The following is a 144,179-nucleotide window of genomic DNA, read 5'->3' as shown; positions in this document are numbered from 1 at the left end:
CATTTTTTAACAGTAGATATAAACCACTTCGAGAAGAAAGAAATTCATGGCTCGAAAGGGCTTATACTAGAGAAACTGAGAACAAAAAAAAACGTTTTTTTTTTCCAAAAGTGGATATAATCCGTTTTTAAAGGAAACTCAATTATTTTACGACATTGCATCCAGCGACTACGAGTACAATGACGTGTTTCCAAACACTTGAAACAAGGCTGATCGAAAGTTGTCTTGGAAATGTCGGATACGTCAGCCTGTCCTCCAAAGGAGTTCTTGGTTTCCGCAGAGAATAGATTCGAATTCATTGTAATTACATCCTCCAATGAAGAAGGAGTTTCAGGAATTTTTTAAAAGTTAGATGTAAACACATTCTTGAAAAGTGTATTCGTTTTGTTATAATTACTTGTGCTAAAACAAAGACTGGTGGTTTTAGCATTATACCATTCTACGAAACTAAATGAAATTAAAGGAACTGTTTAAATAAAGTGAAACACCAGTACAGCATATATGTTCTAAATAGTAATATTGCTCAATATCCGACAAAATAAGGCACCCCATGCAAAAGCATTTTGATTTTTACCGCCACTAACTAGAACGCCTCAATTTATTGTAACCAAAATCGTCAGTAGATGGCAACATATGCAAACCAACTGTCTGTTCCAACAAACTAAGTTCTGTTCAAACTCAGCTCCCCTTTTAAGTGGCCTTAGTGAGATGTGATGGCAAACATCCGGTATACAATCAGAATTGGACGCATTTATTATAGAGTAAGTGCCCATGAGCACCAGACCTATGTCATAGAAGAAAAGTAAAATATGTTTCTGCCTAAGCTCATCACAGTAGGTAAGGAAGGTTCGCTATTAGTTAAGCTCTGGCTGTGACACCTCATCTTCTCCACCCGACCATCTTGATTTGAACAATTTTTTTAGATGAGTAGAAATGCTTTTGAAACTCACCTATGCAATTTTCAGCTTCCAAGACCTAAATCAAGAGGGTCTCGGATCAATATAAAAAAGGGCTACAAAATGACGGATCAGATTTGTGAAATGAATTGCCATGTTTAGCACGTTTCTCCCATTGGATTCCTTTTTGAGGCATCCTAGATCCATATGATTTGTGCCTTGAAAGCTGAAAATTTGCATAGGTTAGTTTTAAGAGCATGTCTGCACCTCTCTAGAACTTCTTCCAAATCGGAGATAGTTGGATGGGGTAGTAGAGTAGACCAAAAGGGTGGGCCGAAGAAAGCAAGTTTTCGGGAAGCAACTTCAAAAAAAGTTGTGTATTGCCATCCTAAACATGAGAAAAATAATTTTAAAAAATTATATTTAAGTCTTCAGATCGCGCTTTGGGCAGTAAAGTTTGAAAAAACGGTAAAAATGGTCAATTTTCAATTTATTTTGCAAAAATTTATTTATTTTTTTATTTATTTATTTATTTATTATTATTTTTTTTTTGTAAGACGGTTTAATCGCTTTCTCTAAATATTCTTTCACAAATCATTGAAACTATTTACATTCCTTAGTTTTTAGTTAAGCCGCAAATTTACGTGAAATTAACGAAAAATCGATATTTTCAGCTTATTTTGCACATTGCAGTATTTCTTCTTTTAGTCCCCAGTTATGTATTATTTTACAATAAATGTGCACTATACAGCTCTTTGCTGGAAATGTAATCATATTTTATTGCATTAACAGTCCAGCACCCGTCCCCCAAGTAGAAGGTTACACTTTTTGTTAGACCCTGCAATTCCCTAGATGGTTAGTTATTTACAGAACTTATATATTTGCAGAAGTAACTTACATTCACAATAACTAAATTATTTTAAACAACTTTCTATGTTTAGTTGTGACGTAATTTTTACAATGATGATCGGGAGCACAAAATTTTTCACATCAAACCATATTTTGTGTCATCCCAAAATACCCAACCAATCGGCTCACTAACCAGTTTAATAAACCTTTTACAGCCATAGTGTAGTGTTACTGTGAAATTAAATTACTTTTAACTTAGGAATAACTCGCTTGGAAGAAATCGAAGTATTAAAAACTGACTTAAAAAGCGAGTATAAGTATATTTGATGGACAGTATCAATGTAATACAGATAGGAAAATGTTGTATTGATCTCGCTTCCCCAAAACCAAGACCTTTCAGTCATTATCCATCGTGTTCGCCTGCTAACGGAGTACTGGGGCTGTATATTTTTCAAACTAAACTACTAATGGAATGAAGACACTCGTAAATTATGTCTTTAAAAAATATGCTTCTATGGTTCGATAAAATTTAAATTTAAAGAAAAGAATAAACTTCCGTGGACCTGTACACTTACTTAAGGTTGCAAAACCTACAAGTCAGGTGTCTGAGAGTCTATCGTGGATCCGGTGATTCAAAGAAATGTTTACTTTGTAATTTTTTGAGAAATTCTTATGTTGGTCATGGCAATGGACTAGAGGCGAAATACAAAGGAATCGGATTATACTAGGGAGTACAGTACAGCGCAAAAAAATGCCTATCAAGAAACACTTCTACAGGTTTTGGAGAATTTTTTCAACAAATATTAAGATTTGAAGCTTCGATCTATATCATTTAATTGATTGACAAACGTGTTTACTTGCCTCCATTTTAGTGATGAAGTGGAAAACAAGGATATTTTATCATTTCTACAAACTGTACATTTCCTGGAGTATGCATTCTTAAAATTCCCGTATCAAAACCCGGACAGTTGAAAGGATGCTGTAAATAATCAGTGAATCTGCAGAAATTCATTTGATGTATTAAGACGCAAGAAATGGATTTACATGAAAACCTTTATGTCCACCAAACTTTATCGTAACTTCAACTTCAAATTTCGATCGAAACGTAGAAACTTGTTGTAATTTCGTTATTGTGAATGTAAGTTACTTCTATGTCCTATAAATAACTACTCTTCTTGGGAATTGCAGTGGGGGACACTAAGTGCAATCACCTACTCAAGGTGGGTTCTGGGCTGTTAATGCATACATTTCCTGCAAAGAGTTGCATAGTGCACATTTATTGTAAAAAAACTGTAACTAGGATCAAAAAGAAGAAATACTGCAATGTGCAAAATAAGGTAAAAACGTCGCTTTTTGGTTAATTTCACGTAACTTTGCGGCTAATGCACAAGCTAAAAACTGTAAATATTCTCAAATATGTATGAAAAGAGTATTAAAAGAAAGCATTTAAACGGTATTCGAACAAAAAACTTTATCGTTTTAATTTTTATAAAAAGTATTTGAAAATTAACCTTTTTTTTTTCCTTTTTTTAAAGTGTTTAAGCAAAAAAAAAAAAACAACAAATGCATTTACACTATGACGTAGGTCTGGCACTCATGGGATCTTGGACTATAAATTTAGAAACTAAAAACATTCCGCATCGTCACAGATTATTTTCTTGGAACGTTTCGGGATTTCATAGGTTTTCATCAATCTCCTGTCATTATCACGTATCTTCGTCAAAAAAAATCTGAATTGCTACAAGTTGCCCGAATGGGCACTTCTCTCTGCAATGAAAAATATTTTTAGCTACCAGTTTAAAGTCTAATTGGGATTATTTATTTAATATATCGGTTTCAGTCCGATTGCAATTCGTCCAGATTGCCAAAAGCCCACGTTTCAGAAATTGGGTTCCGCGTTCTTTTTTTCTGAATAAAAATACTTACTTAAAAATTGGATTGAAATCAGTTATGAGTGAAGTATCTAATCGGTATTTTCCGAATAAGCAACAGAGAGAGCATCAAAATGAATCTTACGTTGCAAATTCAGTTGCGTTGTCGATGTGACTGTCGTGTCCTGTTACTGTGTTAGTACATGTACAAAAAAAAGATATTTTTATCAAAATAACATTTAATTTAAAAAAATTTTAAAAATGTGTTACTAAAATGATACAACGAACATTACTTGGAATATATTTTTCGTTCTTGTTGCAAGTAAGCCGTTTTTTAACGCTGCATTCGAACTAATGTGCAACTGAAGATACAACAGGGGTTCCGCGAAAAAAATGGATTTAAAAAGGATTCCACAGATCAAAGAAATTAAGAAACGCTGTCCTAATCGAAAGAGCCTATGGATACCATAACAGCAGGCAAGTGAGATGCATGGTATTGACTTGCAATTCTGTTTTTACCTTCGCCGCGGCTGCAATAATGGTTGAGGAACTGTCATTTTAAAACTACCAGCCTAAGGGTTCTGTGAAGGATGCAGAGACATGACTGGCTTTAATCGGAATTGTTCAGAACGTGTCCAGCATAATTTCAGGTGGGTTACTGAATTTTAGTGGAGAACGCTCTTGTTTTTTACAAGATATATTACTGGCAGAAATCGGGCACATCAGCTGCCCATTCTTTTCCGGAAATGTTTCTAAATTGTTTTTAAAGTGCAGGGATGGAAGTTTGTCCGTTACGAATGAACGCGCATGCCTCTAAATTGTTTAGAAGCAGTTTTGAAGCAACAAAAATGTTTACTGGCAATGTTTTTTTTTCATCTGAAATGAATTATATCTATATTCTCATTAAAAATATTAATTCATATTATTTTTACAGCATAATTTGCGTTTACCATTTTTCTTTTACAAGTACGGACGAATTGAAACTTTTTAATTTTATTTTTGTTTTTTTCACTCAAAAAAAAAAAAAAAAGAAAAGAAAAGAAAACGTCACTTAATACTTCCGGGCAACCTTTTGGGATTTCAAGAGTTTCCTGTGAAAAATAAGTTCTTTTGCGAAAAAGTTATCTGAATCGCAATAAGTTTCATGAATGCCGATTTTACACTGTGGTGAAAAACATTTTGGCTATCAGTGTAAAAATATATTATTAGATGCTCTTTTATTAAGTGTTTCTTCTTCCGCTTAGATACGGCCCTTCTCGATCGACTAAGCGTTAATCAAGGGTGAAATACTGTCCCCAGATATTGTAATTTTGAAGGAATTGCTTGCAGTTCCGTCTTAGCCTCGGACATATTTGCTTTAGGAGCTCTCCTGTGAATCAAGAAGGTTCCAAGCTGTTTCTATACACATATGTGAGTTTTTACTGAAATCCTCTATTGCTTTTCAGAAACATAAGTGGCTTCAATTGGGAACGCTTCTGAAGTTTTCAGAAATATACCAGGTTGATTTCAGGAAGGTTACTAACTTTTAGTGAGGAACTATCCTTGTTTTTGGCAAACATTTTACTGGCAGAAATTAGGCACGTAAGCTACCCATTGAACGTTTCGAAATATGATTTTTATAGTGCATAGAAACTTTTTACTTCCCCTTATTTTCAACTCAGTAAGTGAAATAAATAAGGCTCTAGTGACATTACAAAATGAGTGCATCAAAATAAATAAGGCTCTAGTGACATTAGAAAACCAGTGCATCAAAATTAACTTCGCTAATTTTCTTTCTCCCCTGCTAGGTTCATTGAGATGGAATCTTCCTAATTTGACCGTTTGCTAATATCCATGTCTTACGTGACGGGATTGTGCTTTCTCTGCCGTTGATGGACGGGTCAAAAGTTTTAATCGTAGCCCAAAAACAAAAAGAATAATAGTAACTATAACTGTTATTTTTTTAATAAACTTCATTATTTATTTTCAAGAATAAACCTAAGCAATTGTTACAAATTCTGTAAATAGTAATTATTGTAGTAACATAACCTGTAAATAGTTTCCCGTAATGAATATACAACCCCTTTTCATTCGGCTGAAGTATACGATCCCCTATTTCCTCTTCTTTTCATTGATAAAATTCGATAACGGTCTACGCATTTCGAGAAGCAGTAATAATGTTGTGGAAACTTTTTCGATGTTTATAAAAGTGTCCCGCGTGATAAAACGTTTAGTTTCGTTTGGGAATTCGTACTGAGAGTGTATTAGCTCTGTTTATTGCGAGGCATTTCGCTGTGTTGTTTTCGTATTTGAAAGTAAATACGTGTGTGACCGTTGAGTTTACGGTGTTGAGTGATATCTGTTTAATTGCTGATGATTAATTTAGCAGTTGTTAATGATTTCTCCTGTACATAGTGTAAATAAAGCTCCTGTGTTTTTATCAAGAACTGTGTCTTCATTTCAAGAAAGTGGAAGTAGCGCCGAATCTGTTACACAATCATAGATTTGTGGTTCTCCGGCTCTCATCTGTTTTAAGGCAAAAGATAGTAATAGTGGCGCTGTTATTTGCTATCTTACAGCATGATATAGAATGAACTTCTTAACTCTCTCTCTCTCTCATCCAATGGTTTCAACATTGAAAAGTCCACTTTCATCCTCTTGTTTCTATCTGCATCATTTATTTTTAACGTAAGGATGTATAAATTTAAGGTTTTTTAAACAATACTTATTCTAGATAACAACCTGTACTTTTTCTCGGCACGAAAAACCTTTACAGATTAAAGTAGTTCTTTGCGCAAACATTTTATCCCCTTTACTTATTTATTTCATAATATCTAACAAGTATTCTCTTGAATGTCAGTCATAATTAAGATAGATTTTATCCCAAAACAAGGAAAAATACTCACTGAGTTTTGAAGAGAATTAAATGAAGTATATTCAAAAAACCTTTTAAGAGTTTTAAATATTTGGAAATTCCTTAAAAAACCCTCCATATGAGTAACTGGGAAACTTTGTTACAAAAATATTTTCCGGCAGAAGATGAAAATGCTGATTAAATTTGACGAAAGTTTTTGCCGTAAAAATTTGCTTAACCAGTTTACGTTAACGAGATTAACAATCTAAATGTGCTTAAAATATTTAGACTAAATTATAGGGAATTTTTCTGCTAAGGGAATTTCAATAAAATTTATAAAATCGTTGAATATGAAGGTAATATATTTATGTGACATTAAATTATTCGTCGTGTCTAGAATAAAAAAACTTTAATTTCGATTAATCACGTAAAACGGATAAATGAATATGAAAGAATTTAGTTTTCAAAAAATTATAAATAAAAATGCAAAAGTATAATATTTTTGTATGTAGTTAAAGTGTTTTAACAGTGTTTTTAAAGTGTTTTAATGTCAAAAAGGAGCTGTAGACAGTTCATTGATAAAAATTCTCTAACCTTTTCACATTTAGATAAAAATATGGTTTAAAATCAAAATTTACAAAAAAATAAATAAATTCTGACGTAAAGGGTTTGAAGCATACGTTGATTGCAGTAGGGTAAAGTAGCAGTATTTCGTCCTCGTGTCCAATTTCATCCTCTTTGTATTTTGGTGTCGCACCAATGGTATTTTTAGTTGGTTGAGGCCTGGAACGGGTCCTTCCATTTGGCCAAACGGGACACTTTTCTGTATATTTTGTTTAATAAATACAAATAAAATGAGCTAATTTTTTTTTTTTTTTTTTTTTGATATCAACAGATTTGCCATAAGAATTCCGTAGAACATTAAACTGATCGTTGTTAACTAAAATAATTGTTGAATACTCAATAAAATGCCTGTAACAGAATGGTTCTCGTGTGGGTCCCGTTCCGTTACGGGCAATTTATTGCATGTCGTTCAATTATTTTCTTCTAACTGACTAACTTTCTATGTTCTACATAGTTCTCATGATAAATATCTACTATTGCTATCAAAAATAAAATTTATAGCTTGTGTTATTTGTATTTAAGAAACAAAATTTTGTGACAAAATTTATCAAAATGTCCTGTTCCGTCACATGGAATGGCTCGAACGATATTCTTATGTGAAAGTTTCATGAGTCTAGTCCATTCAGTTGCCGTTTGGGAGCACTTATTTTGATTTTTGAAAACAAAACTATTATAATTTCTATGTGCTATTTTTGTTTGATTAAGACGTTTTCTTTAGTTGTGTTTTACTTATTTGTTTAAAAAAATGCCGGGGTCACTTACTGCTTTAGAAGAAAAACGATAATAATAACGATAATAAACGGCAAACACTTTGGCCTCTACTCACAGACAAACAACAGTTTTAAGAAGATTAGAAACTTTACTTTTTCTTATCATAACCATATTAATAATATATATCCTAAAATTTTTATCAATAATCATAAATCGTCCGATTTTCAGGAAAAAAATGTCTTTTTTAAATCATTCGGTAGGAAATGCAAAAGGATTTCCTGAGAAAATAGTCTGCAAATGTAAAAATGAGTAGTTTCCTCTCCCCCCCCCCCCCCCACACAAAAAAAAAAAACTCGCATGAATCTTTTTATATACTATGTATATCCTTAAGTATAAATTTTGTTTAATTTTTTTTTAAAAGAAGAAACTTCAATTAGTAATAATGTAGGCCTTTCGCTTTCGTGTAATGTAGGTTTTCAGAAATGGTGATAGCAGGACTTTCAGACTCATCTGAAAACATCACTTTCGTACAAAAAGCAATATTAGCCCAAATTATACAATTTATTCCCAAAAAAGTACATCTGGCACTGTATTATGCAGACAAACTGATCAAATGACTATAGTCGTTGAAACGAAATCTTTATAAATTAAGAGAATATTCTAACAAAATATCTAAAAAAAACTATAATTATAGTATCTTCAAGAAAAATCTCGATTACTACTGGTGCTACTGTTCGGATTTGAAACTTTTGTTCGGTTTTTTCCCCCTTGACATAAAATTTAAACGATAAAAATACTATACCCTTTAATATAAACTTTTATGTTTCAAAGTGTACTTACATGAGCAGTATTCAGTTAAGAATTAGACTTCTAAAACAATGAAAACTACATCAATCACGAGGGCTGGCTTGTTCCGCCATCTAGTGCCATCGAGTGGTCGCGTTTATTGTTACGAAGTTCAGTCGCAAGGTTTCTTCTGGTGCACATCGTAAATCTAAGTCTCTATATCGCAATCCTTCATGATGGTTTTTCGTTTTCACCATGCACATCAAATACACTCAGAATACTAGTAGTAGTCAAATGACGACTTTTAGATCAAATGTGTTTTTTTCTAAACTAAAGGTATTACAGAACAAATGATTAAAGTTTGGGAGCATTCCATCCAGATCCATGAGGTTGCTCAAACCGCTGGATCGTTGTCCCGAGGGACGTCACCTTATCTCAGAAAGAAAATAATCTTTCACTGAGATAAAGTCCTACTTTTATAATTTTTTTCAAAGTTGATGTAAATGATGTACAAAACAGCCTTACAGTAAACCGCTGATTATCCATGAGATGAATTATTCCCGAGTCAATCATTAATCAGAAACATGTTTTTTCACAGTAAAAAACAAATATCAATAACTTCTGTCTTTTCGTCAAATATTTGTAAATTTAAACTCGGTTATTTTTGTTTTATTTATTTATAGATTTTTGTAATATTTCATCGTACATACACTTGTTCTTTATTCATGTCAAGTTCTCTTGTGCAAAAATACAAGTATTTTTACTGTATTGTATGAATTTTCACTGTTTGAAGAAATTTTTATGCATCAATACAGCTACGTTTTTGAGGAAGGACAATTTCACCTTATTTGTCCGTCATTTTAGTCTTTTTGTGGTTTATCCGCCATTTTTATTATCTGCGTCACTTGTGTCATCCAATTCCACGGATAATCCAGAGTTTACTGAATTATACAACACTAACTTGATTTAATTGCTGATCAAAGCATCGTTTTAATATTTTGATGAGCAAAGTTTATAGGGTCTGGTGGGGTAAAGTGGTCATAAAATCGTAGGTTTTCAACTTAGGTGGATAATAAATGGAACAAATTCTTTAAACACTTAAACATTTTTTATTGTTATTTTACATTGCATTACTAAAGAACACGGTACATTGAATTTTAGGAAGAAAAATATTGATTTTAGTAGTTTTATAAAGCTTTCTTTTCCCTATGTTTTTATGACCACTTTACCCCATGGGGTGGGGGAAAGTGGTCATAGCATGGGGTAAAGTGGTCATAGTTAAAAATAGATGCAAAACCATTATAAAGAACTCTAATACTTGTATATTTCAGTTGTTTTTATCGTTACAAGTATATTTACGAGTACATGCTTGTATACACGAATATATACATGTCGTGTTATACACGAGTAAACACGTTCCTATAGGAGTAGATACATGTATACATCAGATACATGCATGCACGTGCCTACTCAAGTATATACGAGTATATATAAGCATGTATACGTGATTACCTACAGGAGTGTATACGTGTCTACATGAGTACATACGTGTCACATGTATATATGTGTCACGTATATGTACGTATCACATGTATATAAAAGTATATACGCTTATAAACGAATATCATATGCGCGTATGCACTTGTATCTCGAGAAAATACGTGCATACTTGAGTATATATGTGTATAGTAGACGTATATACGCATATATAAGTGTACATACATACATATACGAGTATACACGAGTTAATTCGTGGATACATCCTGTGCATCTTTGTACGTGTCTACTCATGTATATATAATATGGAAGCACGAGTATATACGCATGTATACGTGTAAACACGATTATATACCTGTATAGACATGTATACGTACATTTATGCGTATACACCAGTACATGTGAGAATATACGCGTATATACGTGTTAGCTTACAGAGTGAATCTCAGCTCATGGGCAAAAATCAAAGGGGTGTGAGAGGGGAGGAAAAGAAGCAAGGAATCATAAGGAAGTTATAATCACTGACGCGCTACATGCACACAAAGCCAGAAACTGATGGATGCAAAGCAGGGCATAAATTTGTTGCACAAAGATGATTTTATCTAACATTTTAGTTTTTAAGAAATATTTAGAGCAGTTAATGAAAGTTAAGGTCTATAGTAGCTCTAATACACGCATCGCAATAGAGGTGCAGCGGCTGATGAAAGTTTTTCAAAAGTTTCGTTAATGCAACAGAGAGGGATCTGTGATTGCGACACATGTATTACAGCTGAAGGCCACAAATTTCAAAAATCGCTTTCAAACTTTCATTTTGTGTAAAATTGTATTTGTGTAATATATATATATATATATATATATATATATATATATATATATATATATATAACTGCCAATGAGTAAGAGTTCTTGAGACATATAGGAAGCTTCCTGTACAGTCAATCTGTTCCTAATTCTAACAAACAAAATTTTCCAAGAATGTTAAAATAGGTGTTTAGATTTTAAAACTTTTCATATTCACGCAAAATATTTTTTTTAACCGAATAAAATTTTGCCAGTTATAAACTTTTGTACTTAAAATGTAGTTTCTAACTGCCTTACTCGAAAATAAAATTTTCACATTTATAAGAACATTTATTTCCAAGCTATAGCCATTTATTTGACGTATGACCACTTTACCCCATTGACCACTTTACCCCACCAGACCCTATAAATGATACATAAATAGCCTTATTATTATACAACACAATTTTTTTTTTTGCTTATCAGAGAACAGTTTTTATATTTTGATGCACAAAGTTTAATATAAATGACACATAAATAGCTTTAATATACAATATCAACTTTTTTTTTTTGTTCTAAGTTCGTTTTTTATATTTTGATTCCCAATGTTTTTCAAAAGACAAATAATTAGGCTTATTATTTTCAACATTAACTTTTTGTTTAAGGATCAGTTTTTATACTTTTATACACAAAGTTTTAACAAAGGACTTTAAAATACTATTATTTTACAGCAATACCTTTTTTGTACAATTAACAGTTTTTATATTTTTGTTATAAAATTCTTAAAGGAATTATTGTTGTGTTATTACGTATCAGTGACTTGTTAATTTTCTTTTTTTTACAAATAGTATACATTTTTAATTTTTGAGGTTTTACAAATATTATAATAAGGCAGTAAGTTTTTTTTTATTTTTTCAATTATTATGATTAATTTTTGTATTTTAATTCACGGGCATTGCAACTCATCATCACTGTTGTTTCCTGAATAAGGGATAAGGAAATGTTCGTAAGGTAAACCGTTGATTGCATCATTAATTAGATTTTTTTGAAAATTCTAATTTGCTTTGAACAACCGTTTCAATGTTATGAGTTTTTACGCTGATGTTTTGTTGGTCATGTCTTTAAGAAAGAGAAATTCTCCGACCACAAGAAACCTGAAAATACACTATACAGTTGCTGTACAAAACGAAAAATTTATTACCCCATGCTAAACATGATTTTTTAAAGATTCCTTTGATATGCTATGAGAAGTGCAACGTTTACAGGTAATTTTTCTTCTCCTTCTTATCAGAGACAAAATTATTCTCCATTTTAGCATTGTTCAATTTTCATAACTTTCATACAAAAAGCAATATTAGCCCAAACTATACAGTTTATTCCCAACAAAGTACATCTGGCATTGTACTATGCAGACAAAATGATCAAAGGACTATAGTCGTAAAAATGAAATCTTTAACAATTAAAAGAATATTCTAACAAAATGTCTGAAAAAATACAATTATATTCTCTGCAAGAAAGATCTTGATTATTTCTGGTATTACTTTTCAGATTTAAAACTTTAATATAGATTTTTGCCATTGAAATTAAATTTAAATGATAAAAATACTATACCCTCTAATATATACATTTATGTTTATAAGTGTACTTGCATGCGCAGTCTTCAGGGTAGAATTAGACTTCTAAACCAATAACGACAACATCCATCACGAGGGCTGGCTTGTTCTGCCATCTAGTGCCATCGAGTGGTCGCCTTTATTGTTACAAAGTTCAGCTGTAACGTTTCTTCTGATGCACATGATGGTTTTTCGTCCTCACCATGCACATCAAATACACACAAAATACGTACCATACCCAACACCTAAAAATCCTAACTAAGATCTGCATACAAATTTATTCAGATTAAACCTTCTTTTCAATTCTGCAGACGCGTCAAAAAGTTGAATAAAACACTGAATTTTTAATTCTCCGAGCACAAGAAACCGGAAATTATACTATACTTGTGCTTTACAATGTGAAAAATCTATCACCCCATGCTAAACATGCAATTTTTAATGATTCCTTTGATATGCTTTGAGAAGCGCAACGCTTACAGATAATTTTTCTTCTTCTTTTCAATGTCAAAATTATTCTTCAATTTAGCATTTTTCAATTCTCATAATGTACATACAAAAGCAATATTAGCCCTAAAACTATACACTTAATTCCCAACAAAGCACATTTGGCATTGTACTATGCAGACAAATTGATTAAAGGACTGTAGTCGTTGAAACAAAATTTTAATAAATTAAGAGACTATCCTAAAAAATCTCTTACAAACTACAAACATAATTTCCTCTACAAAGATCTTGATAACTTCTGGTGACTATTCAGATTGAAACTATTAATTCCATGTTTTCTCTAAAGCTTAACATTAAATGATAAAAATATTATATCTTATAAACTTTTATGTTTAAAGGTGTACTTACATATGTGGTTTTCAAAGAACAATTATGCTTCTAGACAAGCAAAAGGATTAGGCATCACGAGGGCTGCTTGCTACGCTGTCAAGTTGCCATCAAGTGGTTGTCTTTGCAGTTACGAAATTCAGTTGTAAGGTTTCCACTGGTGACCATCGTAGTCTTTAGCGATATTTTTTTACCCTTACAGTGTACATACGAGGGGGGACCCAAAAGAAACCGGACTAATGGCGCGGTGCCAATCCTAGATGTAGTAGAGTATTCTCCAGCTAGTTGGCTCAAGTATAGAGACCTTCACAAACCAGCTGTGCAAGTGGCGTCAGTTTAGTTGCTAACGTCGGATCGTAGTGTTGGTTTTCTCAGGTGTAGTTGCTTTCCGCCTGCGAACTCATTACGGCAGATTTCAAAGAACAAACTGTAAGCTTGAAATTTTGCTTCCTGCTTGAAAAGTCGGCTACGGAATATCTTACCAAATACTTCAACAAGATTTCGAAAACGATGTTATGAGCCGTACACAAGTTTTCGAGTGCTTTGGGCGCTTTAAACGTGGTAGCACGCATGTTGAAGATCATGCTCACTCTGAGAGATTACTCTGAGAGACCCTTCAACGTCTCGAAATGATGAAAACGTTGAAAAAATCAGCCAAAAAATCAACGAGAGTCGTCGTTTTACGACTGACGAAACTTTAGAAGAAACAAGAGTGAGTTGGATCTCGCGCGGGCGATCCGAAGAATTGTTCCTCCACCATGATTACGCTTCCGTATACATAGCCTTCACTATTAACCGCTACTTGGTCTCTCAGGGGTGGCCAGTCGTTCCTCGATCCCCGTATTCGCCAGACCTAGCCCCCTGTGATCTTCTTTTGTCCCCGAGGATGAAAAAAAATCTGAAAGTGAAACGTTTTGATGATGTAGAGTCTATAAAAACTGCTTCGCAACGGGCACTGGACATGGTCAAAGTTAAAGAGATCCAGAGGAGCTTCTAATAGTGGAAAAAAAAAAGAATTAATAAGTGTATTGCTTCTAAGGGGTACACTTTGAAGGAGATTAAGGAAATTTTGTGAATAAACTAATAAATAAATATTTTAGAACAAAAATCCGGTTTTTTTGGGTCCCACCTCGTATGTAACGGTAAGGACAAAAAGAACGCGCATCTACACATTATTTACCTTTTTAAGGATCTGAAAATTCTGACTAATACGTGTATCAACCAATATTTTAGTTTTGTAAAGACTTCCGACACGTCTCTAAAACATTTTGAAAATTTTCTTTTGGTGAAGAAATCTAAAAACACTTAAAACAGTTTTTGTTTTTTTACAATACAAATTAATTTACGATATAATTTGTTTAAAGGATTTATTTAAAACTTTTGACAAGTGCGCCGTAGGTAGCAAATTTTTCACCTCCTAGTTCTCCAAACAAAATAAAATTTACAAATTCAGAGAGAGAGAGAGTGAGAGGAAAAAAAGGCTTTTTAATTACAAAGAAGAAATAAGCTGTGAAATAGGTAAATTTAAAGCATACATGGTATGTAAAATGTACATTTAACATTTTTATCTCATTGTTAATAAATTGAAAAAAAAAAACTACAACGAATTTTAAATGCTAAATAATCAAATAATCCACCAAATAAGTATGCCAAGTCGTTAGAGAACGGTTAAAGTTTCATTAAATTGTAAAACTAAAACATGAGAATCAGTTATGACTGATAAGCAAAATGATGATTTTCTGCTTTCGCCTAGACAAAAAGTAAAGATGTCGCCACTCGTTATGAAAGCATTTTCAGTAGCCGTTACAGAATATTACCCCAAACTGATATAGAAATTTTGTTGTTGCAAGATTAAAATCTTTAGTAAAATGAAGAATCGTATACTGCCATAACACATTTTCAACGTGATTTTTTACTGCAGCAAATTTAAAAAGCATTTACTTTGATTAATCAAATTTCCGCTTTAATAATCGCATTAATTTTTTACACTGATGCTGTCCCCTCCATTTTTCATTTTAACCCTGATGTTAATGGAACTATTATTTATTATATGAAAAATGTGATTTACTCAAAAATATTTTTAAAAATATTTGTGTTTTAGTAAAATACAAATCTGAAAATGAAAAATGTTCTACTTATCGCATTCGACGCAGAAACTGGCAGAACGCCTGAAATTTCATTGGAGCTTAAGCAGAAGTCAACGTTATTCTTCATTTTTCGGCTCAAAATGAAAACCAACTGTTGCGGTTGCTCTGTTGATAGCTATGGCATTGTTGCACAAGAAAGAAAAAAACATGTGTTGCAATATCAATTTTTGCATTGATTGTAACAATACGTGAAATTTGTTAACATATTGTTGGAGCTGTGTTATTTTCAAAATCTGAACTGCAGTCGGTATCAGTTAAAAAGGGCTACTTTGGCGCTTTGGCGGCTAGTTTACTTTCTACCTTGTCGGAAAAAGAGCAATATTGTTAACGACACCACTAGACGATATATCGCGCATATTACAAATTTGCCACAGCAACTGCGCTTGCGCGCGAACTGAAGTGAAAATAAAAATTGGTCAAAAAATACAAAATTAAACTTTTTATACGGCCACATGTCCCCTAACTTATGTTTTGGGAAATAATCTCCATTAAAAAACAATTCCAACACAAAAAGTTTGAATTTAGTACGACCAATATTCACCGAGCCGTGAAACGCATCAGCGTTTTGTGATTTACACCAATTTTTACCAGCCGTCAATAACGCCTTTTGGTGGAAAATATAGCAGTTACTATGTGTTGATAAAATTATATGTGTTTATAGAGTGTGATTTTTCAAATTGTTCCAGGTTTTGTTGTGTGTTTTTGCGTATCACGGCATAACATTTGCATTTATTTTTGAATAGCACTGAAAAATATAAATACCTTGTTCTCACTTTGACAAACTGTCGTTCTTCTGAAAGAGCATTAGTTCCAATCTCATCTTCTGTATGATTTCTTAAAATTTTGAACTGGAATGTCTCCTTGACTTTTGGTAGCACAAATGTCAAGTTTTTTGTGTCAGTAATAGTTTTAAATGATGATTATTCTTTAAATAATAGTTACTATAAATAATAGTTAAATATAGTTGCAGAGTACCATTAAAATGAGCGGAATACGAGCATCAAATTTTTACTTTTCCCCCTCATTCAGATAGATTCGTCTCATCTGGACGTTTGAAAATTCCATACAATCCGTGGTTGGGCAGTAGTGGACCTGGAGCCCGTATAAAAAGTTAAATATTGTATTTTTTGATTCATATTTATTTTCACTTAAAACTTTCAATATCTTAACTCCGCATTTGATTTTGAACATTTTTGCAATTGGAAGTATACATCTAGGACTAACGATTGCGAAAATAAAGGTCTTGCAGGTTTTAAAACGGAACACCCTGTATAGATTTACGCTGTGATGATTCGATGTGGCATAAGATTCTTTATATAAAACAGTTTAGTAAAAAGAAAATTGACCTTTTTGGACTTACGCTAGTCTAGCTCAGAGGTACTTATATTAAGATATACAACTGTTAATGAGGGTAGGCTATGCTTCAAACTAATGCAGAAAAGAGTTTTAAGGAGATTGTCGATTGAAACCTGACACACTATAAAAAAAATTCCAAAACGTTACTGATTATTTCCGTGGGACGCTTCTTTATTTCATAGGTTTCCACCCCCCATAATTATTATTACCCCATAAAATCAAGTATCTTTGCAAAAAAGTTTCCTGAATTGCTACAAGTTAAACGAATGCAGTCTTTTCACTATTGTGGAAAATATTTTTAGCTACAAGTTTAAAGATTGACTGAGTGTGTTTATTAAATGTATCTGCTTTCCTGATTGACCAAGCTCTCAATGTGAGTAGATAAGTTTATGGATATAAGTAGCTTTGCAAGGCAAGAATTGCAGGTGAGGGAGCTGCTTGGTGCTCACTTGCGATTCTGTCTTAACTTTGACTTGGTTGAATCGATGCTTATGGTGCTTTCTTGGTACGTCACGAAGTTTCTAATCAGTTACATTGAACCTACCTACGATGTGCTCCTGAGACGTGACTGGTTTTAACGGGGAAGACTTCCAAGTTCCTTAGATAGTTTCAAGGATAATTTCAGAAATGTTACCGGACATTTAGTGAAAAACGTTCCTGATTTTTGCAAGATACGATACTGGCAGAAATTGGGAGCTACATCTGCCCATATTTTCCCAAGAACGTTTCTGAATTGTTTTTACAGTGCATTAACATTTGTTTTTATGGAAATATCGATTAAAAAAACGGAAACCTCACACTGAAATCGGGAGCTCTTTTTCGTGTTCCAAATTTGGCTATCGTTATGTTGTCACCACGTTGTGTTGTCACGTTCCTTCCAGTTGCATTTCCTTTTGTTTCTCTCGCTTTACGTTTTAAATTTTACCTGCGTTACGTCAAAAGAAGTACACAAACAAATGAAAAGTTGATTATGTAATAAAAAATAGAAAATGTAAAATAAAAAATGTTAAAAATTTCCTTAACAAGTGGAATCAAAGTCTCGGTCATTTGAAAACGGGTGAAATGTTAAATTATTCTAGATGAATTGTTAATTGAGTTAACTTTAAATTTAACGATTTTCTGTTTCTTTCTTTTTTTTTTTTTTTTCAGTTCACTACCAGCTCCAGTGTGCCAGAAAAATCATTGCATTAACTAACCACATCAACCCTATGAGTTTAAATAGTTTATTTTGAGAAGTATAAGTAATAAATTTAGTAAATAACGAGTGGTAACAGTCAATTTTACCAAGCTTTATACTCAAGCTATATACATGTAAAAAGAAAAAGAAAATGCTTTCACTTTCTTGCAGTACATTGAAAAACTGAAAAGCATCGGAAAATATACAAACAGCATTAATAAGGTTCACATAGTGTATTTTAAACTAAACTGACTCTTATTACATTAAATTTTACACACATTTTTGGTTAAATGTTCTACGGTAAACTTATTGTTTAGCCAAAAGTACTTAGTTTTAGACGTGAGTTACTGCCTCTTAGCCAGGTTTTAGGCAGAACAACATATCTTTGAGATAAGGTATTTTTCCCAATATTAAACTAATTCTTGAAATACTATATTAGTTATTTTACTATTCAACTCCATTGCAATTAATCACTGAAAATCTTCCGACACTTTTTGAACGCACAAAATTAGAAATAAATAACCTCTAAAAATTTAATTTATTATTTTAGTAATCAATCAAAGCAAGTTGATCTATTTTTCCGACAATCATTATAACCTCCAAGATTTCGATACGAAAAATTAATTATAAAGTTGACATTTATTCTTCTGCTACTAAATCACAGTAAAATATGTTTTATTTATTTCCCTAACTTTATGAAAACCTGTAAATTTTTTAATCAAAATAATAATTATAAGTTAATTATTAAATAATAATAATAAACAAATCAATAACGATAACAACAACAACAACAACAACAATAATAATAATAATAATAATAATAATAATAATAAATAAATAAATAAATAAATAAATAAATAAATATGTCACCACTAAAAATCTAATTTAGTTCGTTACTTATCAATAAAGCAGGAATATTTTCAACTATTTTCAAACATTCCATGTTACCAACAAGATTTCGACACGAAAAACTAATCAAAAAGGTAACATTTAATCTTTTGTTACTAATCAATAAATTAGGAATATTTCCATCTATTTTTTCAACATTCATTGAAAATTAATCATGAAGGAAACATTTATGCTTTTTTAGTAAATCGCAATTTAAAAAAAATCATTCATTTTCCTACACTCATCAAAGCCTGCAAATATTTTTATTAAAATAATAATAGTAAGAAGAATAAGATATGCAATAACAATATTAATAATAATAACAATACCAATATGAGTAATAATAATAAGAAGATGGAGAATAAAAATAATAATGAGAAGAAGAAGAGTGAAAATAATAATAAAAAAAGGAATAATAAATGAAGAAATGAATTAATTACCATTAAAAATTTAATTTAGGCTTTTACTAATTAATATTAAATTAACTTCATCTATATTTTTTACATAGGTTATAACCTTTAAACATTTCCGATGAAAGAAAACTACTTCAAAACCTATGAGTATCAATTTCTCTAAATCATGAAAAAATGTTATTTGCGAAGGAAAAAGAAATAATTTGACGTAACGAATTGAAATTGAAAACTTTTCTCTGTCTTCTCAGACAAAAAGTTTCTGGATTCAAAAAACAACATAATCGATACTTGTATCGATATAAAACTGAGTGAAATCTGAAGAAGCTTTGAAAGTGAAATATGTTGCTTTTTCTTTAAGTCTCGTAGTACTTTTAATTCCAGTTGAAATAAAGTCTCTTGATAAGAACTTTCCAAATGCAAACCCCGCAGGTTATAAATTGAGAGGGAAATTTTGAAGGAAAAGTTTATTTTTATCACTTGCTTTTATCTTCTGTTTTTGCAATAGGGTAAAATGAAAAGCACTCTTAAGTGATACTTTTCATGTTTATGACTGGTTTGAAAAAGATCAGATTTCTGCAGTTTACTCTTTTTTTTTTTGATAAGATGTGAAGGGAGATGCATCTTACAATTTTTATTTAAATGAGGCTTTACTTACTATATAAATTTTATTCATAATCTTGAGGCAGAAATGATTGTTTTTTATTTATTTATTTATTTATTTATTTATTTATTTACTTTTATTTATTTATTTACTTTTATTTATTTAGTTATTTATTTTTCACAAAATGCATTAAAACATTTTTATGCTCAAAAAAAAAAAAAAAAAAATACCACGACCGTTCTGCCTTAAAAAAAAACACCCAGAAGTAACGCTGGCTAAACTTATATTTAAAACGCAGCACACTCACACACACATCTTTCATTTTAATGTAGTCATATCACACTTTCAAATTCACACTTTCGTATAAATTTAATCATATCACACGCTTCTTCAACTCTAGATATCTTCGTGAAATACAGTTCAAGCGATTGCAATTAATGTACTGAATTAACTTCACGGAAACTGGTGATTAATTACATTTTACACACACACGCACATCTTTCTTCATACAGGGTGAATTTGACTTAAACTGCCAAACGAGAGGGATGATAGAAGAACCCAAGGGAAGCATAAAACCACCCATTATCTTGTTCAATTATTAACAAAGTGGAAGGAAAATGAGTTAAAAATCAAATTTCGAAGAAAATGACCAATTTCTGGAGTTTCCGGAAAACCTGCGCAGAAAATAAGTAACATGTTTAAAAAGAACTGACAAAATCCTACAAAATGAGACTTTGTTCATCAAGATTATCAGGACAGTATTATATTTTAAATTTTAAGCAGATTAAACCTTTCAGTGCTTGGGGTGATCAAATCATGTAGGGGAAAACGCGGCATATGTGAACAATTCTTTTTTTCATTTCTTTATTTATTTAAAAACAAAATACTATCAATTTCTCAACGCAAAAGTGTCCCCTTGACGAAATAAACTTTTCTTTGTGTCATGGTTTTTTTGGGGGGGAGGGGAGGGGGATTTTCTAAAAGAGTATCTTTTTACTTTATCATATTTTTAAACGTCTTATGTTGTTCACATGTCCCTCTAAAGGGGGGTACATGTGAACAGGCCTGAGGCACATACGAGCACGGGTAAAAATGCATGAGAATCATCTTATTTTAAAGGTAAATTCTTCAGTATGAAACATATACCTAAATAACAAAAATTGTTTATAAACGTTGACGTGTTTGTAACCTATACCGCGTCAGTTTCAATTCAGTACAGTATTTGTTCCACTAGGAAAATATTTTTTCCAGGATGTATAACTGCTCACTGTTAAATTCTAAAGTCTCGTAGCCTGTTCTGATCACTGAATAGACTAGAAAAAACTTATAAACTTAACCGTCATATATTATAAAACTTGTAATATATGACTATATAATACAGATTTTTTTTTATTACGTAAGGGCCATTCCATACATATTTTGCTTTTAAGCTCCATACATTGTTTGATAATGTATTTTAAAATGATTTTGAACTTCAGTTTTCAGGTAAATGAAAATATTTTGTCTCTTTTTTATTTCTTGCAAGTATTATACAACACTAAATTATTAATCAACTATTTATTAACAAACAAATCTTAAAAATAAAAATAATAAACATAACTAAATAAATATTTAATAACATTAATAACAATTAACAATAAATTTACAAACTGACTATAGGAAAATAATAATTATAAATCTTTACATTTTTTAACACTTACAATGTCCTACACTAATAATAATATTACGGAGAGCGACCATGAAAGCTGCTATCTTGTGCCCCTAGATGTTGTGTTCAAAAGTGCCCCGTCGTCAACTTTAGAGCTAACTCGCAAAAATAAATAATTTTTAATTTAATAAAACAAAATTTTAAATTGTCAATGTGTAAAAATTGTCAAAATGTTCATACACTGGGTCGTAATACTGTAATACTTAAGTTTAGCTTAGCAGTTAGTTTAAAAAATGTTTTTACGTGAAAAAGACGGTGATAAAATGTTTTCAGCACCTGCTACAACAATTAAGTCTCCAACACAGAAACATAAAATGACTCATTGCTCTAAATGTTTGTCCAGCATGTACAACAGGTACTGTCTTTATTTGAGAATTTTTCCAGATTGTTATCTCGAAGTGATCTTAGTAAAACATGTGCCCCCGGTGTTCACATGAGCCTCCTTTTCCCCTATGTACTGCTTACGAGAAAAATATAATAAGCGGTAACTTGCTGATTACTATCTTTATTTAGTAGTCATTTCTGTTCCCAACGCCAATGAAAGAATATTTGGTCGGTTCAACCTGTAAAAACTACTTAATTAAAACAGAAAAACTGACGCCAAAAAAGTGAAATGTCCCCGTATGGTTAAATTACTCCTCTTCATCAAATTGTTTTTCACTTTATGAAAAACGGAGGAGAAAAAAGCTTTCGTAAAAATTTAATCATATCACACACTTCTTTAACTGTAAGAAACTTTATGAAATGCAGTTAGATAAAAGACACGAGTAGTGCTTTCAAAGAAAAAAGTGTGAAACTTTGAATGACAAAATAAAATACGATTCAATATAAAATCACGATATTCCTTACGGAAAGAGAAATACAAAAATCACTTAATGTATCGCATTCATTTTTTTAATAAAATGAACACTTATTAATGTCCTTTAAATGTTGTACTGGTGCCCTAACGCCCCCCCCCCCCATGCTCTAACTACAAAAAATTACATTTTTAATTCAATAGTTTTGAATGAAAAAGAAGTAACTTTTCACCCCCCCCCCCCGTTTCATTATTTTACTATTTAATCCTTTTCCAATAATCCAATTCGTTAATACTTCTTGCGCGACGTACGATTTCATGAAAGAATGAACGGAAAAACAACCGTCCCTTTTCACCATAAATAAGCACTCTTCTGAGTTTACTATCGAAAATATGGTCTTGGTTTTATATTAAGATAGTAAATCACGACTCCAGACAACTGCATTTGACAAGAATGCCAATAGCATTGCGATTTAAATGAGAAATGGTTTTAAAGCTATTCATATGGTATATTATTGCGGCAATATAATAGGAAATCCGATATTCTGAAATTTTTAAATTAATGTCTTATTATATATCCACAAGGTAAAGATATTTTGAATGGCAATCGAAATATGGTTACTTTTTCACAGCTCTAATACAGTTCTCTTACATCTATATAAAGTATCACATTTTATACAAAATGAACAACGAAAGCCAATGTGCTAGTGTTTTATCTAGAATGATATTTATTTTTTAACTAAAACTACTCAAATACAATGCAGAAATATACATTTACATAATATGTTATGGTAAATCGTAAAGGAAAGTCTTGCGATGTGCACAACTTTCTTTTCTTACTTTCTTTAAAAACACTTTAAAAACAGTCTTAAATTGAGCATTAAAAATATAATCATTTTACATTTCTTGTCAGCGCTGTAAATGCTAGGATAATGGGTAAATGTTTTTCTTTTGTTAAGCTATTACGAATTGCTATTTGTTCTCACTTGATTAAAGTTGGTTTTCCGGGTGGATTTTCAAATCCACCGGCCTCCACGCACATGTGCCCTTCCGTTCATGTCCCGCCTCCTGGGTGGTGATGTCAATGTCCCCCGGAAGGAACCTTTTTACACTCGACCCTCTCGAAATTTACACAATAATTTTCAGACAAGTCCAGCGAACGACATCCAGCATCCAGCCCCTGGCATTGATTTTAATGTTGATGTCCTTAAATCAAACTATGAGGGTTGATGCAAAAGTAAGGTTCGCATCAATTTTACAAACATACAGAACTGTCTATTCTCATTGAAAGTTACATCGTTGGAAAGAAAAAACATTTCTCTATTTTTATACATAATCACCATCTTTGTCTGTACATTATTGCCGACGGTACCTTAACTTCTGTATCGAGTGTCACAGAAGTTCACCGCCAGAGTGGGACATGACAGTTCACAAACCACACTGTTCTTGATTGCAATTCAGAGCTCGAGTTTAATGATTACAACTTGTTTCCTAAGTTCAAGGAACACGTTGATGGCCAACGTTTCCGGGGCGATGATGAAGTCAAAAAAAAAAAAAAAAAAAAGGTCAAACGCTACCTCAACGGGTTGTCGGTGGAATTCTGTGACACTCGATACAGAAGTTAGGGCACCGTCTACAATAATGCAGAGAAAAAGATGGTTTTTTCTTTCCAACGATGTAAATTTCCATGAGAATAGACAGTGTTGTATATTTGTAAAATTAGTGGGAACCTTACTTTTGGATTAACCCTCGTATGTTTTTCGTAATAATGATTGCGGTAGGGGCAATTTGTAGAATTAACGAGTAGGGTTGTATAGCAATTCGTGATTGCGAAAAACATAATTTGGCATTTAGACATCAAAATTCAAATAAATGCCTAGAGGGAGCTAAATGCTGGATGTCTTTTTTTTTTTTTTTTTTTGACTTATATTTAGATTATCACTGAAAACGCTAATAAAATAAATTACCAACTACAGTTGTTTTTAAAATAGCAAATATTTAGTTCAAAATCTATTTTTTAATTATGTTTCAAAAAACTCAGTGAATCGCTTTTTAAAATAATCTGTTATAAATTTACCCAAAATACAATTCAACTTTTTTTTTAAATCACTAATTAATAATACCGTCTTTTTAAATTCTTAGCGAACCCCGAGAATGCTTAAAATATTGCATGAAGAGCAACTGAAAACTGATTAATGTGTACGCTTTTAGTTGATAGATTTTGACTTATATCTAGACCATCACTGAAAACTTTGTTGACTTAAATTGGCAATAGCTTTTGCTTAAAATATTGAAAACTTTGCCGACTAAACTTCGCAATAGCTGTTGTTTGTAAAGTATGAAAAGTAACTTCTGTCAAGCATTAAAATTTCCGAAATGATGATGTGCTGGAAATAAAAAAAATCTAATAAACTACTGCCACAATGATGTTACTTTCGTTTCATGCACGAACACTAAGCGCCAAAATAAAGAGAGATTTTGCCAAATTTTTCTCGTTTACGTCCCAACAAAAGGCGGAGAACAGCTCTGTGTGGGAAAAGAGGTTAATGACAACGTTACCGTTGGAACTACCGAAGAAAGTTTCTGCAATGAGTCTTCTGTGTGGGAAGATCATACGGAAAATATAGAAAGAAGATCAAGACAAACTTGCTTCACTTTTGCAATGATGGCTTACATTGTAATATAAGCGTACTATTAAATCTTCCGCTCTTTCATGAGTATAAAGCTTTTTTCTTTTCACCTATATATATATTTTTTTAATGAGAAAAAGTGCACCATCGAAAAATAAAAACTTTTATAGGTCTAAGTAGTTAATACCTTGGATTTAAACATGCTTAACTTTTCACAGTTTTCATGTCTCGCGTATGATTTAGATTAAAAAGACAAAGAGCAAAAAGAATAATACTTTAAGATCCTAGTCTCCTAGAGATGAAAAATGATTTGTTGAGACAAATAGTTTTACAAATGACTCTAAAAACTTCAACTATAAGAATGGACAATACTATTATTTTTAAATTATTTCTTTTTCTAGGCTTTAGTAACGATCAAAATACCTGCAAAATATTTCGGGTACATGCCATGCAGCTGTATTGGATTTAGACAAATAAAAATTCTTAGTAGTTATTGTCTTACATTGTGTCGAGAGTCTTTAAATGAAAGTACACATCGTAGATGGATAAAAAAAAAATTTACGTATGAAGAATGTAGCTAAAATATAACGTAGTAAATCCTACACTAATCTTTGATCGTTCTGACAATATTTTACGAACAGATATCACTTCCTCGTTTGCAATCACTAAGAAGCGTACAGGGCCATTCCACGGAAAACGGTAATTTTGTCCCGAACGTGACGCTTCATATATTTCATAAAAAGTAATAATTTAAAAGGATGATGAACAAAATTTTATTGATTAAGAAATCACAAACGCATGTGTGACTTCTTAAGCAAAACCTTTCTTCAAAAAGTATTTCTTTTATATGAAATATAGGAACCGACACGTGCGGGACAAAATGACCATTTTCAATAGAAAGGGCATATACATATTTTTTTCAATGGTTCAAATAATTATTTCTTAACTAATGAGATGTGTTTCCTTTACGTTGGAACCATAGCTTTCAAAATCTACAATTTGTTTCGTCATTGCTGTGTTAACAGAGCAAAAATATGAGCTTAGTCATAGGCAAGTTACTAGAAGTTGACTTTGGATGTTCCGCACGTGACGCATGTAAATAAATTTTATTTTAAAAAACAAAATAAACAAAATTGTTTAATAAAAATATAATTGTGTCAGAAGTATCTTTGTATCAAATGTAAAGAGTAAAAAAAAAAATCTTACCCCTGTTTCATTAAAATATTGAGAGATATGACGAAATGTTAATGAAATTTAAACGTATCTTTGTCCCGCACGTGACGGTGGAATGGCATGTACAGTAGTTTAACATAGTGTCCAGAATATCAACCTCACTTGGTTGGTTGGTTTACTTATTTTTAATGGCACAAGAGCCCTTGAGGGCTATACTGCGCCAAACGATTTTTTAGTTTAAAATTTATACATAAATAAAAAGTCAGGGTATGATAAAAGTAAAAATGTTTTGGAGAGAAAGGTATAAACAACAGTAGTTTAAAACAAGTAATAAAAAACCTGTAAACATTAAAAAATTTATGTAAGGGTTTGAAACAATAGGTTGTCAAACAACCTTCAGTAACAAGAAAAACGGATAAAATTACATTTTGACGACACGACCACTAAATTAAAAAGGAGAAGCCAATCTCCCGGAGGAAGGAGTATATATTGGGGTGGGGTGGGTCCCCCAGCAACTCTTTCAGAGATGGATTAAAATTATTAAAATATTTAAAACGTATTTGGTTAAAATTTGGGCAGTTGCATAAGATATGCAACACTGTCTGGTTGACTTTACATCTAATACAACTCGGAGCTGGTTCACGACATAAGAGGTATTTATGGGTGAACCTGGTATGGCCGATGCGAAGACGAGTTAACGAAACTTGTTCTCTCCTGGTAAGTTGTAATGATTTGAAACCTTTAGTCGATGGCTGGATCGAATGTAATTTGTTTTGTGTTTCGAGATTCCAGGTCCGTTGCCAATGCGTGTTAAGACATTCAGATATTGCGTTTTTAATGTCAACTAAAGGGACACTGTCATCAACTAGGATATTTGCGTCTTTGGCAGCTGAATCAGCGGCTTCATTGCCGGCAATGCCTACGTGACCAGGGATCCAGCAAAAGAGTACATGAAAATTATTTTGTGTAAGACTTTTGTATAAATGGTAAGACTGAATGACTATGGGATGGCTGTTATTGTTGCAGTGGGTGATTGCTTCCACTGAACTCTTTGAGTCAGTGTATATCACCCACTTTTTATGAGCGGATTGGGTTATTGATTGTAGAGATATCAATATGGCTTTTATTTCTGCTGTAAAAACAGAGCAAGATGGGTGTGATTGTTCAGCGGTAACTTGACCATTTATTATTGCAGCAAAGCCGACGTGATCGTTTGCTTTTGATCCGTCAGTGAAAATGTCATGATAATCAGAATATTTGCATTTTGTATCATAAAATATTTGTTGGTAGGCTGTATTGGAGGTAGTCTCTTTAGAGAATTTAGCAAGGTCATTGATGGTAGATGGAACTACTTCACACCATGGTTCAATCAGTTTTATTGTATTGAGAGCATTAAAATCTGACAGTTGCAAATCTGAGAGCACCCGGCGCATTCGGATCCCGAATGTTGGGGTTGCAGAAGGACGATGAAGAAATAAGATAACATTAGATGGATTAAAAATATGAAGGTGTAAAGGGTGATCAGTATAAGGTTTTATTTTGAAGTAGAAGTTCAATGAAAGTTTGAGGCGTCTATTGTTTAAAGATTGTTCATGAGCAAGAATGTGAAGACTGTTAATAGGTGAGGTTCGGAAAGCTCCTGTGCAGATGCGCAGTGCCTGATTGTGAATTGGATCTAGAACTTTCAGATAGCTTTTTGCCGCGGAGCCATAAATTTGGCATCCATAATCAAGTTTTGAGCGTATTAGAGACCTGTAGATTCTCAAGAGAGACTCTGTATCAGCACCCCAGGAAGTGTTCGATAAGACTTTAAGGATGTTTAATTTTAGTAAACATTTCTTTTTTAACTCTTGTATATGCGGTATAAATTTGAGTTTGTTATCGAGTGTAAGACCGAGGAATTTTCCTTGATCTTTTACAGCTATTGGTTGATTGTTAAGGAGAAGTGTTGGATCAGGATGAAGACCTCTTTTACGGCAGAAGTGGATACAGAAAGTTTTTTGAACAGAGAAAGTAAAGCCATTTTCCTCCGCCCATTGTGTTACTTTATTAATAGCCATTTGAAGTTGTCTTTCAATGATACTCATGCTCGATGAAGAGAAAGATATTTGAAAGTCATCAACGAACATGGTACCTTTGACAGCAGGAGGCAGTTGTTCGATTAAGCTGTTGATTGCAATTACAAAAAGAGTTACGCTTAGTACGCTTCCCTGGGGAACTCCTTCTTCTTGAATAAATGCATCTGAAAGAACAGACTTGACACGTACGCGAAAAATTCGGTCTCTTAGAAAATTAGAGAGAAAGATGGGTAGATTACCTCGTAACCCATACTCATGCAGGGTTTTGAGGATCCCATATCTCCAGGTACGGACATATGCTTTTTCAATGTCAAAAAATACGCTCACGAGATGTTTTCGTTTGAGAAATGCTTCTCTTATTGATGTTTCGAGAAGCAATAGGTTGTCTATTGTGCATCTACCACGCCTGAATCCACTTTGATATGGAGATAGCAGATGATGCGACTCCAAAATGTATATCAGCCTGGAGTTGACCATCCGTTCCATTATTTTACATAGGCAGCTAGTGAGAGCTATAGGTCTATAGCTCTCAGGTTTTTCAGATGGTTTATTGGGCTTAAGGATAGGAATTACTGTTGCTTGACACCAGGATTTTGGGAATCTGTGTTCCGAATAAATTCTATTGAAAAGATGCAGAATATGTTCTAAAGAGGACCTGCTTAGATGTTTTAACATACTATTGTGAATTTCATCTGGACCGGGTGATGTGTTTTTTGATTTTTGTAAGGCAGCATCCAGTTCTTCAAGGGTGAATTTTGTGTTGTATTGATTAAAAATGTTTGAATTAAAATCTAGAACTTTTTGTTCTTTGCGTGATTTGATGGTTAAAAATTTTGAGCAATAGTTATTTGCACTGGAGACTTCTGCCAAATAAGTCCCCATGCAGTCAGCCACCTCTTTGTGATCGGATAAAATACGACCGTTGTTCTCCAGAATGGGTGCACAAGATATATTGTAGTTGCCAACGATTTTTTTTATTTTACCCCATACGGTCTTTGATGGGGTGGACGTCGTGATTGTGCTGACATAGGTCTGCCACGAGTCCCGCTGGCTCTTCCGTCGAATCCCTCGAGCTTCAGCACGAGCTCGTTTGAGTGCCACGAGATTTTGTGTGGTTGGATAACGACGAAACGTATTCCATGCCTTTTTTTGCTTCTTATGAGCCTCCTGACAATAGAGGTTCCACCAAGGCTTAGGAAACTTGATCCTACCTTTAGTGGTTTTTGGTATGGCAGCGTTAGCTGCGTTTAGGATAATGTCGGTTACTCGCTTTACCGCTACATCGATATCAATATCAGTTACGTCTTCTGATTTAATTTCTGCCAACTGGGTAAATGCTGCCCAATCAGCTCGATCAATGCGAAGTCGAGCTTGCTGATGCTGCTGATGGCCGCAGCGTCCAGTAGAGGTTATCCTGATCGGAAAGTGGCCACTGGAGTAGAGACCACCCTCCACCTGAAAATCCCAACGTGGCAGAAAAGAAGGTGAGCATATTACGAGATCGATGGCATGGTAAGATTATGTAGAAAGATGAAAATAAGTGTTTTCACCGTTATTGAGGATGCAAAGATCATTGTCTTCAATAAAATTTTCTATTGTTAAACCTCTACTGTTGGAGTCTGGACTCCCCCAGAGAGGATTATGGCCATTGAAATCCCCCAAGATGACAAATGGGGGAGGAAGTTGATCAACCAGTGTCTGCAACTCCACGCTTCTTAAGTCATAAGAAGGTGGGATATATATAGAACAAACTGTGAACAGCGAGTGAAGGTGAACGCGCGCAGCTACTGCTTGCAGGGATGTGTTGATATTGAGTTGGCTAGATGCATAATCATTGTTGATTAGCAATGCCACTCCTCCACAACGACGGTCTCCTGACAAGCAGTCCTTGCGGTATATGTCAAAACCTTTCAACCTCGGTCTATCAGCAGGGGACAGAAAAGTTTCTTGCAGACAGAATATGGCCGGTTGGTGATATTCGACAAGATCCTTGATGTCTGTGACATTATGCGAGTAACTCTGACAATTCCAAGAAAGAATGCTCAGGGCCATGAAGAGAAAAGGAAGGAGAAACGGCCAGAAGAAAAAGAGGCAGCTCATGAAGGAGGATGGTCCGTCCACCCTTCATCATCGGATGGCGGAAGATCTTCAAAATCAACATCCTTGTCCTCCTCCTGGGGAGGAGGTTGTTGGAATTTTTCAATTTGGGACTTGGTTAATTTTACTTTCTTACTAGAGAGTAAAAAGTCCTCTTTTTTAAAATTATAAAGTTTTGGGGGTCTCTGTTTAGAGGCTACCCCAATTTTTGCGCGCGTTTGAATATTTTTCTTTTTTTCACTAAGTTTTTTTAAATTCTGTGTGAGTGGTTTCTTTTCACTAACAGTAACAGATACAGTATTTGTTTTTTGTATTTGTTGTTGATTTTGATTAGTTTCCTTAAAAGAAGATTTGGGGCTATAATTTTGTTTATTTGATTTGGTTGTGTTTACAGTTTTGGCATTAGTAGAAGCATCTGTTTGGGTATCTGTTTGTGTGCATACAGACTTCAGTACCTTTTTAACGGCTGAAGCATATGAAACACCTGTGGTTGGTGTGCGGGATTGAACTAGTTTTCTTGCATCTGGATAAGATATTTTTTGTGTTGTTTTAATTATCTGAATTTCTTTTTCTGTGAGCCATTTTGAGCATGATCTGGAGTATGAAGGATGGTCCCCTTTGCAGTTTGCGCATTTGTAGGTCTTGTTACATGTATTACTGTCGTGTCCGGGCTCTGCGCACCTGGCACAGGTGTCAGTACCACGGCACGCAAACTTTGAATGTCCAAACCGCTGGCATTTGAAACACCGGAGCGGATTTGGAATATAGGGGCGAACCGGGCAAGAGAGATAGCCGGCTTTAACACGTTGCGGGAGGACAGGTGTATTAAATGTCAGAATGACATGTTTGGTGTTTATTATTTCGCCGTTCCGTTTGATGGTGATCCTTTTGACTGAATGTACGTTTTGATCCTTCATTCCCTCCAAGATTTCCTCCTCGGGTGTAAAGAGAAGGTCAGGTTCGGAAATTATTCCCCGTGAAAAATTAAGAGTTTTATGTTCTGAAGTTGTAACAAGATATGAACCAATTTGTGTGATTGCCATTATAGATTTAATTTGTTTTGTATCTTTAATTTCTACTAGAAGTTCACCGCTGCGTAGTTTTTTAACAGATTGATATTCTCCTATTAAATGAGTGAGCGCTTTATTTATCAAAAAAGGGGAAACTTTGCTTAAATTGAGGTTTGGATCGTTGCGTTTAATAAGAAAAAACTTAGCTGTGCTCGACAATACGTTCTGACGCTCCCCGCAGGGGGGAGAAGGGTTATTTATATTATCATCCATAAATAAACCTGAGAACTAGGGGGAAAAGTGGGGTCTAGCCCCTGTGTAGCCCCCCTACACAGAGGTAAGGCTGCGTACGACAGGGTTCGCCTGCTATCCCTGAAGACTCCCGTTTGAGGCACCGACTACCCCCGGTACCACGCAGCCATCGGCACGGTTGACACGCCTTGGCTTAGGGGTTTTCGTCCGCATTTGGTAAGTGTGATGAGGGAAGGAAGGGAGAAAAATCCCCTCCCGCCGATATTCTGTTTGAGCAACTGGGGGTTCACGACTCCTCCCAAGAGCTCGCCCCGAACTCACCACACCGCAAGCCCCCCCACCACGACAAGGTAAACGGACACGGGGGGGCAACCTCACTTGTTTGGGGAGGGGACTATGTGAATGGCAATGGCGATACGGTGACAAAAGTGGTATCAACCCATTTGCAGTGGTTGCAATAGCGATATGTGGAGAGCATCTGCGTGTGTTGAGGAGTAGTATATTCGTGATGGTGGTTACGTTATTACTACCAATCCTGTCCAAAATAGAACACCTATTTTTTTTTCTTCTTTTTTTTTAAATAGATGGGAGTAAAGGCTATACAATAGCCTGACTAGCTCCCACCACTCAGAAAAGAGTTTAATTTAGAGCCAGTTTATAACATAAGATAAAATTAACAAAAAAAAATACATAATCATACAAAGAACACATAAACACAACACAAGTAATGCAATTAAGTACGTCTAATTTTATAACGGAACCGAGGTATACTATTACGAATATGCTACTTTATCCTAAATTGACTGCAGTGGAATTGAGTATCAAATTTTTTAGCCTATTCTTAAACAAATTTCGATTATTAATGGTTTTTAAACAATTGGGTAAGGTGTTCCACAATCTTGGTCCGTAGGAGTTAATGTCATTAAACAATAGCTTTGTTTTTGCGTTAATAGGTATAATGTTTTCACGGTTTCTAGTGGGGTAGTTATGAACCAATTCACGGATTGTTACTATTCCTAAATTCAAACCATTTGTTACTAAATCATGCATAAAAATACCAACATTATATTTATAAATTTGTTTCACGGTCTTTAAAGATCTTCTATTACTGTTACACACAATACTATCTCTATTAATTATTCTGTGAAATCTTTTTAATAAAATATTTATTCTATTTAGATTATTTTTAGTTGTTTGGCCCCAAGCAAGAACACCATAATTAAGAGCTGAATATATCAAAGAACAATAAAAAAGAAACAGAACAACAGCAGGAAGGAAATTAGACACAAAATTAATTAAACCTAAATTAAAAGAAATCTTTTTTTGAGACAAACTCAAGATTCGCATTTGTATATCACATTTTACATCCACAGATACTACAAGATCATAAACTACTTTTTCTTAGACTATTAGTAATTTTTTTACCCGTATCTTTACACTCATGCGAAAACTCGACGGAAATAGGGCACTCTGGGTCATATTTTAGATCAGTCCATTCTTTCTTGTGACAATTCAGGCTCTTCCAAGAGAAAACCTGCATACGAGACTTCACTACCAGGAATTCGACAGCAGATAATCTGCACTTTGTATAATTTATAACACAACTTGTCATATTTCACAGCGGTAGTTAAAATTAGCACATTGTCTTTACGACACCTCCGCCTCCTGCGCTGGGCCTCAGTATATAAAGGGTGTCCCAAAACTAACGCAAGATTTGAATTTGCCGCCATTTTTGCAATAAATGGTTGGCAACCCTGAAAAAAGAACAATTTGACAGCTGAGAGTTTACGGTAATCAAAAATGGAGCGTTATACGATACAATAACGCGCTTTCATTATTGAACAATTGTTTCAAAAATAATGAAAGTTGAGGCTGGTCAAGCAGTTGCTGTTACTGGCGCTCGGTATCGCAACACGGTAATGCACGGGTGGTTGTGGGCTTGTTGACATAGGACCTTTGAATTCAAATAACCCCATAAGAAGAAATTTAAAAATGTTAAATCACACGATCTAGGGTGCCAATTCTGATGACCGAAATGAGAGAGTAATCGACCAGGAAATGCCTTATGCAGTAATTGAAATGTTTCACTCTTTCTAGCTGTATGGTACAGTCATAGAAAAAAAAAACGAAACACTCGATCGTATTCAAAGACTATTGACACTAGAGACACGTGTAACGTGTCATTGTTTCAGAAATAAAGAGTTCTACATAATTATGGTAAAAAATTGTTGTTAAGGGGTCGTCTTCATATTAAAACGAGCATCAACTTCAAAATTTTCAATCAGAACCCACTTTTTTTATCACATATTTGTGATCAGCATTTTTTTTTAACTTTGTATACAAAGTTTTGTTTAATTCGATCCATCCGTTACTTCAGAATCAAGTTTTGAAAAATTCCTCTCGTAATGTTAAAACGTATTTTGATATTTTTACTAATAACACAAAAACTATATTAGGCACGGCAAAGATTGTTTTTTTATATCAAAATATGAACCGACCCAATAATGAAAACATAATTTACAACACCTAAAATGAAATTTTAGTTTTTTTATGAATTATTTTAATATTTTTTGAAAAAAATATGATCTGAAACCATATTAAATTTTAACAGAAAAACAATCTGGAAGAGCTTTTATGTGGGAATCCAAAATTTGAGCTCCAAATATTCAGTAGTTTTTGCGCTATGCAAAATAATTCATTTTTTCCTACTTTAGGGGACCGTATACTTTTTAAAACAGAAATTATGAAAGTTGGTTTCTTCGTAAAAGAAGAAAAAAATTGTTCAACAAAATAAGCAAACCAATTATAACGTGGATTTTCTACATTAGAGTTCGTCTATGAATTTTTTAAATGCATAAATTTATTCGCTGTCTCTGCAGAAGAACAACACAATATCGCAACCGTCAGTTTTTTGTGGATATCATTCAGACGTCAATGTGTAAATAATGCGAAACACTACTTCATTGTCTAATAAAAGAATATTTTATAGAACTTTTTAAATTAAAAGCTACACTTAAAATATTTCTGTTTTTTTTTTTTTTTTTTTTTTTTTTTTTTTTTGCGTTTAGCCATTGCCTTTTGTAAAACAATAACTCAAAAAATAAATAAATAAACATGCACAACTTTTTCACGGAAACATACAACAAAACCTCATTGTCTTGCTATTCATGTTGCAATAGACAGTGTAGAATTAATTGCTCTTTCCTGTGATAATTTACTAAAAGGAAAAATTATTGCCTTGCCTAAATCGGGAAAAAGTACTCGAAAATTAGCCAACAGTGTGAAGTTTCGCCTTTAACAGTATCCAGATGGGTCAAAAAGTAATATTTGCTCTTAGATAAGTTTACTGGTTTTCAGGAATTATTATTATTATTATTATTATTATTATTTATTTATTTATTATTATTTTTTTTTTTTTTTTGTATAGTGTTTGAATAATTTTCGATGTGTTAAGATGTAGGAAAGGAAATGTCGGTCGCAGTAGTGGGCCGCATGTTTTGAGCCCGAATTCTGCACGCAAAGTAATTGTTGTGGCTAATTGTGAACTTTTTTTTTTTTTTTCACTTCGTCAAAGATTTAACAAAACATGAATTTGGGTGTTAGATTAAGTTGAGTTTTTGTCTATTTTCAATTATAATTTAAATACTATTTTTCTATTTACTTTCTCAGTCATTGTCGGTGCATTTCACATTAAAATCATTCCCGCATGACAAAGATAAAATTTCAAATTATTTTCTTCTTTTTTGAATAACATGGAAAAATACCGACAAAGAAAGAAAGTTATAATAAATTATTGTTATCAATTATAGATGCCTATCTTACTATAAGCATGTTTTTCAGAATCCATTATCTGAATGTTCGGCTCCAACATTATGCCACTGGAACTATTTTTACTTTCTGATCTTACTCTTTAAGCAAACAAGGGGCCCCACGGACCGGCTTCGCGGACTGAATGCGTCCCGCGTCTTAACTGCGATGCAATTACGGTTTGGTATTCCCATTCGATGGTTGCTGTGGGTCCTAATAATGAGCCCAACAACCCTGAACTAGGTTTAACCGAACAATGAAGCAGGTGTCATGTCATTGAAGCGAAGAGTGCCTAAAAACTGGTGGATGAAGAAAATTTATCTGACTAGTGAGATGCCGTAAACATACAGCAGATAAATTTACTTTACCTACCAGTTTATTCAAAATCTCAGCTTCAATAAGACGACTTCTGCATCCCACACGATTAGTTCCGATTCCAGTCTGAAAAATCTATCATGAGGACGAAATTGTAGCCTCTGGATAGTATTGCTGTAGGTGCGCCAGCCTGATGCCAGAGAAAATATTAGTTTGCAGGCATATCGGTCGCGAAACAAAATCAAATAATGCGAGGTTTTGTTAGCAATCTTACAAAATCGGAGAAATGACAAGAAGTCAGATTTCAGTTCACCTTGGTTTGAGCTAAAATTACTTTTGTCTTTATTACGGGTTGGATCATCTCGAATCTCATTGCTAGAAATAGCATTGGGAAATTACTTTCCTAAATTGCTTTTATGAGCCATTACATGTTTAGCTAAAACCGCCGATTGCGTTATGCTTTTTAAATAATACCACGCATAATGATCTTTCGTATCAAATTTGGATTTAAAACAAATTCTCTTTTTTTGATTACAAAAAAGCCATTAGAACAATTACTGTGTTTGTCCACTGTGTTAATTCAAATAACCAAATTTTTCCCAAATAAAGTTCGAGTATGAACGGTTTGCTCATTAACGGGTATTTATATTCTCCTGTTTCTGTTTTATTTTTTAGATTGATACTTCTGTCATTTTATGTATTTAGAGCCAATTTTCACGGAATAAATTGACCTTGTTTCGCTCGAGTCCCCAATCTATTTAATGCTGCGTCTTCCCACGTAGTGCGGTATATTTTTTAGATGTTTGTGTGCGATGACCCTAACTTCTGCCGATGTTCTCCGAAATTAGAAACGAGCAATTCCATTTTACATCAAAAGACTTTCTATTCATTCCAAAATAAACCTGCAACATAGACGCAATACATTTATCAAACATATTCACATCATCTTTCTAGGTATAAGATTTGATATTTACATTTCTATGAGGCTAATTTGCTGAATGTTAATATAAGCAATCCAATAGGTTCATATTAGAAAAGGCAAAAAGTTCTATTACTTTTAATTTTTCATTATTCGATTTACTAAACAACGATCTATACGATAGACGAGCCAAACCCCATACATCTTTCTTGGGTTGATCCAGATAAACAAAAATCAGTAAATATTTTAACTTTTTATTTTTCAAAAAAAAAAAAAAAAAAAAAAAAAAAAAGACCTTAAATTGCTTTTTGCCGCAACATAATCGGCTAAAAAGTATCGAAGAGAACTTCAAAAAATCATGAATTCTGTTGGATAATCTCGATTTTTTCTTTGTTTGCATTCCATTTAAGCCGTGACCTTGAAAGAAGCGTTTTCAATGTGGAGACGGTCCCTAAAACGTTTTTTGTTAATAACTCCTGTTCTACTGCACGGAATACAGTGAAATTTCGTATCCTGGCTGTATTCTGCGGTCTAAACATAATTATGTAGCAAAAATTAGGGGTTCCCATTTGAAAATCAAGAGTTGGTGCTCATTTTGCTTTGTATATGGTCCCTTATCAAAATTTTATCTACGTAGTTTTAGAGAAGACTTTAAACCAAGTCGGATGACACCTTTCTTTCCTTTCTAGCATGTATAATGGCCGAATAATTAAAAGTGTTTCGTTTTTTTTTTTCTATGACTGTACAATAACACCCCATTTTTACTAACCCTAAACTCTCAACTGTAAAATTGTTCTTTTTTCATGGCTGCCAACAATTTATGGAAAAAATGGTGGCAAATTCAAATCTTGCGTTAATTTTGGAACACCCTTTATTACCTCGTTGCAATGTGAAGAGCAGGAAAGAAGTGCTGCCTAAAACTAAGGGAACCTACTTTCCTATTGACCAACTTCGATTTTCCAGCGGCAGATCTGTTTTTTCTTTATTAGCTCAAGCTGTAAATTATGTTAAAAATGTTTTTTTTAGCATTTAACAGTTTCTAGGCACAAAATATGCCTTTCTCTCACATTAAAAAAAATGATGATTTGATGAATGATTTGATGACGATTAATTTTTATCAATTTTAGTTTCATAAACTGTTGTACTTTATTTATTTAGTTTTTTGGTAAGTTTCAATTAGTAGTAATCTTTCTCTGAGGAACGTTTCAAATTTACTTATTTTGTCTGGTATTTTAGCTTACAATTTTATGATAGGTAAACTGAAGAGCAGAAATACAAAAACTGTTAAAACAACATTACTGTTTAGAACATATGTTCTATACTTTCGCGTCACTATATCGACAAGCAGTTTTTCAAAATTCGTAAGACTTAAATTCAGTTTTGTCGGGTGATATACTGCTAAAACCACCAGTCTTTGCTACTGAACAAAGTCTATAACAAATAATAAAACTTTTCTTTGGCAACAGCTTTATTTGTTCATTTGTTCTTATTCATGAAAGCCTTCAGTGCTGGAGGTGTTAGTTTGCATATGAAGTACGTAGGGGGATGTGTCTGGTGGTCCCCGCTCTTAGACTTCGCTCAGGCTAGAGCCCCTTGAATAGGACAGGCTGACTTATCCGACATTTTGGTTCCAAGACAGAATTGGATCCAACCTCGTTTCTACTATTTATAAATACGTTACAATATTCGCTGGTTGCTATGTCGTAAAATAATTGACGATAAGCTGAGTAAAATGTCACTTAAGGGGGTCACAGTACCTTTCAGGCAATTTTTCTTAATTTAAGTAAATTATATTTTTTGTTGAAACCATAACATGCTTACTTACTTTATAATCAATATTTTTTTTAAAAATTTTAAAATATTGCTTTTTTTTTTAAATTCAAAACATTTAGGAAAATTTTAATTTTTTTAAAAATTCTTAAAGCTTTTTTGTTTTTAAACTAACATAAAAAAATCTTTTTGCTAAACGATCACAATCATCATCTCTAAAAATCTATGTATTCATTTGCTTTTGTGTTTACTAGAAAATTTTCTGTGACCAATTACGGAAAAAATCGTAATTTTTTTCAAAAAAAATTGGTTTTTAAAGGTATAACATGCTCTAAACATTTGAATAATTTATAAAATGCTTATCCAATGCACAGTTTTGTTAAATATATTGTCTTAATTGCAAAAAGTATTACTTTGAAGCTGTATCTTCAATAGAAAAAAATCCTTAGGGATTCTTATGACACGAAAACACAAAAAAAAAGATCATCGAGAAAAATCAATTTAAAGTTTTCTTTTTGCATAAGAACACATAGCGGGCTTGACCTTTTTCAATATTTGAACTAAAGCAATGAAACTTTTCCCCTGTGTTTGGACTAGTGTTTAGTTTCGAAATAAGCAATAAAAAATTTTTGATCGATTGGTCATTTTTGAAGTACTGTAACCCCTTAAGGTGAATCTAGAAAGAGAACGTAGTTCACAGATTCAACAAAAATGTATCGGGAAATGTTTACTGTAATAAACTCATTTTCACACCTTATTTGTTTTTGATTTGCATTAATTAAATCTTCTTCATTAACAGAATAAAATAATCGAGCATCAATCAGGAAACACATCTAAAGCTTGGACACCAGTTTTCTGCAATGAGACTTTTGCACAAATACTATTTTTTTCGCCCTGCAATTTTGGAACCAAAATGTCGCATAAGTCAGCTCCCCTTATATAGGAGCCTTAGCTCAGGCTAAGGCTCCTATATAAGGAGAGCTGACTTATCCGACATTTTGCGTCCAAAATTGTCGGGCGAAAAAAATAGTATTTGTACAAAAGCCTCATTGAACAAAACTTGTGTCCAAGCTTTAGGAGTGTTGTCTTATTGATGTTTGATTATTTTATTCTGCAGATGAATACGATTTAATTAATACAAATTAATTAAAAACAAATAAGGTGTGAAAGTGAGGTTTTTTACAGTAAACATTTTCCGATACATTTTTGCTGAATTTGTGAACTAAGTTATCTTTCTAGATTTACCTTTAGTGGCATTTTACCCAACTTATCATCAATTATTTTACGACATAGCAACCAGCGAATATTATAACGTATTTATAAATACTAGAAGCGATGTTGGATCCCATTCTGTCTTACAATTAAAATGCCGGATAAGTCAGCCTGTACTTTTCAACGGGCTCAGGCTAAGCGAGCAGTTTACAATTACATTTCGAAGGGCGATCGATGTTACTTTCTGGTCATATATGTTTCTGGACTCTGTACCCCTTGATGACTGCATCAATCAAGTTGCGTTTCTAATTTTATCACAGAAAGAGGTTGCTGGCTGAAGTATTTCTTGTATTTGATCAAGCTGCAACCATCCCTAATATCCCGAACTTCGTGCAGGTTACCACGTAAGCTCTTAAGGTTTCCAGGTGTGCCTTGATAATCAGTCCAAAAAGTATCTCAAATGCGGAGTAATTTCTCATATAATTGACACAACTCATACTTGTACTAAACCGTCCATTACAATCAACTCTCGATAACTCAGAGTCGCAAGGGACTAGCTAAAACCTTTGAGTTATCGATAGCTCCCTTCCGAGCCTTCTTAAAAGTAATTTTTATTTTATTTTAAAGAAATAGTGCATTGTAGATTGACTACACCACAGATAGTTTGGGTAACGTTAATTATTAGTATTAGATAAAAAATATTTTTAAAGAGAATAATTTTTATTTGCAGTTTACTTTAAAAGCAGTTTTAATTACTTAAACGTATTTTGTCCTATTAGCACAATGTTTTGAAAAAAAGGCAGTTATATATATATATATATATATATATATATATATATTCAAGTTTTTCAAAGATTAATCAGCAATGAAATGTTAGGTCCCCAGCCAGGGTAAAAAGCAGCCCAATCAGATTTTTTCAAAACATCTTGCAACGCTGTGTGGTGCGCATTAAGGAGCACTGATCTAAATAAATTATCCCTCTCCTACAAGCTGACAAGCAAAACAATCCTTTAAAGGAGAAAAACAGTTTTTTCTTATTTTGTCTGTCTTTTTTTATAGATATAAAATGGAAACGAAAGCGTCGTAAGAACTTCGACTTAAAGGAGTACATTCGAGAAATAAAGAACTTTGTATTAAAAAATTAAATTATTTTAGGACGAATTAAAGCTTCGGGATAAAGGAATTATCGAGTTATAAGACCTCGAGTTATCGCGGGTCAACTGTAGTTTCCTTATGCTACCATTTGCCAACCATTCTGGTAACGAAAAATTTAGCCCTTCTGGTTAGTAGTGTAAAAAAATTAAAAACTTTTGAATGGACTGTAGGATTCTGTTAAATATAGAGCAATATCACTATTTAGAACGTATTTGCTATTGTTTCGTGTCAATTTATTCACAAGCAGTTTTTTTTTTTAATTCGTTAGACTTAAATTCTGGTCAGTAGGGAGATAGACTGCTAAAACCACCAGGCTTTGTTACAACAAAAGTGACTATAGATTGAGAACAAAACACTTTACAGTTTTGATGGGCGTAATCGAGTTCTTATATTCTAGTCACTCGATAACTCGATTGTAAGGTATCGAGTTCTCGATCAAAAAGATCGCGAGAAAGCAATTGCTCGTGTACTCGAGTTGAAGATTTAAAAGATCTCGAAAAGTCAATTGCTCATGTACTCGATTCAAATTATCTCGGGAATTCAATCGCTCATGTACTCAATTCAAAAGATCTCGAAAAATCAATTGCTCGAGTTCTCGATTTCAAAAGATCTCGATTATCAATCGCTCGATTTCTCGATTTCAAAAGATCTGGATTATCAGAAGTTCTCGATTCCGGAGGTCTCGATTATGCCCATGACTACTTTACAGTCACCGGAGAGATCGTCTTCTTCACTGTTTCATGGGCTCTCTGCAGAGAGCTGCGTGTGCCATGCCTGCACGCCGCGCCGTTGGCCTCCCTCAGGATAAGCGAACGTTATGTGTTGTTTCTGATGCCCCTTCGAACACCCAATAACGGATGCATTAATCCATTTTTGAGGCTAATATGAGCGGCTTCCGTTTGACAGAGCCCCATTTAGATGGAAGTCCTATTTTTGCTCAGATACATAAGATAGCACAAATCAGATTTATTACAACGCAAGGAAATTAGAACATCCAGGGTAGTAGGCGCAAATCGAACCCGTGCCTCTCTGCTTGCAAGCAGTTGCTGAGCAATAACGCTCTTCCACCAAGGTCCCGGACAATATATTACTATGAGAAATAAAGTCTGAAAGACATTATAAATCATTTTACAGGCATCTTTTAGTGCGGTTTAGTTCTCTCCAATATTTCAAAAACCCTCTAAATTTAGAGGTTTGGATTAGAACAGAGTCTCTCGATCTTCTCTGACCCGTGGGACCGACAGGAGCTTTTGATAAAAATTTGCGGTCAAGGGATGTTTTTCTTCTTCTTTTCTTTTCATTTCTTTCTTTTATTTATTGCAAAGGAAAAATCATTCGTGGACCATTAAAAACATGTCCTTTTTTTAAAACAAATTGTCGAGATTTCTTCCCTTCTACCTTTACTGTTTTTTACAAGAAAAAAAAGCCTTTGACTTAAGGACCGTTTAACACTAGAAAAACATTTTTGCAAAACGGCTGAGAAGGCTTTAATTTTCTTTATAGATAAAAATAATATAAATAAATGAATTAATAAATATATAAATAAAACTTTTCATTAATAAAATCTCCACGTAAAAGATGTCGCATAGAATTATTATTAGTGTCTTTTTTTTTGTTGTTGTTGAGTATGGAAACGTGGACGGGTGTGGATGAGAAAAAAAACTTTAAGGACCGGTCAATTTTCTCTGCGAACCGGTGCCGATACGCTGGATCATCCGTTGAGATTTGCTGAGTTAGAAAAAAAGTACTTGGCTCACCTCGGAGTATTACGGGTTAGGGTATGTCAGGAAAATGTATGCTTTGTTTTATATCCGGAATGTCCAATTTCCCATGTATTCACCAATTTTGACTTGATGGATAGTCATAGGGGACAAAAACAAAACGCTTGTTTGTATTCGAAGACTATTAACACTAGGGAAATATGTAAGGAGTTATTTTTTCAGAAATAATGTACTCTATATTTTCGCTACCTAATTGTTGTTAAGGGACCGTCTTCATATTAAATCTCACAATTTCGTTCTGTTGTGAACAAAAAATCGTTATTTTCTGAGCAATTATTTTACCACTAAACAGGCAACCTTAAGCTAGGGTCTATTAATTATGGACACCCTGCTCTTCACCTCTGCACCCTGTACCTGTACCCTGTACCTGCTTCAATATTTCCTTCACCAGCAACAAATTTTGCTAAATCATGAACGGAAACTTCTTTTCAGCTTCTACCGATGATTTTTCCGTCTTCTAATGAAATTAGTGTTCATAAAAAAAGAAAAAGTTCATAATGGATGGAAAGTCGAAAAAAAAATGAAAGAATTTAGGATTGCAGATAGTGAGAGGAAAAATATATATGGCCAAAAAAAAAGTAAACTTACAAAATCATGCTCATAACAGTTTTGATTTGTAGATTATTTCCCACTCGAAAATCGCCCGTCAATGTATGACGGGTCAAAATTGCTTCTACATTTGAACGAAGCAAGTGCCTACTTAGTGATGTCTTGATCGTTGAAAATCCAACTCCAGTGGATTAACTCTGAACTCCAGTAGAGAGCATTCATTGTTGACCCCTTTTTCGTTTCTTCATTCTCCTAAAATGACAGTCTTAACAGTAAAACAGTTAAGTTACTAGATCTAATCCCGCATTGTCAAAATAAAGCATTTCTCTGCATGTCAAACATTACCAAAAAATACTATCGAATTGTCATGACGTGGCGCGAGTTGGTGGCGTCAGGAACGTTACTCGATCAGTGAATTCGCTATTACATATATGAAGATACTAGATTTCTACTCGAGCAATTGAAAATTCTTAAATCTAAACCATAAATACCAGACATTATTTTTAAATAAAAATTCTAACAGAAAGATTTCTATTTTGAAGGGGGAAAAACATTTATTTTGTTTTGTATTCCTAAACATCAAAACCAATTTCTAACCTATTACGTTTTCAAGGTTTTCAAAATCCACTTTGAAGTAGGGCAAAATATTTAGTAAATAATGGCAGTCGTTTTGACGTGCATTGTTCGTCGTTTGAAATGCAAATTTGAAGCCATTTTGCATTCAAAATACTCTAAAAAGCCCAATACCATGAGTTTTACGATTCGTTTTAAACTTGAGTTTCCGGATAGAAATATAGTAAAGAACTCGATGGACTACAGAAAGACTCGATCATTTAGGAAATGTTTTATCGTTAAGATGATAGAATTTTTTAGTAAAAAAAATAGTACATTCTTATAACTTAACTTTTATGTAAAGTTAAAATGAAATGTCATAGAAAAGTTAAATAGCCGTAGCAAAAATGGCCTTTATTACTGATTTTTGAACCTGATAATACTTTATTTATTTATTTATATATTTATAAAAAAGAGTACACTACAGAAAATTCCAGTTATAATTGTAAGAATAAGAAAGGAACAAAACAGAAATATACATAACAAGTGGAACAAATAAAAAAAATAAAAGTTCAAACACAGAGAGCTTGTGAAAGAGGTTGTATACCCGCTTAATTTTCAATGTTATGTCAGTTATGGTTGAATGTTTATTACACAAAGTTACTTTGAAATCTGAAGAGTCATGGACATCGGTAGAGTACCATCCATGTGGTAACACAGCTGAATTCTGCGCCATGTTCTCGCACATGTTTTGCTGAACGTCAGGGATTCTCAGATGTTTTACCGTAAAACATATGCGAGAACATGGCGCATAATTCAGCAGTGTTACGACATGGATGGTGTTCTACCTCTGTCCATGACTCTTAACACTTCAAAGTAACTTTGTATAACAACCATACAACAACTGACATAATATTGAAAATAAAGCGGCTGGATTATGTGCCATGTTCTTGCAGATATTTTGCTGAACATCGGGGACTCTTAGATGTTTTAAAGCAGCATATGCGAGAACATGGCGCATGATTCAGCAAAGGTAAGACATGGATGGTGTTCTACCGATGTTTACTACCCTTAAGACCGCAAAGTAACTTTGTATAACAACTATACATAGCTGGCATAGTGTTGAAAATAAAGAGTCTGGATTCAGTGCCATGTTCTCGCAGATATTTTGTTAAACATCGGGACTAAACAAAATCAAATTTAAATCAAAACATTAGAGCGAGAACATGGCGCAGAATTCAGCGGTATTATGACATGATAGTGTTCAACCGATGTTCATAACTCTTAAGACTTAGAAGTACCTTTGTATTACAACCATTTAACCATAACTGATGTAGTGTTGACTACAAATTGGCTGGATCCTGTGCCATGTTCTCAAAGAAGTTTTGCTAAACATTTATCAGCCAAAGGCTTCAATCTGTTGGTCAGTCGTTTGAGCGGTTGCCGTAACCTGTTGAATGCGGAAGTGCGTTTATCAGTGTTTTGAGACCATTCCACGTGGCACTATAACGGATATTTTCAAACAAAATTTTAAGAAAAAGGGTCATATGCGTACAAAACGCATCACCGACACTTGAAGGCTATAAGACGACAGCGTACCCATCCACACGTCTTTGAAACTCTGCGAACATCTTGCTAGATACACACGTGGCATCGATGCCACAGCCATCTTACCGCTCCAACCGCTTTTCGGTCGACTTCTTTCCATACCCAAAGATCAATATTGGATTGCCGACGACAAAATATTTTATTTCAATAGCTTTCTGGTTATGATGGTAGTCGTTAAAGCCATGTGAAAGTTAGTTCCCGTCGTAGCTTTCGAGCAATCAGTTATTGAAAAAAATGAGAAGATGCTAATGGACAGTACTTTGAAGAATGCTGTATCGATGCAGTCAATTATTTGGGCAAACAAAGTCTATTTCTTATGTTTGGGGACAGACCAGTTGCAAAAAAAACAAACAAAAAAGAATCTTTGGAAAAATTATGCATGCAGCATGCTCTTACAAATCCGAATCGTAAAAATTTGGACCGATAATCATATATATATATAGATATATAGACATAAAGTTGCATTCGGCTTTTAAACTGATATGATCCTAATCCTAGAATTCTGAGTTATAATGTTCGCTTCATTTTATTATTATTTTTTTAGTTTTACTAATCGTATCAGTTGTAGGTGAAGAAAAGAAAAGGTATGACGTATTCAATGCTTTTAGACTATACATTATGTGTGAGTGTTGGCAACACTTAAAAGACACAAATTTGAAGTGAGTTTTGAAAACGAGTTCTACATTTCACTCCGACTTTTTTTTCGTATGTTAACTCAATTGCATAATAACCAAATTTTCTTATTCACAAAAGTGTTCATGATTTATATTCCATTCGAAATTCCTCGAATATATGTAATTCAAAACATTTATTCATAGAACGTACGTCATAAATGTAAATACAGTCAGAATCCGTTTAATATTTAAAAACGTACACATTTTGTTCAGATAGATAATTAAAACTTGTTTTTGTCTAGTCCAGAAAATCCTGGAAACGACGGAATGTTAGTTTAGCATAAACCTAACTCACAATCTCAGTAAGACTGACAGGAAATTTTTCGCCAGGACTTCGAGAATTTATGGTGTTTTCAAAAAAAAACATTGTTTTGTTTGCTGATTTAAAGATGTGTCATTCATTTAGAATGAATTTTATTAACTCGTACAAAAAATATTCCGGTAGTAATTTTATTATTCATTTTTAACTAAATTTTCTTTTTATGATTGCAACACTGCACAAGAAAATTCTTCAGTGTGTAAACCAAGCTTATTAAAACGTGCACTGTAAAAACGATTTAGAAACGTTCATGGAAAATATCGACCGCTAATTTGCCCAATTTCTGGCAGTAACATTTCTTGCATAAACCAGGAGCGTTCTGAATTCCACCAGATGGTGTTCGTTTTTCACAAGAAGGCACTTGACTCCTCCCTCGTCACGTGGTATTCGATGATTCTATTTCACTGTTTTTGGCAGAAGGTATATTCGAATAATAGCATTTTGTTGTAAAAGCAACGATTTTAAAATGTAAGAATAACTAAAATGACAACAGAACAAGTGGAGTAAGTAATGTAAAGGACACTAAGACTTTTTCGCACATTAAAATGCACACCCAAGTTAAGGCTGTCTGGTTGTCTCCTGTAGAAGCACGTGGATTGCGTACCGATCACCCCCGCGTAAAATGGAACTCTGCGTTCAAGGGGGCGTGGCGAAGTGCCTTCTCGTGAAAAACGGACAATACGTTTTCTGAAGAACTTGAGAATCTTCAAAGGAAATAAGGTACGTTTACCGTATCTCATTAGAACCTTCATGGATTTCTAAAAAATCTCCAGAAGTATCAGTGCAACCATGGCCAAAGATTAGTCAAACTTGTACGTAAGAACCAAGCATCTCCCTTACCTTGCAAAGCTGCAGCTATCCAGAGACTTATATGCTCTCGCTGAGGCTGGTCAATTTCGGAGGGGCAATAATTGACCTAAAGCCGATATACTTTATAAACACGCTCAGTCAATCTTTAAACTGGTAGCTAAAACATTTTTCACAACAGCCTGCATTCGTGCAACTTAATGCCTAGGGTGGTTCAAGAAAACTTTTTTTCAGCTAGAGGCCAGGACACCCCCTATTTGTTTTTTGTTTTTTTTTTTTTTTTGTTTTTTTTTTTTTTAACACTTGCTAATAGTAATATGCTGTAAAAGTTTAGCTTCTTGCTCAAACCGGTATACCGGACATACACTTTAAACAGCTGTTAATCATTTAATACTTGATTTAATTAGTTGATTTTTTTTTTTTTTTTTTTGTAGTTGACTCTTTACATTCTACTTATTATAATCTGTGAAATAATTTTTTGTTTTGGGATTGACAACACTGACATATAAGGATTGAGATATAGAGAGTGGCTCATTTTTCCAACCATGGATTTTCATCTGAAAAGCGAGGTTTTTCCTGATTTTTTTAAAAATACACAATCTTTAATTAATCGTTTCAAACGCTTATATTATGTTTTATAATTGTTTGTAGAACATTTTATAATGAAGTTTAAGCGGCATTTTATCGTTTTTGTATATGAAATATTGATTTCAAAAATATAAGTTCGGAATGTTGGACGTACCATAACTCTTTTAATTTTTCTCCTACAAACTCAAAATTTTGTCTATAAGATACCCTTTACCATAGTACACTGTGTACCAAATATCAACCATTTTTGGTCCAATATTTCATAATTCCGACTGAAGGGGTTAACATTAGCCGTATCATAGAAAATGCCACAAATTGAGAAATATTTCATTTCCCCAGCAGTTTTTTTAGTAAATAATTATTTTATTGCAATGTATATGCATATTTCTAGTGTATGTTATAACATGTAGCATTGTTTTTTTTTTTTTTTTTTCAGTTAGATGTATTTATTAACCTCCCTTCCCGTACTATTGAAGTTTGGGGGAGGGGGTTGAGCACCCCCTTTCAGTTGAAATAGGAAGCTAAAATTCTTCCGGTACATTGCTATTCACAAGTCCAAAAATACTGAGGGGTGTCCAGTTATCTAGAAGAAACTTTTCTTTTTGCATGTATTTTTGCACCACCCTATTATTGCCATTAAGAAAACTTTTTTGCAAAAATACTTTATTTTACGGGGAAATAGATGGAAATCCGTGAAATCTCGAAACGTTAAAGGAAATAATCAGTGACGTTTCGGATTGTTTTTACAGTGTGTTTTACAATCTGTATAGGGCGGTCTTTAACGATACAGTGTGGTAATCTATACAGTGTGGTTATAATTAAAGCTCTACTTAGACCTACCTAGAGCTCGTTCTAACAAGCGTGTGACACTTGAACTTAGTAGGAGAAGCTGCTGTACCCGCGGACACCGACATCTAAAATAGATTAACCATAAAAATGGTAAGTGCAGGGGACTTCGGGGTGTCATGTCATTTAATGTACCCGCGGACAATATTTATTTTTCAATTTTTGCTGGTGAAAGTGAAAGGATGAACGATTGGGAAAAATTTCATCCATCTATTGAGAAGAAAGTGGAACTTTTTTTAATTGATATAAAAAACATTTTAAAGTCTTTGGTTTCTGTTCAAAATTTTAAAACAAACCAGGAGAAAATGTGAAAAACTTGAAATCAGGAGATTGACGTTACGATGCGTATAATCGATCACTTATCGAGAAATCGAAACAAAAACAATTTGATGTGTTTGCTATTTTATCCCGCTTTTAATAACGCTTTTAATCACTAAGTCAGAGTTGCGGACCCAGGGGGGATCATGGCGCAGGCGGTGCCATAAAATGGGAGGCGTATTTTTCTCATTTTTGGGTGGTAGACTCTTGATTTTCGGGGTTGGGTCTTTGCGATATTTGGAGTGGTTCGCTCTTGCTCGTAGAGAGTGGGCACCTCTGACTAAGTTAACCAATCACTGAATATGTTTGAAGTGAGTTCAAGAGCAGGAATACTGTATAAGGGTCACCAAGTATATGACGGAAATGTGATCTCCATTGTAAGATATCTATTTAGAAACGAGACGTGCAAAACTACCTGAAAACCAATGAACAGTATGCAGAAAATGTATTTAGAAAAAAAATAAATAAAACCGTCTTTTAGAGATGTATGTTCCTTGAACCCCCCCCCCCCTCCCATCCCCCATAAAAATGGGGACCTATTGCAGCCAATCAGTTAAGAAAAGGACTTCACGAAACATAAATGCAATATTTTGGGTTATCAACGACTTTTTTATCACTTCTTTTCAAGTCTTTGAACCCTTATTTTTTACGTATATTTTTTATTTTATCAAAATATACTTCGATCTTAACTGCAGCAATATACATATATGACTATAATTATACGGTTGAAATAGTCATTTTAATTACAATTTTTGTTATTTAAAAGGGGAGTCAGTACCCCCTATACCGTCAATGCTAATTTCCACAGGTTCATGTACCTTTTTCTAAAAATCTAGTAAAGATGCAATTATGACATCGTTTCTGTACTTTAAGTGGACTCTTTTCTCTATACTAAAGTAAAATGATGCAGAAAGAACTTTAGTTTTTTTTCTTTTCTTTTTTTTAAATCTAATGTGTAAGTCACTGTATTTTTTTCAAAAAATGCCATTTTGCAAAACGAAATCAGCTCTATAAGAAAATATTTTTGGAATATGAGAAAATATTTACTTCAGTATATGAAATCAGATGTATGTCATAGGTGGTAAAAATTTCAAAGCCTAACACAGTTTAGTTTGTGAGAAAAATGAATATTTAATTTCAAAAATACCATTTTGAGATATTGCAACTTAAAGGAGAAAATCATACCTCATCAAAATAGGTTTACGGTTTTTTAAACTTATTTTGACTTACTGCTAATATGAACACGATCAAGAAGTTTGTATCATTAAAAAGGTATTGAAATGGAGTTTCAAATACATAAAAATCAAAACATCAAATTTTTGAAAGCATTTAGGGTACTGACTCCCCTTATAGTAACTATAAAATATTGATCAATTCCTTTGAGTAACCAAATAACAGGTATAGCAAGATAAAGATAGATCGAACCAAAATAAACCGATATTTTTTTCTTCCAGTTCCGGTTTCCGCTCCGACCAAATAACTTTTTTTTTCTTCTTTTTTCTTCTCAGTTCCGGTTTATTTTTCTGCCCAAAGATAAACGTTTTAAGTTTTAAAACACCGCATAAGGTTTATGAAAAATGCATTTCCTTAAATTACTTTAAGTATTATATGTATTGAATTTTATCTAATTTATCCATTTTCACTAACATATTGATTGTAAAAATCGAGTTGAAATTCATAATAAAACAATTCCAAACTGTCAGTATATACGAGCGTGTCAAACATAATGTGGATTTATGAAAGAGATCGCCTTTCAGCAGCATCTCAAAATCTATCGAAGCGCAAATTGGTGTTTTATACGGCACGTAAAGAAGCGAAATTTCAAACATGAAGCGTATCAAGTTTTCATTTTGCTCAAAGTAAACACCACTGCAAATTTGATATCTCTGTTTACGACACCATTTTGTGCATTTTAGAGTGAATAAAACGAGTATCGAAAATTCCTTCTAGCAGTTAAGTTGCTTTTGCTTTTGTAAATATGTAAATATATTCAATGTGAAAGTTTGGAGGAGATAATATCAAAAGGGACTGGTTTATGTATTACTCCTGAAACTTCCTTGAAGTATTTTTCGTACATCATTATGTTTAATTTTAAATGATTATTTCAGGAGATAATTTTTAGATGTTCTTTGTGTACATATAAATGTAAGAAAATTGACACAACTCAAAGTTTGGGGAAAATGTATTGACTACTGATTTAAAACCTAAATTTAATGCTCTTTCTTACCACAGAAACTACGACAAAGTTAGCTTTCATAACTGGTGCATGGTGGCGTAAAAACGAAAAATCAATAGTGACAAATTATCAAAATTTTATAATTTAGATAGAACATTTTTGAACTTTAAAGATGAATTATTCATTTAGACCACAAAAGTTAACCAGTAAACACCACTTACCTTTTTTTTTTTTTTTGCAAGTATTGCTATATTCAAGACTAAATATCTTAAAACTACTACTGCATAAAACCTTAATTTTCTCCATTGTTGTTTTTTTTCTTTTAAGTTGTGTCATTTTTTTTTTTTTTTTTGCCAAGGTACGATATTAAGTTTATTAATGTCAAATACAGAATTGCGAATTTATATCTTAAAGTTCAAGCATTTGTAAAATGCAAAATAAATTGCTTTTTTAACTGAGCACTTTTGCTTTGCCTTAACTACACTGTTGATTTAAAATTAAAATAAATCGATTTGTCACATGCAAAGTGTATCTTCACTTTCATCATATTCATTACTGATAATAAAGCTGAAAGTCTGGATTTCTGTCTGGATGTCTGTTACGCGCATAGCGCCTAGACCGTTCTGCCGATTTTCATGAAATTCGGCACAAAATTATCGTAGCATAGTGCTGAGCAAATCGAAGAAATTTTTCGTATATTCAATTTTATTCTTTTTCTATTCTAATTTTAAGCCACCGTTGGTGGATTCAATTCCTCTGCAGCAATACCGAGCAATACCGAGCGAATCACCATAACATGGACAAGTAAACTACCATAACATGGACGGTCAAATTACCATAACATGGACGAACAAATTATCGTAGCATATCGGCGAGAAATTCATCATCCATTAATTATAAATACAGTTAAAGCAAATGACCTTTTAATTTTCTACAACCGGCAGAACCGTGCGGATACCGATAGTTTAGAATCAAATTAAAAGATCAATTTTGTTCTCACATATTACTTGCTTGTTTGAAGAATCTTACTTTTGATTTAAAAAATATGAAGAGGTACTCAAACCCAATGAAAATTTATGTGGGTACCTGAAAAATATGATTTATATAATTAATGCCTTCATATTATATTGATCATAAAAAATGCTACGTATTTCATAAAATAAAATATTACGATTGGAAATATAATGTTGGATTATTAATGAAAAGGAATAAGTGACGACGAAACAATAATAATTATTATTGCGCGTTTGTTTGTACGCCCGAAACTTGTTTAACAATAGATAAGTAAAATTAAAATTAGAAATCAAATTTTAAAAAATCTACAAAATTATCGCTATGCAAAAAAATCTAAGGAGCAGTTTTTTTTTTTTTGTTAATTTTACTTTTACAGGGGCTGTAGTCGAAAAATAAGTCATTTCCCTCACCATGTTCACTCTTTTTTCTTTGCTTGCATTAAAGCTTGCACTAAAAAAGCACAACAGAGTTCTATATGCTACTATCATTGTTTTTTTTTTACTTTATAAATTTTTTTCTTCAATTTGTAAAGCTCTTTTTTTTTTCTCTGCGAGCCTCACCCAGCGCGCTCTAGTAGAGATCCTATACACGGAGAGATTGGACAACGGCGCGCCGATCTCCGCCATGTTTAGTCCAAGTGTTGTCAGCTCGAAATGCTGCGCCGTGTGAATTTTTAGCTTTTAAACGGAATATAGGACAAGAAATCTTGAAAGAACAGATTGATTTTTTTTCTCCTCGTATTTTTATTAAACGGAGTGAGCGCCAAGTCTGTCAATTCGGCGCCAATCGTTTCGTATCGTCATAGCGCTTACAAAGAATTTTTTTTTCTCAAAAACTTGTTCATAAGATAGAAAACAAACAGAATATTTGTGATCTGCACATTGTATTTCATAATATCATAACTAACTTCCATTTTTTCGATACAATGTACAGTGATATTTGGGGCAGAAGATGCATTACGGTCTACGGGAAGTGAGCATCTTTGTACATAAGGTGGCCGCCGTTCCGAAGTTGTCCAATCTCTCCGTATTTAGGATCTCTACGCTTTAGCTTTCGTAATCACCTGATAGATAAACGTTCAGTTTTCTTAGATATCGTCTCACCATACTGCGGATATCGTGGCCGAGGTGTTCTGGTCGGTAAGGGACTCATAACTGCAGAGTCACGGGCTTGCTCGTCGGTCGAAGATCATCCGTGCATGCTAATGGCTACTAGCACACGTTAAATCTGACGTGATCACGAAGTTCCCATTCCAAATAAATCTCAACCTCTCACTGTGCGGACTGTAATGGTGGGGGCCTTCACGTGGTATGGAGTGGTGGACGGTAGGTCTCCACCTTCCTTCCCTTACAGATGTTTGAGCAAATTTGTATTTGTTCAGTGTCTTTCGGGTGGTGAATTAAGCAGGAAATAAGCCACACCGGACCGGATCTTATGTTTGAAACCACAGCGTATAGAGTCGAAAGTGGTCTTGAGCAGTTCTAGTAGGGACGAGTGACGTTCACGTATCCTGTAAAAGGAATTCCGTTTTTTGTTATGAGATTGGTACAATGCAACGCAGACATCCTGGAGAATTTTTCACGCTTCTCTTCCCTGTAAGTTTCTACATTTTTGCACTTTGAAAAAAAATCGAAGCGTCACTAATTATTTCCGTGGAACGTTTTGGGAATTCCCAGGTTTTCACCTGCTTCCTGAGAAAATCAAGTATCATTTTCAAAAGGTTTCCTGAGAGTTCCACGAACGCAGAACTCTCACTGCTGTGAAAACTTTTTTTAGCTACAATTTAAAGATTAACTAAGCGTATTTATTAAGTCTATCGGCATAAATACAATTGCGGTTCTCCCAGATTGACTTAGCTTCAAATCAGAGCGAATAAGTCTCTGGATTCGTAGCTATACAGACGAGTGAGATGCTTGGTATTGCTTGCAAATCTGTCTCAACTTTGCCCATGGTTGCAAAAATACCCTTTCTTAATTAATCAAGAGGGTGTCAAGCTATTTTTCAAGCTATTTGATCGGAACATTCCGCGGGAATGATTGGTTTTAGATTAGGCCAGAAAGATTTATTTCAGAAAGGTTACTGAAATTTTGCTGAATACGTTCCTACTTAAGGGGGTCCGGGACACATTTTGAAAAAATTTTTATTATGTACTTTAGAGTTTTGAAATTTTTTGAACTGATTCATCATTTATTTAATAAGCAAAATCATAACATAAATATGAAAAAAAATTATTTTCTTATTTAAATTTAATTAGTTTTTTTCAAAAAAATGGGGTTGCTTTAAATTGCTATAACTCAAAATATTGTTGGTCAATTTTCAATTTTTTTTCAAAAAAGTATGCACAAATATCTAAGCTTTAATTTTTATTCGGCGATTTCAAAAATATTGATTCAATAAAAAATAAAAAATATTTGAAGAAAAATTTCGAAAAATTCGAAGATACTTTTTTTTAAAAAAATCATAATTTTTGCAGTAAACGTTTCTTTCAAATTCGCCGAATAAAAATTAAAGTAAATTGCTTGAAAAAGATATGCTCCAAGTTTCATTACTTTATCTCTATCGGTTCCTGACTTATAAGAGTTTGAATGCAGGAAATCGGGAAAAATTGCATCATGGAGAAAAACGCGCTTAAAGTTTTAAAGTTATGTACACATTCGTTAGATGCATGCAACAAAAATAACTATAACTTTCGTTCTATTTAAGGTAGAAACAAGATTCAAACGTCCTCTTAAGCAGAAAAAAACGGAGCAATTTTTCAAATTATAAAAAAAATTTGCAAAATTTGAGGATTTTTGTGTCCCGGACCCCCTTAAGATAAATAAATACCTTTGTGCTGAACAGTAAAGTCAGACAAAACAACGTAAGTAGAAGCACAAATTTGGTGCTTCTACTTACGTTGTTTTGTCTGACTTTAACGTTCCTACTTGTTGTAAGATATGTTACTGGCACAAATTGGCCACATTAGCGGTCCATTATTTTCCAGGAATTATTCTTAACTCTTTTTACAGTGTGGGATAAAGTCAAAATGTTAGAGTAAGAAATGAACTTCAAAACTGTGCATCCTTTATTTTTTTTGCTCAGTCAACGTCAGTGACTCAATGGTTTCCCGGATATAATTTGTAATATTTCCTAAAAAAACCAGTGGGGACATTCACAAAAGACACATTTTTATTTCTCTGTTGTTCCTAAACCTTCAATGTAGTTGGAAAAAAAGCGGGCCGGATAACAATACCCGCTTATTTGGTTTTCAACTTGTACTCTGAAAGTTTGAGAGTTTGGAACACAGAAATCTGAAGTACTATTCATTTTTAGGCATTTAAAAAGAAGAAGAAATTTATGATCAAGTAAACTGAAAAAAGGAGCTTAAAAATCTAACGAAATGAACTTTGTAAAATATTTCTTACGGTCTCTGTGAGTAAGAACTCACAATTAACAGTCAAAACGGTGGTTTGCCGGTCGTTTTTTTTTTTTTTTTTTTTTTTTTGGCTCTGTGTGTGAATGTATGTGTGTTGTATGTATGAGAGAAAGATAGATGGAGACCATTTTTTCTATATTTTTAAAAACTTATATTGTATTTGTTCGGCGGATTGTATTATTTCTAAGGTTGAATATTCTTGCTTTGTCGATTTTCGTCCAAAATCTCAAATTTATTTTTCCTTGAGAAAACTAATAAAAATATCATTTAGTATACCAAACCATTAAATGTTTTTTTTTTTTTTTTTACCAAAATATTTTTTTAAAATATATCTATCAAATCAGAAGTACAAAATGTCTACGTTCCGTGAATGTTGATCAATAATTCGAATTCTCGATATAGAATAAGAAAACGCAAATTTGATAAATTAATACATTAAACTTACAGTTGATTACTACTTTAAAGTACTTAACCTAATTCAGACAACAAGGCAAATAAAAAATGCTGATCCCAAAAAATAGCTAATTAAAAAATCACCTCTTTAGGCACTTATATATATATATATATCAATTTCCGCTACTGTGATTGGCTGGAATAAATTACATCAAAACTACTGAAATTATACAATAAAATTTCAGCATTTTAGCAGCATCTTTGAAAACTACCTAGCAGCGTTCTCTTTGCTATTCCTTTACTTTCTGGCAGGGATAAAACTGATACATCTCCATATCAGAAAAATACATTAATTCCATACCAGCACGCTTACTTTATAGTTCCTACTCACATAAACCGTGAAACTGTTGAATTCATGCCGTAAAGGCGATAATTCATAGCTAAAACGCGTCAAGATGAGAGTTTACGAGAAAATAAGTACGTATATTTGAGGGAGAGCTTTGTTTATTGCAACGAACAGATTTATTTTTCGAAATATTTAGCTGCTCTATTTTTCCTGAAGTTTTATTTTACAGCTATTTTTCATTGATTTTGAAGCTCATTTGAAAATTGTTTAAAAGATACGGTTTGCAAAGGTTGCGAGGTTGAATGCTTATATCCGATTTAGAGTTTATTACGTTTTGAGGTTATACTTGAAATTAGTTAAAAAGAATATTTCTGCAAAAATGGAGAGTTGCAATGAAAATGAAAGCAATGAAATTGATAGCTAGAGAAATTTGAGAACTTGTTAGATGTGTTAAAAGAAGTTTGAACGCCTGTTTTTAAAGGAGAAGAATTTAATCTAGTTCAAAAAGTGTTCAAGCGTGCTAGAACCCTCAAATTATACTATTCAATTGTGACAAAGCTAATTTTTTTTACGGAAATTCAAGTTGATTGCCATTTGCCAGTTAGCTCCAGCAGGGTCCCTCACTAAGCAGTTTTATCGGTACTCATGTCGTTCCCTAAACATGTTTTGGGGTTACAGGGAATTCTTTCAACAATGCACAAAGTTGAGAGATTTTATACTTGAGTTTTTTTCTTTTTCAAATTTAAGAGTCATCAACTTCCTTCCCTTTTTATTTTTCGTGAATTTAGGTTTTCAATTTCGATAAGTTGCCATTTACTAACTCATGATAAATAAAACACGAAACATGAAGTAATCAACTCAACTGACGTCTACAGTTATCTTGCCAAGAGTACTTTACTGAGTACTCGTCTTTACTATGCTGTAATTGGTTGAATAAAACAACCGCTGGGAGAAGTGCTGTGCAATCATCCGGCATTCCCTCATTGGCCCAAAATCTGCGAAATATCCATACAAAATGGCAGATAATCCCGAAAGAACTCTTCGCTAATGTAATGATCAAAACGGCTAAGTACAAACTACACTTGTGCTGCAACTATCTTTTATGTGAATGTGTGCGATACTTCCATTCATTGATATAGTTATACTTGAGCAAAGTTAATCCGATGTTTAAGGAAATATTAATAGTTTTACTGGATGCATTTAACTATTCCTTCGAGAGGATTATGATAATTTGTATTAGTATAACAGCAGTAACCCAGCTCAAATTTTCAGAAGTTCCATTTGTGTATCTTTCTTGTCATTAAGATTTCTTCCTATTATTTTTGTATCAAATGATAAAATTAAGCTTTATCATTCAGGTGCGCTTTCACTGCTATTTCTCTTTTATTCTTTAATAAGATAAAATAGTTCAATATTTTCTTTGTTAAATTTCTTGATAATTGATCGATATACTGTATGATAAACTCACAATTTTTGAAAAAATTTCAATCTACCGTTGTAGAGAAAAATACCAAATTTTCAGGATCAAATAGACTAAGCAATAACTTTTATTAGGACTTTTACCGGAATATTTTGAGTTGCAAGCTCTTGAAAAACTGGTAAATTTTCCGAAAGTTGAAACTAATTATGACTTATTTGCTGTTAAATTTACTTCGTGAGATCTCAAAACAGTTCAATTTTATTCCGTGTAGAAAATTTTTATGATTTAATAGAAAATATAATAACTATTGAGCAGTGTTGGGCATTAATCAATTAGTTTTTCAATTGCCTTGTTAATTGATTAAAAAAGTAATTGCAATTAAATTAATTGCAATTAAATCAATTGCAATTAAACTATTAATTGTACTTTGCAATTAATTTAATTAGAGTAATGTACGTTAATCGCTTTTCACAATTAAAATAATTGCAATTAATTTTTAAATTGTTTTATGAAACCATTAAAACTAACAATTAACTTAATGAATGTATCAATAGGTACAGCGCAGCGTACAGAGTTCAAAGTATCATTCTAGTTCGTATTTTCGTTAAGTGCTGATTGCTCGCCCGCCGCTCGAACTATTCTCGTCTTTGCAAGTTTTTTCCACACGGAAATGTTTGTGTTTTAATTAAGTGTTTTAAAATTGTGCAAATCATTGTTTTATAGTTTAATCAGTAACAGGGGAAATCAGAAAGAAGGACATAACAGGGGACGTAAGATTTCAGAGACCGCTCTGTTTATTTATTTTTTTATTATTATTATTATTATTTTAAATCGTGTAATTAAGATGCATTTCTGTAATTTCCCTCAGATGTTCTTCGGGCTTTTACTAGTACGGAATATTTTTTTTAATTTTTAATTGAAATATACCTTTCTTGAGGATATTTTGCTGGAGCCATAAGATTTTTTAAGAAGAGTCATATGCTGCAGTAAATAATTTATTGCTCATAATAAAGTTACTGACACATGAAAACACCGTCAGCTCAGTCATTTCCAGCCGAGGATACACGAAATACAGCGCCAGCTCAGTCATTTCCAGCCGAGGACTGCAGTTTCGTGCTTATTAGCACGCATCAGCCCAACATAGAAAAGTGACAGAGCTGGAGATGGAAAACATCTTAAGGAAACCAAGAGTGCCAAACAAACTGGTAGCTAATATAGAATTAGTGCAGACCAGACGAGTGACCGAAGCAATGGTTCGGTTCAACTCTAGTATTTCATATATTTCTGCTTTAGCCCTGGCTATTGGGCGGTAATTTACTGATATTTTATTTATTGCTAAGGTGTGTACTTAAATAGTTAGATAGTAATATGGTACCCGTTTAGTGTCCACGTTCCAGGTAGACCTGTCGTCTGTAGAATATATTGTACAAAACCATTATTTTTTTATGAGTTAGTTTTTATTAAAACTCACAGAACAATCGACAATTGTTAAATGTAGTAAACTACAATTAACAACTGTTAATTGTAATAAACTACAATTAACAATTGTTAATTGTAATAAACTAAAATTAACAATTAATTAATTGTTAACTGTGGTAAACTACAACTAACAATTAATTAATTGTTAACTGTAGTAAACTACAATTAACAATTAATTAATTGTTAATTGTAATTTTCCACAATTACAATTGATCAATTGTTAGTTGTTGTGGTTACGTTTGCCAATTAATCAATTGTTAATCTTTAATTGTCAATGCAATTAAAATTTGCCCAACTCTGCTATTGAGAAGATATTTTCAGCTCATTAAAATACTCTGATTAACTTTTGCGATCAAGGAATAAGACTAAAGACTTAGTAAAAAAATATCACAACTGCTGAAAAAGACTAATGGTGTAATTTAAAAAAAAAACTTATGCTTAAGAAATAAATGAATTATTTTTAGAAGAAAAAATCATATGACTAAGGAAAGAGTCTAATGATTTAGAGAAAAATTACAAAACGAGACTAACATTTTAAGGAAATAATGCTTATGATTACGAAAAGAAACTAATAATGGTTTAGTGAAAAGAAACTTTGTGGAGAAGAAAAAGGAGATTTATACTTCACTGAAAAAATCCATATGACTAAGGACAGATACTAATGATCGACTAAAAACATATTAATGACAAAGGAAAATGTCTAAAAATTTAGTGAAAAAAATTCTTAAGACATAGGACATAGTAAAAAGTAACAGACTCTTGACGACTAAAGAAACTAAGAGTTTAGATGAAATCTTATGAGAATAAGGAAGGAGACGAATGATTTTGTGAAAAAATCATCAAGGCAAAGTAAAGCATGTATTCTTAAGATAAGGAAAGTTTCTAATGAGTAATTGAAATTAAATTTTTAATAACAGAGAAAAGAGACAAACTAGTTAATGAAAACACTAATTGATGAGGTAAAAATCGTAAATATAAAAAACAAGTTCTGATAAAATGATAAAAAACCTTTCGAAACCAAAAGTAGATTACAGCTTTATAGGAGGGTGGACATAGCAGCCACAATACGCGGACTTTAGAAAAAACATCGACTTTAATTGATTTATCGAAAAGAAAGCGCTCAGAAGTAGCTATTTAAAGAGTTACATGGTAATTTAAACAATGCAAGAAACAATTAAGATATGAAAACATATTTTATCTCAGTGATTTGTATGCGGACAATTTGCCTTCACTATCAAGCGTGCGCTTCCGTATCAATGAGTTGATAGGAAATACAGGATATCTAATCTATTCGCAAACCGCATGCATTAAGTTTAGTGGGGCGTCGTATTATTATAATGGTGGACGTGGGAATATGGATCGTTTCAAGGAAGATTTCTTCCGAAAGGAGCTTGCTCCAATCAAAATTTTGATGTTTTTGATTTATGGAGGTAAGTGCGTGTGTCAAACTTCATTGCCGTATTTTTACTGCAGTAATGTGTTTCTGAAAATCTTTGAGTAAAAAATATTGATTTCGCTATCAAAAGGATATTTTTTTTTTACCCAAATACCGTTTCGAAACTGCGCCAAATAGACATACATTATTAACTATTTTTAACAAATTTATTTATGGTTAAAAACGTAAGAAAAATTTAGGGCATGGTTCTTTGAATACATCGAAGAAGTAGAAGTGTGTCGCTAAATTACCATGTTTTCTCACGGCGGGGTTTTTTTTTTTTATGTGCTTTACCTTAGTGAGAGCGTAGCGTTTTATATATGTCACGCCCAAAATGTTTACTATTTTGCTTTTAAAACATTTGTACGCTTAAGAACAACATCCAATTTATCAGGAAAAAAATCTAATTATTTTGTTAAAAATGTTTGGGAATTTATTAAAAAACTAAAGCAAATTTTTTAAAATTTATGTGCACTTTTGAAAGAAGTGGATGCACTGCCGCAACGCATAATGTTGCACATATTATAATTTAAAATTAAAAAATGAAAAAAGCGTTTAGTAATGCGCAGAATAACAATGCATTTAATATTCTACAGCTATTTAAAGAAATGCTTCAATGTATAACATAGTGTTAGATTAAGGAGAAATAAACAGGGATGAGAAACAAAACTAGTACAGCTAAAGTAAAAGAAAGAACAAAACGTTTCAGAGATAGCGCTTCAATCAGATCGAAAAATAAACCCATTACCAGCTTAGACGGAAATCCCGGAGATCAAATCTTTCTAGAAAGCCTCTGTGTAATCAAGCTGGTCAGACGGAGTAAGCAGCTTCATTCAAGCTTACTAGAAATAAATCGTAACCAACTATTTCACACATACATTGTAAAAAAAAAAATCCGAAACTTTACTGGTTATTTCCATGGAACATTTCGGGATTTCAGAAGTTTTCACATATTTCGCCGTAAAATCGAGAATTTCGCAAAAAAAAATTACTGAATTGCTAAAAGATGCACGAGAGCAGAATTTTCACAAGTGTAAAAAATATTTTTTGCTACCAGTTTAAAGATTTAGTGAGAGTGTTTATTAAATGAAACTTGTATCGGCTTTAGTAAAAGTACGGTTAGCCCGGATTGACTAAGCACTCAATGAGAACAAATAAATCTCTGGTTAGCTGCAGCTTTGCGTGGCAGGAATTACCGGCAAGTCTCGCGTTGCTTTGGCAACGGTTGCTCAAGCGCTTCTGGAGATTTATTGGTAAATCAAGAAGGTTCCGAATAATTACATTAAACATACTTATATTTCAAGAAGGTTTCCGAGACATGAATGGCTTTAACAGGGGAGAATTTCCAATATTTTAGAAAGTTTCAAGGATAATTTCAGAAAGCTCACGCAAAAAAAAAATAACTGAATTGCTAAAAGATGCACGAGTGCAGACTTTTCACTAGTGGTGAATTCCAGGAAAATAGGGGACATGACACTTGAATTTTAAAAATTAATATTCTGTCACTTGCCATATACCATTCTCTTCAGAAATAAATGAATTTCTTGAACCTTAACCTATTTTTTCCCAATATTTTGATGACTTTCAGAAAAATCAAGTGCAAAATCAAAGTTTTCTCTTTGTGTTTTTACGGAGCAAAAAATCTCTTTTTTGTTACATACTGTAATTTCAATATACTTGTTATCAGCATATAATATTTAGGTTAACTTTTATCTTTTGAATGTCTAGTTAAACTTTTAAGTAAGTAATTTAAAATTTTTTTCTTTCAACCGTGAAATGGGTCCATTACTAAGGGGACAGCTTCCGTCACGCTGGAATTCCCCATGTGTAAAAAATATTTTTTGCTACCAGTTTAAAGATTTAGTGAGAGTTTATTAAATGAAACTTGTATCGGCAATAGCTACAGAACGGTTAGTCTAGATTGACTACGCACTCAACGGGAATAAAAGAGTCACTGGATAGCTGCAGCTTGGCGTGGCAGGAATTGCAGACAAGTCTCGCGTTGTTTTGACCCTGGTTGCTTATGCTCAAGCGCTTCTGGAGCTTTATTGGTAAATCATGAAGGTTTTGAATAATTGCATTAAACCTACTTAATTTTCGAGAAAGTTTCCGAGACATCATTGGCTTTAACAAGGGAAATTTTCCAATATTTCAGAAAGTTTCAAGAATAATTTCAGAAAGCTCACTGACTTTTATAGGAAAACGTTCCAGGGGTTTGCAAGATATGCTACTGTCTGATATTGGGTACAATCAGCCAGGGGCGGCATTTCACCATTTCATTTGGGGGGTCGAGTTTCTTAAATGTGTATAACCCCAAAGCGAAACCAAACACACATTGAATAACAAGAAGTTGTCATAAAATCGGTTTAGTATGAATAAAATTAGTGTTTAGAAACAATTAAAATTTTGGTTCATTGACTAAAAAGTTATCATACAAAACATCTCGCTACTAAAGGTTTTATACCTTTTGGAAAAGTTATAAAGCATGAATTTTGAAATTCGGAAGAGCAGGGAATCGTGCTACTAATCTATCAGTGCCCGATGTCGTGCTGTTTTGCCAGTTCAGCTAAATGGAAAAGGTAATTTTTTTTCCCTTTGTGCTTCCAAAATATTTCTCTAACCTCCTGAGACATAAAAAAAAAAATCTTTCTCTACTAGCTGAACTGATTGTAATAGTTGAAAAACAATTGAAGTAACGCAAAGTTATGTATTAAAACACTTTTTATATCTTGCTCTTCAAAATCACTTCAAAAGCTACTTCAAAAACTGTGAGGGACTTAAAATTTTCATCATTGAATAATCTAGTCATGTCGGCGCTCTCAGCTTCAATGAGCTATCATCTGCCTCTAGCTCTGTTATTCCCTATTCCAGACATATAAGTCCATAACAAGGACGAAACTGCAGTCTCTGGATGTGAAAACCATTCTGTCGGTATATTGCTTGTATTTTTTCTTGCCTTATGCTAAAAATTTTACTCACAGTTGAAACATTTTATTTTTCGTTTTCAAAATCCAATCCAAATAACCATAAGCCATAATGGATTGAAGATATATGATTTTTATAGAGTAAAGCATTTTTCAAAAATCTTTTCCCGGTACAAACAAATTGGATAAAAATTCAAACGAAGTCATACATGCTAAAGGGCATGAGCTTTTTCATCATTGAAAGAATTGTTTTGCAACAGTTCTTCCAGTCGTCAAATCATTGCTTTGAAGTTATAGAGAAATGTTTTTATCGTTTTAACTCTTGAAGATTATCTTGTGTCACTCCACCATTGCATAATTATAGAGCCCCATAAAAGTTATTTGGTTGATATGTCTTTTTTTATTCAATAATCACATGCATTTTTAAGAAGCTTCTAAGAAAGCATTATAATGTATTGAGCAGCTGTAACGTGTTTCTAGCAGAAGAAAGCAATGAATACCCATTAAATAAATATGGAACTTAAAAAATGAGCGTAAAGTGAATGTAAAATATCAAGGAATTTTCTTGTGAAAACCATGCTGCTACACCACTTTTCACGAGCCTCTCATATTGGACATACCATCGTTACACTGGGCTCACAAGTGTGCAATATTTAGCCTATATGAGGCAATGTCTTCTTTAGTTTAAATTAACCATGGTTCTCTATCTGTTTTCTATGTTCTGAAAAAGCCGAAAATACTCCATGAATTTCTAAGTCATCATCCAAATAACGAAAAACACTTTTTCTAGTCTGAAAATGTGTCAAGTTTCTTCAAATAGTTGCTGAGAACCAGCGTGATTTCCTTTAATGAACATTGATTTCCGACTTACATAAATTGAATTCACCCATTTTCTATCATTCTGCTCAAAAAATTTGGGGGTGCGACCGCCCCCTCTTGACCCCCCTATTTGCCGCCCCTGCAATCAGCTGCCTATTATATTCCAGGAACGTTTCTGAATCGTTTTTACAGTGTATTGATGACACCTTAATTTTGTGGTGAATTTACAAGTTCATTATTTTTACACATATATATTATAAGGCATTATGGATCATATTTCAATTCCGACTTAAGTAAAAATAAATCAGCATCAATAAGAGATCAACCGGACCATTTCTGTTCCTCTGGTAACTACTCATGGCTTAGCGTTGAAAGTTCAAAGAATTCCTGCATCGCAAAAAGTGCTTCTCTTACAGCGAAGACCCCGCTACACCACGGATATAGATGGACAAAACTAACCGAACTGCGATATAATGAAACCTTATTCTTCCAAAATGTAAGTTAGCTTGGTGTCAATCCCCCCCCCCCCCATAGTCGATGGTTCACCTTCCCCGGCCCCCCCAAATGCTATGAAGCAATTCCTTTCCTCAAATGTTATGAAGATTAAGTCAATGGTTCTTAAAATTGTATTGAGTTAAACGTTAGTTAAATAGCATTCTATAATTGATCGATTCAAAAGCATTCAGTCCGCTTTTCCCATAGGCCTTGAATTTAACTTTCCTTTCGGTTTCAACTGAGTCACGTGACAAATTTGATTTCTGATTGGTGAATCAGTTAAGGCTTCGTTCACTTGACTGGTTGAAATCAACATCGAAGAAGTTTGACTGGTGCGAGAATCGCCTTGATTATGACGACATATATATTTTATTCCAGCTGATACAAAAAAACTTACAAGCATGACACGACTTTTATATGGTGGAATTACCTATTGTAAATCGCCGTATAGCTTCAAAGCGCAAACTTAATTTAAGAAAAAAAAAGGCAAGCCCGAGACTAATTGACATAAGTTATGTTCTTATTGAACAACGTAGGATTGTAATGTTGAAAGTATATTGTAACAACATTAAGTTCCAGTTACTTAATAAAGGGAAACTTATCAATTTCAGCATTATAAGCTTTTTTCATTCAATTAGAGAATAGCTTCTGTCACCTAGTCCCGCACAACTGCCATTTTTTAAAAATATTAAAAACATACCTCTCGCGGGTGAATCTGAACCACCAACATTTTGGTTGACAGCCGAGCGCGTCAGTCGATTACGCCACGGAGGCTTCGCTGCAGATTAATTGTGAAACGAGTTAATTTAAACGAAACTTCTGCACATGCGCTTTGAAGATAGCAGGTGGAGCTCTTTTCTATTTTTTTCTGGTAACTTCAGCCGTACAACGTCCCATTAAAAGCAGAACTTCAAAAAAAAACGGAACCGGACATCAAGGACGGTCAAATGAAAACAGTTAGCATCGTGATTGCTCAAAAAAAAAAGAGAATTAATTTGAGTTCTGAAATTTTGAATTCAAATTATGTTTTTCGCAATCACGAACTGCGACAGGACCCTACTCATTGGAGTTATTGTTTCTAGAAACGGCTCCTGTCCCCCCAAGCCTGGCCCTCCTCCTGGGCGGTTACGTGTGCATAGTTGTGTGTGTGTGTGTGTAGGCTTGTGTGTGTGCGTAGACCTGTGTGTATGCACGTAGGCGTGTGTGAGTGAATGTGTGTGAATTCGTGTGTGTGTATGTGTGTGAGCGTGCGTGTGTGTAGGACATGGATGCCTCCGATCATGAGAAGCGGATAACTCAGGACCGGAGGAGCCACGCCTGCAGAGGACGGTGGGCGTTGGTGCTGCAGAGGCCCCTGGTCTAAGCTGAAAAAGGAACCGGACATCAAAGACGGTCAAGTGACGACAATAAGCAATCACGATTTCTCAAAAAGGACTATATTATTAGTTTCGTTACGTTTCAAAAAATCTGCTTTATACAACAAGACCAGTCAACTATTATTTTTGACTAGCCGTATCCGCACGGTGATGCCCGGGCTAAGAATTTGAAATAAAAATCCTTAAATCATTAAGAATCTATTCACCCCCCCCTCCAGCCCCCCGGTAATTAAAAAAAAAAACCTCTTCTCTTACACTAAAATACAGGCATCCTTTAGCCTTAGATCCAAGAATTTTCTGTGTAGTATGTGGCGTACACTGTAACGGCAATTCAGAACCGTACCTGGAAAATAATGGACTGCTAATGTGCTCAATTTCTGCAAGTAACATATCTTGCAAAAAAACGGAATGTTTTCAGATAAAATTCCGTAATATTCCTGAAATTATTTTGGAACATTTCTGAAGATTTGAGATCTCTTCCTGGTTAAAACCAGTCATATCTCTGGAGCTCATGAAAAACCTTACATAGGTATAGAAATAACTTGGCACCTTCCCGACTTATCGAGAAAGCTCCAAAAGCAAAATTACCAGCATGGCCAAAATGAAGACAGAATTGCAATCCTTGTGAGGCTACGGTACCCGGAGATTGTTCGCCCTCATTGGAAGATTAGTCAAGTTGGACGGGCCGTAACCGAACTGAAGCCACACAAAATAAATAAGTTCAGTCAATCATTAAACTGGAAGTAAAAAATATTTTTCACAGCAGTGAGAAGTCTGCATTCGTGCAACTTGCAGCAATTCAGAAACAAAGGTGCTTGGTTTTCACAACAAGTGGATAAAAACCAGTAAAATAACCAAAGGTGCTTGATTTTTCACAGAAAGTGGATGAAAACCTGTGAAATAACGAAATATTCCACGAAAATGATCGGAATCGTTTTGCAGTGAACGGATGTGTACAATTCCCTGTTCAAAAAATAACGACCTTCCCTCAAAGCTTCGTAAAAGAAGCTACATAAAAAAGCATTGCAGAAGATAAAAACGAAAATCCTTTTGCATGGACCAAATATTTTAATTAAAATATGCGTTACAATTAATATAAATGCCGCATCCCATTGAGGAAGAAGAAACAAATTAAAATATGCATCAGAATTGTAACGCTACACAAAAATCCCACCGCCTCTTAGAAAAACAGAATTTACGTAAAATATTCATTACAATTTGATCAAAATAAAATTTCCTCTCCCTATCTCCAGGAAATTCAAACATTCCTGTTGCAATTAGTCCCTAAAGACTCTGTTCTTTGTCGCAATAACGCAGCATTCCTCTAAATGCTCTGTATCGAAATTAACTTCGTTTGGCGAAATATAATCAATTAATACTGTTTGGTCTTCGAACGCATACACACAAAGTAAGCTACCACTTTTCTTGCATGATGTATTAATGATTTTCTCGGAGGTACTACAATTTAGTTTCGTTCAAAATATTTGTATTCCGATGCATACGGTAGAAAACTAATTCCTAAATCTTAAATTATGCAATGTTTGATTTTTTTTGTATTCATTACACTTTAAAGCACCTGTTGTGAATCACTGAAAATGCATTTCTTCTAGTTTCATAATTAATGTATTAATGATTTTCTCGGAGGTACTACAATTTAGTTTCGTTCAAAATATTTGTATTTCGGTGCATACGGTAGAAAACTAATTCCTAAATCTTAAATTATGCAATGTTTGATTTTTTTTTGTATTCATTACACTTTAAAGCACCTGTTGAGAATCACTGAAAATGCATTTCTTCTAGTTTCATAATTAATAATTTCTATAGACGGTAAAGTAATATGATATAAATTTCTGCATTCAATTGCAAAGAAAAGCATATTTTGTTACGCGCAAAATAAACAAATGATAAAAATTTTAATTACGAGAAAGGTAATGCATTTCATAATTAATATTTTATACTTGCTAACTAATACTCTAACTTGTTGTTTTGACAATAGTGAATTATTTTTTACAATCCAGTAGGCAACAATGAAGGTATTATTCCCCAGACAGATAATTTGTAATTTTTCCTAATAATACATTAAATTTTAATTAAAAATAGTTTTAGTTTTCGAAAATATTTGAAGATATGGCTCTCAAATAATAAGGGACTCTATACATATTGTTTTTAAATTATTTACAGGTAGTATTTGAGTTTGGAGCGAATTATGCTATATGAAAACTAAATGTATCCAATTTTATAGTGAACTTTTCAACTTTTAGGCAGGGCTGCGGAGTCGGAAGGAAAATGGCCGACTCCGACCCCGACTCCGACTCCTGGATTTTGAAATGCCCGACTCTGACTCCAACTCCGACTCCAACTGCGGATTTTTTTTTTAATTGTATTTTTTCAACTCCCTCTCTCCCTTCAGGGGAAGGGGGAAAATTTCTAAACAGAGATTGATATATTAATTCCTTTTTATGAAAATTTCGCATTTTGTTTTCTATTGTAAACACAAGACGCAAACAACGTTAGAAATTCAATTACAAAATAAAATTTTCCAATAGTTACGAGTTAAAAAGTGAGATGACTTAAAAATCCCTTTTAAAAAATTTGAAAAGGATTATCTGTAATTTACCCCCCTTTAATGTTTAACAAATAGATATTGATCAAATCGTGTGCTTTCAATTTTTGAAAAGCTGCAACTTGAGAGAAAAAAAGCTTTTTTTCTAAATGCAAGTTCTTGAGAGGGGGTGGTTTGCCCCGGGTGACACCCATCTGATAGATGACACCCAAAGTTAATTTCAGAGTTTTTAAAAAATATAAATATTTTAATTCTGAAAATTTTCGCGAATATAATTTAAATTATATCTTAATATATAAAAATCTTCTGTGCGGACGTTTGTCACCATAAGGATTTTAAACGACTGGACCGGGCTTTAGGCTTTCCTTGCCAAATGATCGGATAGCACCGTACAAAACAACATTTGTTTCTCGGTTCAAATCCATCTGAGTTTTGGCACCAATGGCAAGAATACTTTAAGGATTATCAAACTAATCAGTACGTTATTAAAGGAAAAGATGGTGGAATTTGAAGACGAAACAAATTTTATTTTCGTCCAGATAAATTACGACATGGTAGTTCTATACACACAAGATCAGTGCAGTGGAAGATTTTTCTCTTTTGGTCTCGGGGTGATATTCCTCTCCTATACGGCGCGGGTGATGCATTTTTTTTTACCTCCACTGTATTTCAGAAACATGACTGACTATTACCGGGAAGGTTTCTGAGTTCTTTTTACAAACTTTAGGGTCATTCCATAGTGACTAATGTAACATTCGCAGCTGACTTTCTAACTCATTTTACTTACACCGGGAGTAAAAATAATTTTTTATTGGTTTAATATGCAGATTTAAAATGTACAAGGTGACTGTTTTTCATTTCTACCACGAATTTGAAGCAAAATAAGCTCTGGTAGGTATTTCTTCACTAAAAAAGGCGTCGTGACTAACGTAACATTTTTGCAACCCTGAGAAACAATGCTTATGTTACGAGGCAAAATTTTCTGAAAGTTACGCAGGCATTTAAAATTGGCCGATATATTTGTAAGAGGTAAGCAGTCTATTTTAAAATATATAGGGCAACATGGGGCAAAGTAAAATAGCCGGGCAAAGTGAAATTATGAAATATTTTCTCTGCTTTTAGCTCCACCTATCTGGTATTATTTCAACTATCTAGTACCGTATGTAGTTTATTTCAGTCAGGGAAAAAATACCGCAGAAGGTTAAAGCATTTGGTAATACAGGCAATTAAAAAAAAAATGATACTCATATTGTAATATTTTGTCGTAAGTCAAAAATTATTTTTATTACTATAAAATGATAAAGTTCTTTTTATTAACGCTTTAAATATTAATTTATGCCTCCTAATATGCAATGCAGTATTAATTTAGTTAATATTAAGCTTATTTGTATTTTAAATAAATTGTACAATTAATCAAATGCATACGGTACAAAGTGAAATAGTTATTTCATTTACTTACTCAATCATTAATATAAATCACAAACGTTTTCATTTGTTAATTAATGCATTTACATTCCTTCATTTATCAATTTACCTATTTATTCATTCATTCACTTATTTTCTTATTCATTCATTCTTTTACTCGCTCATTTATTTTCCTTTATATATTAATTGATTTATTCATCTAATTATTTGCTTATTGTTTCATTATATCTTTTCATTTATTAATTTAACTTTTTATGTGCTGATTACTTTGATCAAAAGTATGTTTTACAATCAAATAGAAAATATTTAATTCGAAAAATATTTCATTTTTCACTTTGCCCCATAAAAAAAAAGGCTGAAAATTTTCCACTTTTTTTTTTTTTTTTTTTGAAGACTTAAATTTACTGCCAAAAATAAAAAAATACTTTTCAGCACAAGTTTTATTACAAAATACAATGTTCTTTCTTTTTGCACCGTAATTTTCAAAACAAATTTCCGATTTGTTCGTTTCGAAAAAACTCAGTTATCTTAACCATTTTACTTTGCCCCACATTCCCCTACTACAGATTTATAACAGATAAATCTTTTTTGGCCTTTAATGGAACTTTTGCGAAAAACTGCGTGTGACTAACGTAACCATCGAATAACAAGCAATGAATGCATATAAAAAAACTTTTTGTAATTAATCTCTTGCTCTTAGATTACTTTTACACTTTTTAGGAAACTTTTTTATGTTGTGTATGGTTATTTCTTTATTTTTTTCTATATTAGTGTAGGAAATTGAATGGAAGTATTCAGTTAACTCAATTTGAATGTGCGAAAAAATATATAAATAAATAAATAAACTGCTTTTACTAACTAAATAACATCATTTTTGGGCTCTCTTTTAAAAAGTCACTTTTATGCAAGTTGATAGTTTCACCAAATTCCAGTATTCTGCCGATATAGTAGTTATTGTCATAAGAAACTCCGTGATACTTTTCAACGGCATTTTTTTTTTTTATTTATTTATTTATTTATTTATTTATTTTTTTTTTAAGGTTTACTGATTTATCGAGCGAATAGTGTTGTGCATCCTGAATTAAAATGTAATATTAAAAATATATATTCAAACACTTTTGCTGAATTCGTTTTAATTCCAGATATCACCGTAAATGTTTAAATTTCTAAATGATCATTTATGCATTTTCTGAAATATGCTGCAGCAGCGCTTATTGGCAATGTATCTGTAACATCTTCAAATGTTTTCCAATGAGCTGCCATTACTTCATTTTAATAAAAGGTAGAGATGTTTTTTCTAAAAAATAGAGACGTTCTCCTTTGTTAAGTTGGTCTTTCTATTTTCTTTATTCTTTAGCTTGGATTCTTGTGTTGAATGCACATTCAGCAAAGTACTTATTTTGCTTTACTCAACTTTTTTTTAAATAATAATTCTTTAAATTGAAGAATCTTAAGGACCTTTAAAAAAGTATTTTTCTAAGTCGACAGAACGTCTACAATGTAATATTACTGGTATTTTTCACCATAAATATTTTTAATCAATACAGAATCCCTACTTATTCAAACTTGTTCATGAAAATGTACATTTAATTAAATAAGTTTTAAATATTAACAGTCATTTTTAAAATGTTACGTTAGTCACATGCAAACTGTTACGTTAGTCACAGCTCAAATGTTACGTTAGTCACACTAATTATTTTATATCTACTGATACTAAAATAAATATTTTGCACTTTTTAAGTAGATATGACACAGGTGTAAGAAAATAAAAAATGCTGTTCGGTTCAATCATCTGGTTTAGTTTTTAAGCAGAAAATAGTACAGTTTCGTGACTGTTAATATTTATTTTTTAAATTAATATTAACGTAATTATAAAAATATTAATTACGTTAATATTTTCAGTGAAATAACCAAACTAATTAAGGTACCTATCTTATAATGTATTAAAAAAGAGCAGTAAATTTTATTGGGCCAACATCTAATGTTATAGAATAAACATTATTTGCAAAATTTAAAAATTTGCAAAAAATTTTACATTACACAAAAAAACTTAGACGCATGTTTTTTGCGTATGCTAAGCCTTTTCTACAACCTCGCACGTTTAGAGTCAGAAGAAAAGCACTGAATGAAATTTTTGCAAACTTTTACTGGTACTAGAAATTATGCTGAATGAAATAATAGGTCACAATTGGGGAATTGTGGAAAAAGCATTTCTGAGGCTGAGGTTGACGTTTCTATGGAATGACCCTTCAGTGCAATTTCGGGAAGGTAACTTATTGACATGCAGCAAAAAACGCTCCTGTTTTTGCTATATTGGAAGACAGAAAAATTTGTTAGAAAAAAAAACTAGGCACACCAGCTGCTCATTATTTTATAGATAAATTTCGGAATTTTCTTACACAGATAAAATAAAAGATTTTTAAGTTAACTTTTTTTTTTTCTTTTACAGGCCAAGCCACACTTTATCCTTACTTCACGGTCCACCTGAGGTCCTTGGGTGTATCTGTGAACCACACTGCAATAATCTTCGCAGTACAACCAATCATAGCTTTATTCGTTGCCCCGATGATTGGTATGGTTGCGGATAAAATCGGCAACTTCAAGGCCATATTCTGTTTCTTCTTGTGCTTCTCTGCCGTTACATCGAACTTCTTGCTCTTCGTTCCAAACGTTCCCGAGTTGGAACGGTCAATGAAATTCCAATTGCAATGTGGATCTGATGTAGAAAATCAATTTTCTTTCTTGAAGAACGATTCTTGTGTGGTTAAAAATTCTTTCAAACATTCTTATTTAAATCTCTCATTACAGCCCGATTGCCAGACATCATGCGTTGGTGATGACACAGACGATATACCCACTTTCATTTTAAACAAAGATGGAACGGACTGTTGTAAACAAACCTTTAATGATATTCATGACAAATGCCTTCCAATTTATAATTCGACCTTTGATTTGTATCTACAAATGCATAATTTATCGGAAGCAAATAAAACTCTAGTAGCAATTCCAAATGAACTGTACTTTTTTTCTTATAGTAATACAACTTATGATTCAATGGAATGTTCCTGTCATAAAGATAGCTGTGATTCAATGTGCACATTTATATCCCAAGATCCTGTTCGCGAGTGCGTAGAGGTCAAAAATGAAGAGTTTGGTGCTACCTTCTTTACATACCTTGGCATAAGATTAGTCGTAACTTTAGGAATGGGACTCGTAAACGGACTCTTTGATGCTGCATCTATGACCATAATTCAAGAGCACAAAGCAGATGTGGGATTCCAAAGAATATGGCAAACGGTCGGCATGTGCATATTTGCTCCAATCAGTGGGTATTTTGTGGACACACTGCACAACTTCCAGCCCTGTTTCTTCATGTACGGTGCTTTATATGTCACAGCAGCTTTGATATCCTTAAAACTGGACCTGAGCATGAAAATACCATCAGACAACCCTCTCAAGAACTTGGCAAAGTTGTTGAAAAACCCAGAAGTACTTTTACTCTTGTTTCAAATTGCAGCACTCGGCATATGCTGGGGTTTTCTAGAAAACTATCTGTTTTGGTACCTCGAGGAAGAGTTGGAATCAAACTACGTGGTATTAGGCCTTACCGTTACGGTTGGAAACGGAAGTGGAATACTAATGGCTCTCGTGTCTACTTGGTTCACCAGGAAACTTGGATACGTGAATGTGATAATTGTGGCCTTCGCTGCATATGTAGTCAGATTCATTGGCTACGCAACTGCAACTAATGCCTACGTATGCCTCATTTTCGAAATGATGGAGAACTTTACTGTGACGCTTCTTACAGTAGGTGTGACGCTATACTGCACGGAACTAGCGCCACCAGAAATGATAACTACAATAATGACACTATGGAATGGATTACATATTATATCAGGTAAGTTTCAAAAAAATTAGTATGATTCGTTTAATTGTAATTGTCGATTTTGCTGAAATTCTTTGCACCGTCAAACATCATACACTGTAAAAACGATTCAGAAACGTTCCTGGAAAACAATGGGCAGCTGATGTGCCCAATTTCTTTCAGTAACATAACTTACAAAAGCTAGAAATGTTTTCGGCTAAAGCTCAGTAATCTTTCTAAAATTATCCAGGAAACCCCTCCTGAAATATTCAGAAATCTTCCTCTCTATAAAGCCAGTCGTGTCTCTGATACTTGAGAGTAACTTTAAGTTGGAATATATAATAGCTTGGCATTTTCTTGCTCCTTCAGCAAAGCTCTAAAAGCAGTATTGTAAACTCGGCCAAAGCTAAGGCAGAATTGCAAGCAAGTATCAAAAATTTTACTCGCCTTCAGTTCTATGCAAAGCAACGTAGTCCACAGACTGATGTGCGCCCTTTGGACCCTTTATCAGTCTGGTCCGGCCGCATTCGAACTGAAGCAGATACACTTTATAAATACGCTTAGTTAATATTAAAACTGGGAGATGAAAATATTTTTTACAGCAGTGAGAAGTCTGAATTCGTGCAACTTGTAGCAATTCAGGAAACTTTTTGACAATCATACTTGGTTTTTCCAAGAAGTGTATAAAAACCACTGAAATCCCGAAACGTTACACGGAAATACTAAGTAACGTTTCGGAATTTTTTTACAGTGTACTTACAAGAGCATAACATGTCACAGCAAAGATACAGTGAAGTCACTGCGAGTCACAAATTACAAACTATCACAGTTGTGAAACTTAAAGAAGTCACAGTGTAACGCGTTTGAGATTGATGTATTTCACGCAACTTTACTGCAACAATTAGTTTATTTTCATCATTTCTAATTTTTCCCGGGTAGGGGGGTGGGGACAAAGGGTGTACGCTCAGTGCAAATTTTATCCAAAAACTCCAAACACAACGTCCACTTATGAGTAAAAACATTAATATTTCAAAGTAGTAGTGGGGTAACTGGTCATGCTGGTTTTCCTCAATGACATGCTTGGTTTTCAATATCTTTGTGACGTTGTAAAGATGTCACTGGAAGGTCACTTTGTAATGGCGCTGCGGGCCGACATTCGTGAGTAAACTCTTGATGACTTTGCAGAGACGCTTCGTAGTTGTCATGCGACTAAAAAGCTTTGTATTTTAGCTTTATTGTACTAACTTGCTAATTTCAGGGTACGCAGAAAGAAAAGTACGAAATAAACGAAAAATTTCAACATCTCCCTTTTACCCACAACGTGTTTCTTCAAATATCTCTAAATCTCATTTCTGAAGATACTGCAGTTTAGCTTCCCATCGCAGTGTAAATTTGTTTGTCAAGAGTGAATTGAAGACAATTTTATCTTTTTCAAGATTTTGACTCTATGATAGTTTTATGAAATAAAAAATTTGTTTAAAGTTTCAAAATTTAGCAGTCTAAGCGAAAGAATGGGTAACGATTCTTAAAATGTAAGTAACGTGTATGCTCATTTGACATTAAATTTTAATTTAACACACATTGAGATTCAGTCTTAATTTTAAGAAAATGCAATTTAATATGAAAACATGAAATAAATTCAAAGCTTTTTCAAAAAAAAAAAGACAAAACAGATACAAAGTCTAGCCCTCTTTTTGAATATCAATAAAAAGAATATCACGCTTAATGTTTAAAAAAATGTACCAAAATTTTGTGAATTTTTTGTGGAAGATTGGCTATTTCATTAAGAAAGAGAGAGAGAGAGAGAGCTCGACTGTATTTTTTAAAATCTGTTACCGGAGAAACTATCGCAAGAGCGAACGTATATATATATATATATATATATATATATACATATATATATATATATATATATATATATATATACATATACATATATATATATATATGTATATATATATATATATATATATATATATATATATATATATATATATATATATATATATATATATATGTATATATATATATATATATATGTATATATATATATATATATATATATATATATATATATATATATATACAGGGTGTTCCGTTTTAACCTACAAAATCTCTATTTTCGCAACCGTTAGTCCTAGATGCGTACTCCATATTGTAAAAATGTTCAAAATTAGACGCGGAGTTAAGATATTGAAAGTTTGCAGCAAAAAAAAGGGTCAAAAAATACAAAATTTAACTTTTTATACTGGCCTCAGGTCCCCTAACTAATGCATAGAGAAATAATGTCCATTGAAAGTTATTACTGACACAAAAAAACTTGACATTTGTGCTACCAAAACTCAAGGAGATATTCCAATTCAAAGTTTTAAGGGACCATACTGAAGATGAGATTGGAACTTATCGCCTTTTCATAAGACGAATTACAGGTTGTCAAAGTAAAAAAAAAAAAAAAAAACAAGGTATTTATATTTTTCATTGCTATTCGAAAATTCAAGCAAATGTTATGCCGTGATACGCAAAAACACACTACGAAACCTCGAACAATTTGAAAAACCATACTCTATCCACACATATAATTTTAAACACGTGTTAACCGCAATACTTTACCCAAAAGGTGTTATTGAAGGCGAGTGTAAAGTGGTGTAAGTCACAAAACGCTGCGTTTCATATCTCGGTGAATATCGCGAGTTGGCCTACGAGCTAGAGATGAAGTTTTCCTCCTGTTTTGATGCTTTTTGAATTGTACAGTAGGCCCTCGTTTTACGTGGGTTTATTTAATGCGGTTTCGATTGTACGCGGTTTTAGATTTGGCACCTTTATTTTATATTACGCGGATGAGTTTCTGTTTTACGCGGATGCAGCAATGCAAAAAGATAAAATTTTCCACTCTTCAAAATCCAAACTCCTAAAGATTGCAGATTACACGTAGTCAACTGCAGTTTAGTGTGCTGATAATCGAGCTTGGGCCACTGGAGACATTTTTTTTGCAATTGGTTCCACAGCTCTTTCCAGAAGTAAAGTTATTAATCTCATACAGTTCAGAAAACACTGGAAGAAGAGCTTTTAGGAGTGACAAAGGTGGTCAAAACCAACGAGGATACCGACATCGGTGACACACAACCACATTGAAAATGTTGAGCCATTCCTAGACAATAGAAATGATCTTTCTGATTTCTTAGTGAAGGAAGATTCTATCATCGAAATGACGCAAGTGGTCATGAATGCGCTGATGTCCTTCAAAGAATTACAGAGAAAAATTCTTAATGACTGCCAAAAGATTACCATTGCCAGCTTCTCTGTATAAACCCAGAATACGATATTAATTTATACTTTCTTTATGCATGTTGTGCATAAAAGTCTGTATAAGTACACATTAAACTTTTTATACAGTTACTCATTACTAGAATGGAGTAGTTTTTTCATCTACGGAACCTAACCCCTATTTCAACATTACTATATTAAGTCTCAATTTACGCGGTTTCGATTTACGTAGCATTTCCGTGGAACATAACCCCCGCGTAAAACGAGGGTCTACTGTATTAAAAAATTGTTTACATTTTGTTGGTGCAATTTTTATGTCTGCTTGGTTTATATTCGCAGTCATATATCAAGATATGATTTAAACTGAAAAGCATGAGGAAGGAAACTTCGTGTCGGAGAAACTGGGAAAGGGGGGGGGGGGGCAACTTAGAGCAGAAATTAGAAAATGGAGGGATCAAGAGCAATCACTGACTTAGCGAAAACGGAAGCAAAAATGCCAAGTCACATGACTAAACAACGACAATTGGTTGACCTGTTTTGCGTGAAACTAGCGAAAGAAACCTGATTTCTTCCAATGCTTTACTTTGAAATCTATCACTTGACTTGGAATCTTTGCTTCAGGAATGAAAGTCTTCACTCCCTCCATTTTATCTCTTCTCAGAGGGGGACATCGTCTGTTTACGTGGCGATGTTCTAACAAGCACCAGAAGTTCAACATTTAAGTAAACTTACGTCTATTAAAGTACAAAGAGTTCTTTTGACTGTTATGTTTTTTAAGTAAGCTGTTATTATTTATTTTATTGTATAACATTTTTTTTTAATCATCGCAGTCGCATAAAAGTTTTAAAATACTTCAATATAAGTATATAAGTATTTAAGCCCATTTATTTAGTCTTAACTTTGATTTTGATATTCATTTGTTCCTGGTCTAATATGTACAGGTTGTGTCAAAACTCCATGAGGGGTTTGGAAAGCTTTTCAAAAATAAGATATTAATAGTACAGCAACAACACTGATTTTACTGGATAAAGAAACTCTACATATTTAGACCGTAACAGGGGAGATGAAAAAGTAGTACGTAACAGGGGACGTGAGGTCTTAGAGACCGCTCCATTTGCAAATTTTTAAAAAATCGTGTAATTATGATATATTCCTCAAATTTCCCACAGATGTTCTTTGAACTTTTATTAGCAAGGGGAAAAATAGTTTTGAATTTTTAATCGAAATATAACTTTTCCGAGGAAATTTTGCTAGAGTCTTAAGATTTTTCGAGAAAATCATACAATGTAGTAAATAACTATTTACTCGAAATAAAAACGAATCTATTATTTACTAATGATTTCATTTTAGTTTTTTAATATATACAGAACATTTTAGCACCAGAAAATTGGTTATATCACGTTACGGGAAATTTTTAACAGCCCTTTAACTGTTAGTATTTCACGTCGTATTTCGAGGAATAATTCAACCTTCATTGTCCTTAGAACATTATTGCGTAACGTTTGTGAACATTTCAAACAACTCTCAACCTCATCTAGAATATTTTGCATCTTTTTCGCATAACGCGGATAAGATAAATGAACCACACTGGAAAGGAGGCACTGTCTCACAGACCGCTTCTACAGAATGCAATGAAATTTAAACCAGATACACTTGCCTAAAGATACTGATAAGCAAGGGAGGTGCTCAAGTTCGCAAAACAAAAAGCTGAAAATGAAATAAGGGTGATCGGATAAACTTTTGAGCTGTCTGTGAGACCCCTGTTAAGGGTTAGTTTCCAAAATGTGAACGTTTCGTGATGCGGCGGATATGAAGTCTAAACTAACATTCTTGTTTCACTCGCTGTAACATATCACGATTAGTAGTAGGTTGTGATTCTATGATGTAAATCTTGCAGAGTCAAGTGCTGGCATAAGGAGCCCGAACACACGTTTTCTGACCCAATAAAAGGTCGCATGGAGTTAGACCCGGAGAGCGTGATGGTGTCGGAGTAAAACGGTTGACGTCGCCAGAACCTTTCCAACTCAACGTTCTGGAGGTTCGTTACTGAGGAAAATGCAAACTTCTATTAGACATTGAAGGGGTGCCCTATCTTGTTTGAAAATGACCTACCTTTGATCTTGATATATTACACCGAGTGAAAGAAGAATTAGACTTTATACATGTTTTGTGCCGCATCCTGAAAGGTTCACATATTGAACATTTGCTAAACAAAACTTGTAGAGTTTCTTTCTCGACTAAAGTCAACGTTGTTTCTGTATTGCTTTGTTTGTTTTAACAAGCCTTCCAAACCCTGGAGAGAATTCTGACACCCTGTATATGGCAAAGGGATGTAAAGTCTGAACTTATTACTTGTAACTACAGTGGAATCCGCTTAATTGGACCACCGGTTAATAGGACCAACCGCTTATTCGAACCAAATCTTAAAAAACCATAACAAATCCCATTCCACAAATCTAATATTGTTCGCTTATTGGGACCAAAAATTCGTTCGGACCAAAAAACATGAGAACAAATTGGAACAAAATCAAAAATTGTCCTCTTAAAGTGAGTTTCAATTATGTCAACGAATTTAATAGTCATTGCAATTAAAATTAATAATGGTTCCTTGTAACTTTAAATTAAAAACAGCAATATTTGCAGGGAAATAAATGGTTAACGGAACTCCCACTGCATGGCGGTCTTTTTTCAGTAAAGATCAAAATTTTAAATTTCTTCAGTTCAGTTAGTAAGTTTAAAAAATGTGAATGTTTTCAAAAAAAAAAAAGTTTACCTGTAAAATAATTAATTTGTATTTCATTGGAATTTTTATTGACCGATTAATACTTTTTATCACCTGTTGTACCACTCTTACATTTTTAGTTACTTCTGGTTATTGTATTGAATCGATACTGCTTTTAAGGAATTACTTAAACCGTCTTAACGAGTAAAAAAAGATTTCTCGCTTTATTTTAATTTTTTAATATAATAATTTCGTAAACAGCAATTTTTCTTCTTTGTTGGCTCACCCTACATATGGGGCTCACAATAAGGAAAAAGGCATTAAAATGAGTTGTGTATAGCAAGTTCGGACAAGTTTTACAGGTCCTGTTCGCTTAATCGGATCAGCCGAATATAAAGACCAAAATGACCACGCCCCAATGTGGTCCTATTAACCAGAATCGACTGTATTTATAAATGTAATTTTTTTTTTTTCAATCATTTATTTTCTTTCTTTTTGTCTACACACAGGAAGAGCTTTTGGTTCGTTGTTGGGTGGATTTTTAGCTAATACCTTTGGATTTCGGCAAACATTCTATTTCTTCGCTTACGGGTCTGCTGTGTTAGGAGCATGTTATGCGCTGATTTACATATGTTGGCTGCGAAAATGGAGACATGATCGGCGTAAGCCGTCAATTGAAAATGAAAAGAAAGGTAAAATAAAGGAAAGGATTCTTATATTTTACGTCGTATATTTTGTAATGTTTCCCCCAATATAATGTCCCTAGCAAAGAAAAATAACAAGTGTATTGAACCGATCTCTTTGTTTTTCAGAACACGTAACAGACGACGACATGGAAAAAGAAGCTATAAGATCTTTCTCTATTGCCAGCTCATCTATGAACTGTAGCTTTGACAGTCCCGTTGTAGTCTACTTCATTCCAAGTGACGAAGAAGAAGTCTTACGACGTCGGGCAGCAAGCCTGACCCACATCCCAACAAACAACAGTTTCAGAAGTTCCAACCCGGTGCCAAGACACGCCGTTAGTTTCTCACATGGCCATGTTCGTATTCTTCAACGACCACTCTCTGTCGTGAGTGAGGGTAAACCAGGGGCAGAAGATATGCCAGAAAAGATTTTTAATAATTTCAATGAGAAAGAAAATGAGGATATCGTTACAAAGTTTTGATGGTGTCGTTCATTTTGAGCAAGTACTTACTTTGATTTTGAAAGGTGTTGTGAGGATGTAGCCTCCGTTCGAAGTTGTCCTCCTGCGTAGCTGGAAATGTCGTAGATTGTCTAGGTACGGTTTTAGTACTAAATAGTTGTAAAGGCGATGCTGAATATTGATGAGGCATGGCTATTTTCACAAACCAAATGAAATAGATGTAATAAGACAAAAGTGCGGGAAGATTTTATTTAATAACTTCTTTGCCAAATGCAGGCAACGCTACTCATCTGGATTGCCCCACTTCTGTTTGTTTCTTCTTTTTAATTCAGTTTTATAAATAGGTTCTGTTAAGCAAATAGTTGATTTTTAATACCATAACGTTAAATCAGTAATCTATAATTATAATTTAATAGTGAACAGTAAAACAATAAATTCAGTAACACATCCAAATATAATTACTATGCAGTAGCAGATTTGCCATGCCAAAAGTATTGCAATTGCGAAGCAACCCCATGGCGTAAGGACTCCGAAGGGGATTCGAAAATTATACGAAAATCACTTCTCGTTGTTCTGTAATCTCCAAACCCACTACCCTTGTACCCCTACACTTGTAAACCCAGGCTTCGGGACTGTTGGCATCAATTTTAATTCGGAAACGAAAAGTGAACAGGATGTCTTGCATGAAGTTTTCAGGGGTAGTGGAAAGCATTCAAAAAAAAAAAAGATAGTGGCATAAAAACTCATAACAGAATCGATTATTTCAGAAAAGGCATAAGTCCAACAAATGCAACTTTTCAGAAATCAATAAAAAGTGATTGTTTTATTCAGAAATGAACTAAATTCTGCGAAAATTTTTATGACTAATCTAGCCACAAGTAGGATCATTGTCTCGTCTTAAAATTACGTTTCATTTTGTCACTGAAATTAATTGATTTTTTTTTTTAATTTGGACGTATGCCCTTTCTGCAATAAATATCCTGAAAGACTAGTTTACAGTGATGAAAATGTAAATCAAGTGAAACATATTTGTTTCCAACTGATTTATGATAATAAAAAATAATATTACAAAGTGACAAGAATAATTACTGAAGTTTTTATTCATAAATTCATTATCTTAAGAAAATACTTCGTGTATTTTCCTCTTTCTCTCGTCTTGTTTTAGTGAAATGATAAAGTATGGCTCAAAAAAATTACAAAAACTAACAATCTGAGATAAAAAGCAGAAGTTTTACATGTGCATAAAACTATATTCATCAAATACATCCTCCATGGAAATCTTTTTTTCTATCCTTCTTTTTTCTAGTTTTGTGTACCAAGTTCTATGTACATATTAGCATGACTATGTTTAAAATTGCACTGAATAATCAACTTGATATTTGTTATTTTGTTGAACAATATGAAAATTTTCCTTTTATACTCAATATCGGCAGAGATTTTTCTGCCGGCAAGCGTTACTTAGTAATATTCTCTTGAAAACCGTCTATAAAATAGCTAGCCTGAAACCGTTCCTTTGATGTTCTATCGAATATTTAAGCATTATGAATGTTGAAAATTGAAAACATTTGTCGCCCAGTAGAATCTATTTCCAAAATCTCAACTTGGAAGATAAGTCCTATTAAAAAATGAAGTGCACCTATTTAAGCAGTTACAGATTTCATTGTTTTCAACAGATTTGACGGTGAAATCTTGATGTAATTTCAGGATCTCACTTATGAGAGATTGGATTTCACAAGGTTATAATCTGTCCTATCTGTTGAACATTCGCTTTACTGCCCCAAGATCCCGGCCACAAACGACAAACGAATGTCCTCTCAGAGGAAAGTCATCAGCAATTTTGTTAAATTTCTTCAGTGTTATTTCTAGAAAAATTCTCCTGTACTGTTGTTCTTATTTTGACCAGCGTACATCTCACTGAAAGCGTATAAATTTTTCGAAGTCTCTAGAGTGATGTTAAAAAAACCAATGAGAAATTAGCGAATTTCATTCGGATTCCATGATTTCGAATACCCTCCCTCTCCCTAACCACTCGATCGGAAGAACCTAGCAATACAGAAATAATGTTAGATCAAAGGAGTTTTTTGTTTTTACTTCGTTACGCCAAAAGATCTAATTCTTCTATGATCTTGCCATTGCGTTTTCCTATTTCTTACTCCGCGTTTGGTGCAGAAAGGATATAAGTCCGGGACTTACGCCCTTTCTTCACTAAACGAGAAACGTGACCCCAAAATAAAGTGCTTTGTTGTACAAGGATGGACTTCCCTGCTACACCAGTCAATGTCTCTACATACAAGCATGGGAAAACCACAGCTAACTCAATTTTGAAAAAAATGTGACATATGCCCTTTCTGCAATAATCGATTCAACTGTGAGCTTAAGTAAGGCTCCTATAAAAGGGGAGCTGACTTATCCGACATTTTGGTTCCAAAATTGTCGGGCGAAAAAAATAGTATTTGTACAAAAGCCTCATTGCAGAAAACTGGTGCACTATCTTTAGATGTGCTGCCTGATTGATGTTTGATTATTTTATTCTGTAGATGAAGACTATTTAATGAATACAAATTAAAAACAAATAAAGTGTGAAAAAGAGGTTTATTGCAATAAACATTTTCCGATTCATTTTTGTTGAATTTGTGAACTGACGATTGACTGTGTGAGTTATCTTTTTAGATTAACTTTAAGTGACATTTTACTCAACTTATAAACAATTATTTTACGACATAGCAACCAGAGAATATTATAACGTATTTATAAATACTGGAAACGAGGTTGTATCGAATTTCGTCTCGAAACCAAAATGTCGGATAAGTCAGCCTGTCCTTTTCCAGGGGCTCTAAGCTTGAGGAAAAGTGGTAGTTGAGACAAAAGGTGCTTGAAGTTTCTGCCATTTTACTCTTACAATTGAAGAAATACAATGCGTTCGATAATTTCTGGAAACTAGTGCTCCATCATATGACGTGTGCCTCGAATCAGCTAGAGGTACTACTAAGCATATCCTTTGTAAGAATGTGAACTGTATTCATGTAATATTGTGCAATAAATATTCCCGGTATGTATCTCAAAAATATAATTTACAGTTTCCTTTCTCAACTGCCTTGTGTTATATCAAACCTTCAACTTCTGCTACCACTTATTCCTGGAGCTTTCAGTTATAGGTTCCTATGTAGTTATCTTCAATTCAGACGATATCCTTTGAAAGTTTTTCCCACTTTTGAAAGAAAAGTGGTTCTGTGAAAGAAATTCAATATGTTTGATCGTTCCTGGAAACTAGTACTCGGTCGGTATCACGTCAGCATCGAATCAGCTAGTAGAAATGTTGAGCATCTCTTGTAAGATTTTAAACTCTATTCATCGAATATTGAACAATAAATTTCTCCGTATATATCTCTAAAATATTGTCGAATGCTAACGTGTTTTGTCCAATACAAGTTTTCCTTTTTTGACGACTGCCTTGTGTTTTATCAGACCTTTTACTTCTGCTACCATTTTCATCTGATGCTTTCGGTTATGCATTCCTGTGCAATAATCTGTAATTTAGATGTTACCAGGGGCGTGCACGGAAATTTTTGGACCCGTCACAAATGACTTTTCCTGGCCTTTCCATATTGTTTACCCCTATATTTCAGGCCTAGTTTTAAAATTATTGGGCCCACTTCAGGCTCGGGCCAGGTCAAACAGGTGTCCCTTCTCCCCCCCCCCCTGCGCACTCCCCTAGATGTTACTTATCTCCCTTGAAAATTTTTACCATTTTTAGGACACCCTACACTCTCTTGAAACTCTGAATCTTCGATTAACATTGTAAAAATTATGTTTCTTGAAAATAGAAAATATTGTTCTAACTTGCCTTAGCTTTAACAATTAATAAATAAATAAACAATGACTTGTTTATGTATAAAATATATTACTAAAAATTATATTGCAAAGCATTTGATTGGATGTTTTTGAAATTACATTAAATGAAACTAAACGGTGTCAATATTTGTGCTTAAAAAATTCTCAAACGAGAAAAGATCAAAAGAAAAGTGGCTTTGAATGTTATCAGCACAAACATCCGTAACAAAAGAAAGAATGAAGAACCAGATTACAATAATTGTTTGTTTATCTAACCTAATTTGTGACGCTATTTACCGAGATTCCTTTTCTTGTTTCTTATCTGCTTCTCGTATGCGATAAAAAAAAAAAAAAAAAAAAAAAAAAAAACCCTAAAACATAAGTAGACATTGATTGTTTTTGTTTTTCTTGATGTTAAAGATTTTCTGCAAGACAGCTTACTTTGGGGCCATTCATTAATTAAGTAAGGATGATTTCAACCATTTTTAATCTCCCCTCCCCCCATGTAAAGGTACATAAGATATTTCAAACACCTCCCCCCTATTCTTATGTAAGATTCCTTTTCATTTTTCAAAATAATAAAATGTTGTTAGAAAAGGATAAGTTACACTCAAACTCCCAGTTTGACGTAAATTAAAGAATTTTATTTTTCAACAGATAAGTTATACAGTAAAACCTGTAAAGTTGACCACCTTTGTAAGTTGACCACCTGTCTAAGTTGACCGCTTTTGTCAGGAACGGAATTAGTCTTATCTTATGTAATGAAGGAAAACCTCTGTAACTTGACCCCCTCTCTATCTTGACCACCTGTCTATCTTGACCACTAATATACACCAGCTTTGGTTTGGAGTATTGTAAAAAACCCTTTGTAAGTCGACCACTAGGCAAAAGCATTAAATGTGCTAAAAGTTTCATCAGTTATGCCTCAAATAAGCAACCAGACCATTTTGGAAAAACCTATGAATATTTATGTTGCCATCGAAAAACATTGGGCTAATGTTAAGTCCCAGAAAATGAGCCAAACTTCAATAAGGAGTTATTTTGTTGAAAAATAGATTACTATGGTTACAAATGTGCAAGAAAAAATCAAATAGAAGAATTCAGGGTTCGTACTCAATTTCAGAAATTAAATGAAGGAGTTTTTGGAGGAGTTTTGAAGGAGTAAAATGATATTTTGAAGGAGTAATTTTGAGCTATCCTTATAAATTTTGTCACTTTTTTTCAACAGATTTGAACCCCTTTCCCCTTCGTCACACTTTACCTTTCTCCTTCCCTTGTCACATGTCTTATCTTTCACAAACATATTGTTATAATAACTGTGATGTCACTTTTTTGGCACCCTCTCTTTCCCTTGTCACAATTTCTTGAGCCTGTCTCCTCTCAAGGCATGACATCCCTTGTGGATGACTCTTTTTACAATGTAAAAACTGCAATTCACTAAACAATTGCTTTTTTTAACAAAATCACTTAATATAGTACATCTACTAATGTATTTTTTAATACTTAAGTATTGAACAAACTGACTTTTGCTACTGAGAGTGTGGCGGAGTAAAAAGCAATAAACATAATATTTGTCAAAATAGTCAAGTACCATTTAAGCATGATTTAATTCACTTATGAAATGTCTTAGTCATCATCTAATAATATTTTCACATTCAGCTTTTATGACTTCTATAACCAATTTGTAAATCACATCTTTATGAAAAAAAATATATCAAATTACTACATTAAAATCGCTCTTATAACCTTCGCCCCTGTGACAAAGTTAAGTTGTCGATCGAAGTATTTTACAATTACTGTCATAAAGGACGATTATGTAGTCTTGATCCAAAAAAAAAGGAGTTTTGAAGGAGTTAAAACCAAAATAAAGGAGTTTGAAGGGCCCTTCAAAAAAATTTCCTAAATGAAGGAGTATTGGAGGTGTTTTGAAGGAGCGTACGAACCCTGGAATTTGAGTCACTTTTGATTTGTTATGAATTTTTAAGAATTGTTAATATCAGTAAGTAGTTTTTCATAAGCAATGAAGCATTTTTTTTTTTATCAATTCACAGAAATTTTAAATTTGTATGATACTTTACGAGTCAGTCTGGTAAATAATCTCTAAAAAATATTTAAACAACATTTTTCCTTATTGTTTTAAAATGTTAAACAATGAAAGTGAGTTTAAAGTATTCCAGTTAGTTAAAAAATAAATGCATGGGACAAGAAATGGCAAAAAAAAAAAAAAAGCTTTCATTACTACCCTCTATAAGTTGACCACCTGTCTAAGTTGACCACCAAAGTATTGCACCGCAAGTGGTCAACTTACACAGGTTTCACTGTACTACTTTATTGCTTTCGCTAACGTCGTGATTGGTCCGCGTTATCTAAGTGCTTTAAGTACTACGCGCAGCGTAATTAAATACGTCGCGCATCACATACTCAATACATTTCTTGTCTAATGTAACAATACTTACATCACTGGAACAGCTATTAAATTCACTATTATCTATTTTTTAAAAAACCTTTTTGTGTAAAGAAATATTTACTAAAAAATTGGAATTTAGGACTGAATGTTTTTCCAGTTTTTTTTTTTTTTTTTTTTTTTTTTGTATGTGATGCGATGATTAAAAATAAACATGCCATACATTTTCTTTAGTAGTGCAATTCTTTTATTATATTTTACACTATTCATTCTTTGTGAAACAAATAAAAAACAGCTCATCCTAATACGTTTTTTAACTTCCTTACGCAAATGAAATATGATCCCTGCCAAACCACTTCACCGCATGATTTCTAATATAAAATATCGATTATAAAATATTACGTGAGTAAGAGTTTGACTCTCCCCCCCTCCCAAGTAAGTGTATGTAGAGATTCCCCCCCCCCCCCCCTTCCCCAATCTCTCGGAACCCTTACGTAATTAATGAATGGCCCCTTTCCACTTTTTGTTAAGCTCACAAATATCTCTGTGTTAGATAGTTTTTCTACCCTTTCCGAGAAAAAATTATGAACTTCAGTATGCAATCACATGTTCAATAATAATTCTGCCGTGGGAAGGTAAAGTTCAGTAACTGCCAATTTTCCATTTTTCTCTTAGCATTTTTATCATTTTTCGTATTCAAACTTCATTGTATAGGTTTCCTTATTTGGCTTCTGCTGAAAATAGAGCAAGAATAAAACGTCTAATTTCAATATTTTCCTGTTATTAGTACGGAGTCCAGAACGCGTTTCTTCAACTATTTCAAATCCTTATTTCTACAGATTAGCCATTCCACGGCAAAATACATGGTAATAATCAATTTCAATTTAATTTGATTTTCCCTTCTGAAGTTTAATTTCACTGTGATTGTTTTCTACCTTTCTGAGTACATTTAATTAAAGAAACTCTTGTACATCTTTCTTTACAATAAGTATTCTTTACTAATAATAAAGGTGAAAGTCTCTCTGTCTGGATATCTGGATCTCTGTCTGTCAGGATATCTGTGACTCGCATAGCGCCTAGACCTTTCGGCCAATTTTCATGAAATTTGGCACAAAATTAGTTTGTAACATGGGGGTGTGCACCTCGAAGCGATTTTTTGAAAATTTGATTTTGTTATTTTTCTATTCCAAATTTAAGAAAATTATACCGAGAAATTATTACAACGTGGACGAGTAAATTACCAAATAATCATAACTTGAAACCGCAACATGGGCAAACAAGATGAACAGAGCAAATTGGCGAGAAATTTTATCATCCATTATTAGTAAATATACAGGCAAACCAAATGACCTTTTAATTTTCTAATACGGACAAAGCCGTGCGGATACCACTTGTCATGAAATAATACGAGTTTTTATGCCTTTTTCTTAAAATTATTCAATGAATCATTCGGATAAAAAAGTAAGATATTTTTCGTTTTTCGGGAGGAAATAACTAAAATAAATTGAATAGGAAAGTACTAGAAAAAAAAAAATAAATAAAATATGTAGTAAAATATTGAATCAAACGTGAACACATTTTTTAATAAAAGTTCGAAAATAGTATTTTGATAACAAAGCACACGACCACAAAGAACATAAAGCTTCTATGGTAATAAAATTAGACATTATGATAAATGATAAGTTCGCAATCATTGAAATTGAGAACATTTCCAAAAGAAAAGCATTCGAAATTGTTCGTTTTCTTTCTCAAAATGTTATTCCCATCTTGTATGTTGATAAATACATTTTATCTATGATCTTTTTTTTTTCAATTTATTTACAAATACAATGACATCTTCTGTTTTGTGGAAAATTAATGACTCAGTAAAAAATGTCCTTAAATCCATATATTTACTTATACTTTAAAATTTTTAATGCAGCTGCCCCTTAATGCTCGACAAAATCTTAATCCAAATTGTTTTTCAAACTCAACGTCGTAAGTTGCCCAAAACTACACCCTGCTTTAATAGATTTTGGTTTAAAAACTCATTTCAATTTTATATTCTGAGATTCAAATTATTCCTTACTTTTACTTCAGCAACATTTACTGTAGTTTATTATAAGAACGTGTTAACATTATAAAGTAGGGTCAGTTGGGGTAAATGGCAAAAAAATCGATTATCACACAATACCTCATTCACAAGAAAGATAGACTAGATGTAAACAAAGAATTGCGCCACTTGGCAACTTCAATCACCTGGAATGGACAAGAACAAATTCCGAATTGGTGTCAAGCAAACGACAGATGCGAATCTTATTGGCTACCTTTTTTTAATTATTATTCAAGGGAAAATCTCAAAAAGCGGCACAGCGGCAAACTTTCCGGAAACTTTCTTGTTTACTTTCGCTCTATGTGTTTCGTAAACAGACTATAGTCCTAGTGCGGGAAGTTAAACTGTTACTAAGTGAGCACACTATTAAAACTACAGGATGCATTCGGCACCTTTCAGGGGAGAAACGCTTGTTCACCAGCGGCACCCAATACGGAACCGAAATCGCACCTCTAAATAGGGTGAAAAACAGGCACCTTTTAAAAACTAGACAGCCGGAGTGAAAAAAAGGATCCTTCGGAGAGAGAAATGGCACCCTTACTATAGATCCTCCTCCCCCCTCCCCCGTATTGTGTGCGTTTTTAAATACAGTTGTGTACCTTTTTTTTTTTTTTTTAGTTTTGTTTTGATTTATGATATTCTACGTTTTGGACATTTTTCACATTGAACTCGGTATTGGAAATGATTAAAACATGTAATTACAGCATTTGATCATATTTCAGAGTTTTCAACATAGTTAAGAAGTGCTCATAGCGTTAATTCATCTGATCGTGCTCTAACTCAGTGTTTCTCAACCTCTTTTGACCCACGGGCGCGGTAAAAGCAAATGAAAAACTTTGCGGACCGGTGAAATCTTTATCGTTTTCTTAAAGAATCATAAAATAAATAATATGAATAATAACTCTGGGGTCGTTAAAAAACATGTGAAAAAATTCAGGGTTCTGATGTTTTTTTTTTTTTTTTTTACAAAAAGTAATGTTAAAAATTAATAAAACAATAAATATCTACCCCTTCACTTGTATCAAAGATCTGTCACAAATACGTTATAATTTAAAAACGAGTAATTATTTAAAACATGTGAGAAATTATACATTTACTAAAACTTGACGTATTCCGAAAATGAAGCATAGCTGTACTTATGGATTATTTAAATGATGAGCCAAAAATATTCAGGGATATTACAATTACGGAAAAACAAAATCGTTTCATAAACGTTAATCAAGAGTAACAAAAGAAACTGCACATAAAGTTTTTCAACAGTTAAATAAAAAACCAAAAGAAAGTTCTAACGCTCTCGAGGACTGCTAACAGGAAATGATTCTAACACTTGAATGAAAAAGCAAAAAAAAGAAAAAAAGAGCTAGACTGAGAGAGATTTTTTTTCGCTATCTTTATGTTATAATCTACGAAGCACAAGAAACATTTTTATTAAGGTTCTTTTGGTGACTAATAAAAGCCTGCTTATCGAGTATTCAAGAAAATAATGACAGATATTTTTAGTAGCGTTTTGAATGATGGAAATTTCACGATAGTAACGGTAAACGAGAACTAGAAGACTAACGGTTACTGTGAAAAGCAATAAATGCACTTTTAAACACTTAACTATGTTTGAAAGTCCTAAAAGCTACAAAGTGATCAAAAGCTGTACTTACTTGTAATTTCGGATAATTAATCCTAGAAAAGTTGGGTTTTAATCCAATAGTGTACTTCATTCAATGTGAAAGACACACAAACGCAATCATCATTTGTCCGCCATATTGAGGTGGTTGAATGTATGTCTAAGGCAAAAAGCGCATGCGCAATGAGTCTTTCTGCGATTGCATGATGTTCTGGCTCCTCTGCTCTATTTTCTAGCCTGTGATGCACCTTCAGGCACTATGCTTTCACCTTAGAGGGAATATTTTCACTCGTCTGGAACCCCTGCTTTTAACAGTGCACTAGATAAGATATAGAAGAGATACTAAAAGTTCTGCTTGTTTCCAAACAATTGAGTAGACTTCATCATTGTTTGAAAGTGACAATGTGAACCAGCTGTTTTTCAAAGTTTAGTAAACTGTATTTTTCTCTCCAACGGCTCTAGAAATGCTAAGTAACTGACTTCAACTAGATTTACTCGTCATGGATAAAGTTACTAAACTTCATTTTTGAATTCCACCTTCCCAGCTATTTTTTCGGTGCAATTTTGATGTTTTCATCTTCTGTACTCTTGGATAATTGGAAATCTTCTTATTTTTGATGAGCAATTCAGGTGTTTCGATTTATCCCATAGATATTAAACTGGAACACCTAACTATGTAAATGGAAACAGCTTAGTTTTTCCTTCTTATTTTTCGTAAGGTAATATTTTGATGTAAATGACACTTTTGTGTGTATTATACAAGAATTCATAGCATAGTATAATTTTTCATAGTACAATATTTCATTCGCAAACAAACAATCATAAAGTCAAACTTTTCTTTCCCAGCTGCTCTGGAAAAAGTCTTGGACATTATTCACAACAATTTGTGCCTCAATTAATTCAAAAGAAGGGAAAGAATCTAAATTCAAAGCATCGAAATTCTTGAAATACACCGCTAGCTCAGTCATTCCAGCCAAAGACTGCAGTTTCGTTCTTATTAGCACTCATCAGCCCGACTTAGGAAGTGATTGAGCTAGAGGTGGAAAACCTCTTAAGGAAGCCAAGATTACCAAAAAACTGGTAGCTAATATAGAATTAGCACAAACCAGAGTACTAATAAGCACGAAACTGCAGTCCTCGGCTGGAACGACTAAGCTGGCGGTGTATTTCTTGTATTTCTGCCTTAGCCTTGGCTATAGGGCGGTAACTTACTGAAAAAAGAAATTCCGTTTCCTTTTATCGCAATCAACACTACACAGTTTTAAAATCCGACTTTACTTTTAACCATCTTCAATGCCCTTAGACACAACATATTTCTTAAAATTGTATTTATTACAGAAAAATATTTAAAACCTATTCGCACTATTCATGCCACTTATCCCAGAAAATCAATCACTATGCAATCTGCAGCTGATACAACTTCGGTAAAAATTATTAACTATAAGCTAATAAAATGCAGATGACAGTTTTAATAATTCTGTACGCAAATTAAGATTGATAATGGTTAAATACAGTTTAATAACTTAAAGCTTCTCTTCATTTTGTCACAATATAATCACAGTTCTGGAAAATTATACGTGTATCCTGATATTTTTGAATTCAGCCTTAATTAATTAATTGTCAAACAAAGTAGAACTTACTTTTTTCTCACATAATTAAAATTATTTGTTTCCTTATTTTTAACCTTTCCGGAAGTCATTATGGAATGCTTGAAGCTACTTTTACGGAAAATTATTCAATCAATTAGAAAGCATTAATTAACATAATACTTAACGAAAGTTACACTCACAAAACTGTGATTTTTTAATACAATGTTGAAATACTGATCAAATGTTATGGTTTCAGAGTGCGAGTTTAATTAAATATAAATTGAAGGAGGAAAAAAATTATTCTACTTTACATTGCAAATCTTCAGACACTTCTCGAAACCATTTTGAATACAGACACTTGTCCCCCTTTTCTAGAATACAGAAACCCCTCGTTAAATCGCACCCTGTTATATCGCTCACTCGGATATATCGCGTTTTTCCTTTGTCTCCCGAAAAATTAAGTTCACAAAGAAAAACAAATGCTGCTTTACATTTGGCGTCACAGAAAAAAGGTTATATTTCTGAGAAAAAATATTTTCTTCTTTTTGTAATAAATGAACAAAACTGGAAAATTTTCCAAAAACTTAACTCGTTGTAGTTAAAGTTGTAACTTTCGATTTGTATTTCACCCTAAAACAATAAAAATGTCCCCCCCCCTTAGTTTAAGCGTAAAATTGACCGACAAATTTTCTTGTGTGTTTTTTTTTTTTTAGAAACATTTTCTTTACATGATAATAATCTAATATTTTTGTAGTTGGACATGTCATCAATTTTTACATTTATTAAATAATTACTTTTTATGTCCTCGGTTATATAGCTGTTTCGAATACATCGCCATACTTTTTTTTTTTTTTTTGTGTCCCGAGAAGCACGATATATCGAAGGGTATTGTATTTTAAACAAAGCACACATTTTGGAGCAGTTTTCAAAACACTTCTGGAACACTTATTTGGTTCATCACACTTTGCGAACGTGTTTTTGAATTTTTTTTTTGAACAACGCTTGTCCCTTCTTTTTGAACACTTTGTCGCATACTTTTTGCAGCACTAATTTAACACTCCTTTGATTATACCCATGGTTTTTGCTGCCAGCTTTACAATAACCTAAAGCTCCTATATAAGGGGAGCTGACTTATCCGACATTTTAGTTCCAGAATTGTCGGGCGAAAAAAATAGTAATTGTACAAAAGCCTCATTGCAGAAAACTGGTGTCCAAGCTTTAGACGTGTTGCCTGATAGATGTTTGATTATTTTATTCTGTAAATGAAGATGGTTTAATTAATACAAATTAAAAACACATAAGGCGAGAAAATGAGGTTCATTACAGTAAATATTTCCCGATGCCGTTTTTGTTAAATTTGTGAACTGAGTTATCTTTCTAGATTCACCTTAAGTGACATTTTAATCAACTTATCATCAATTAGTTTTACGACATAGCGACCAACGAATATTATAACGTATTTATAAATGCTAGAAACGAGGTTGGATCCAATTCTGTCTTGGAACCAAAATGTCGGATAAGTCAGCCTGTCCTTTTCAAGGGGCTCAACAATAACCTGACGGAACAACTGTCAACGTCACCGGACAATGCCTTCTTTGGGCTTCGACCATTGAAAAGAGATAAAATGGAGGAACATTCATGAAACCCAGACCCCATCTCACGTGATCGAATCAAAAGCAAAGCATTGGAAGAAATCAGGTTTCTTTCGCGAATGTGCAACCATTCGTCGCTGTTGAGTCACGTGACTTGGCGGTTTAGGGGTCAGCTTTTGCTAAGCCGATGACAGAACTTGCTCGCTCCATTTTAACTCCTGCTTTAAGAGTTCGCACCGTGAAAGCTATCCTTTTTGACGACATTTTCGACACCAGCTGACAGTAAGGCTCTTATTTTAGGGCAGCTTACACATCCGACACTTTGGTTCCAAATTGACACGGGGTACAAAATTAGTATTTGTACAAAAGCCTCATTGCAGAAAACTGGTGTCCAAGTTTCAGATGTGTTTCCTGATTGATGTTTGATTATTTTATCCGGAAAATGAAGAAGTATTAACTAACGCAAATTAAAAACAAATATGGATTGAAAATGAGGTTCACTGCGGTAAACGTTTACCGATACATTTTTGTTGAATTTGTGAACTAAGTTATCTTTCTAGATCTACCTCAAGGGACATTTTACTCAACTTATCGTCCATTGTTTTACGACATAGCAACCAGCGAATATTTTAACGCATTTATAAACACTAGAAACAAGGTTGGATCTAAAGCTGTCTTGGAACCAAAATGTCGGATAAGTCGGCCAATCCTTTTCAAGGGGTTCTACCTCCGCTAGATGAAACAATAAATGACATTCTTGAAACTTTGTACGAAATTGACTCCTTGAAAATATAGAAAACAGTAGTATACGTCTCTATATCCACAACACATGCGATGATACTATAGATGCCTGTTTCAATGCAGAAAACGATTTCTAATCCCCAAATGTTTATTTGAGCTTTCACCCCTATATACGTAAACCAATGCTAAACAGTCAATGATTAACAGTCAAGATAATGTAAATTCTAGATTGCTAGTTTCGTGGAAATCAACCCTATATTATCCTGAAGGAATTCCGCCAATCAGGACATTGTATATTTACGTGATTCAAATGGAGCCCGTAGAATAATAATCATCCATTCGTGATTTGGCGATCCAAACACTTAAGGACATTCTGCGCATTTATACATAGTATTTCTCAAAGGCAAATGCACGAAGTGGAAATGTTTGTATACAGTGTCGAAAAAAAAGACATATTTTAATAGTTGTTAAATAAATTGATATATTTAATCGCATCAGGATCCGATACAGAATAACATTTAAAGGGGGGGGGGGGGGTCATGCTGAAAAATATAGAGTTTTGTTGCGAACACTTTTTGGAATTGTTTGGGTATCAATAAAAAGCACCAAACCATTATGGAACAAAGCACTTAATAAATCACAAACTTTATCAATTAATTTCCGAAGCAATGAAAGGAAGCATTATTTCAAATATATACTTGGACAATTAATTTTCAATTTACGAAGATTGTGGCAATTTTATTCAAAAGTATTTAAACACAGTGTGCGTGAAATTATCAAAGTATTATCACATACAATAATGATGGATGGTTAATACTGCCAAAGAATTAGCGGAGAGGTGTTCATGAACCCCACGTCCCTTTTCTTCCATCCGCCCCTGACTCCCCTATAACTATGCATGAAGGGGAATGTGGGGCAAAGTGAAATAGTTTAGATAATGTACCTTTTTCCAAATCAGCATATTGGAAATTCGTTTTGTAAATTGCAGTACATAAAGAAAGTACAATGCATTTTTTCTAAAACTTGCTTTGAAACAATATTTTTTATTTTGCTATTAAATTTGTACCTTAAAAAAAGTTGAAAAAATTACCTTTCTTGTGAGGCAAAGTGAAACGTCATATTTTTCCAATGAAATATTTTTTTTATTTGATTATTAAAAATATTTTGGATCAAATGAATGACTAAATAAAAGAATGAATAAATAAAGGAAAGATAATGAAACAATAAACGAATTAGTAAATTAATTAATGGGCAGTGAAAAATACATGAGTGAATAAAACAGCGAATGAATAAGAAAATAAATGAATAAATGAATAAATAAATAAATTATTAAACGAAATAATGTAAAAGAATTAAATGAAAAATTAGTATGTTAGTGATTTAATAAATGATTGAATAAGTAAACGAAATGGGCTACTTCACTTTACCCCACCCACTGTGCCCTGCATACTCTTAAATAATTGCTCAAAACAGTTGAAATAAAACAAAGTTTATGCTAAATAAATAAATAATGCACTAAGTTCTAGTGGGTCTCAATTAATGTTTAAAATTTTAATAACAAGAACTTGATCACCAAAAACAGTATTATTATATATTCGGCAATAAATGTGAAGCTTTAGAAAAATAGTGGAATTTTTCTCCCATAGGGCAGAGTGAAAAATAAAATATTTTTCTAATGAAATGTTTTATATTTAATTACTTAAAATTTTTTTGATCAAATGAATGAGTAAATAAAGGAATAAATGAATTAATGAATAGACAATGAAACAATAAATGAAGACATAATTCATTTAATATAAGAGATACAGTTAATAAAAAATCGTTGAAAAATAGTGAATGAATAAGAAAATGAGTCAATTAATAAATGAAGGAATAAAACTGAATTCATCGATAGATGGAAACGTAAGTTATTTAATACAAATTGAATAAGTAAACTAAATAAAATATTTTACTTAGCTTAGCATACACTTGACTAATTATACAAAGTATTCAAAATAAAAATGAGCTTAATATTAAGCAAATGAATACCACACCGAATATTAGTAGGTCTCAATAAATATTTAAAATATTAATAAAAAGAACTTTATCATTTAATAATAACGAAATTATTTTTGATTTAAAAGAAACATATATATAACAAAATGAGTATCTCTTTTTTTTTTTGAAAATTGCTTGTGTTATCATATGCTTTGATCTTTGAGTTAACTTTTTCCTGACTGGAATAAAATACATGTGTTGCTACATAGTTAAAATATTACCGGATAAATGGCGAAGAAAACTAAATATTTCACTTTGATCCGGTATTTTCACTATTTCACTTTGTCCGGTTTATCCCTTTGTTCGTCTATTTTACCTCGCTCCGCATTTCCCTATATTTTAATTTTTCCCGGTTATCTTCTAAAACAAAGTTTTGTGAATGAAATTGTGAGAAAAGAAAAAAACAAGGATTGCTTTTCTTATCGCCAAAAACTTTCCGGAACGGATCAATATTAAACTTTTACAGAAACTGCAATAACCTTCCTCTAATATTTTTCTTGAATTAGTCGAAGAACAGATCTTAATTCTTTTAGACATTTTGAGATATGAAATAAAGTCCGACAAAAACAAGAAATCTCTGCCAAAATCAATTTCTCACGTATTGTATAACGTTGTTTGGTGGTTTTTTGTAGAAGAAAGAAATTCATTTCCGGTGTATGGAGAAATTCCAGGCCCGTTCTTGTCATCATCAGTGTCCAATCAGTCGGAAATGACTGGAAAGAAAAAAAGATTAATAAAGGTATGAGTGATTGTTTTGTTCCAGAAAGTTATTGAGAGGTACAGCTGTAACGGAAGATAAAGGTAGGATGAATCACTTTAGAAAGAAATCTCTATTTTCCCGACACAAACAATGAGTATTTAAAAATATGAGCAAAAAAGAAGAATCTCTACAAGATAAAAAAAAAAAAAAGAAATGTTAAAGAAATTTTGAAACAATGTCCGTGATGGGCAAGCGTCCAGAAGAGCCCAGATCACCAGGTTTGAAATTTGTTGCTAAGTTACTTATTTGAATCCCGGGAGTTCACACCTGATTTTTTTTTTAATTTAAATTTCCGATTTATTTACTTATTTATTTATTTTATATTTTGGTAATTAATTTTTTTAAGATTAAATTTCACATAAAAGGCTTGTAACTTTTTTTCCCTTTGGAGATAGAAGCTTAGTTTTACGACCAGAGATCAAGACAGATCTGGAGTAAAAAATGTCACTTTTTTGTCAAAAAGAAAATTGTGGGAATATTCCCTCCCTTTTTATTGATAGATTTAGTGAAGAAAGTAAGTAGTGCCTAAATATCAACTAAGCTATAAAAATAGTAAAAAATCGAGCTAATAATGCGAAAACCTCTCGCTTTAATTAAGTTACAGCATTAAAACAAATTGCGTAGAACGCAGACAATTCTACCCTTGCCAACAATATAATATTATTATGTGCAAGTAGTACCCCCATATTCGGTAATTTATGTGAAAATTGTGCTTAAATTCGAATAAAAAAAGAACATTAATCGATTTTTTTTTTCGAACTGGTCTGCAAACCTTTCCGGTGCTGAAAGAAAGATGCTCTGAAAATTTCAGCGAAATCGCCCGGAAGTTCTCGTATCTTGCACGTTCACACAAACAGACGCTTTTTGGAGACTTCCTTTTATACTATGTAGAGATACCGAAAACAAAGAGACAATTCCCGCGAAAATTGTATAAAACATGTCCAAATAATTTGCGCAAATATTTCTGTTTTAATATATAATGTGAAAAAATTAAATTTGTATCAACTCTCTATATCCTACTACCCACTCTAATTATTAAAAAAATCACAAATCACCGCCGTAGCCAGGACTGCGGAGTCGGAGTGAAAATCGTGGAGTCGGAATCGGGCTGATTTTGGTCTATAGGAATCGGAAGTGAGAGTCGAAAAATTCAAAGAGTCGGAGTTGGATGCAGACTGATTTTGGGGCAAATTAGTTGGAGACGGAGTCTTAGGCGGTAAAACTTTAGCAGTCGGAGCCGGAGTCGGCCATTTTACCTCTGACTTCGCAGACCTGAACGTACCTACCATAGGGGATGTTTAAAACGGAAGTTGTTCATTGAAGAAGGAATTGTTATTGGGTTACGGTCATTACTTTGAAATAAGTGTAATGTGCTTGAAAGGACATTAACCGTAGTGCTGGCACTTCTTTATTTGAGCTATACATTTTAGTTCGAAATACAGTTACAGATTCCTACACTAACCCTCAGTGCAATGAGATAAACGACCATGGAAAATACTTTTGCTAGCATCTTTAGGTACATAGATGCTTTTTCTTTTCGTCAGCCGAAGGGGGTTGAGCTGTGCAACTAATAAACTTATTAAATAAGTTAAAAATGGCGTCACACAAGTTACAGGCATATACAAGATGTCCTGAAAAAGACTGACTGTTTTCAAAAAACTACAACAGGAGAACGGTTAATGATAAAAAACATATTCTTGCAGAAAATTCATGTGGTGGGCCCTAAATTTTTTCCCTCAGATATCCCAATTTTAGTTCAAAATGTTTTAAAAGATGGCGCTGCACATAGTAAACCGGTAAGTCAAAAACGAGGAATTGAAATTCACCAATTTTTCCTCCGATAGCGACATTGGATCACAGCCAACGATTGTTTGAAAATTTTGTTTTGTTTTTTGTTCATTATTTTTGAAAAAGTATGACGTAATTTTCTATATTTTTCTGGCTTACTATCTGCAGCGCCATCTATTGGGAAAAATTTCAACTAAAATTTGGAACTCGGGGAAGAAAAGTTTACGACTCACCACATGAATTTTCTGCAAAAATAATTTTTTTATCAATTACCATTTTCCTGTTATAAATTTTTAAAAAACTGTTAGTCTTTTTCAGGACACCCTGTAGTTGACTTACAGTGCATGGAAGCTGGAGGTCTGAAACATGGCAATTTTATCATTTTCACTGACAAAGCTTGGCCACACCTACCAGACTGCACTGAAGATAGGCCATAAAATGTACGATATACAGTACGAATCTTGATAACTCGAAGTTTATAACCCGAATATTCCTTTAACTTGAAGTTTTCATCGAGTCCCAAATTCTTGAAATTGGTGTGGAAATTTCCCACAACTCAAACTACCAATAACTCGATCGTTTTAGCCGGTCACTTAGGACTTCGCGTTATCAAGAGCTGATCAATTTAGGTACTAAATTTCAAGTTGTAGGGACAAGATTTTTTTCGCTGACACAGAGAACATAGAGACAATCACATTTTGAAAAAGGTCGATTTGAAAAAACTTCTTTGAGATCCGCTTTATGACCTTAAAAATTTAAACCTAATCAAAAATGGTGTGTATCGAAACCTCTATTTTTGGCTCGTAATACGCGTATGAGAAACGCATTGCACAAGTGCAAACGATTTTTTTATACTTTTCTTTTTGCAACACCTACGCTAAACATACAACGTAAGCTCTTTTAACTATTGCCTGGTTTCTAAACGCTAAATAGTGCAAAAAGGAAAGTTTAAAGTATTCATTTCAAAATGTTTGCACATCGTACTGGTGGTTACATTTCTCATTTGCAGGTGTTATGGTCTGTTGTGATAAAATATTATTTACTAAAGATGTAGTTAAACTGAGAATCATCATTTTTTTTTCTTTTTTCATTGCTAAAACTGAGCTAAGAAGCGAAAATCGACATAGGGGTCAAGTTTCAAAAACTAAGGTAACTAAATAAAAATTAATGAAATAAATGGAAAATTCAGCAAGATTACAAGAAAATAAGGACATTAAAACTAAAAATAACACCCATTTGCAAAATTTTCCAAAATTAGATTTATATACTATTTCTCCGAGAGCATAGCCGGACGTTGCTGATCATTAATGATCGTGTACCCCAGGAATAATTCTGTCAAGTAGCAAAAATTCGTGATTTGCAAGGAGCTTGCTAATTTTCGTAGGAATGGAATATATCTAGGAAGATTACATTTATTAATATTTCACCACCAGGTACTCTTTTTAACGGAATAAATATGCATTCCACAACAATGAATTTGCAATCAAAAACACTGAATGTACGTTCGACATACAATAACAGACAGACTTTTTATTTGCACTCATTGACTATGCGTTAGACCATAATGACCACGCATTCAACGATGATGAATTTAGATTTAAAATGCAACAACATAACATGTTTTCCTTTTTACCAAATGACTTATGCATTTGGCAACAATAAATATGTGTTCAACAACAATGAATGCACGTTCGACATACAATAACAGACTGACTTTTTATTTTCACTCATTGACTATGAGTTTGACTATGATGACCACGCATTCAACGATGATGAATTTAGATTCAACATGCAACAACATAACATGTTTTCCTTCTTACATAATGACTTATGCATTTGGCAACAATAAATATGTGTTCAACAACAATGAATGTACGTTCAACATGCAATACATCAAAGAGGATCTCTTTTCATCTACAATGAATAAACGATCAACAACAGCAAACATACGCCCAACATGAAATAACATGACGCATATTCCTTTCACACAATGACTATGCGTTCAACAAGATTTAATATGCAATCAACAACAATGAATATACTTTTGACATGCAATAACTGAATGCATTTTTATTTTCACTCAATGACTTTGCCTTCAGAAACAATGACTACGTATTCAACAATAATCAATGTAAGTTCAACATGTAACACCACAGCGCATATTCTTTTCACACAGTGATATGCATTCAGCAATAATGAATATATATTCAACAACAATGAATGCACGTTCAAGATGCAATAACACAACGCATATCCCTTTTCACCTAATGACTATGAGTAAACTTGCTAGATTTGCGAAATGTTCAACCGAGACACCGGAATGTCCCCCCCCTCTCCCCCTCCCTTCGTCGCTAATATTCAAAAGGGTACACACCTGCGGATGATTTTTGTAATGTTTTAGAGGGCAGTTTATTTTCAATGCTATGAATAAATAGTTACTAATTATGAACCTAAAACAGGAACATTAAAAAAATATCGTAAGTAGACAAAACTTGAACATTTTACTTCTTAGATGAAAGAAAAAATTTCGTTTGAAAAAACACTTTGAATGATGAATAAAAAAGTGAACAATATTTAAATATACTTTTCATTTTATAGCCCCCCCCTCCCCTTGTTTGTTTGTTTCTTTTTCTTTTTTTTTTTTTTTTTTTTTTTTTTTTTTTTGAGGGGAGGGGTATTAATCTTGTTGAAAAATTCTCGCAAGTTAATCCAGCATTAATTTTACAAGTTAACATTACACATTATAACGTTATTATCCCGAATAATCCTTCATTGTTTATTATTTTTAGACCTTTTTGATCATTTGTAATCAAATTTATCTTCTCCTCGGACATAAAGTAAACCGGCTGGGACACCAGGATATCTTCTGAAAGTTGGCACTTCCCGGTCAAACCGGAACGTCTGGTAAGCTTAACTATGTGTCACAACAAAGACTATTCGTTCAACAACAATGAACAAGCGATCAACAACAGCAAACGTGCGCTCAACATGAAGTAACATGACGCATATTCATATCACGCAATGAGTATGCATTCAACAACATTGAATATGTGATCAACAACAATGAATGTACGTTTAACATCCAATGACTAAACACATATTTAATTTCAATCGTTGTATCTGAAGACACTAAATATCACGCAATGAGCATGCATTCAACAACATTGAATAGGTGATCAACAACAATGATAATACGTTCAACATCCAATGACTACAACACAGATTTAATTTCACTCGTTGTATCTGAAGACACTAAATATCGCGCAATGACTAAGCCTTCAACAACACTGAATATGTGATCAGCAACAATGAATGTATGTTAAACATGAAATAGCTACAACAAATATTCGATTTCACTCGTTCTATCTGAAGACACTAAGATGTGTTTAGAAGCTATTAATATGCCATCACTGTAGTGGCGAGAAGTTATTAATGAAACGAAATGACACTCTTTCAAACTTTTCTCCAGCCATTACACCTTACCACGACTCTTTACCAATAATATTTGTACATTCTCCTCGCTCTATACTTCCCATTTGCTGACTATCGAAATTCTATAACACTTGTCTCGGGGCGAAATAATGCATTTTTCATTGCTGAAAAGGTGATTGATGAAGCATTTTTCTGCATTTTTAAGACCTCAAAATAAATAAACTCACTGGGATAATAATCGCTAGAGGAAATACGTCCAGCTCATTTGAAGCATGTTCACAGTTTCATGCCTCAAAATATTTTGCGTTGAAACTAATTTCTACATTTAGCTAATTAGTTCTTAATATGGTTGATTGCTTCATTTCAGTTGATAAGTGATTTAAATTCAAAATCGGTTATTTTTACTTACTAGCTTTCCGGCATTGCACGGTCTACCTCGAAAATAAAAGTTATGTCAATTGACGCGTCTTCAACAACTAGACAATTATAGGAAAAAAACCTGTAAAATTTCCTGGCAAAATAAAGGTTCTTAAATAACGTTAAAGGCAAATCTAGAAGTCCCGGTTAAATTAAACGCAAACTTCCTTTAACCCTCTCAGTGGCAGTGGTCGCGCTGTGAAACCACTAATTTATAAAAAAAATTCTCTGTTTTTTCCGAATATTTTGAATTAAAATAGCTTGAGTCCTCTTCTTTTAAGTTCAATTAACAACATTAGATGGCAGAATAACAAAAAATGTTTTTTTCGTAGGCTCAATTTCTTGTTCAAATCATCAAATTTTCAATTTTTCGTTTACCCCAAAAATTGGAATCTTTTTCAGATTTTAAAAATTTTAATTAGCGCTGAAAGAGTGAATCATTTTTCTTCATTTTACCAGAAGTAGTCAATCATATTGTTCGAAAAGATTCAAATTCATTTTTACATGGATAATATGTTTTTGTCCTTCCCCAGGTGGATGGTGTGAACAAATGGGGACACCACCCCAGCGAAAAAAATTCTGAAAAAAATATTTTTAACTGAAAAATCTATGTCCAGATGATCAAATAAACCCACTTGTGGTGTTTTTTCTTAAGATTCCTCAAAAATTAATGACGCGCCCCTGAAAGGGTTAATACAGCTAAACTCATTGATTATCTTCTGCTGGCTGAACAAAAAAAAAATAAATAAATGGCCGAAAAGTAATCAAAAGGGAAAACTTTTAAATTCCATCATTACAGGAAAAGCTTCAAAACAAAAGCAAGAATTTTATTTGTTCTCACTCGAGAAAAAATAGCAACAGATATTTATTTCTTTTCAATTATTTTATTCACGCTAACTAAAACTGAGCTCGTGCAGATGATAATTTTCCAATTTAAAATTAATTTTCGCTTCCTAAAGAATGCTTATAGCTTTTCTCCTGGTAGTTTTACAGCCTTGGTAGCATTGAAATCCGAAGGAAGTAAAGCTACTTCATGAGCATTTTTTGCGGTCTTTCGAATGAAACTGAAATCAAGATAATTAGATAATTATTCCGGGTAGAAAGAGCCATATAATGCCATATTCGGATCCTAAAGTTAAAATTTGAACGGTTCGGTACTTTTTTGGCGTTCTAAACCCCCCTAGGTTCTTCTTGGGTGCCCAAGTACCTCCCTGATAAAGGTAGCCCAGATCCGTCGTAAACTGAACTTGTATGGGGAACATACATGCATGCGTACATAAATATTCTTTGTTTTATTTATATAGATTACCACCAACTACTCGGTATAAACAATCTTAATTTAGACAACAAAAATTGAAATTGTTCTTCAACTTGAGCAATTAGCCCCTATAATTAACGATAAGTACTTTCAATTCAAAATCAATGTTATTATTATTTATTAAAATTTTTACTCTTATAATCAAGCCGTATAGCTCATTTTTCAGATAGTTAAATTTAAAAATTTGATGCTTACGAAACCCATCTACTAATCGGGATAAACAATAATAACTTAGACGCCAAAAATTTAAATTGCTGTGCAACATTAGCAATCAGTCCCTATACTTAATGAGAAATATTTTCAATTCAAAACAGATAACTTATTTTGTAACATATTAATATTTTTGCACTTAAAACCAGGGCATATGGCTTATTTTTCAGAGAATTGAGTTAAAAATTTGATGCTAACGTAACCCATCAACTACTCACTGTTAAAAATTTCGCAATAAAAATGGTTAAATAACAGTTAACATAATGGTTATTTCACCGTATTCACTTTCTACAGTCAAATGACCATTAAAAAGATGGTTTCCAAACCGTAAATTGTGAGAAAACTGTGGAAAAACGGTGCATTGACCATTTCATTCCAAACCGGTTAATGAACCTTAATCTGAAATGCGCCACCGAAACTGACAGCCAATAGGAATTTAGTCCGCAGCCCGCCGAAGCCATTACTCAACATCGAAATTCGAAGTAAAGTGAAGCGTGGACGAAAATATAGCACGTGCTTTTCGTCCCGTGTAGGTGGGAGCTATTGCAAGAAAGTTGAAAAGGTAAATAATTTTATCATTTATCGAATTGTTAATAGTTTTTAATTTCAACATTAAATTCAGCTTGAATGTTCATATACCGAATAATATTTTTTTAATTATTAGGAAGTAGTAAATGACTGACAAACTTATCGGCAGCCATTGAAAGAAAGCTCAAAGGTAAATGTTTTCATCATTCATCAGATTTTCATTAGTTTTTAATTTCAACGAGAAATCCAGCGTCCGTGAATGTTCATATGCGGAATAATAAAATTTATCCGCAAGCAAATGCAATGCTTACCCTAATAATTATTCTGAATTTTTTATTGTAATTGCAACTGTTTGGGGGGGGGGGGAGGGGATCAGCATTAATTTTTTTAAGTGATAATGTACGACTAATATTTGTTAATTTACCGATTACTGTTATTACATTACGCATAAAAATGAATGCCATATAACCTTCGAACTGAAATAATAATAATAATATGTAGAGACGTACCGAGTGCTCGGTAACTACTTGGTACTCGGCCAAATTTTGATCAGATATTAAAATTTATAAAAAAAAAAAAAAAAGAGCAAGCATTATATTCTGCAATCATTTACAATTCAAATTTATAGGTCAAATTTAAATTTTGAGAGTAATGAAGTTTGTAATGCTTCAATGGAATAAATCTTTATTTTAATGTCTCCAAAGTTAATAAAACTTATTTCTTAAAAATTGTGCAAAATAGGCAAGTATAGAAAATATGAAATTTTTATATTAAAAATGGATTTTTGCTACAAACAAAAATTAGTTATAAAAAATATTAAAACACCTTTGCTTAAAAAATAAAAGGAAATAAAACAACCTTAAAAGTACAGTGCAGGAATACTGCAGACATGTCTTTTGTGTTACAAGGAATTCCTTTTTCAATGCACAAAATGTGAGCTCGTGAATTTAAAGGCATCCGACAGAAGTCCGATTTTTTTCTCTCGAATGTCTTTACATTCTTTAGCTCAGATTTTTGCACTGAAAAAAACGTTCTTTGTAACGCAGAAATGTATGTCTGCTGTGTTCCTGCACATTTGTTTTATCTGCTTTTAAAAATTATTTATGTTTGGCGGACTATAGCTATAATTGAATGGTATAATTTGTTTTAATGCCAACTTGATTAATCATACCTTTTATTTATTTTTAATTTTGAAAATAATTTTTTTGTAAAATTTTTGTCATAAACAAAATTGTTTAAATAATCCATAGTTGAATTTCAGCAGGAATTTAGTTATAAAAACTATTATATGGACAAGGGGGTCTATACTACTATTAAAATAAGTTCAAAATTCATGACATGTGTGTCCGTGGTTCTTCTTAAAACATAATTGGCACTTCGTAACTCGGCCGAGTACTCGGTACTCGGCCAAGCAGTTAAAGGCCGGGTACTCGGCCAAAGTGCTACTCGGTACGTCTCTAATAATGTATTACGTAAAATATGTAACTAACGGTCAATGTTATTCTAGTTACCGGTCATTTGGAAGATCAGAGGGCCAATCAACCCTTTCAAGTGGATTTGAAAATTTTGTGCAATTTTTCCTTTTTATGCAAGGAGTATATCATATCCTCCCCCCCCCCCCAAACACACAAAACATTGAAATTAATCGCCTGCTGTTCTGGTATCAATAATAGTTTTGTAACTTCTGTGCTGAGTATGTACTCAGTCTTTGAACAATGCTGGGTAGTTATTTTAGTTCAATAATCATACGGATTATGTTTTAAGATAATAAAGCATCGTGGATTTCTACATGAATTAGAACTCAAGCTATAAACGTTTGAATACTAAGTATCTGCAGTCAAGTTTAATCTTATTTACGTTTTGTGATGAATTTCGCACCTCTTTACTGGCTACGAAAAATATGTTTGCCAATTCTATTCAATATTTAAACCTGAAATTTGGCATGCATGTTTTGTAAGTATGTAACAGATTGCAGGATTTGTAAATAGATACATTTCCATTAATGTCCCGTTAATTTTCCGTTGGCGTCAAAACTAGGTCCCTTGATAAGTTTAATAATATCATAGCTATAGGTTGCAAAATATGGTATCCGCAAGCTGCTTCTCTAACAGGGTGGCGACAGGAACTGTGAAAAAAAGTTCCCTGATTTTTCCCTGATTTCCCTGATTAAGTTCACCAAATTTCCCTGATTACGTTACCAATGACAATGGCTTCCTTTCTTTGGTTTACTTGAAGTACATTGTATGTTTGTTGGTTGATTTGATTTGATTTTTATGGCGCAAGAGCCCTTGAGGGCTATACTGCGCCAAACCATATTTTATTATGTGCTATTTATTTTTTATTAAAGAATATAGTATGTAAAAGCATATTTTGAAGAAGAAAGCATAAAACTTCAAGTGCCAGTATTAAAAAAGTGCAGCCGATAAAAACATTTAAACAATTTGATGATAAAGACAAAATGGACAAAAAAATATCTTGAAAAACAAAGGAAGGACGAAATCACATAATGACGAGACAAACACTAAATTAAAAAGGAGAATCCAATCTCCTGGAGGAAGGAGTACAAATTGCGATGGGGTGGATCCCCCAGCAACTCCTTTAAAGATGGGTTAAAATTATTGAAATATTTATAGCGAATTAAATTACAATTTGGGCAGTTGCATAAAATGTGCAACACTGTCTGATTTACATCACATGTAATGCATGTTGGAACTGGTTCATGACTTAAGAGATATTTGTGGGTGAATCTGGTATGTCCAATGCGAAGTCGAGCTAATAAGACTTGTTCTCTCCTGGTGATATTTAATAATCCGAAACCTCTAGTGGAGGGCTGGATCGAATGCAGTTTATTTTGGATTTCTGAATTCCAAGTCCCCTGCCAATACGTGTTGAGGCTTACAACGATGGCGTTTTTAATATCATTGAAAGGGACACTATTATCAACCAGGATACTTGCAGCTCTGGCAGCTGAATCGGCTGCCTCATTGCCTGCAATGCCCACATGACCAGGGATCCAACAAAAGGTAACTTGAAAATTATTTTGCATAAGGTTTTTGTATAAAAGATATGACTGGATGACTATAGGATGGCTGTTATTATTGCAATGAGTGATGGCTTCCACTGAACTCTTGGAGTCAGTGTATACTATCCATTTTTGTTGATTAGACTGGGCTATTGATTGGAGAGATTTAAATATAGCTTTTATTTCTGAGGTAAACACTGAGCAAGATGGGTTTAGTTTTTCTGCGGTAACTTGATCGTTAATTATTGTAGCAAAGCCGACGTGATCGCTTGTTTTTGACCCGTCAGTGAAAATGGAATTGTATTCAGAATATTTGCTTTTTATGTCATGAAAAATTTGTTGATACACTGTATCTGCAGTAGTTTGTTTGGGGAATTTTGAAAAGTCACCGATTATGGAGGGTATTACTTCGCACCAATGTTCAATTAGTTTTATTGTGTTGGCAGTTTTGAAATCTGATTGCTGCAGGTCTGACAGTACCCGACGCATTCGGATCCCAAATGTTGGGGTCATCGAAGGCCGATGTAGAAATAAAGCATCATTAGATGGATTAAAAATATGGAGATGTAGTGGGTAATTGGTTACACTCTTTATAAAGAATCAATTCAAAATTCAGTCAAAGATAGTCTGCCATGGTAAATGGTTCATTTCTACGAAAGCCACAATATATCAGATGATATATAAAGCTAATAATTTCCTACATGTAAATGGGCAGTTTTGTGAAATCTTGTTTGTTCTGACAAATGAAAAAAAACATATTTATTTTGTTGTTCAAGTCTATAATGATTGGTTAATTCCTGAGAGAGATATACATGTGATTGAAGAAGTAACTCCTGAGCAATACAAGTGTGTTTCTTATTCAAGTGATTTGTTAGATACGTACCCTCTGAATAGTTATGCAACTCACAATGGTGAAAAAGTAATAGTAAGAAAACATAAGTTTGCTTTGCTTTTGGAAGATTAGAGTTGACAAATTCAAATTATATTTGTTGTCTGTTAATTATCAGGGCTTTTGTTTTTTTTAATCAAAGAGTCAAATTTCTAAAATTTAAATAATGATTTTTTTTTTAGACATGACTTTGGAATTTTCCAAGACGTCAGTTTAGAGAAAAACTCACAAGGGGGGGGGAGCAATATTTTATTTACTCTCAAATATTATAGTTTGTGCAAAACAGTTAAATTAATTCTGTTGCTGGACATTTTTTGTAATTAAAATTATTTTTGTATATAGAATTTTTTTTTCTAAATTGAAATTTGAATTGTTGCTTTTTATTATTGTTTGTAAGCCATCACACATCAGTTATATAACCTATCTTATGCAAGTTTTGTGGCAAGAGCGAGCATTTAATTAAGATTGAACATTTAATTAAGATTTTTAGTTGATTGTTGAGTTTTTTCCTTCAATTTTTGGAGACATACCACAATTGTTGCTAGTGATGGATTTGCTTTTTGACCCTTAAAATTTGTTTGATTTTTTTTTCTTTAAAAAGTAGACCTTTTGACATCAAAAACTAGTTTTTGCTGTCAAAAATATTGTTTAAAACGGTAGAAACTGATTTCAATTGTCAAAACTTTTGTGTTTTTAAAAAGATTTCCTGCATAGTATGTTTTCTAGAGTGAGGAATTTTCATATAGACATTATCCTGCTCGATCTCTGCATGGAAAGGGAGGTAAAAATAAATATCTTAAATAAATAGCACATGTTCAACCATAATTTTTGAGCCCCCTTTTTTATGCAAAAAATTTTGTGATTTTTCCTCCCAGACTAGAATGGATTATGATCAAGTACTAACAAACCTCATTATGAACACACTAGAAGATATAGATAAATCAGATATTGAAGAAATCATAAAGGTACTGAAGAGTATTGGAGTAAAGAAATTCCCACACATAATATGTCCAAGAAGCGGATCTCTCTGAACAACTGACTAAAATCCAAGCAAGAATGCTTGTTGATGCGTTTCAAAGTATGCATATAATTTTTACATATTTATTGCCATATTCTTCAAAAGTGTTCAAAAATGTTTTTTTTTCAAAGTAATAACAATAGATATGCTTTATTTACACTGATGTTAATATTTTAACTTATAGGATAATGCACTACATCTTTAATATGTTCTCGCTTAGGATAGTAAATGTTTTATTAAAAGAATACATTCATTCATTTTAGCCACAATTTCTATGTTCGTAGTTTTATTATATTTGGTACACAATAGATGAAACACTTTTTCACTATTGCATAGTTATCCAAAATTAAGAAAAAATTGTAAGCCAGTCGAGTCGATAACAGAATGCAAAAAAAAAAAAAAATGTTTTGTTAAAAGGTAGATCAATTTTAATGCAGCAAAATAAAATTTCTAAAGGTTTAAGAACTCGCCCTTTTTTCTTTTGGCCTTTTTTTTTTAGAATGGAATATCTTCAAAAATTGGAAATAAAAAATAAATCATAGGCCTTCTTTTAAAGTTTTAAACTATTTACACTTCAGTAGCAAACTACTGTTAAGTAATAAATTATGTCTTAACTTTTTTCATATTTTATTAGACAGTTAATATTTTTCATTTTCAGCTGCTGTTAATAGTGCTGACGAAAGCAGGCGCTTTATCACCTGCGCAGTGATTCCGGAATCTCCAGAGACAGCATATACGATAATTCTAGAAGCTCAGACAACAGTTTCTGCCACACCATTACCTTCTACAGCTTCCGAAAAGGCTGTAGATGATTTACTATGTGTGAGTTGGCATCTGCTACCAAAAGAAGCAGTTCAAAATTTGGAAAGGGGGAGGATTTGAGACCTGTGGATTTTCGCTCCATGGTAAGGGTCATTGTAGATGACGTATTAAAGAAAGATTCAACCCCCTCCAAAAAATTTGTTGCAAAGGTTGCAGAGCAGTGTGTAAAAAAATATCCTTTGCTTAGGGATAAATTCAATACAGTTACCCTGGGCACAGGATATGACAATCTAGCTTACAGGTTGTATACACGAGTGGAAAATGTCAGGAGGAAGCCTAACAGCTGCCAAGATTCTCCACCGGTGAAAAAAAGGCGAGTCCAGATCGACAGCTATGGGTGCACAGCCTTTGAGCCTCTTTTGCCAGAAGACATATCTGTGGATGAGCTTCTCGCCAAAAAGGGGATTTTACAGCATTTAAGCATGAGTGATGGAAGCAGATCGAGCCATTGAGCTTCTGAAGGAGACCTATTACCTACAGAGAATGGCGATAAATAAAAATGTGCCAATGGAAGAATTAATGATGAATTGCCCAATCCTTTTTACTGAAAGGGGCATTGAAGCCCACTCTCATCTTCTGACTGATATAAAGCTGACAGATGTTTTGCAAAATACGGTACTATCTAAAGGGCGGAGAGCCTGCTTTCCTTTTTCCGTTCACACAGTAGGAAGGATGTCAGAGCGTTCATGGTAGAACTGGATATGAACATCTGCAGCCCAAATGAACTGCTTTTGCTGGTGCTAGGACTGGCCAAACATTTCGATGAGTCAACTGAAGCAGTCTTTTTTATTGATGAGGTAACAGCACTAAAATGTTTGATTTGATTGCATGATAAAATTAAATATGTTTCTTCTTTCTTCTAATGATAGGATCGAAATATCTTTTTGTAATATGTTTGGTTAGGAGTGTTACTTCTGCAGGGCCTTCATAGTGGCTGTCGACACATTTGCATTTTTGATTTTTTAAATAAAACATCTCAAAAATCAGAGCTAAGTAATGAAAAACATTCAGGCTGCCGAAATAAGTTTTAAATGCTTGTATAGAAGTGAAAATGCAGAGAGAAAGTTTTAAAATATTATAATGAATAGTCACTTTGCTAGTTCTAAGCGTTGGACTGTAAAAAAGCAAATTTAGAACCAAACTTTGTTAAAAGACTCTTCTCGGACTTATTCAAAAAACGTTAAATGATAAAATTCTATGAAAAAGAAACACAAATGGTGCTTCACGTTAAATTAAGTGGAAACAAAGATCTCTGTTATCCCTACAAAGTACAACCAGTGCAAAATGTCGGAAAATATTTATAATGTATCAGCCAGGGTGATTTGTGGATGCATTAATTATTTAAAGTTTTTAGTTCGTACTGTTTCAAAATATCTGATATCCTATATCAAAATATCGAATACTTTTGATATTTTCAAAAATATTATGATATTTTCAAATCCAGGTTATTGGTTTATATTGATTTTAAATATGAATTTTTTTTAACTGCATCTCCTACTTTACGAAATTCTTACACTGATTACTGGATATGTGTGTTAAAAGTTTTTCACCGAGTTATCTTCTTGCAGGTCTTCAATCCTCATAATCCGCATCCTAATCTCCCCAAGTATCCATGTCTTGTTGGAAAAGGTATGTAATCAATTTGTGGTTTTTAGTTATTGATATGAAAAATTAACAAGAGCATGACCTTTCTGAAATACCTACGCTGTGGTTTCTCTTCATGGATAAAGCTAATTGAAGTTTTAAAAAAATGGTTGTCAGCCGTTTCTGCTGATGTTTATCCACTATAATATTAAAATCTGTTCGCGTCCGTCTGTCTGTCTGTCTGTCTGAAGATCGATCTTCTCAAGAACCGCTGCTTATCGAGAGTCAAACGAGATACCGATCAATTCGAAAATTTCCAAAGAAAACAATAGGATCAATTTCGTAATTGTGCTACTTTAATTAGCGGAGATATTAATTAAAACGTTAATTAACATAACGTTATTCAGGAATTTTTATTTCTTTCCTGTTGCCATTTTGCATATGCGTAGGCAAGTAAAATTCTAATAATTGTTTTAAAAAAGATTTTTTGGCTGCTGTCCAAGTCTTAAAACAACGTTTCCATCCAGAATTTCATTTTAAATTAGTTTAAAATTGATTGCCCTATTCGGACATAGCCTTTATTTTATCGTCTGTCCTTTTTTTACTTTTTACATTCAACGTTCTTAACTCTTTTCTTTCAGCATATGAAAGTTGTTTCTTTAGCTATGTTTATTGATTGTAGTGTAAGTTTATCATTCACCTGCCTCATATTTTGGTACACTTAGGATGTGCGACTAATTATGTTTATTTTGTTGGACTTTTTCCCGTCACATGGGTGAGTTTTCGAATTGTAATAACTCTCTTTTTCCTTCCTGTTTCTATTTTTAAAATACAGTTTATATCGTTAAAAGAACATGTTAAATTAAGATTGTTTGGATTTCTTTGTGAAACAGAGTTGAACAAAAAAGATTGTTTTTAAGGATTTTAACTAAAGCTAAATTGGAATATGATGACTTGGTATTAAATTAATGCTTATTGGTAGTAATTTAGTCTTGGTGCTTTAGTTTCACGTAATCAACCAAAAAGTATGTGTCATTCTATGTAAAAAGCTGATTGTAATTGTACATAAATAGTTCAGATATAGTCTATCAGATGTAATTCATTTTAACGTGAGCACAGATTATTATAGTTGATAATGCATATATTTTCATCTTTTGTGCTAATTGAAAATACTCATAACTTGTATCATTGATAACTATGACTAACGTTAAAGAGATTTTTGACAAAAATATGCTCTTCTGGTGTTTCGCAAACCTTACATGACGCGTATTTATTTACTCCTTAGCGCTTTAGAAACGGATGTCAGAGTAATACAAAAACATTAATTGGACATTTCTTTCATTTTTCAAGTAGCCCGTGTAACGCCGGGCACGCAACTAGTTTATAAATAGTTTTTGTCGCGTTCGCAAGGTTACCAACCTTTGAGAAATAAAATGAAAGAAAGGGGGCTCAACCAAGCCTCCCTCAAACAGAAGTCTTAAAGCAGACCTGTAGCTGATGGAAAATTCAGCAAACACCTTATAGGAATGTCTTGAATCTCCCAAGGTTTAAGCAAATGACAACCTAGGTGTTCAAGCCGATTGGCAGAAAACACTTCACAATCACAAAATGTGTAACAATTTCCTCATTAACAAGGCAACCCGTACAAGTTGAATCATTGCTGACACTCATAGTAAGGCGCAATGACCAGTGAGAAGACTAGGGTTTCCAATCCCACGCCAAATCCAGTCCCGCGGGTTTTCGAGATAAGGAGCCAATCCCGCGGGATTGACTTTATTCTTCTAAAACAAATTTTTTGTCAAAAAGAAAAAGTTATGCATTTTAGGAAGGACTGTTGTTATTACTTGAATCAATAGTCTTCTTAAATTCCGTACAGCAATTGCAAAGCACTACAAAGTCGGATCCTAATTAGCAATATCGTTTGGTAAGCAAAAGTGTGCCGCTCGTACGGGATGGTAAAGGATTTTTGCTCTAAAAAGAATGCGCTTGGTGGAAACACGTGCTGTGGCTCCGCTGCACTTGGTTTTGCTAAAATTAAACAATTGTGGACATTTAGGAAAAGATCAGCATTAACTTCATCACCTTCTGAAATAGATTTTTTTTTTCCTCTTGCTGGCTCAAGAACTGCAAATTCCGGACAAAAACGATGCCTCTTGGATGTGTGTTTTGCTTAGAGAAGTGCTCCAACATTGCATTCAGGCTACTCCAGCGGGTTTTGGAATATGTAATACACTTTCTTTATTATTTTTTTTTCCCAAAACGTAATTTACTGGATTTTAAATTTTAGTGATGGTTTTCGTAAAGGCTTATAAGTTTTAAGCATTTTCTCAATTGCTGAATGTATGAAAACTGAAACCTCGAATGAGAATACCAATTCATTCTCAGAAAAATATACTCTATTTTTATTGTGTTCTTAAATGGGTAAATCCATGGTTGGTCATAAAAGACGCAGTTTTTCTTGCAGATATACGAGGAAGAAGATTCAAACTTCAGATATTCTTGTGAAAATAGTCGTTTAATGAGCAGCAAAAGCTGGAAAATGCTGAAACGGGAAAAAAAATTAAGGGATTGGGAATCCCGAGGGATCACTCTCGCTAAATATCTTGCAGGATTCGGGATCGAGATTGGAAACCCTAGAGAAGACCAATAGCCTTCCTAACACTATTTCTATTGAGACTTAAGAGTTCTTTTTCCCTAATACAAGGACAGTTAAGTTCCTTTGTCTGACGTGCCTATCTAAGTTACTCCAGTTGTGATACTGTTCAATCCAATGATTAATTTATGTAAGTGGCAAATGTTGGCGTTAAGCAGCAACCCTCTTTGTTTACTTCCGCTATCAGTTTTCCCTGAATTCACTGCAGTGAACCTAACCTTTGAGAAACATGTGTGGGGATTTTGAGGCCTATTTCAAAATTTTGCCAAATAAATCGGTTTTTTATATAAAAAATAATTAAACAAAACTACATCTAAATATCTTTGTTTTTATGCTTTGCTAATTATGTAAATAAATTATTAATGTCTACACAGAGAATGTGTAGTAGGCATAAGTGAGAGATCACATGCAGAAGGGTCGTTCTCCAGAAAACTTAACTTTTGAACACAAATATTTTTCAACTTTGAAACCTTTTGTTTTCTTTTTTTTTTTTTTTTTCATTCTTACATGAAAGAGTTACCCACTAGATGTAACCATAAACAATGGCCCAGCTAAGTTTCAATTATTTTACTCATAAATAAAAAAAAGTCTTGTTCAGGGAAATTAAAAAATAGAAAAAACTTTTAATATTTAAAAATAGAGTTCAATTTAATATCAAAGTTGTAAGTTTGGTAATTGTGCAAAAAAACAATCAGCTATTTTAATGAATAGTAGGAACTTAATATTAAGCTCTCTTAATTAAAGTACGGCTTAATTAGTAGTTTTAAATTAGGTTAAAAAATACTATTTAGTAAATTTGAGGATATACTAGCAATTTATAATTTTAGTAAAATGCGTAATAGTGATGTATTTCACCTCCATCAGTTATTTTCACCTCAGAAATAATGACATTGATAAGGTCTGTCACGGGGGTGAGGATCTTTCAATTAATGTAAGCCTAATAGATACATTTTTCACGGAAAATTTTTTTTTCTTCATTGCTAAAATCTGCACATGTTAAGCATATGAAAACATGTTAACTTTTTAACATTAATTTGCATCCCTGAAATTCCAGTTCACAGAGGTGAGATGTCAGAATAACCACACTAAGCTTTTAAAGCAAACTCAATCTTCTTGATTTTCAACAAAAATCTCTCAACTTCAACTATGGCTGAAAATAAACAAAGGAGCTCCTTGCATCATGGAAAATAAAATTTTGTGTCATTACTGCCAAGTGTTAATGAGGAATGGCATTTTGTGTTTAGGTAACGGAGGTGAGAGTTTATTGTGTGACATGACTCCTTGTCCTACTAAAACGAACTAAAACACAATATTAAAAAAATAAATATACTTAAACAATTAATATTTGAGACACTTGTGAAGGGAATGATAAATATATATATATAAAAGTATATATAATAAATAAATATATACTTTTCATTAAATAAGTTGTTAAGCAACATGAACAGCCACACAAGGTGTGTGACATGCCACGAAGGTGAGAATTCACATGTTGTGGACCAAGAATAAACTAAAATAAAAAATATTATTAAAAAATTGTTGGCAGGTTTAAATAGATATAGTTTTGATGAAACTAAAAATCATTGTTAAGTGAATTGTTTCTTAAAGTTTTCACTGTAAAAGTCTTGTGACAGAAAAGTTACTTTTTGAAGAATGACCCAGAAGGGAGCTCAAGGGATAGTTGCAATATTCAACCCTGCATTTATCTTCAATATTACCTTATTAATATAGAATTATTAAAAAATTGTTTAATATGCCTGTGTTTGTTTTTCTCATTTATTTAATGTATACATTATTTTTTTTTCGTTTAAGGAATATCATTGATGCAATGTGAAGAGTTCATGTTAACTATTGATGGGGTAGCAGTGAACTCGTCCATTAGAGATATTACGATGGCTGTTGCTTCCTGGTTTGCTAGTTATTCCTTTTTTAACTGCGTCTATCCAGCGGAATTTGCATGCACCTTAGAATTTTTTCAGAGGTACTAACTATTTATATTTGATTTATTATTTATTTTTGTTTGTTTCTCCCACAAACCATCTCCCCCAAATGAGCCAAATTTCATGCAGGTTGCCACTGCATGAAATTAAAGCTTCATTTAAAGGATCTATTTGGTATTCTTAAAACTTGAACGCTGTTTTCTCTTGCATTGATGTGGTAATGGAACATATTTAAAAAGTAATTAACAGCTCGACAGTTTTGAAGAGTCCTTAAGTTTAACGTCAATTATTTCATGCTTAAATATTTTTTCTTTAAATGAAAACTTTTTAACGTATACTGGCATTCTTTCTTGAAATTTTGCTTGTATACGGGACAAAATTCTCTTACAATGAGGATATTAAGTAGGGTCCCAATTACATTTATTTCAGTTAATTGGCTCAGGAAAAAAAGTTTTTAAAAAATACATTACAATAATCCTGTATTAAAACTTTTGAAGTGGTTATAAATTTTCTACATTTTATTATAAAAAGTAAAATTTTGTACCTATGAACTGGTGTTTTGGTTTAGATTTATTGTTTGCTTTTAACTAGTGTAACTGCGAAATGTATTTCAATTTGTAAGTTATGTTGTATATTATGTGTATTTAGTTTTTGGTCAGATTCGGGTACCTCCATTTAAATCAACCCATGAGCCACAGGCCAACATGAACGCTAAGGTTTTCTTAACAAATCAGCATGTTCTAATGTGTATTAAGGAAAACATTTCAAAAGATAAATAATTTTGCTCTTTTTGCAATTTGAAACTGTTATTATATTATGTTTGTTTTAGTTGACTAATCTAAACTTGTGTTTCAGGTGCTTTGTTGGAATAAACCCAGCATCTGGCTCCAAGGCCGAAAGAAGAGTTGGAAAAAAATTTCATCGGGGAGTTCATCCCAAAATTTTGAATTTACTCAAAAAAGTTAACGAGTTTGACAGCTGGGTCAATGATATGAGACATAAATAATTTTTTTACATCTGTAAGAGTGAGTAAAACGACAACAGCGCCTGTATAAGTACAAGAGTTACAAACTCAGCGATGCTGAGTTTTTAACTCTATTTCAATTCTTTATTTGTACTTATACACGTTGTTGTCGTTTTACTCATTCCATAGTACAAAGTTTTTCAACTGCTTTTTTACAATCCATCTGTAAGAATTAAAAAATGTTATGCCAAACCAAAAATAAATAAGATATCCACATTTGGTTTCATTATTTTTTTGTTTAAAATGTTTCCAATAAAATATTTAAGTACAGAAGAAAAACAAATAACATCTTGTTATAACATGAGTGCTCTCAAGGAAATTGTAGAACATTTACTTGTTGATGGGGGGAAAAGTGAAGTGAGTGCAAAATGAGCTGCATTTTATATTTAACTATTCTCCATAATTTATGCCTTTATATTTAGCGTTCCATAACGGTATGATGAAAATGAAGGATGTGCCATAACTCTTAATAGTTCCAGTTTCTCACATAAAATGCTCGTGAATTGTTGCTGAAGTGAAAAGTTTTATGCATGTGTTAAATGTACTACAGTAAAAAGAAAAATCCCATTTACATGAAAAATTTATCAATCCCCCCCCCCCCCATGAATAAATTTTAAGGGTATACATGAAGGAACACATACTTAAGCTTTAAATAAAAAAATATTGAAACAAAAATATTCACTAATACTTAAAATTTCCTGTGTTTTAGTTTAGAATGTTTTGCAAACAAGTCAACAGAAAATGAGTTAGTTCCATAAAGCATATCAACAAATATTCTTTGAATTTTTGTTACTAATTTTGATAGCCAATGGAAAAAGGTTTTTAACCTGTCAAAGCCATCAAAAATAATAATATACTTATTCCTGAGAACTTATTTCTCGTTAATACTTTCTTGTGTTTTCTTTAATATTGTTAAAGATGTGCTGTGGCAATGTTTGTTGATAAATATAAATAAAAAAACTAAAGAATTGTGGTACCACAATGTAGTGTGACCTCTGCAGTACTGATGACCTAAGTTGTATGCACTAGACAGTAATATTAAGAATTCATTAATGTAACGTTATGAGGAGGGGTGAAGGTAGTTCTTTTTACATGAAGTTCTTCGTAGTATCTTAGACGAAAGTTTTCTAAGCCTCTGTCAGGTTTGCCTCCTCCAAATCAATACCCTGGATTGATTTGGAGGACGTACTGTAATGCTTGGCAATCTGGGTAAAAGTGTAGATAATGCTCAGTAAAATACAGGCTGTTTGAAAAAACCGTGACAACTACTGAACTAAAAATTTTCTCTATTTTTGTTCAAGAAGTTATACATGTGAATAGTATGAAACAAATACAGAAGACACAGGACTTTATAAATAGCGAAAAAATATTACAATATGGAATATTTTTTTTCCCCTAATAAGCATTCGGTTTTGTTAACATTATGCCAAAATTGTGATAAAAGAACAATTTTTGTAGTTCCTATTCAGCTAAAAATGCAATGGAAAACCAAATTTATGCTAAGTTTTAAATACTTTTACTAATTATAAATGACTTTTTACCATTATTTATAATTTGTAAATGTACTTATAGTTGTTACCTAACCAAACTGATTAAATTACCGTACATACTAATAATTACGGTTTTTTGCCCATACAGCGATAAATTGTTACAAAACCTTAAACATTTATATTATTTTACCATAGATTTTTATATGGTTACAAAATCGTATCATTAAGTATTTACATTTTATTGCCTGTATACGGTTCTGGAACAGTAAGGCGATATATTTACGGGTTTTTAACGTGTTTCTTGTATATGGTTACAAAACCGTATTGTTTAGTATTTACGGCTTATTGCCCGCAGTAGTTACAAGCGGTTTGAAAGCCGTAAAATTTCTAGTTTATGGTTTTAAATCCGTGCTATTTGGAGATGTTTAGAGAACCGTAAAGCTTTGTAATTACGGTTTTTTAACCATACTAGTTGTAAATGGTTATGAAACCGTAAAGTTTAACAATTACGGTTTTTTAACCATACTGGTTGTAAATGGTTACAAAACCGTAAAGTTATATAATTACGGTTTTTTAACTATACTATTAGGAAACGGTTTCGAAACCGTAAATGTGAAATACCAACCCTAACCGTAAACTTTACGGTTAATCAGACGGACACACTGCTGCCTGTTATTTCACCGTAATTTTACGATGAAATTTCTAACAGTGCTCAAGATAAACAATCTTATGGATACCACAAATTAAATTGCTCTGCAATATTAACAATCAGTTCCTATACTTAACGATAAACAATTGAAGTTCAATCGAGTTATTATTTCTTAATAAATTGCACAAATGATCAGGACACATAACTCATTTTTCATAATTAAAAATTTTAAACCCAGCAAGCAATCAGTCCTTATACTTAACGATAAGTAGTTTCCATTCAGAATAGGCACGTTATGATTACTTAGTATAATTATTATACTAATAATCAGGAAGTGTAACGCAATCGGCAAAGACTGAAACCTAAAAAAAAAATAAAATTGATGCTAAGGAATCCCACTAACTACTCGCTATAAATAGTCTTCATTTAACCGCCGCAATTTAAATACCTGTGCAACTTTAGCAATCATGCCGTTAATTTAAAGATACGTAATATCAATTCAAAATAGATAAGTAATTAAAATTAATACGTCAGTAATGATGACGTTTAACGCATTCTTCAGAGAATGAAGTTAATAAGTGTTGATAATAAAGGACCCCCCCCCCCCCCCCAACTACTCGCGATAAAATAACTCAACTTAACCCTCGCAAATTTAAATTGTTGGGAAACTTTAGCAAACAATCCCTATACCCTAAGATAATAATTTTAAATCAACAATAGATAATTATTAAAATTATGTATCCACAATCAGGACGTATACTTGGCAGAGAATTAAATTTAAAAATGCTGCTGCTAACGAAACTTCCACTAACTACTCGAGATAAAATAAATCTTAATTTAACCATGGCAGATTAAAATAGTCTTGCAGCTTTAGCAATCAGCCTCTATGCTTGACGATTGTTACTGAAAAATCAAGTAGAAAAAGTGATTGTATTTATTTATTTTTACCGAGCAATCACAGACTTCAAATTAAACAAAAGAACGTGACGGGAGTATTGTCACCGTTAAAAAGAACGCTTTGAGCCTATATTTGCAGTAGGAAAAATCTTTCACGTTGATAATAGTAATTCAGCCATCAAAATTGAGCAAAATGAAGTAGTCTGCTTCATTTGTTTTTAGCTATAGAAGATCTGTATTTAAATAACTAATACAAAAATTGATAAGAAAAAAAAATAGTTAAAACGATACGCAGCTATTTATTTTATCTTTCATCGAAAACCATGCTTTAAAATAAGTTTATTAATAATTCCTTTTTTTTTTTAATAATATTGTGTATTAAAACATTGAAAAAATTCTACGCTTTGTTGCGTGTAATCGTGTGTAGTCCTCGTAATTACTAGGTAGATCTACACGTATCGATATTAAGTATTTTCGATCCCGTATTGCCCAAAAAGTTCGGGGGGCGCGGTAAAAAATGGAAGAAATCGGACAAACCCTAATTCCACGGATTTTCTAAATGTTTGATGTAATCCATAAAATTACTGTGTGGTATTGATGTAAAGGCTATTGTACAGTGCTTCCCAATAAGGCTGGGCCGGCCGACAACATGCATCCTCCAAGTAATCTATACTCATAAACAGGGATGCGGAGTCAAAGAGTCGAAGTCAGGCTGATTTTGATGTGAAGGAGAATGGGGTTCGAGTAGAGAGTCAAAGGCAGAGTTGGGCAAATTTTAATTACATTAACAATTAAAGATTAACAATTGATTAATTGGTAAACGTAACCACAGCAACTAACAATTGATCAATTGTAATTGCGGAAAATTACAATTAACAATTAATTAATTGTTAATTGTAGTTTTCTACAGTTAACAATTAATTAATTGTTAGTTGTAGTTTACCACAGTTAACAATTAATTAATTGTTAATTGCAGTTTACTACAATTAACAATTGTTAATTGTAGTTTACTAGAATAAACAATTGTCGATTATTCTGTGAATTTTAATTAAAACTTACTCATAAAAAAAATTACTGGTTTTGTACAATATATTCTACAGCCGACAGGTCTACTTGGGACGTGGACGCTAAACGGACACCATATTACTATCTAACTATTTAAATACACATGTTAGCAACAAATAAAATATCAATAAAATATCAGTAACTTTCAGTAAATTACCGCCCAATAGCCTGGGCTAAAACAGAAATACATGAAATACTCGAGTTGAACCGAACCATTGCTTCGGTCACGCGTCTTGTCTGCTCTAATTCTATATTAGCTACCAGTTTGTTTGGCACTCTTGGCTTCCTTAAGAAGTTTTCCATCTCCAGCTCAGTCACTTTCTTATGCCGGGCTGATGAGTGCTCATAAGTACGAAACTGCAGGCCTCGGCTGGACGTGACTGAGCTGGCGGTGTATATCATGTATCAGTAACTTTATTACAAGCAATAAATTTTTTACTGAAGCCTATGACTTTTCTCAAAAAATCTTATGGTTATAGCAAAATATCTTCAAAAGAGGTATATTTCAATTAAAAGTTAATTTTTTTTTCCGTACTAGTAAAAGGCCGAAGAACATCTGAGGGAAATTACAGAAATGCATCTTAATTACACGATTTTAAAAAAAATCAATAAATAAATAAACAGAGCGGTCTCTGAGATCTTACGTCCCCTGTTATGCCCTTCTTTCTGATTTCCCTTGTTACAGGTTAAAATATAAAACAATGATTTGCACAATTTTAAAACACTTAATTAAAACATAAACATTTACGTGTGGAAAAAACTTGCCAAGACGAGAATAGTTCACGCGGCGAGCGAGGAATCAGCACTTAACGAAAATACGAATTCGATTAATACTTTGAACTCTGTACGCTGCGCTGTACCTATTGGTATATTAAGTTAATTGTTAGTTTTAACTGTTTCATAAAACAATTTAAAAAATTAATTGCAATTATTTTAATTGTGAAAAACGATTAACGTACATTAATCTAATTAAATTAATTGCAAAGTACAATTAATAGTTTAATTGCAATTAATTTAACTGTAATTAATTTAACTGCAATTAATTTAATTGCAATTACATTTTTAATCAATTAACAAGAAAATTGAAAAAATAATTGATTAATGCCCAACACTGGTCAAAGGTTTAAAGTTCCAAGGTTCGGAGTCGGAATCGTTCATTTTCCCTTCAAGTTCGCAATTCTGCGGTCGAACAGTCGGAGTCAGGCTGATTTAGGAATAAAAGAGCACTCGTTATATGATGATGGTGGATAAATAAAGTCGTGGTCTCCTGATCGGTAACGTGTCGGACTCGTTACCGAAGGATCACGGGTTCGATCCCGACCGGTCGAAGGTCCTCCGTGTTCGTTAATGTTGACTGTGGGAAGTTAAATGTGTCGTGTCATAAAGCCCTCCAAGTGAATCAATACCTGGGAGTGCTGGATCGGGGATTTTCGGTTTCTGGACTGGTAGCTGTCTCCGGAGTTACATTCTACCTGTAAACCACAAATAGTAGTAGGTACTGTAGGGTGGTTCAAAAAAACTTTTTTTAGCTAGAACCCAAGACACCCCCCCCCCTTTTTTTTTACACTTACTACTAGTATTATACTGTAAACGTTTTAGCTTCTTACTCAAACTTTAAGAGGATGCTCAACGACCCCTTAATTTAACATTAGCCGTAGCATAGAAAATGAAACAAATTGATAAATGTATTTAATTTTCCCAGCTGTTTTTTTTTTTTTTTTGTAAGTATTTTTTTTTTTTTTTTTTTGCAACGTATATGCATATTTCTAGTGTATATTATAATATGTTGCATTGTTTTTTCAGTTTGATGTATTTTTCAACCCCCACCCCATACTGTTGAAGTTTGGGGGAGGGGCACTCTCTTTCAGTTGAAATATGAGGCTAAAATTCTTCCAGTATATTTCTAGCCACAAGTCTAAAAATATAGAGGGGTGTGCCGGTATCTAAGAGAATCTTTTATACATGTATTTTTGAACCACCGTAAGGTGCTTAGGACCCTGGAGTGTGATATGATATGTTGAGTGTATAAGTAGATAAACCATGAAGATCGGTAGTATAATGCGCGGAAGGTTATGCATGTTGTCTGCAAGAGCAACCTTATGTTGGACACACTGTTTAGAGCTAGTATATCAAAATTCTTGAAAGAAAGTATTTTTGAGCTTTCTCCTTTCGAAAAATTCAAAAACTTAAAAATCAACAAATGTTTATTTTACTCCCCTACTTAGTTCGTTCTTATTAGAGAACTACATGAATTGTGATGAAAAAAAAAAAATAAAATATGTAGAAATCGAAAGATCATGTTCAGACGCTTTTTGACAAAAAATAATTATTTGCCCCCGTGCCCCCGTATCGAGCTATAAGGTCTTAAAGTCTGACGCAATGTTAATAATAACGCCAACTTTAAAGACTTAGCACAAAGTTGAAGCAATCAATTACTCGTCGATGATTTGATCGTCTGCATGGGACAGGATATCCATCTGCAAAACGTGGGAAGGATGTCTTCCATTACTCACCAGAACTCGAAAAATTTGGCGACTTTTCTTAAAATTTCGACAGACTTTCATACATAATTCTATAGCGGGGACGCGTGGGCAAAGAAATCTTGCGCACAAAAATATGTTTTATCATGCTGCTTTGATTGCCACTTTTGAATATTTTTTATTGTTACGTTATCGTATGGTTTCTTTCTTAGCTCTTTCGGCCTCGTATGTGCTGGAAAAAAAGGTAAAACCTGATTCTGCAATTTCACACACTATAAAAACAATTCAGAAACGTTCCTGGAAAAAAATGGGCAGCTGATGTGCCCAATTTCTGCCAGTAATGAATCTTGCAAAAACCAGGAACGTTTCCCGCTAAAAATCAATAACCTTGCTGTAACTACACTGGAAGCCTACTAAAAAATTTCAAAAATTTTCCCGTTAAAAGCCAGTCGCGTCTCTGGAACTTTAAAATAAACTAAAGTGGGCATACTGTAATAGCTCGGCACCTTCCCAGTTTATCGAGAAGGTTCCAATAGTAATATTGCAAACATGGCCGAAGCTAAGCCAGAATTTCCAACAAGTATCAAGAATGTTATTCGCCTGCAATTCTTAGAAAGCTGCGCTGTCCATAGACCTATTCGCCCCCCTTTAGGAACTTAATTAGTCTGGACGGGCCGCAATCGTGCCGAAGCCGATACATTTTATAAATACGCTCAGTTGATCTTAAAACTGGGAGCCTAAGATATTTTTCACAACAGTGAGAGGTCTGAATTCGTACGACTTGTAGCAATTCAGGAAACTTGATTTTTCCAGGAAGTGTATAAAAACCATTAAAACCCCGAAACGCTATACGAAAATACTCAGTAACGTTTCGGTTTTTTTTTTTTTTTTTTTTTTTTTGAGCAATAACGATTGTTTATTGCTTTCATTTGACTGTTTTGATGTTCATGTGACTGTGTGATGATGTGTGACTGTATCATTTTATTTTCCCGCCAGCACCCTCTGCAGCATCACCGTCGACCGGCTCCTCACGTTGCTGCTTCTCTAGCGAAAACCGTCACCAGGTTGCGTTTATATGTTACACACACGCGCATACATACACAACTACACACACACACACCACATAAACACACACACACACCACATAAACACACACACACACCACATAAACACACACACACCACATAAACACACACACACACCACATAAACACACACACACACCACATAAACACACACACACACCACATAAACACACACACACACACCACATAAACACACACACACACCACATAAACACACACACCACATAAACACACACACACCACATAAACACACACACACCACATAAACACACACACACACACACACATCTCATATACACACACAACTACCCACACATTCATGCCTGCACACGGATACAAATACATATGCCTACACACACATAGACATTCCCCCCCCCCTACTACAAACATTCATACACACAACTACCCACACACTCATACCTGCACACAGACACAAACACACACACCTACATACACACACACACTCGTGATTGCGAAAAACATAATTTGAACTCCAGATATCAAAATTGAAATTATTTATTTTTTTTTACAGTGCATAAAAACGGTATGCCGGTTTTAATAATTAAGAGGATACAAAGATACAAGGCATTCATAATTTCATCCTTTAGTTTTAAAGTTTGATCAGAAAAGTAATCATGTATGATATTAATGATTTTTGGACAGTGAGATAAAATTTTTCAGTTCAACCATTGTTCAGTTCTGAAATTGTAATCTCTACTAATAATAAATCTGATAGTCTCTCTGTCTTGATCTCTGTCCGGATCTCTGTCTGGATCTCTGTGAGGCACATAGCGCCTAGAGCGTTAGGCCGATTTTCATGAAATTTGGCATACAATTAGTTTATAACATGGGGTGTGCACCTCGAAGCAATTTTTTGAAAATTCGATTTTGTTCTTTTTCTATTCCAATTTTAAGAACATTTTACCGAGCAAATTATCATAACATGAGCGAGTAAATTACCAAATTATCATAACGTGAAACCGTAACATGGGTGAGTAAATGAACATAGCAAATTGGCGAAAAATTCATCATCCATTATTTGTAAATATACAGGCCAACCAAATGACCTTTTCATTTTCTACTACGGGCAAAGACGTGCGGGTACCGCTAGTGAAGAATAAAACTTGTTAAAGCGTAGCAGAATGTTTCGTATTTTTGTAACAAAAATGTGACGCTGTTTCTTAATTTAGTCAGATGATATTTTACAAAGTAAAACTTGTACAAACACAAAGCAACTGAAAAACGTTTCATTAAAAGCTAATTTTTTGTCAAATTAAAAGCGTCCAGAAATAATTTTAGATTTGGGACAAACAGAAAAGGGTTTTTAATTTTAAATAAATTATTTTTCTAAGAACATTTTTTCCCTAAGCCAATTTAAGAGTCAAACGCACTTAGTTTAAAAAATTGCACTCTTTTATTTTCACATGCTTCAGTTTCGTATTTGATTAAATATCACAAATTCATTTGTACAAGTTCTGGAAAGTATAGCAATAATATAAATCCTGATAAAGAAAAATAAGGAATTTTCTGAGAATAACTGTTTAATGAACTAAAGAATTTCATGTTAATTGCAATTGTTTTCATTAATTGAGCGAAACATACATAAATTAATTTTAAAGCTACTAAAAGTAGACGACATTTTCATTGCAGGATGTCAGTTGTACTTTTTTTTTAAGTGTAAGTTTCTGCAGTTGTTAAGGAAATGGACATTTCGTTGACGTTGGCATTTGCAAAGCATTCTTACCAAGCTATACCGTTACATTATTAAATCTTCAAAAGATGAATCAACATTTCAAACAAAAGCAAAACAGGTTTTAAATTTTCATAAATGATAATCTGCTTTTCATATACTTTATTTTTGATTATTTGAGTGGGTTTTTTTTGCCTTTGCTTAATAAGTTGATGTGTGAAAAAAACGATTCTTAAAACAAATTGACACTTAAAACATTTTGTTATTTATATATTTATCTTCACAGTAAGTAAAATTCCGAAACGTCACAGACTATTTAAGGGTAACATTCCACAATTTCATAAGTCCCGTGTAGTTTCCTGTAAAAAACAAGTATACTTGCAAAAGATTTACCAAATCGCTACAGGTTTCATTAAGGTAGACTGGTGGGAAAAACATTTTTAGCTACCAGTGCGAAGATATACTCCGCTTCTTTATTAGTTGTTTCGTCTTCAGTTCGGTCACGGACTTCCTAGTTAGTCTGAGTCCCAAACGAGGGGAAAATGAAGTCTTTCGTGGCATATCAGCAGAAAGTTGGCAAGATGTTGCAACTAATAAAACTCACGTTTCTTATAATTTCCCTAACACATACAAGAAGGGCACCTAATAAAACTCACGTTTCTTGTAATTCCCCTAACACATCCAAGAAGGCTGACTAGCTCTTATTTCAAACGTTTCTGAAATTCTTCAGTAATATTCAAGGTTAATTTTAAGAACTTCGTTAACTTTTTGCTAGAAAATATCCCGTTTTCTGCCAGATATGTCCCTAGTAGATATTAGACACTTTATTTTCCAGGAAGGTTCCTAAATTTATTTTAGTGTTAAACTACACAATCAGTTAAGTAACTAAAGCAGAATACTCATGTCATACGCAGTCACTTTTCGCAGACAAAGTAATTGCTTTTTTTTTTTTTTTTCATCATCCGCACATTAGTTAGCTTGATTTTGTTTCAAAAGTTTCTGAAATCTTTAGTCATATTCAAGGTTCATTTTAGGAACTTCAATTACTTTTAGCTAGAAAATACCCTGTTTTCCGCCAGGTATATCCCCGGTAGATATTAGGCACATTATTTTAAAGGAACGTTCCTGAATTTATTTTAAAGTTGAACTACACAATCAGTTAAGTAACTAAAGCAGAATACTCATGTCATACACAGTCACTTTTTGCAGACAGAGAAAGTAATTGCTTTTTTTTTCATCAGCCGCACATTAGTTAGCTTGATTTTGTTTCAAAAGTTTCTGAAATCTTTAGTAATATTCAAGGTTCATTTTAGGATCTTCACTTACTTTTAGCTAGAAAATACCCTGTTTTTTGCCAGGTGTATCCCCGGTAGATATTAGACACATTATTTTCCAGGAACGTTCCTGAATTTACTATAGTGCTGAACTACACAATCAGTTAAGTAACTAAAGCAGAATACTCATGTCATACGCAGTCACACTTCGCAGACAGAGAAAATAAATGCTTTTTTTTATTCATTAGCCACACATTAATTAGCTTGAACTACATGGACTTTTGTTACTTATTTGAATTTTAAACTTAAAATAAGTCTTTTGTAAAACATAAAATAATTCTCTTTTTTTTCACGTTTTAGAGAAAACCCTTTAAACCCGTACAGGCGATTTGCGCAAAATTTTATTTATGTACTTTAAATAAATAATAACAAAAGTCCTTTTAAGTAAATATTAATAACGAAAAATAACTTTTTGTAAAACGGCACGGGAAAATAAAACTCCGAAACGTACCAGTAAAATAATGGTTTGTTAGTGTTTCTAATTTCTGCGAGTAACATATGCGATAAAAAACAGGAACATTTCTCGCTAAAAGTCAGAAACTTTCGCGGAATTTACCTGGAATATTTTCGAAACGTTCAAAAACGCCTGGCAAGTAAATGTCAGGCACGTTTTTAGAATATATCAGGGACTATCCAAGAATAGTATGATGATGCTCATAAGTAATTCCTTGGCTCCTTCCAAATCACCTGGCAAGCTCCTGGGGCAAGTATGGCCAAAAATATGTATTTTACAACAGTGAGAAATCTGCTTTCACGAAACATGAGCGATTAGGAAACTGTTAAGCAAAAATACTTGATTTCGGCAAAAAAACTGATGTAAACCCGTGAAATCCCGAAACGTTGCCTTAACATAATCTGCGACGTTTCGGAATTTCCTTACAGTAAAAGGGTCATTTAAAATTGTACATGTAATTAATTTGCTTTCGACTAAAATGTATTCTGTAATTCAAATGAAGTACTACAGTGGCTCCCAAAAGTGTTCTTACACCTACGACTTTCAACGACATAGGCTCCTACCCATTTCTTAAAATTAAAATTTCGAAATAGCTATTTAATTATAAGATCTATGATATATTTTTAACAAAAATACATGAAAAAATTTAATAACATATTAAAACTTTTTTTTAATTAAAAATAAAAAATTGCCGGAAATTTTATGTCACAAAAATCTTCGTACACTTTTAAAAATGTCTACATATTAATGAGTAATCTAACTTTTTATTAAGTTATTATTTAGTACAATATCATTCACAAATACACACAAGATTCACAACAACATTTGCGAATAGATTTCAATTTTTTTTTTTTTTTTTTTTTTTTTTTTTCTGAGTATGTGTTTAACTACACTTCGAGTCTCACTGTTTCTAGCTCTCTTTTCGTTTCAAAGCCGTATTTTCGTAATCTGGCCTCCATATATCTCTAAATAGGTAACATTAAATTAAATTTGGCGATTGATGGGATATTTCTAAGCTTATACAGATTGATAACTTTCGTAAAATTATATGCTGCCATTCTGCCATTAGAAACTCTACATGTGCTAAGTTAGATATGATTTTTATATGCTTACACATTAAAACTTATTTTATGAAATTATTCATAATTTCTTTCGGGAAATTTTTACGTATGTCATGTATTTTAATGTATGCCATGTAGTTTTATGTACAGTCATAGAAAAAAAAAAACACTCGATCGTATTCAAAGACTATTGACAGTAGAGACACGTGTAAGGTGTTATTGTTTCAGGAATAAAAAGTTCTACATAATTATGTTAAAAAATTGTTGTTAAGGGGTCGTCTTCATAATAAAACGAGCATCAACTTCAAATTTTTCAATGAGAACCCCCCTTTTTTATCACATATTTGTGATCAGCATCATCTTTTAACTTTGTATACAAAATTTTGTTGAATTCGATCCAGCCGTTACTTCAGAATCGAGTTTTGAAAAATTCCTCTCGTAATGTTAAAACGTATTTTGATATTTTTGCTCATAACAAAAAAACTAGATTAGGCACAGCAAAGATTGCTTTTTTATATCAAAATATGAATCGACCCAATTATAAAAACATCATTTACAACACCAAAAATGTAAATTTAATTTTTTTATGAATTATTGTAATATTTTTTGAAAAAAATATGATCTGAAACCAAATTAAATTTTAACAGAGAAACAATCTGGAAGAGCTTTTATGTGGGAATCCAAAATTTGAGCTCCAAATATTCAGTAGTTTTTGCGCTATGCAAAAAAATTCAATTTTTCCTACTTTAGGGGACCGTATACTTTTTTAAAACAGAAATTATGAAAGTTGGTTTCTTCGTAAAAAAAGAAAAAAAATGTTCAACAAAATAAGCAAACCAATTATAACGTCGATTTTCTACATTAGAGTTCGTCTATGATTTTTTTTAATGCATAAATTTATTCGCTGTCTCTGCAAAAGAACAACACAATATTGCGACCGTCAGTTTTTTGTGAATATCGTTCAAACATCAATATGTAGACAATGCGAAACACTATTTAATCGTCTAATAAAAGAATATTTTATAGAACTTTTAAAATTAAAATCTACACTAAAAATAATTATGTTTTTTTTTTTTTTTTTTTTTTCTGCGTTTAACCATTGCTTTTTGTAAAACAATAACTCAGAAAACAAAATTAACATGCACAACTTTTTCATAGAAACATACAATAAAACCTCTTTCTCTTGCTAATCGTGTTGCAGTAGGCAGTGTAGAATTAATGGCTCTTCCCGGTGATAATTTGCTAAAAGGAAAAACTATTGCCTTGTCCAAATCGGGAAAAAGCACTCGAAAAATAGCCGATAGCGTGAAATATCCTTTTTAACAGTATCCAGATGGGTCAATAGGTAATATTTGCTCTTAGATAAGTTTACTGGTGTTAAGGAATTATTATTATTATTATTATTATTATTATTAATATTTTTTGTAAAGTGTTTGAATAATTTTCAATGTGTTAAGATCTAGGAGAGGAAATGTCAGTCGCAATAGTAAGCCGCGTGCATTGAGCCCGTATTCTGCACAAAAGTAATAGTTGTGGATAATTGTGAACTTTTTTTATTTGACTTCGTCAAAGATTTAACAAAACATTAATTTGGGTGTAAGATTAAGTTGAGTTTTTGTCTATTCTTAATTATAATTTAAATACTATTTTTCTACTTACTTTCTGTGTCATTGTCCGTGATTTGACATTAAAATCAATCTCGCAAGACAAAGATAAAATTTAAAATTATTTTCTTCTTTTTCGAATAACATGGAAAAATATCGAAAAAGAGAATTATAATAAATTATTGTTATCAACTACTGAATGCCCATCTTATGAAATGCATGTTTTTCAGAACCCAATATCTGAATATTTGCTCCAACTTTATGACACTGGAATTCTAATTCTGCTTTCTGATCTTATACTTCAAGCAAGCAACGTGCCATTTAGAGCAGTTTCGAATGTGGCCCACGTCTTCATTGCGATAAAATTGCGGTTTGGTTATCCCAATCGAAGGCGGCTCTTTGGTCCGCCAAATGAGCATAACAGCCCTGAACTAGGTTTAACCGAGCAATGAAGCAGATGTCATGTCGTTGAAGCTGAGAGTGCCTACAAACTGGTGGATGAAGAAAATTTATCTCACCAGTAAGACACCGTAAATATACAGCAGATAAATTTACTTTACCTACCAGTTTGTTCGCGCTCTCAGCTTCAATGACATGACTTCTGCCTGTAGAACGGTTATTTCCAAATCCAGTCTCTCTTGATTATGGTAGGGACGAAATTGCAGCATCTAGATAGACTAACCCGGTAGTAGATATGTTGCGATTTCTGCATTCAACACGAGTTGGTTCCGATTCCAGTCTGCCAAATCCACAGCAAGGACGGAATTGTAACCTAAGGCTGGATAAAATCGCCTGACGGGTATGCTGTACTATAGAAAATGTTCGTTTGCAAGTATGTGGTTCGCAATACAAAATTAAATAATGCTGAGCTTTGTTTGCTAGTGCAAAGTTACAAAATCAGGGAAATGACAAGACGTCTGATTTTGGTTCACCTTGGTTTAAACTAAAATAACTTTGTCTCTTTAAATTACGGGTTGGACCATCTCGAATCTCGCTGTTAGAAACAGCATTGGGAAATTATTTTCCTAAATTGCTTTTAAGAGCCCTTACATGTTTAACTAAAATCGCCAATTGTGTTATGTTTTTTTAATAATAATACGCTTTATGATATTCCGCATCAAATTTGGATTTGAATTAAATTCTCGTTTTTTGATTACAAAAAAGCCGCTAGAACATGACTGTGTTTTTCCACTGTGTAAATTCAAATAACCAAATTTTTCCCAAATGAAGTTCAAGTATGAACGGTTTGATCACTAACGGGAATTTATATTCTCCTGTTTCTGTTTTATTTTTTGGATTATTACTTCGGTTCATTTTATGTATTTAGAGCAAATATTCACGGAATAAATGAACCTTGCTTCGCTCGAGTCTCCAATCATTTAATGCTGCGTCTTCCCACGTTGTGCGGTATATTTTTTATATTTTTGTATGCGATGACTCAAACTTCTTTCAATGTTTTGCGAAATTAAAAACGCGCAATTCCATTTTACATCAAAGACTTTCTATTCATTCGAAAATAAACCTGTAACATAGGTGCAATTCATTTATTAAACATATTCACATCATGATTCTAGGTATAAGTTGGATATTTTCATTTCTATGAGGCTAATTTGCTGAATGATTATATAAGCAATCCAATAGGTTCATATTAGAAAAAGCAAAAAGTTCCATTACTTTCAATTTGTCATTACTCGATTTCTTAAGCAACGATATATACAATGGACCAGCCAAACCCCATCCGTCTTTCTTAGGTTAATCCAGACAGACAAAAATCAGTAAATATTTTAACCTTTTTTCAAAAAAAAAAATGTTTGCTACCGTAAATCGCTTTGTGGCGCAACATTATCTGCCAAAAAGTATCGAATTACGGAAAAAAGAGAACTTAAAAAAATCATGAATTGAGCTGAATAATCTCGATCTTTTTTTTTTTTTTTTTTTTTTTTTTTTTTTTTTTTTTTTTTTTTTTTTTTTTTTTTTTTTTGAGCAATCACGATTGCTTATTGCTTTTATTCGACTGTTTTTGGCGTCCTATCATTTTATTTTCCCACCGCCACCCTCCGTACCATCACCGTCGACCGACTCCTAATGATGCTGTTCCTATAGCGAAAGCCGTCTCCAGGTTGCTTCCCTTTCCTACACACACGCGCATACATACACAACTACGCACACACACACACACACACAAACACATACACACACACAGACACAGACACACACATACACCTACGCACATACACACACATACAAACACCTACACATACACACTCACATACACACAATTACCCACACATTCATGCCTGCAATCAGACACAAACACATATGCCTACACACACATACACATACCCCCTACACACAAACACACATACCCCCCATACACAAACACACACGTGTACATACACACACTCGTGATTGCGAAAAACATAATTTGAATTCAAGATGTCAAAATTCAAATTAAATGAAAGTATTATTATTTTTTTTTTTTTTTTGTTTACATTCCGTTACTTGATAAGCCGTGACCTTGAAAGAAGCGTTTTCAATGTGGTGACGGTCCCTAAAACGTTTTTGTTAATAACTCCTGTTCTACTGCACGGAATGCAGTGAAATTTCGTACCCTGGCTGAATTTTGCTGTCTAAACATAATTATGTAGCAAAAAATGGGGGTTCACATTTGAAAATCAAGAGTTGGTGTTCATTTTGCTTTGTATATGGTCCCTTATCAAAATTTAACCTGCGTAGTTTTGAAGAAGACTTTAAAACAAGTTGGATGACACCTTTCTTTTCTTTCTAGCATGTATAATGGCTGAATAATTAAAAGTGTTTCGTTTTTTTTTTTTTCTATGACTGTACCATTAGGTTAAATCATAATATTTAAAATTTTATTTTATAAATTTTCCCCCAGTGTAGCAGGGAGGTTTGTCATATAAAACTTTCTTTCAAAGAAATGTGATCAACTATTGGTAATTTCCGTAAAAAACCTAACTCTATGTTAAAAACTTTAAACCTGTACCTCAGAGCCAGAGTGACGTTAAGTCCAAAAATTGCGATTTTCCGTTTATTAGTGCATTTGTAGAAGCCTATTCCGCATCTAGCCATGTGAACGTAATTCCTTTTTTTTTAAAAAAATCCGTTTTGATTTTTTTACCAGGGTTAAAAGGCGCGCGTCCCATCCTTTGCATGCGCGAGAAAAAATTTTTTCCTCTCTCCTGTAAAAGTATGATAATGTGACTTAACGTCCTCTGAGGTACAGAAATTTTCCTCATTCTGAAAAATTTATTTTTGACTCAAGTCAATCGCGTAAAGTTTCCTTTCGAAAAAATATGTAACCGTTGATAATATTCGTAAAACCAAATGCTAACATCAAAACTGCTGTGGACAGGTAAATGGCAGTATCTGCAGAAATGAGTTTTTGATATATTTGAAGAAATGAATGTTGGATTCAACGCTAACAATAGGAAAATGTTAAAATTAGACTTATTATTCGCTCTTTTTTCTTTTTTTTTTTCAGCGGAAACCAAACAAGCAAGATTGTTCAATAAAGCTAACGTACAGCAACAGATGACGCACTGTAAAAAAAATCCGAAACGTTACTGAGTATTTCCGTGTAACGTTTCAGGATTTCAATGGTTTTAATCCACTTCCTAGAAAAATTAAGTATCATAGTCAAAAAGTTTCCTGAACTGCTACAAATTGCACGAATGCAGTTGTGAAAAATATTTTTAGCTCCCAGTTGAAAGATTAACTCAGCATATTTATAATGTGTGTCGACTTCAGATCAATTACGACCTGTCCGGACTGATTAAGCTTCTTAAGGGAGTGAATAAGTGGCTGAACAACCTAACTTTGCAAGATTTGCAGACAGAAAAATCGTTGATACTTGCTTGCATTTATGTTACTCTTAAAACTTTCTTGATAAATCAGGAAGCAGCCAAGCTATGATATAGTACCCACGTATGTTTATTTTAAAGTTCCAGAGACACGACTTGTTTTAAACGGGAAGATTTCTGAATTTTTGAGGTGGCTTCCAGGGAAATTTCAGGAAGGTTACCGAATTTTTGCGGAAAACATTCCTGGTTTTTGCAAGGTATGTTACTGGCAGAAATTGGGCACGTCAGCTGCCCATTATTTTCCAGGAACGTTTCTAAATCATTTTTACAGTGCAAAAATGAAAAAAATTAAAAATGAAAATTTTGCAGGAGCTGCCCTTTACCGGACCACGGCAGAAAACTCTACATGTATTAAATTTGTCTTTAAAAAATGATTTTTTTTATTCAAGACAATCCTAAACTATTTTTTTCTTTTTCAAAGAAATGTGAGTAAAGGTTGATAATTTTCGTGAACCCAAATGCTGCCATTCCACTTATTTGTAAATAGCATTTACATTATGAGTAATTTAAACAAAATTAATTTACTTCAAACAAACAAAAATAGTTTTTCCTAAATAACATTTCTTTTAAAACAAAACTATCAAAATGCGTTACCTACGCTCATTTATTTATTTTGTCCCGCAAACTTTCTGGATTTCCCAAAAACAAGATCCCAAAGCAATCAAAAAGTCCTCTCAAAGAGTGAGGTTGCTTTCATTTTATACAAATCAAATCTCCGAAAAAGGATCTGATGGCTCCCAAAAATCATACATCACATATGACTGATGCTTAAACTTTGATCATAAAAGGGAAAACAAATTGAAGTTCACAGATATTAAATGTTTTCGGATATCCAAGAACCAAGTTTGAAACGTAATGGTTTTATTTCTTTTGTTCTTTCTTTGTTTTTTTCTTTTGGAACATTAAGTTTTTTAGTTGGTATCTGATTCTGAATTACATCAAAAATAAAAGTAACTTCAAAATGAATTTTATCATAAATTAATTTCAAAGTTGGAAAAGTGAGTTTTTTTTAATGATGCTATTTTACCTGCAAGCGTTGAAGAAGAATTCAACCTTTATGTATGCTTTATGCATTTTATCGGTGTGATACTTTACATCAAAAGTTGTTTGAAAACACTAAAAACACTTTAACTTGTTCTGATAGTATGCAAAAAGATTCGTTTAGTTAAATTTTTTAGTAAAAAATTTTATCGCAGCGAAAAACATTTACAAACCAGAAATCATAATTTTTGCAAAATGCAACTTTATTACCCTTATGTTAGATTAATATCTAGCGCAAGTTTGTATAAGAATACTATTAATTTATGCAAGGTTTTTTTACTGTTTAGTTTTTAAAATTCCTGTGGTAGTAGGGTTTGAAAATATACTGTCCGACATACCCAGGGCATGTAAAAAATTAACCAAGAAATGCTTTTTCCAAAAAAATAAATAAGTTGTACTTTATTCAAAAAAAAAAAAAGAATCTGCTGTACAATAAGGTGGCTCAAAAAAAAAACGTTTTTCGTCTAGAGTCCAGTACAACTCCTATTTTTTTAAACTTACCAATAGTATTATGCTGTAAAAGTTTTAGCTTCGTACTCAAATTTTAAGAGACCCCTAGATTCAATGACCCCTCAATTTAATATTGGCCGTAACATAGAAAATGCCACAAATTGAGAAACATTTAATTTCCCTAACTGTTTTTTTTTTTTTTTGGTAAATAATTATATTATTGCAATGTATATGTATATTATTAGTGTATATTGTAATATGTAGCATTGTTTTTTCAGTTCAGGGTATTTTTCAAACACCCTCTCCATACTTGTGAAAATTGGGGGGGGGTGAAGTTGAGCACCCTCTTTCAGCTGAAATAGGAAGCAGAAATTCTTAGCGTATATTTTTATTTACTAGTCTAAAAATACTGAGGATATCCTGTTATCTAGCAGAAACTCTTTTTTACATGTATTTTTGAACCACCGTAGTGTACAAGCGTTAGAAGCAATACTTCTTGAATGAATAGCTTTTTAGACATTTTCCAACACATATGACGAGTATGGCAAACGTAGTAAATTGTACATTCAACTGGAAAGAAAACTCATGTTTTTATTAGCGTCTGTGATCTAAAACTGCATAAAAACTAAATGGGACGTGCATAAAGAACAAAAATGCATTATTATAGTGCCTTAGAGTGAGCAAGAAAAAACATCCAATAATTACAACCATAACTTGACGTATATCAATGCAGAAAAATCCATTACCATCCCCAAGTTTTGAGTTAACTAATTATGTCTGGGAGGGTGTGTATTTGTTAATTTTTCCTATAATGCCTACATGATGCATATACTTTTAAACTGTTCTTCTTTTTTTTTAACCATTTGAACACTAAGTGCTACCTCACCCAGTTTGCCAAACTTGTATGCAAATTGAAAACATGCTCTTATTTTTTATTTTAGTCGCCAAAGAGATTTTTTTTAATGAATATAAAATGAAAATATATCAACACATTCTAGAATATAGCAACAAACTAACACGAGTCTTGGAGGTAGCCTAGTGGATAGCGTTCTGGGCTCAAAATAGGAATGTTCTGGGTTCCGAACTCGACGCCGCCAAATAACCACCGAATACAAGCTGAGTACATGCTCATTGAATAGGTAAGTCTGAAAGTGCTGGGGTCGATCCCTAATAGTAACCATGAATGAAGAATTTCTGGACAATTCCCGCCCCTTCAGAACAAGGATCGTTTTCCGCTAAAAGTCAGTAACTTTTCTGAAACTATCTTTAAAACTTTCTGAAGAATTGTGAAATCTTCCCCCTGTTAAATCCTGTCATAACTCGGAAACATTCTAAAAAAATAAAGTAGATTTATTATTATTGGTTAGAATCTTCCTGATTTACCAAGAAAGCTCCAGAAATATTAGAGCAACAGTTGCCGAAGCTATGTGAGAATTGCAAATATGAGCTACGCCCTTGCCGGCAACGCTGCAGCTATCATCATTCGCTCTCAGTGGGAGCTTTCGCAACCTGGGCAAGCCACAGGCTAACTGATACCGATAGGTTTGATAAACACGTTCCTTCAACTTCTAAACTGGAAGCTAAAATATTTTTTCACAACAGTGATGGGTCTACAAGCAAGTGCAAGTACTGCTGAGTGCAACTTGTAGCAATTCAGGAAACTTTTTTATGGAGACAGTTGATTTTACGGGGAAATACGTGAAAACTTGTGAAATCCCGAAATGTTCCACTGAAATAACCAGTAACGTTTTGGAGTTTTCTTACAGTGTAAGTTGTTTATAGACGCCAAGGCCGACTGCTCCTCATTTGGGAGCCTCAAATTGTGAGGAGTCACTCCCTTCTTATCTAATTCCTACTTCGCCGGGAGAAAAGAGCTTACTGATCTCCAAATAAGTATAAACACCAACAGCAACAAAAATTCAAATATTGATTGGAAAACATGTTGCAGTTATAAATGAAATTTGAAAACCTTTGTTGGCCATGCTTCGGTTTTATTTTAGCGCATTGTGTAATGCTTCCTTAGCTAATTTCAATAGATATACAGGGTGATTATAATTAAAGTTCCACTTTCAAAACGCTGTAAAAATAAAACCATTGGTCAGAATGACGTCAAACTTCAACGGAATATTATCCAAGAAGGGGGGAACTTGATGACTGAAGAAAATAGTTAAAATTTTTACCAACAGATGGCGCTGTAAACATCATAATTTAATAGTGGTCGAGTACAAATGACAAATAAATAATAAAATATTACCTAAGGTGTAAACTATACGTTAAAACACAGTCTTACTCAGCGTGCACGAGGGTACAGGTGTGATGCTGTTAGTTAAGTAAGCCCATCCAACTCGGCAAGATCATATCACATATGGGAAAAATCTTTTTATAACTGTCCTGAGATCGAAAACCGCAAAAAAAGCATCAGTAAAAATCAAATCGGTCTTTAATTTTCGTGAGACTGGCACAAAAGATGTTCAGTATGATGTACCCCGTTTTCTGTAACAAGTTGAAATCGAGAAACAGCATGTTCCACGATTGAAGTGTTTCCAGGTCATGCTTAGAATGTGTTGCGCGATGCATACCTTCAGCTCAGCAAATATTGCAATCGGAGCACTGAACACAACAGCTTTCAGATAGCCCATATCCAGAAGTCACACGGGTTAAGATCAGGTGATCGGGACGACCAGGTCTTTCATTGAGACAGTCATAGTGAACTTCTCAGATGCAAAATGAGGAAAAAAACATGTATTTGGCTTTTTTATAACAACTTCAATGAGTCGTGCTCATGACAGGTGATTTGATTTACATATTCTGACACGTGCAGCGCCCTCTATTGCTAAAAATTCTAACTGTTTATTTTTTCTTCTGCCATACGTTTTCCCCCTTCTTCGATAATATTCCGTTGAAATTTGAGGTCATTTTGACCTGTGTTTTTATTTTTACAGCGTTTTGAAAGTGGAACGTTCAAAACGCTGTATTTTGTTTGTTTAGGAAAAAGTTATTTGAAATGTTTGAGAGTTAGATCTTTAAACATTTTTACAAGGTTTTATTCTCAGACTACACTTGATTTATTGGCAAAACAATAAAAAAATTTCCACGAGTCAAAAGATATATGAGAGCTTTTAATTTTTTCATAAAATCTGTAAATGAGAAATAAAACTTCTGGAATCGCATCACTTTAAAATAAAACGCATTACTTAAAATAAAGTAACTCGACCATTAAATGAGGAAAACCGACATTAATATAGCACACGCAAAGAGCTGAACGTTATATTTCTTACCTTAGTGCTTCTGAAATTATGCTCCCGTTGTTTCAAATTAGTTTATACGTTTGCCAAATCAATGCTAAGTTAGTTTCAAAAATCCGGAATTCCTGCACTCTTAAGCCATGCCCCATTTTTTAAGGCAATTAACACCAGTATAACAGAAAGAACTGCCTTTTTTTTTATGAATTTACAGTTAATTAGTTAGCAGGGCTTGGTTAATGAATACGCCAACTAAGCAGCAGCCTTGAGCCCACGATTTTTGGGGATTTCCAAATGTGGTCGCACCAGAAAGTCACCCGATATTGTAATAATGGAAAAAATAAATAAATAGCAATCGAAAGAGCAGTGCAAAACTTGTTTCTGGCTGCATTAAATTGTTTGCCCCTATGACCCTAATATCGAAATTGAAGATCTTAAGTCTGCCGAAAATTTAAGAAAAAAATGCCAAATTTAGCGAGTTTCAGTCTAAAATGGAAGACGTCTTTCACACGATTTGTAGATGGATGCAAACAGTGGAATTGCGGGATCCATTTCTCACCAAATCTTTAAATTTGGCGCTTTTGTTTAAATTTCAGTTGCTTTTAGACCTTATACAGTCAACTCTCGACAATTTGAAGTCCCAATGGTCCGGCTAAAACATTCGAGTTACTGGTAGTTAGGTTTAGAAAGTTTCCACAGCAGCCTCAAGAGTTTGGGACCCAAAGAAAAATTCGAATTGAAAAAATATTCGAGTTATAAACTTCGAGTTATCGAGATTTGACTGTATCTCGATATCAGGTAAACGGGGGTCAATAATTTTTGCTTCAAAAATGTGTCTCAAGATGTTCTTTTGCTTGATACCTAGTTCAACTTTTTTCATTATTACACTATTTGTGTGGTTCCCTATTAATATTGTAATGTTTAACAACAGGAGGCGCCCAAAACGTGTGTAGCCTATATGACTCTCAAGTATCTTAATCGAGCCAGGTTAACTAGGAGTTAGTTTTGTGCGATTACAGGTGGAAGAATGCTTATGAGATGGCTCTCCAGAGTGTTCAAATCATGGGTTTTTGCAACTAATTTTGTACTGATATAAATGAAGGAATGCTGTGTAAGTAAACATTGTTAATTGAGAGAATAGCGCCCTAAAATCTCTGAAAGGTGAAGAAGTAAAATCACCAATTTCAGTGTTTAATATAAAAGTATTCACATGTGGCAGCGAATTTCGGACAGAGGGAGTAACATGCGTTAAAACCACAAGAAATTAAAATGTCAATACTCCTAATGAACTTTACATTAAAATTTGAGACAGATATGATTGTGCTCATATACAGTTATGATTTGAATGTCTTCGCAACAGCACTGTAATCATGCTAAACATTTCACGCCTATCTGTCATCTTTCGGCCATTATTTGTAAATAATGCATTTTGGTAATACTTAAACGGAATTGATATTCAACGATGTAATGATGCATTAAAATGTTCGTCATAATAGATAAAATATTATCACTCATTTGTGTACTGGATTATTTATACGTCGAACCTGTTTATCTTAAACCTTCCCATCTCGAAAACTTCTCTATGTCGAAGTTTTTCATTTTCCCTGCACATAAAGTATTAATTCAATGTTTTCCCCCATGTTTGTCTCGAATGAAATTTTCTGAAAACCTATATATTTCGAATTTCGACTAAAGTATATTTCTTGAATTCGATCCCCAACGATCTTTATTAACTGGAATTTGGAGACAAAAGCATTTTTATTAATATTAGCAGTCACATAATCCTCCAGAATTAAAACTTTATGTACAAGAACAAGTTTTCCAGCAATTATATCCATTCGGAAACCTAGAGGAAGGGGACATTGTTGATTTGTAAAATTGCTTCTTAAGTTTTACTTTCGAGTCATTGCTCCAATTTCTTATTTTTGGAACTTTTTTCAAAACCTCTGTATCTCGAAACCTCCATAAATTAATCCTCTCGAATTTTTCTTCTCTCCCGTAAAATTCGAGATGGACAGAGTTCACAGCGGAGTTTAGGAACGCTGTAACAATAAAACCAAGATGAATGAATGGTCACGTGACAGGCACCAAATAAACACGATTTTCCTGCCACAAGATGGTACGAATAACCTTTTTAACGTGTGTTATCCATATACGCTGTTCTGCTAAATAACGCTTTAAACGTGTTGTGAAAATTTGATCTATTTACATACACCCAGAAGGAACGTACACACGATTCAAATATTTTCTCGCAACGTTACAAGATTTCATAGGTTTCCACCAGTTTGCAGTTAAAAACAAGTCTATGTGCGAAAACTTTCCAGAACTGCTTCAAGTCGCTTGAATGCGGACTTCTCTTCTCGCTGAGAAAATTTTTGGCTATCAGCGTAAAGATGTATTTAGTTTTTAGCCTACTTTCCCAGTAAAAGTCAGAAAAAGAAGAAAAAAGCATGAAAGAAGGCTTAATGCATCTTAAAAATATCGTGAAAAACAAAAAAAAGTCAAAAATAAATAAAATAATTAAATAAATATTGAAAAATTAAAAATTGGAAAGTAGGGTATTGAGATGGGGAAAAATGTCTGTCGGTCTGTCTGTCGGTCTGTCTGTCTGTCGGTCTGTCTGTCTGTCGGTCTGTCTGTCGGTCTGTCTGTCTGTCCCCCCCTAATAACTTTTGAATGAATGGTCCGATTCGAACAAACTTTTTTTTGTTCGAAAGATCTCGGCGAGTACACCTCATTCCCATATTTCACTTTTTGATTTGAACTATTTTTTGTTCAATTTTGAACAGTTCAAAAAAAACTTAACATTAGCGCCTACGGGGAAATTCAAAGCAATTCCGAACTGTGAGGCGAATTTGCTTCAAACAAGCTTTGTAATAAAAAGTTTTTGATGAAAAACTTGTATATAAAATATCTTTTTGATTTGAACAATTTTCCGTTCAATTTTGAACAGTTCAAATCCCTTAACAATAGTGCCTACGGGGAAACTGAAAGTCAATGAAGATTCCGTACTTGAAGGCGGATTTACTTCAAACAAATTTTGTTGGAAATAACTCTTGACGTCAAACTCCAGACTACGACTCCGAGAATTTAGGGGCACTTGACTCCGACTCCTGTGGCCGACAATTAATCGGACTCCGACTCCCCGCCTTTGAGTCTGACTTCGTAGTTTTGGCAAAAATGTATACACGGTGGACAAATGACTGACTCCGATTCTTAAATATTCGACTCCGACTCCTTTATCTCAAAATGAGATTGACTCCGACTCCGCAGCTATGGTTTTAACTGTGAAATAATTATTGTTGATATGACTTGTTTTTATTTTTACGC

The 144,179-nt window shown here is 33.2% G+C and overlaps 2 protein-coding genes across 2 annotated transcripts; both read left to right on the top strand.

The window, feature by feature from the left end:
* Positions 1-60,434: 60,434 nt before the first annotated feature.
* On the top strand, positions 60,435-111,110 carry LOC129230202 (major facilitator superfamily domain-containing protein 6-like). The gene is made up of 6 exons (XM_054864602.1): positions 60,435-60,510; positions 72,567-74,015; positions 80,478-80,660; positions 80,781-81,010; positions 110,259-110,348; positions 111,060-111,110. The coding sequence occupies exons 1-6, from the start codon at positions 60,435-60,437 to the stop codon at positions 111,108-111,110; spliced, it is 2,079 nt and encodes a 692-aa protein (XP_054720577.1).
* Positions 111,111-111,219: 109 nt separating this feature from the next.
* Positions 111,220-118,406, top strand: LOC129230201 (uncharacterized). The gene is given in 6 exon segments (XM_054864601.1): positions 111,220-111,657; positions 111,659-111,850; positions 111,853-112,020; positions 112,792-112,852; positions 117,273-117,441; positions 118,256-118,406. Coding segments are annotated over 6 exon segments (1,179 nt in total).
* Positions 118,407-144,179: the final 25,773 nt, after the last annotated feature.

Source organism: Uloborus diversus, chromosome 9 (assembly GCF_026930045.1).
Source record: "Uloborus diversus isolate 005 chromosome 9, Udiv.v.3.1, whole genome shotgun sequence".
NCBI lineage: Eukaryota > Metazoa > Arthropoda > Arachnida > Araneae > Uloboridae > Uloborus > Uloborus diversus.
Note: the sequence above shows the minus strand (reverse complement) of the source record. Positions and strands in the feature narration are given on the sequence as shown.

Excerpts from the sequence above, each read along its gene's own strand:
- LOC129230202 (XM_054864602.1), top strand. The coding sequence starts at position 60,435 with ATGGATCGTTTCAAGGAAGATTTCTTCCGAAAGGAGCTTGCTCCAATC. Across the intron at positions 60,511-72,566 it reads GATGTTTTTGATTTATGGAG|GCCAAGCCACACTTTATCCT; the intron begins GTAAGTGCGTGT and ends TTTCTTTTACAG. Across the intron at positions 110,349-111,059 it reads ATATTGAAGAAATCATAAAG|CTGCTGTTAATAGTGCTGAC; the intron begins GTACTGAAGAGT and ends TTTCATTTTCAG.